Source organism: Medicago truncatula, chromosome 1 (genome assembly GCF_003473485.1).
Source record: "Medicago truncatula cultivar Jemalong A17 chromosome 1, MtrunA17r5.0-ANR, whole genome shotgun sequence".
NCBI lineage: Eukaryota > Viridiplantae > Streptophyta > Magnoliopsida > Fabales > Fabaceae > Medicago > Medicago truncatula.
Genome location: NC_053042.1, coordinates 44,486,593 through 44,628,772, shown reverse-complemented (window position 1 = coordinate 44,628,772; position 142,180 = coordinate 44,486,593). Strand labels below are relative to the sequence as shown.

Below are 142,180 nucleotides of genomic sequence, written 5' to 3'. Positions count from 1 at the left end.
TTTAAGAAGAATCTGTCTATTGATTTATAGCAAAATTACATTTAAAAATGACTTTTTTTGACAAAACATCTAAAAATAAATTGAATTTGGTACATGATTTTAATGCGTTCAATGACTTTTTATGGTTTGAAAAGATTTTTTGAGGATACTTATACTCATAGTAAAAATCAAAATTTTATTATTGTCATCTTGTGAGTGCAGTTTAGTTGGTGGTTGCATGAATTTTGTTGTAATATTTTCGTTTCCACACTTAAAGCGCGTAATTAGTCATTAAACTATATGACAAAAAAAATATGATTATTATATTATTATTTTTTTTCAAAGATTATTATATCATTAATATTGAAAGCTATTATTTTTTTTAGTATTTTAAAATTGTACCTAAAATAAATGGAAAAGTGGAAAAATATTGAACGCTATTATTAAAAAGCTTTATTTTGACATTTTATAAAAAAGTTTTGTTTTGATGTAATATTATAACCCTGTCAAACTCATCTAATGGATGAAGATTGAATGATACAAATTTTATATTTAAATTTAAAATTTTCTTAAATATAAGTTTCAAACTTATAATCTAAATCATCTAATCTTAATTAAACGATTCAGATGCCACCTTGACAATAGGGGCCACCAACCAGCACACAAACCCGGTCTATTTATCATTGCATTATTACCCGAAATAACGAATGAAATCATAATTTCTAGAATTTGACTTTTCTTCTGTAAAATAAAAAATAGTTTCAATAATTCAATTTACGGTACTACATAAACATCACAGCAGTAGAATTGAATTGACGGTGATGATAATATCTGTTTCTTCCGTAGTAAGGCAATAAGGTAAAATTGCGATTCATTTCAGTGGGTCGGGACGTGAGAAAGAGAAACACACACGCACACACACATTGACACCTCACACACAACGCAGCAGCATATTATCGATTATCGATAGATAAACAAAACAAAACGTGACGTTGCGGTGGGTATTACAGAAACAAAACAAAACAAAAACCGCAGCACCAACTTCTTCTTCTCTTCTCTTCTTCTCATTCCGCCGTATTCACTTTTTCTCTCACTCTTTAACACTTTTCGCCATTACTACTATGTAACTTTCTCTCTCTGAATTAACTGTCAATTTTCCTTCTCTCTATCTCTCTCTCTCTCTCAAACAAAGGAGTGAGAATTAGGTTTCTTATTGTTGCTGTTGCTGTTGCTGAAGTCGTTGTCCAAGAACAACAATGGAGTCTCCTGAATCTTCTTACGTGTCATCTCCAGAAGGACCGAGGAAGCACGCTTCTTCACCTCCTCCTGATTCACCTTCACAAGGTATATCTATCTCTTCCGATCTGATCTGTTTTCTCTCTCTGTAATGTACATAGGTCAACGTTTTCATTCTCAACCCTAATTCTTCACAATGCTCCCTCGCTCGCTACTTCTTGTATATTTTAGATTTTAATATATATTTTTATTTTTATTATATGAGTAGAAACGTTATCCTGTTATATATTTTGAATTTTGTTTATTACTTTAATTTTACTGTATATATATATATTTTTTAAAGTTTTGGTAATTAACATTATGATTTTGTAGTGAATTAATTGTTCTGAATCTGTACGTTTCTTCACTTCTTAACTTAATTGGACTATACTAGTCGTGAGCCAAATTAATTGATGAGAAGGAAAATATACTCTGTTTTTTTGTTTTTGTTTTTGTTTTTATCCTGTTTCTTACGGCGTGTTTGTTTATTCTGTTGAGTTTGGCCATAAGCATTAATTTGTGTTCAAAATTTTCAACGTGTAACCAAACAGGGACTGCAGTTAAATGGAAATTTTCAGAGAAGTTTTATGTTGTGAAAGATTGGAGTTAATTTGGATTTGACTAAATCTAAGCTATGTTTTACTATATACTGTTACCAAATTAGAATTGAAATTAATAACGTAATTAAAATTTCACTGCGACGTTTATATTTGATGGAAAAGGTTTTAAGGTTTAATCCGATATGGTATTTATTTAGCGCAAGTTTGGTACCACAGTGAGTTGACGGGAATCACGGCGAGCCACCTACACACACTTAGAGTTGGGTGTGAAAAGTTCAGAGTTATTTGTCTTGCGATTTTATTTTTTGTCTTGGATATTGAAGGGAAGAATAATCTGTTTTCGTAATATGCGCTAAAATTGTTATTAAATATAAAATATGGAAAAGAGAATCATGCTATAGAATTCTTGTTTGAAATTATCAAATTTGGACGTTTATTAAGCTTTTGTGTTAGTGAGAGGCAGAACAACCTTCACACTTCACACATTTGTGCGATTAATTTAGGACTTTGTCATTTTCTTGCTTGCTAGGACAGTTATTTGATGTATGAACTCTGCATTTGTTTTGTTTTGTTTTGTTTTGTTTTGTTTTATGGGTACAAAAGCACGTTGTTCCTGGAAAATGCAGTGATATAATTTTAAGAATGTTTTTTTAGGCAATTTTCAGAATGCTTTTGTAAAACTATGAAATTTAAATTGATTTATTTTACCAACTACACCGATTATCCATGTTGTTAAATAATTGGTACGGCGCCGCTATACCGCTATTATGTATCGGGATTTCAAGCAACAGCGACGAAATCCCATACGCTATTGTGATCTCGCTGCCGCTGCAATAGCCGTGGCTTTTTGCATATTGGAGATAGCGGTTATTGTTTCATAGGGGAAGTTATTGTTTTTAATATTTTTTTTCTCCAATGGACATTAAAACTATCATGTGAGCTGCACATATTTTTAAAAACATTAAAAATTAAATAATGCTGAATCGGTGATGAGATGGGGGTCGTATGTAACCCCAAGACCTAGGTAAAGTGAAAACCTCTCGATCACTAAAACTCTTTTGCCTCTCCACTTTCTTTCTTCACTTCATACTTCATCATGCTTTAATAGTTGTTTGAACTACTGAAATTTTAAGTTTTATGTCGGTCACTTTTTAAATTTCTGTTTATTTGTGCACATCATGCTTTATTTTATGTATAATTCTTTATTTCAACTGCTTTGTGGCTTTCTCTATTTGCCTGCGTCACTATCCGCTATTTCCCATAGCGGATTTTTGGTGATCCGATATTTTCCACGATCCGCTATTAATAACACTACTGATAATTTTTTTATATATTTGATTCTTTGTGATCATTTTTACATAATGTTCACTTTCAGATTCTGTAGAAAAGCCAACGTATGTTAGGTTTCTGGTATCAAATTCTGCTGCTGGTTCTGTTATTGGTAAGGGTGGTTCAACAATCACTGATTTTCAGTCACAATCTGGAGCACGAATCCAGTTGTCACGCAATAATGAATTCTTCCCTGGAACCACTGATCGGATTATCATGGTATCTGGTGCAATCAATGAAGTACTAAGAGCTGTAGAGCTCATTCTTTCAAAGTTGCTCAGTGAGGTAATAACTATGATATTGATTCAATTAGTTACTAGAATAAAATATGTCTTGCATTGCAGGTTTCTGAGCTTAATTTGCTTTATATGATTAGCTTCACAGCGAGGATGACAATGATGTTGAGCCAAAAACAAAAGTGAGACTCATTGTTCCTAATGGTTCTTGTGGTGGAATAATTGGGAAGGGAGGTGCTACCATTAGGTACAATTCATTTTCTTTGTCAAGTTGTAGGGCTTACCTGTTTACCATATTTATGAAATTAGTACTGATCAAATTAGTTTTTGATACTTATGCCTTTTGATTTGTGTTTTGGGAATATGTTTTGATTTCAAGAGGTTGTCCCTTATATGAATGCTGGTTCTTTGGTGTCAGAGCTTTTATATCCCTATGGCCTATGCTTCCCCTGCTAAAAATAAGCATGTTATTGTCAGGCCGGCTGTTATTTTTCATCGCATGATCCTTTATTTTTTAATTTTTTTTAATGTTATTCAGAGATGGGGGTAAAAAGCTTACCTTATGAATTCTTTGCCTTTGATCAGGTCATTCATTGAAGAATCTCAAGCTGGCATTAAAATATCTCCTCAAGATAATAGTTACTATGGACAAAATGATAGGATAGTAACAGTGACAGGAACTCTGGATGAGCAGATGCGTGGAATTGATTTAATTGTTTCTAAATTAGCTGAAGATCCTCATTATTCACATTCCATGAGTTCTCCGTTTACATATTCTGGTCAGTGTCGTTTATTTGTTCCACGGAATATCTCTTATCCATTTTTGTATTTCGCTAATACTTATATACTTTGGAGCACCTAATATGGACGAAGGCAGTAGTTTCTAATCTTCATAATGACTCTTCATTATCCTCCATTAGCCCTGTTTATGTATGGACCCCTGGGATTAGTCTTCTTTCACCTTCGTTGCAGGAAGGAAGTAGATGGAGGCATTACTTTAATTAGTATATCTTCCCAACATATTGTTAGTTTAGCTTGTTAAGTTCATACATTTATACTCTTTTGCTTTCTTTTTAATGAGCCGGGCCCATCTGTCTTTCTTCTGATTGTATTACTGACTTATACATCAGGGATAGTAATGGTAAGGAAATGTTCTTTTTACAAATTCAAATAGTATACTATGTCAAAATATTTAATATATCCTTGTGTATCTGTGTGAAGGTAAAATATGATTAAGATGGTTTCATAATCCATTTGAGTAACACCTGTGATTCATAGAATCCATTTCGTTTTCACCAGATAAGGAATACTTACAAGAGAAGTTGAAAATGAGTTAAAATATCTTAATGTCATTTGAATTTTAGGAATAATAGGTGCAAGGTTAATACACCCATGTAACCGACCCCACTTAGTGAGAAAAGACCGGCTCTTGTTCTGAAAGAGTAAGAGTGGTAAGGATCATACTCTTGGTGATAGTGTGATTTTGGTATTACGCCAAAAAGGTCGAGGCCCAATACTAATTATGGTAGTCTAATACAGCAATTTACTCATTTTTGGGAGCATTTATTTTTAAAATATGAGGGTATTGTCTATTTTTATGGTAGTAAAGTGATGGTTATGTAGATTTATCATGTTTTGTCTTGTATGGATAACTTCGTGTGTTTGATGCTAAGTACAACTTTTTAACATGCATTTTAGGTGCTTATGTCTCGGGTTATCAGGGTGTTCCATATACATATGTGCTTCCATCTGTTGCACCACCAGCATACAACGGAGTGAATTACAGACCTAATGGTACTGGAGCAAAGTTCCAGAACAGCAAGGTTTTCCTCATTCCATCAATTTAATCTTGTTAATGGTTTCTAATGTTTCAAGTTGCCAAGCTTTCAAACACACACACGCACTCAAATCGAATGTTGATTAAAGCTATCTATACCTTAGTCATTGCTACTTAATAAATATATCGTACTTGTAATTGCGATTGAGAGTATGTTGTTTTATGTCACTGCAGTTTATTTTTTATTCTAAAGGGGAATGTAGAGACAGGGAAATGATTCTAGAAAACAAAATGTGGCATTCAAAATGAATATGTTTTGTTGTGTTCACAGAACTTCATATGGTGTTTTTATATAATAGTGCAATATCTAATTAGCTAAAAGGGTGCCAGTTTGTGTTTTTGGCACATGCCTGTTCATAATTTCTGACATGAATGGATACTAACATGTTGGATGATTGGAAGGAAAGGTGATGCATAGATACAATGGTTTTTAAGGAATCAAACCTTTGAAATATTTGCATAATACATACAGTCTCATAAAGGTTTTTTTTATATAGTTTCTTCATTCACCTTGTAATGTTGCTTGCCCTAACACTAACAAATAATTTTTAAATTGGTGTAACTGTGGCGTAAGATTAAATCAGTTCTCTTGACATTTCACATGACAGGCTGATATATTTGACCTGTGCTGGTTCAAGATTTAGTTTTTCTTACTATATTTTAGGGATTTGTTACTACATTTGGCTCACTTTCCACCTATTTTGTTGTTTTACAATTTGTTTTCTTCAACTCAACATGCTATCGTGAGTTAACTTATATGTCTATTACTAATGGTGAATTTAGTGAATAAAATAAGCTACTCATCTTTGTTTAAAACCATGCGTCCTCGTGTAATGATGATTTCCTATGAGTTATATACTTATATATCTATTACCAATGTTGAATTTATGAATGAAAAACTATGTATCTTTTATTAAATTCATACATCCACGTGTAATGGTGATTTGCTCTATGAGTCTGAACTGACATACTTCTTTGTTGTCTTCCAGGAGGATCGAAGTAACTCAATGACCATTGGTGTTGCAGATGAGCATATAGGATTGGTTGTTGGCCGCGGTGGAAGGAATATATCGGATATTAGTCAGGTCAGGTTTACCAATGCCTAATGATTTTGCATGGTATAATGTGATTGCTTATATAATAAACTAACTTGACTAATTTTTGCCCTTTCAGACTAGTGGAGCAAAGATAAAGATATCAGACAGAGGCGATTACATTTCTGGAACAACTGATAGGTTAGTTTTGTTCACTTACATTTTTCCTTCACTCATCCCTCAAGTATAACGAAAGCCAGCAATCAAATTCCTTGTATACTTTATTTTACAGCAGATGTTTTACGGGTGTTTCTATTTCCTTGTTATGCAGGAAAGTTACCATAACAGGATCGCAGAGAGCAATTCGCACGGCTGAATCTATGATACTGCAGAAGGTTGCTTATGCTACCGAGAGAGTGGAGTAGTATTCTGCAAGTTCACCTGTCTACTGTTAGATTCTTGGTGAACCTGCTTGCTCTGCTCATACATTTGCTGAATTTTGGGATTTGTTTACATAAAATTATCTGTCACTTAATATACTTTTGAAGATCTTTATTGTAGTGGGAGAGGGCAGGTTTCTTTCTTTCTTGAACTTAGACCGTTCTTACAGGATTTCTTCTCAAACCCATTCAAAAGATAAGAACTATTGGAAAGGGCTTTCGTGCTTTTCCAAATGTAGTATTTAGAACTATATTATTCTTTTGTTGTAAGTCAACAGTTGCTAATATCATATATAGAGTGGACAATCCTTTTTCTATCCTGGCAGCAGTTGACCTATATCTTCAATTACTGGCCTGAGATAAGATCTGAGAGTTATTTATTTGCAGTGATAGCAATTGGGAATTAAGAATTCACTTGTGGGTTGTCAGAACCCTACACCCTCAAGTTGTGATGTGTGTGCATGTTATTTCATGTTTATTGGTTGTCATTATTCAGAATCCGTTGAATTTACTTATATTTTGTATTTGATTAATCTGATGGCTTGATCAATGGTTAGAAGTGTGGTTGATACTTCAGATAAAATAGAATTAAAATGTTAAAAGCTTGTCAAGTTTTCTTTATAAGTAAGTTGATAAAGTCATCACCACGATTATTATTTCTTAAAACAAAGCTCCAACATTATTTACATGAGTAGATGATATGAAAGTGAAACTTATTTTTCGCGTTAACAGTTTATCGTATTTTCCCATCTAGATTGACGAGGTTGTGTTGGCTTCAAAAGTTCTAGGCATTTTTGACAGGTGTAGTTGTAAAAGTTATGTTGTTTGTTCAAGTCTATTCATGCATTGTAAAGGTATAAGCACGCGGATTGAAGCTTTTTGAAAGCGGTGGTCGAACTTAGTTTGGTTACGTCAGGATTGACATCTGCTTGGTTTCACATTTACAGTGGAGTAGTGGACCGAACCTTGTTTGGTACGTCAGGATTGATATATGTTTGGTCTCACATTCATAGTGGACCTGCTACCTACCTCTCTGATTAGTCAAATGAACTTTTGTCTTCAAGCAAACAAAGGATTTGAGCAGTTGTCTAATTAATTTCATTACTAGAAATGACACTTTTGAAGGACAAAATTAAATGAGATATTAAGGACAAGAAAATGAACTTATAGACTCGGGATTTAAGGATCTTCATCATAGAAAAAGAATACGCGTTTAGTGGCATGCATGTAAGAATTTGTCAAACAAGTAATAAAAGCGCACGAAGCAATATCCTTTTCAAAGCCATAGGTAACTAACAGAGATAAATGTTTTCACATCATATGATGATGTACGGAGTTGTACCATTTAAGAATATTTAAGCAACTCTACATATGAATGAGTCTAGTTTTGAAGTGTCTTTAGTCAATACTAGTACTTATTTTATGAATATTTACATTATTAAAATAGTTTATTTGTCAACTTTTGATTAATTTAGTTAGTTAATGTAGTAATATATGAAAACTATACGTAATTTTATAGAGAAATTTTAATATGGATCACCTTCATAAATGGTCTACCTTAAATTATTATTTAAAGAGTATCTAAAACTTTAATGATATAGACATCCTCTTTTAATAATTGATGTTAGTGGTTCTCCTCAATTTTATGATCGAAATAATAGCTTAATTGATACTCCCTCCGTTTCAAAATACATGTTCATTTTGGAGAAATTGCACTAACCAAGAAATCAAATAAATTTTGTTATTTTTGATGAAAATATGTGTGTGTTTTCTATAATACCCTTAATCATTTATTATTTCATTTTATTTTTTTCTCTCTCTACAATAAATATGCAAGGGTATTATTGACAAGACAATAATTAATGTTGCATTGAAACTTGAAAGTGACAAGTATTGTGAAACAAAATTATTCTCTAAAATGGACAAGTATTATGAAACGGAGGGAGTATTTGTTTGATTAAAACAACGAAAAATAAACATGTAGTTCGCATTAAACCGACATCAATCAAGTAATCGTTTTAGCTGTAAATATGAAATGTTATGAGTTGTTATGAGTTTTTATTTCTAAATTGTATAGTTGCTGTGGACAACTTGGAAGAACTCACTTGATTTTATATACTTTTTTTATATATATATATATCTTATGCTTTTATTATATACTTAATTCATATTTAAATGGGAAGACTTTTTTTTAGAGCATTTAAATTATTATTAACATGAAGTATTTGCAAGATTTTGTCAGGAATGTTTGCACTTTGCATCACTCCGAGTCACCATGTCAACGTCAATGCTTGACTCGACTTTAAGAAAAATAAGATTAAAAAGAAGTAAAAATAAAAGGAAAAGCAACTCATTAACCTCAATGATAGTATAATAATATTCTTTTATTAAAGTTATCATGCTTTACAACCATCACGTTCAATAATGATACACATAAATTTTTTAGTAACCTATCCTATACCATGCATGAAGCAAAATGACCACGAAGTCACAATGCAAATTATTATTATTGGAGATAAAATATATGATATCTGAAGAAGATTGAATAATGTTATTAAGTAGCTAATTGCAAGAGCTTGATACGTTTAAGGGATGTACTCATTTCCTCCTCCACCAGAACCATATCCTGAACCATAGCCAGAACCACTGCCATAACCTCCATTGCCACCACCTCCTCCGCCTCCTCCTCCACCACCACCTCCTCCTCCTCCTCCACCACCTTTTCCACTTCCTCCACCATATCCACCACCTTCACCATAACCAGAACCAGAACCATAGCCTGAGCCACCAGAACCACCACCACCACCTCCACCTCTACCACCTCCTCCTCCACCACCACCACCTTCACCTTTCCCACCACCAGACCCATATCCAGACCCGTATCCTGATCCATATCCAGAGCCATACCCTGAGCCACCATTCCCACCACCACCTCCACCACCTCCTCCTCTACCACCACCACCTCCACCTCCTCCTGATGATCCTCCACCATATCCTTCACCACCACCAGAACCATACCCCGAACCACGTCCTCCTAGGCCACCACCACCTCCCCCCCCTTCACCACCGCCACCACCACCACCACCTCTGCCACCACCAAGTAACCTAGCTGCACATGCTAGGTCTACAATGAACAAAACAATGAAAACGGCCCCTATGAACTTGGAGCTTGCCATGGCTACCCTTGTTTTTTTTATGAAAAAAATAGTAGTAACTCAATGTACTATATATGATAAAATAATGTGATAATATGAATATTGAATACGATTTCTCTATATACTAAAGCTTGAGGATAATGTATGTTGCGATTGTACTTGGTTGCATAAAAGTGTGAGGTGAGGGGCCCTATTTATACACATTGTAAAGGTTGTTCTAGTAAGTTCCTTTTGATATATATATATTAGAATATATTTTTTTGAGAGAATATATAGTAGTATAATTATACACCTAACCCGTTACTATTGTATGTTCATAATATAATATATAACAAGAAATTTGAAGAAACGTGTTTCGGGGGATTTCTTTAGTGGTGGTGTCAATGCATGTAGATAGTGGGAAATTTGGTGTGTGGGAATCTCTTCCTGTCTTTTATCCTTGTGTGCAATTCCTAGCTATAGACTGACTTAACCTTACTTCCACTTTTGACTTAACTCTTAAGCTTATAATGATAATATAGAAAAATAATAAATGGAACCAATGAGCCGCGTCCTCTTTTGTCAACCTGTTCACATATATGATGAAGGATATAGACATCAAAATGAAATTTGTATGAATGTTAATGTGTAAGCACACAAATTAAGTGCACATTTGCAAATTACCACTATAGTGAAATATCATATACAAATATATAGATAAGGTGGTTTGACTTCTAAATATTTTTCTTCATCAATAAACACATGGTATATTTTACTAACTAAAATATTTATTTACGAGATATGTCATTCGAACAACTATTTTTTGAGATAATTTATGGGACAATTAAAATATACAAAGAAATATAAATATTAACACAAAAATCAAAATAACAACGAGAGTAAAAACACAATGTGAGTATGAGTGAAAAAATTATTCTAAGATTGATCATCATAAAATAGTTGTTCAAATATTATTTCTCTTTATTTATAAGCAGAAACTTATACTTATTTGAATATATATGGATTGGGTATGTGCTCAATCCATCATAAGAGCTAGTTTTCTATGGTCACAAATCAATCTAATTGAAAGTTAAAGCCTCTCTATCAAGCATGCACGAGTCAGTAGAGACAACTGTCGAGAAGATGGGCGGGGACAAGGGCAAGTATTCACAAGGCGTTAATTTGTTACAGTCTTGACCCCCGCTTCTAAGAATCTCTCCAAGATCACTATATAAACTAGCAGAAAGACGGAAACATACTCTGTTTATTGCGGTAACATATGTAAGTTATGTGTTCGTCTTTCCACTTTATTTGTTGCGCTGAGCCTGTAAATTATGAATGATATTTTATATGAAATTTTGATTTTGAATAACATTGTAATTATAAATATTTGTGAATTTCAAATTGTAATAAACCCAACAAATTAAGTTTAAATTTTCAATAATAAAATCAATAGTATAACAAATATATATAAATTCTTATCTTTTTTAATAACACCAACAATATAATATTATTATAGAAAAATTTATTTAAAGATGTAATTGGAATAATAAAATAGCCGTCACAATCTCATATTTCACTTCTTCTTATGTGAGACTCTTAACATCTCCTTCACAACCAAGATTATGACGTGTGAATCTAACAACAAATGTCTCTCCAGATATTGAATAGACTCTAACACAACTCCTTAACAAAACTTACTTGTAAGATGATGGCTTCTCCCATTTGTAAATACTTTTTTTGGTGATGGTCGGGGTTTGAACTCCAACATTCTTGTATATATTATACATTGTTCATACCAATTGAGCTAAGTTTACGAAATCCCATTTATAAATACTTGTTCACGCCAAATCATTTTTCATCAAAAAAGACTCTTAACAATTAGATCTGCGTATCAATTAGCCGATTCGTGTACAAGAATTCTTTTTAGAACTACAGATAGCATACGCACCACAAACACCCACTATGTTAACCTACCCAAGATATATGAAATATTCCTAGCCTCTACCTGCAAATCTAGTCAACAATCGATCTTTCGGTAGGGTTTTTTGTTTTTCCTACTTTCTTCAAATGTACTCTTTAGAGTGACAAATGGCAGTATACAATATAATTTCAGCGGCTTTCTTGTATCGCACTATGCTTTTAATCATTATAAGTTTGAACTATACGATCAATTTATGAGTAAGGATCCATTTCTAAGAAGAAATAAATAACTTCATTTAGAGAATGGTATACATAATCGAAGTTTATTTTTTTAATTTTTTAAAAAAACTTTGTTTATATTGACGAGACATTTAGACATGGCAACACAATACGCACCCCCGCCCCCGCCCTAATTTAACGGAGAAAAGCCAAATTTACTGGATCCGGATGCGGGGAAAATCCAAAATTTTAAAGCGGGGCCGGATCTGGGGTCGGGGGATACTCACCCCCGCCCCGCACCCGTATTCGTTTAATTTATTTTGTATGTTTTTTCCAGCTTTATTTTCTATGTTTTCCTTGCCAAAGTTTTCAACATGGTACAATGTATGTTTATTTTGTATGTTTTTTTTAGCTTTTTTTTTTGACTTAATACATCGTTTGGTCCCTTAATTTATTTTCAGTTTTCAATTTAGTCATCTAATTATTAAACGTTTTAAATTGGTCATTTATCTTATTTTCATTATTCAAGTTGGTCCTATTTTATTCATTTTAACCCCCAAAAAAAGGAGACCGTTGGATAAGTGAGGTCTATCATATCAATTTGTGTATCACCAACACCTGATTTATTTTACATTTTTCATCTTCTTTCCTCATCTTCATCTTCATGCAATCTTCATCAATCTTCATCAGCTTCAACTTTTTTTGTTCTTCCAAAAATTCATCATTTCAACTTCAACAAAAACCACAAAATCAAACATTTAAATTTATAATTAACACTTTGTCAAAAAAAAAAAATTATAATTAACACCACCACCATCATTCAAAACTCTTGGTTAAAATCAAACTGCAACGTATTCCCATGGTTAAAATCCATGACATTATAAATTTACAAAAAACATGCATAGGATCATATTTATCCATCCATTCAACAATGTTGGAAAACAAAACAAAACAAAAAGAGTGAAACTAACCAAGAGGCTTAATCTTTCCGCCATAAACATGAACTCTAACAACATCCTCAAAAGCAACAGCAGCAACTCTAGGAACACCATACCAGGTCTTAGAAGCACCCATATGAAGATAATTCAAGCTATGCAACACAACTTTCCAGAACAATGTCTCTATTTCAAGAGCACTGTTACTGTTTTTCTTCTTCTTGTTCATATTTATCCATTTGGCTTTGATTTCAAACTCATAAAGTGTAGTGGTCCCAACTCTACCAAATGGGTCGTTTAACAGGGGAAAAGGAGGGATGATTTTGCAGATTCCGAATTTGGAAGCTTGGTTTTCGATCTTTAAAATGTATTCGATTGGATCTTCGAATTCAGCTGGAGTGGGTTGGTATTCGGGTGCTACTGGCATGGATTTTAACCATGGGAATACATCACCGTTTGATTTTGGTGATAGATAGTTCTTTTTGGAGTTAATGGGTTTTGGTGATCCGATTTTGAATGATGGTGGTGGTGTTAATTTTATAAATTTAAATGTTTGATTTTGTGGTTTTTGCTGAAGTTGAAATGATGAATTTTTTAAAGAACAAAAAAAAGTTGAAGATGATGAAGATTGATAAAGGTTGTATGAAGATGAAAATGAGGGAAGAAGATGAAGAAAAGTAAAATAAATCAGGTGCCGGTGATACACAGTTAGATCTAATAGACCTCATTTATCCAACGGTCTCCTTTTCTTGAGGGTTAAAATAAATAAAATAGGACCAAATTGAATGAAGGAAAGAAGATAAAGAACCAATTTAGAACGTTTAATAGTTAAGGGACCAAATTAAAAACTGAAAATAAGTTAAGGAACCATGAAACGATGTATTAAGCCTTCTTTTTTCAAATGAATATTTCGTATACTTTGATCATCTATGTTTTCTACAGCCTGTGGTAAGTCCATGGTAAGAAAATACGCAATTTAAAAAAAAAAGTAGTATATAAAACCAACTTATGATGTAAATATGATAGTTGCTAATTAGGAGAGTCATAATAAGGTCACATGATATTGCTAGCAGGGCACCTAACAGATTAGGAGGCTTAAAACAAATTTTTTAATGTGGCCTTTAAAAATATTTTTATTTAACAAAATATTTATATAAAGTCAATTTTGTAGATACCAAAATTTGAATTCATGATCAAGTGTAATTGAGACTTTTTTGGTAATCAGTTAAACTATATAAATATCTATAATTTATCTGTCATATAATATACTTATAACCAAATTAAATTTTTAGAGGCCTTTTTTTCACCTAAAATTTTGTGGCCTAAAGCTCTTGCTTGGGTTGCTTGGCCCTGATTGCTAGCTTATTATTAAGATGAGAGGATGCTGTTAGCTAATGAGAGTTATAATAAGATTACAAGATGTTGCTAATGATGGAAGATATAACTTGTCTCATTATTTTAGAGAATGAGAGTTTGTTTTATGGTCCCTGAGTTGTTTTGTATAACAATTTCCATCACTTGTGCATCTTCGGCTTTGTTTATCATATGTGGTAACAGACCATGAATTTGTAGCTAAATAGGACTTAATTTCTATCTAAATCTCCTTAGTTTCTCATTCCTAAGATTAATTGCCACTGAAAACAGGTTTATTGTGATTTTATTTTATTTTTTTCTACACTTTTTGTGGGTGGAGGTAATCATATTTAATTTGAATTATAATAATTTTAGTTTTATTTTAATCCAGTAATATGCATTGTAAGATTCTTATTTTCTAAATTTGAAATGAAATAGACATTTCTATTAGTAAGGTTGTGAGTGAGCAATGCCATGATTATGGCACATTATTTATTTTCTCAACTTAATTCATCTTTTTTTCTTCTTTTTTCTCTCTTTTGTTTGAAAACATAACTTGGTTAAGTTGGTTAGACCATTCATTTCACAATGAACTTAAAAAAAAATGTTATCTATTTTTTTATTTTGAACTCCACGATAACTAATGTATTGGCTTAAGAGTTTAAAGTGTACTCATGCTTAATGTTTTATGTTCGATTCTCCTAAATGTCAATATGAATATGTTAATTTAGCTTATTCAAACAAACAAACAAATTGATATATGAGTTAACGCCTTTCGCTACACCTATCAACTCCAGTAGATTTTCAATATCTTAAATTCGATTCTTTTCGATGTTAATTTAGATAGACTAATTTAAAGTAATTTTATTTTTTGTTTAAATTTTTATTTTGAGAGAGTCACTTAATTTTGCTTAGGGGATATATATGTATTTACCCGTTAGTGGTACGCGTACACCTGTACGTCTCCCACTCGCAACATTTTATGTAAATATATGTTGCTATACGTGTCACCAAGTGTAGACTTGTCTGTCTCCCCCTCACATGGATTAACCCTTCAAGGTTTGATCATTCCATGGTGTAGACTTGAAACATATGAGTATGTTTTTTTAGTTCTATCCGCTAACAATTTATAAGTGGAGTCGGTCTATACAAAATTTTATTCTAACTCTAATTGGATCATCTGTCAGGAAACGACGTGATTACTCCTTCGTATAGAACTAAATAATTAGATTAATACATGGATTAATTTATCAAATATTGCACCATTTGACTATATAAGGAGTTATGAAGCTCAATACATGATGCGATACAATATGACAACAATATGTCGAGTTGATATGGAAAATTTTTAAAATTCAAGATACGATACGGTTGGGATACTTGAATAAAAAATTAAATTTAAATTATATATTAAAACTAAAAAAAAATATGGACTAAAACTCAAAAGCAAAAATATTGGATCAAACAGACATAGAAAAACGATAAGGCACAACAATAAAATTGTCTTCACACAACAATCAACAATAACATCGTTCTCAAACAAACAAAGAGACACAAAATAAACGGTGACAACAATAGAAATATAAATGTAAGTGATATTGATAAGAAAGCGAAAATTAGTCAATTACATATATGATATATCCTAAATAGAGACATCATTACTTAGTCAATTACATATATACCAAATATAATAGAAACATCAGGTAGCCCGCATATATTGGTTTTCCACCACCTATCCCTCGTATCCCAGATGTATCAGAAAAGTATCGGATAATTGTTTTTTAAAAAAATAAAATTTAATCTTCGGATACTCGCCTGATACGTATCGAGAAGTATCATGCAGATATTGGTGCAGGATACGCAGGGGATACATTACGTCTTCCATTTTGAAGTATCTGGGCTTTAGAGATTAGGAGATGTTAACACAAACAACTCGAGTATTTTAAAAGACTTTGAGTCATGAGAGAGAAACCATTGTCTGTGTTTTTGGAGCATAGATGAGAAAATTATATTAAAGAAAAATCAATAATATCACTTTTAAATGTTTAGATGTTTGGTAAATCACGACCATGTATATTTTTTTGGGGCTAAATTTGATAAATCATATGCCATTTGTATTATAATCGATCATGTGAAACACGTAAACTAGGGAAAGTAGCTTCAACCAAAATCAATTTCAATAAGAAGGATATTTCAACTCTGTCGGACCGTCTTCTATTCCTTTTTTATGTCTGAACTCTTGCCTTATAAAAAAAAATAAAAATTTCAGTGATTTTCCAATCAAGATCTAAACATTCTCATACTCATTAAAATCACGGTGAACATATATGAACGAACGTTTGAAGGTTTCCACGTGAAACCAAACGAAGGATTAACACCTTATTTTCCTTTTATATTTTTTCCTATCACATCACTATATTATCATATTTATCATATCGCTCTATTTTTCTTAGTTTTAAGATATATACATATGAGATGTCCACAAAACATTTTTCATATATATTATTAATGAGACATTGTTTACTTTTCTTCTTCCCATGCAAAATATGAATATATCCAAACATACATATACATAAATATCTAAAATACAAGTTATAAAATTTCCAAGATACAATTATAGATCATATATATAGTTTATACATGACCACTTAATGAATAATAACACCAAATTGCACAAAGATCAGATGAGATAAAACTACATCTCCATCAGAAGCCCAACAATTTTTTCTCACTCTTTCTTTCCTCATAAAACAGAAAAAATATATAAATATCAAAAGAAAACCGACGTATTTAAGAATTCAAATACAAGTTAGTTGTATAATATTTTTTATAAGGATAATGTATACCCATGGCTCTCTAGATACATACATACATATATATATATATATATATATATATATAATATATATATATATATATATATAACCTCAAATTTTGGTTAATTATTAGCCCTGAATTTTGTTGAATTGGTCACACCTGCTCCTCACCTCTCCTTGTGTACCAGTCTTCACTCCAAGCACAGAAACCTTCTCCATTGCCCTAGCAAAATCTTGAAAGAAAGCTTGTTCATCTCTTGCATATAACTCCACAATTGGCTTGGTCCTTGGATCAGAACCCAACATAGCATCTGTTCTCAATAAACCCAAACCTTTCAACACATTTTGGTAATATGCATTGTCAAATTTCCCTGGTGACCTAACATCATTAAAAGCAGCCATATTAGGGTCAGTAGTATAGTTTTTGCAAACTTCTCTCAACCCTTTAGCCAATTTTGGATGAAGTGTAGGATCAGTCTCAGAGGTTTTGCTGAAGTTGAAAATTCTGTCGCTGAATTCTTTGCAGTGAGTGAAACCAATTGTATGTGCACCGGTTAATGCAACCATTTCCTTAATAGTGAAGTTCTTTACGGTAAATTTGCTAATAATATCGTCCATTGTCATTTTTGTTGTTGGAAGAGCTTTTTCAGTTCTTGAAGCTTCTGATACACGACTATCTTTTCTTCCTAACGCCACAGGATAAAATGGACCACCAACCATCTTAACAAGATCCCTTGTTGCTTGTGCAACAATGTCAGAACATGAAACAACACCAGGACATGCTATTTCCAATGCATTTTTTATTTTATTAACGACGTCGTATCCATCCCCTGAGAGGGAGAGGTTGATTTCTGCGTCTTTTTCAGCGTGAGGGTTGTAAGCCGTTGAAGAGATAAGGACCGATCCATCACAACCGTCGGTGATGCAATCGTGGAAAAAGAGACGGAGGAGTCCCGGTGCTGTTGCCGGGCTTGCACTTTGTTTGTTGAAGATGTTTTCCCTAACAATTTTTTCAAAGTCAGGACATGTTTGTTTGTAGTAATCAATGTTGAGTTCAGCTGAAGAAAAAGAAAATGGAAGGGAAATGAGGAGAAGGAAGAGGATAGGGAAAGCCATGGGAAAATAATTATTCATGAGATTGTTTATTATTTTATTTTTTTTATTTTCCAAGAGAAGTTTTAAGAGCTAAGAGACTCTATTTTTCCTCTCTTGGGTTTGTAAATGAGAATACCTTTTGGGAAGGAAGGAAACAAATTAAGGTGAGGGGAAGAGAATGCATATGTGCCAAGTTTGGGGACAATGAGAGGTGGGAAAAAAAGGAACACAAGGTGTGGAAGAGAGGGGTTCAAGGAGATTTTTTAATATGGTTTATTTTTGGATTTTGCTATTTTTGCATGGTCAATTAACTTCTTGTGTTTTGTATCGTTAATCTACTTTTTATGAGACTATTTTTATATGTAAAGAATATAATTATGAGTAAAACAAAAATGAGTGATGCATGTCTTCGGGGGAAACTTTAGGCTTATAATTTATTATTTATTTTTGTTTATAACTTGTGTTTGAACGTATAATGCGCAGATAAAACCCGAGAGTTTTGTAAAATTAATTAATGTGTTTGGTGCATATTACTCCTTCCAGATATCTTGATTCTTTCAAAAAAATGACTAAACCAAAAGGGCGGAAGAGGATCCACATCCATGTTTTATAAAATAATTTAAATAATGTAGTATAATATATATACTTGCTCTACTTTTTTTGGTATTTATACTTTCCTCTACTTATTTCACTTTTACGATGAATAAATAAGTACGGTCGATGAGGTTAAATATGTTGGTGACTCGATCTCATCATGAGAATGTTCCAACTATTAAAGATGTGTCAAATAAGGCCTTTGTTTACACCAGCATTGTGCAAAATATTGAGGTACCTCTGTCCAATACATTTGCCTTATTGCATGAATTAGAGGCTCTCCCTCCTCCTACTACTACTTTGGATCCTGACATTTCTGTTCAAGGAGTAATGAGGAGACATGTCTGTGACAAGCTGCCAGCTTGCACTGTGTTAAAACCAGTCCTTGATAGCTTTGCTCCAATATATGGCCATGCTATCCGAGGTCCTTTGTGAAGTTAAAATAGTGTTCACAACACATGCAACAGAATAAAGTTTGGATCTATTTTGCGCTTAAATTATAAAAGGCTTAAATATGTATTTCATCCTTGCAATTAGGGGTCGTTTGAAAATCGGTCCCTGTATTCGCTAATCCTTGCAATCATTAATTATTTCAAATTTCGTCCTTTGACCAACTTAATCACTGCACGTCACTAATTCGATGACTTGGCAATCACTCCCACACATGAAATTCCAATTTTGCCCTTAAGAAGAGGACAAAATATTGAAGAAAGATTTGGAAACCCAGGGGTAAAATTGGAATTTCATGTATGGCGGTGATTAAGTGGGGAGAGGGACGAAATTTTAAATGATTAAACAATGCAAGAGTAAATTGTCAGGATTAGCGATTACAGGGACCAATTTTTAAACGACCCATAATTGCAAGGATGAAATACATATTTAAGCCATTATAAATTAGATACTAAAAGTGTACCTTTGTATCAATTCTTGAAGCATGAGAAATTCTTCAAAGATGTGAAGACTCTACGTGTATCCACACTGACCAATTCTTACCCTCAACCTTTGAGTAGTGGAACAATAAAACTAGAGCATGTTTATGTTTTGTATTGTTGTGTGTTGTATTGTGATCAAATCACTTAAGATCTCTATTTATAAGTTACACACACTACAATCAAATAGGAGGTGTTGACTCATCATAATGGTCTTTTATTTCAAACTAGTAAGAATACCCGTGCTAACGCACGGGTTGATATATAGAATTTATGTATAATTGCCTTTGATAATGATAATTTGAATATTCATTAATTATGCATTAAATACTTGAATATTATCTATTGGTGAATAAATTTTTTCAAAGCTATCAGCTAACAAAATTAGTAATAATTTATATATAAGCTAAGATACACTTGATAAATATATACTCCCTCCGTTTCAAAATACATGTCCAATTTTTACAATGTGCACTATTCACTTGATTTACTTTGACCATACTTTTTAACTAATGTATAAATACAAATATTAGCATGTAAGATGTTGTTTGATTTGTCTCGACAAATATTTTCAAAATATTAAATTTTTATAATTTTTTACTTTGGATAATTAAAGATATTAACGGTCAAAATTGAGCATTGCCATATGTGAAGTGGTTGACTTGGACATGTATTTTGAAACGGAGGGAGTATATAGTTTAAAGTTACAATTAAAAACCTCTAATAAACATGGAATTGAGAAATAGGAATAATAATAATATTACATATAGTAGTATTATTGAAATTTTAATAACGTCTAGAAAATTTGGAGACGGAAACAATATTTTTAGCCATGATAGAGTCGCACTTAAACTCAAGTATGCTATTTGGATATATCCGATTGGTCAAGCAAAATGCTCTCCATCCTCTTGCAATGGTGACAGATGTTGTATTATTTTCGGGATCGATTTTGAATATCAATTTGCAAACAGTGATAGTATTTGAGCTGCCACATAACCTCAAGTACTCATAGTTTTTTAATTTGAGAAAATTACCCAGATTAGGTGGTAGGATCTGAAATGGAATATAAAGAGAAAAATTATGTAAAGGGGAAATTATTATTTATTAAAAGTGGTAATAAAATATCAATTTGAAAGCGTAGCGAAAGAGAGTAAATTTACCAATTTCGAACTGATTGGATAATTGTTTGGCATGTCGACTTCAAATGTAACATCTCTAAGATTGGAAGTAGTCAATCTATGATAACGTGGATATTCGTTTGTTGTTGTAGAACCATTGAATATTTGGGTTTGGAATACACTATTTCCTAAATATGTGTAAGACATAAGTGGGTTTGATGTAACATTATAAAAATTTCTGAATTCGTGCCAACCTTGTGTGAGTATTGGCATTAGTAGTATTTTGTTAAATTCAACTTCATGACTATTCCCATATCCATCTATCAAGGTCAATTCATCTTGAAGTTCATCATAAAGGTCAGCAATAATTAGGGGATCTAGTTCACAAATAATCTGTGATATAATTAAAACAATGTTAGTCTAATGACATGAAAAAATTGTGCAAATATTGTTATAAGTCGAAGTAGTAATACCTCTGTGCATACTGCTATGAAATATGGTCTATTTGATTCAGAAGTCATAAATGGAGCTATGCTGTTATTGACTGATCTTTGATTTGTTGGTAGTTCACATATTGATGAAGAACAGGATTCCATTGTGAATGGAAAATGTTGTATGCTTAATGATTGATGATGTATTTATAGTAAATAGTTTGTAGTTGTAATTTTATTTTTATTAATAAATATTCGTACTGGATGTAAAGTTTTGTTTGTATGCTCCTTATCCTTTGTAGTTTGATTGAAAAGAAACCAATTTTTTTTGTTTATGAAATAAACAAAAATAAAAAAGGAGTTGCACGGTTACATTATGTATATATAGAAATTACTCATGGTCAATGGTTGATTATTTTGTGTATCATACGACATTTATACATATAGAATGATAGATAATGGTAAAATTACACTTTTAGTCCCTTAACTTAATTTCAGGTAACAATTTGGTCCTTTATCTTTTTTTCATTTCAATTTGGTCATTTTTGTTCATTTTCAAATACATTTTCAAGCTTCAAATCTTATACTCTTATGCAAACATAGACGAGGATCATAGATTTGAAGACTGAAAGAGCATAAGAAAATAAAATCATGAATTTTAAACTTAAAAATTCATATGAAAATGGACAAAAAGGATCAAATTGAAATGAAAAAAAGATAAAAGACCCAACTGTTACCTGAAATTAAGTTAAGAGACTAAAAATGTAATTTTACCATTATCTATCATTCTATATGTATAAATGTCGTATGATACACAAAATAATCAACCATTGACCATGAGTAATTTCTATATATACATAATGTAACCGTGCAACTCCTTTTTTATTTTTGTTTATTTCATAAACAAAAAATAATTTGCTCAATTTATTTATATATTTGTATTCTTTGATTAATTAAATTCTTCAATTTAATCATCAAATAATAAAATAATTCTTTAGCAAGAACTAGAACACTCGTTTGTGTGCGACCCATAGGTTCATTACTAAACCGGTAATAGATTAATCAAATTAATATATTAATCAAGGTAGGCGTCTAGTAACACTCTTTGACGTCCAGGTAGTATGAAGTATTACTTTACTTTCAAGAACCATTTAGAATAATATAATATTTTTCTTCCGTCGTTACAACTCTTGTTAACTCTAGAGCATGGTACAATTGTCAAACTCTAATAAGTTAACTTATATGACTTAAGAAACTCATTTCTTCTTTCATTCAATTTCCCTGGCCAGGGTTTTAATTTTATCATAGAGTTCAAACTCATTACCAAGAATTGACGGATCCCATCTTGATTAGTCATTAATTATACAAGTAGTTAATCGTATCTAATATCCTTTCAACTAGCACCCTAAGGTATTAGGTGTTCAGAATCAAAATACAATAAATAACATGTTAATTACCATGACAATCTCAGGTCAAAGAAAATCATTATATTCTTTCTTGAGAATTTTTCTATTGACATTTTAAGGTAATATCGACCATTAGAAATTCTCAGTCGAGTCACTTCAATGATCACATTACTATATGCATCATCTATATATGTAATTTAATAAATGAGACTTATTAATCTTTATCCAATAAAGATTATCACATATATATATTGATCTATCCGAATTATTAATGTCCTACTCACAATAATAATACGATCAAGAACAATTTAGATTAAAAATAATAAAAGATTTGTTTCTCATTATCATAATCTCTATCATAATAATAAGACTATAATTTTAATCAAGGACGTTATCAAATTAACTATTTCACTAAACAGTAAACAAGATAATGAATATTTATTAAATTTAAAATTGGTTACATAATTGATTGGATCTTGGACATCTCCAACACTTTATTCCCCTTACTACCTCTAGATCAATACCCACCGAGGCTAGTGAGAAGAGTGTCCAAATTCTTAAAGAGCTTTGGGGTGACTTAGTAGAGGATGGGCCTGGCACCAACACGAATTCACTCCCAACAAACCTGTGGAAACTCTAACAAAGGTTAGTAGGGAACAAAAGAAAAAAAGAAGCAAAGTGATCTTGTCACTCCTGTTTACACAAATTCTGGAGGCATAATAATCACCAGTTCTATAAAGGGTATCTTCAAAGAATCTCATTTCTCAAGCACCACGACAAAAACCGTTTATTCTCTACACCAAACAATATCTAAAAAATCTCAAATAAACTAATCACCTTTTCCAAAATTAACACACAAAAATAAGTTTGATGATAACATTGAAAATGACACATTCATCCTTCCATTGTTAGCTTTGCAAGTCACAGTTTTTCCTAACCATGGTATTTGCATTGGCATCACATATTGCCACGTGATGGATGATAATAGTTGCAATCATTTTATGAAATCTTGGTCTTTTATCCATCAAGGAGAAAATGTAGTTAAATTGAAGTCACTGCCTTGTTTTGACAGAGAAGTTTTAAGAGACCAAAAGGACATGAGAATGTTTTCTTCAGTGACTATTTTGCAATGAGAAAATTATGGAAGCCTAGACTCATTGTTGAAACTCAAATCACCAAAGAACATGAAGATTTTGTTAAGGCAATTATTGTTTTTGGAAAAGAAGAAATTGAGGGGATGAAAAAATATGTACTGAATCAATGGAAGAAAAATGGCAACGATAAGGAAATCAACGTGCCACAATTTCTATCTAAATTTGTCGTAACTTGTGATTTCGTTTGGGCTAGTATAGTTAAAGCAATACATAGATATGATGATGATGGCGATGATGAAGATGAATATTTTGCTCAAAAACAGTTACCCAACCCCGAGGCTTCCCAAGTTCAAGCTGCTACTCAAGCAAACAACACCCTGACATATTAAATGAGATGCCATTTGATATAAGAAAATGAGTTTTTGCTGTTAGGGCGCAAGCTATGGGAGGCTGGGCATGGAAGAAATGAAGAAGAGATAAAAAACAAAGAGAGGAAGGTGGAAAAATTGGGTTTAAATTTTCAAAAATTTGATGATTACGTTTTTTTAGTTTCAGTCCTTATGTAAAAATGCGTTTTTCGTTTTAGTCCCTCTACTAAGAGCAGTTGCCATCTCATCAAGTGCCACGTATGCGACCGTTAGCCAACAATGCTTTTTTTTTTTTTTTTTTTTACGGAAACTGACGCGAGGACCAATTTCAAAAAGTTAAGAAAATACAAAGATTGTTTCGCAACAAAAAAAGATACAGGGACTAAAACCAAAAACGCGCAAACTTACAGAGACCTTTTACATATTTAAAGCTAAATAAATAATATACTCTGTATGGTTAGGACGAAATAGTTAAATCACTTTAATCATTTTTACCGTTTTCTTAGCTCGACATTTTATTTTATAAAAATCTCCCACGTCTTTTTTTGGACAGAATCGCCCACGATCCACAAGAATATACTTTGTGCCTCTAAAAAATATTCTTTGTATGTGGCCTACAATAATAGGTATTTTCTTTTATTTTGTTTATTTACTTAACATGAATTAATCCATGATTTTTACACTAATCTTTATTGAATCGAAAGAAATGTTATTTTGTAATGAAACTCATGAAAATACATTTTTTTTTTGTGAACTTTCATATTACATTTCCATCTGCTGTCAATTTTTATTTCTCATTTCCATCCTTTATGATACATTTTTCTTAATTTACTTTTTTAAGAAAATAATATGTTCATCTACCAAAAAAATAAATAAATAATATGTTCTTTTTTCTCAACAACTAACAAAAAAAATCGTACAATGATTTTTTTCCCCAATAGATTCCATCCACTTAAGATTGTTATTCAAAACACTTGATCATAACTTGGTTCACCATGTTATAAAAATTTCACCTTTTTATAAGACTTTTTTTTTAATCGGCAAAATTTATTAAAACCAAACTCTAGCAAGATGCTTAGAGATGAGGATAAAAACAAGCATGACGCATATAGGCGTGACATCTCAAAAAACAACCGTCACAAAACCAGCGAAAACATAAATGTGGCTATAACCCCCAACAACAAATACATCCAAAGTTGTTTCGAAACTGCGTAAGAGACGCTAAATTCAAAAGTAAAAACTACAAGATTTCAGTCCCATAGTTGTACCTATTCGGTCCCATTACATAACACAATCTGTACACGCCTAATAACACCATCCCGCCACAGAGAGCAAAACAACATCCGCTACAACCTACAATATGCATGACATCAAACACCTTGCTGCCCCTAACAACGCTGCAGCAGAATGCATAGAAGACAACTTCAGTATGCGCATGACAACCTACATGTATCAGCAGAAAACTGTGCGGCACTCCTAAATAGAAACCAGGGAAAAAAATTGATTGCTAAACACCTACAATACACTCTATCCACACTTGGTAGAAGTGCAGTCACCCAAATATGGACCCTCCAACAACAACTGCACAGACCACCAAACCACTTTGACTATGAGGAGAAAAACAGCAGAACAACAAAATGTCACAACCTAGCAAAAACAGAGTTAAGATACCTCCAATCGAGTATTTTATCTCATAATACACTCTTGTGGATTCCAAAACCGTTCATAGTATAGGCACGTAGGAATTTTGAGCCTAGTCAAACTCCACCTTTTTATAAGACTTAATCCTACAGATTCGTACATATAATTATTCAAATATATAGAATTAAGGTGATTTTTCTTCCAAGTCACATATAATGATTTTCATCACTGGTTAAAGTATTTTATCATTGTTTTTCTTTGTGTACATTTAATATCCTCCGTATGCACCGTCCGAGGGATGAATTCTTCAAATGCAACATATTTAAGCTTGGGTTCGAATAATCAATCTTAGTTAAGTTAGAATGAGTTCAAATTCCTCCATTTATCCATCATATATTTATTTTCCATTTACGCAAGAGATATACACATGTGAAAGATTCATGAGATCCATAAGTAAAATCCACTTATTAAAATAGGTTCCACTAATCTTCACTTGTGTCCATCTCGCGCGTAAATGAACAATAAATAAAAATAGATAAATGGAGGAATCCAAATTCACTTAAAAGAGACTCGTTTTATATAATCTAAGCGCTTTTGATGATATTTAATCATTTTCAAAGATTCACCATTACTAAAAGTGATATGAATTATTCACAAGTCTTAACTCAACTAATAAAAATGTCGAAATTGTGAGATCGAACGCGTTGACCGGGGTTCGAACGCCGAATCTTCCACTTGTGGGTGCGAGTTTCGATGATTATTTACCATTTTGTCCATCTACAAAAAGAAAAAAGTGATATGAATTTATAGATATGTTAATTATTTAAATAAAATGATAAGTATTGTAACAAAAAAAAGTAAAAAGTAAAATAAATTTTTCATCTAAATTAGAGTAGTTTACTTTTATAGTTTACTGTTACTACCACGACTAGAGGTTGTAAGTTATTGCCGCGAGTTTTGTTCTGCTTTGTGTCCGAAACAAGTTTCACTCACACACTCTCTCTCTCTCTCGCACGACGACGACGACTCAACTGAGATCTCGACGGTGGCTCTTGAACTCTCAGCCACCGTCCGATCTTCGACGACGCCATTTCCAGATCTGATCTGAAATCTATCTCTCCGATAACAGGTTTCATTCAATCTCAATTCATTCATTTCGAATTTCCCTATTATCGTCTACAATGTCATATGAACCTTAGGATTTCAAATTCGCGGTGATTTTATTCCTATGGATCGATGTTGATTTCCAATTTCAGATACATTTTGCTTGTTATCTAAGCATTGCCGTAAAATCACGTGACTCTAAGAATTGCGTTAGAAATTTTTGTAACTGAAGTTTTTTCAGTTCTCAGGTCCCTGATTTTTTTGCTAGAAGTTGGTACTTGTTTTGTTGTGGACTGTGGAATAATGCTATAATTTATGCATACTACTATATGATTTTTTTTGTTACATAGTTAATTTACTATTGAGTCTTCATTTTCATGATATTTTTGATTAAATTCTTAAAATTAGATCCAGTGCCTTGGACTTTTATATTTACTCTTGCGGAAGGACGAAGTTTCAACTGACATCAGCTTATTGGGTCAGCTGGTGTTTTTTTGTTTTTTTAAGCCAAAGGGATTATAACCAAAAACCACTAAAATTGCAGGGACTAAAATCATATTTAAACCATTATATAATTATAAACTATACTAATACAAATAGGAATACATTATTATTAAATATAAATGTTGTTTTAGAATAATTACCAATGCTAATTTTTTAAAATGTCGATTCTCTCTTTTAATTTAAGATTTATGATTTTTTGTTGATTTTATTTGTTGGTATCATGGATGTGCTTTATCATATAAAGTTGAACATTTGTTGCATTCTTGTGTCCATGATTGTATATGACTTTCTAAGATTTATTTCTTTGGATCTTTTTACATGTGTACTTAAATTTGTCTTTTGAGATACTTTGCTTCTTTTTGTCAGTTATCTTATATCCTGAAGTGACAATCAAATTGATCCCTACTGTAACAGTTATTCCTGGACTGGACTAAAGGAGAATCAGAGAGAAATGGAAGTCAACAATTGGCATAAAGAACTTTCATATGATAATTGGGCACCCATTACTGTATCTGGTTCACGTCCACCGGCTCGCTATAAGGTCTATTTCTCTCTATCTTTCTCCTTTTCTTATTTTATTTGAGGATGGAAGAATACGATACAAAATTAAAACGAATGATTGGTTGGGTCTTGTCATGAACTATTTTACTTAATGCAAGAAATTTATTTGTCATTCTTGGCTTCTTAGCAGAAAACCTTCATTAGCCTTGGGCCAGATTCTTATTCCTTGTGTTGTCTTTTCACTGCAGCATGCAGCGGCAGTAGTTGATGAAAAATTATACATTGTCGGTGGAAGTCGTAATGGTCGGCATTTATCGGATGTTCAGGTATATGGTATGCTCAGATGCTGCTGAATTTTGGACTCTTTGTAGTGAGTTACATGATTTAGTTGTTTGCAGGTTTTTGACTTCAGAAGTTTGACGTGGTCTTCTCTAAAGCTAAAAGCTGATACTGGAAACGATAATGGCAACAGTTCACAGGAGAATCTGCCAGCCACATCTGGTCACAATATGGTAAAACTTTATGTGCTCAAGTCATTCTGCATGCATACATGTTTCAGCTTTAAATACTACTTTGGGTTCACAATTGATGAACCTCGAGTTTTAGTGACCCTCTGGGTTTTGATTTATTTTGAGATTTGGAAATTTGTGCAGATTAGGTGGGGGGAGAAACTACTTATTCTTGGTGGCAGTTCAAGGGACACTTCTGATACTTTAACAGGTTAGTATCTGTAAATTAATTTTTATAACGATGAAGAAATATATACAAGTGCCTAATTTATTTTCTATATGTGCATAGCATATTATAGCATGGCATGTTACATTGAAAACTCACAATGTTCATTGGATTTCTTGTAGTTCAATACATTGACATTGAAACATGCCAGTTTGGAGTTATTAAGACTTCTGGAAGTGTTCCGGTAAGTGTGTCCATTAATTTTATAGCTAGAAGTTCCATCCTTGGGTGTAAGTTTTTTGTTTGGTTATGGACACCAATATCATACTCTTAATTTTTTTACTGAAAATCTGGTTTACAAAGCTAACGAGGTTTATTGATTCATGTAGCTAACCCTTGTAGCGAAGGGGTAAGGGTTGGTTGTTGCTGTTCTGTTTACATCTTTTATCATACTTTTCTTTTTTAATTATATTTTTTGGATATTCAATCTGCGCAATATTTCTTCTTCGTATCCATTAAAAAATGTGGGAGTCATTTGATTGTGGTCAGATAGACATTTGAATGTTCAGTCTATTTTTCCAGGTAGCCCGTGTGGGACAGTCTGCAACACTGGTTGGTTCAAGAGTTATATTGTTTGGCGGTGAGGATAGGAGAAGGAAGCTGTTGAATGATGTCCATGTTCTCGATCTTGAAAGTATGACTTGGGATATGATAAAGACTTCGTAAGTAGCAACTATTTTACACTTCCAGAAAATGTATTAATGCTTTAGCAAAATTTAGTGTGAACATACCACTTTCTTGCATTTTGATAGGCAGACACCTCCAGCTCCTAGATATGATCATGCAGCTGCTATGCATGGAGAACGGTACCTTATGATTTTCGGGGGTTGCTCTCATTCTGTCTTCTTCAATGATCTACACCTATTAGACTTGCAAACTGTGAGTAGATGTTATTTTCAAACTTTTTCACATGCTTTGATAAGGTTGTTTCTTCTATCTGGGGTGTTCAGTTATTTTTGCATGTCACCCATACACAGCAGTATTTTCCTAGGCCACCCATACACAATGTAGTTTTTTCTGTATGTCACTCATACACAAAAGTGGTTTTTTTTATGATAGTTAGACCTCCCATTACCCAAGTGTACACTCGGAAGAAAAAGGACTGTAGAATTTAAGGCATGCGTGCTATTTCCTGTGCTGTGATAGCATAACCATAGGAATCTGAGTTGGGGGAAATAATATCTCCTCTGATAACAGAATGCATACGTGGCATTGAAAGAGAGAGAGGAAGTGAATAGTGAATTTACGGAGGAGGTTGGGCTAAACATGATGGGGGAAGGATATGAAGAGACAAGTCAGGATTGAACGGAAATGTTGGGAAGGAGGCAGCAGACCCTGCGAAGAGTCTGTACTATTCTGTTTGATAGACTACATGGCTTGGTTTTTGCATCTTATGCCAAAATAGACGGGTGTGTTCAGTTTGAGTGTTCGTTGATTGAGCTTTCCTCCCCCCCTCAGTTTTTGTCATTTAGTCTTGGTCCTAGCTATTGAGTTAGAAAGGACCTTCTGCTGTCCATTGGGTAGTTTGGTATTGATGATAAGTTGATAACTACTGTGCATATTTACAACTCTTACACTTTTTTGCACCTTTTGACAACAACTATTATCTTCAGAGATCTCCTTTCATATCCCCTGATATTTGAAGTGGAACATGTTTCATTGGAAACATAATGGTTATGGTCTTACTTCGTTTACATGGAATGAAAGTACAGACCAATTTTGATATTCCTTTTAAACTTCAAAATTCAAATTAGTTTTATAATTCACATTTCTTTATCATGAAAAATGCTTTAGTTTTGGCCGTTGATCTTCAAAGTTTTTTTCTTTCTTTCATTGTTACAAGTTTAGCACCAACGATCTGATGATCTAACAATCTCATTTGGTTCAGATGGAATGGTCCCAACCACAATCTCAAGGTGATTTAGTATCTCCCAGGGCTGGACATGCTGGTATCACTATTGATGAAAGCTGGTTCATAGTTGGTGGTGGCGATAACAAAAATGGTATGTACTAAATCAAGATAAATAGAAAATAGTGACAAAGCGAGAGTCAACAGTGCTGCATGGAAGTCCACTTCATGTGTATTTTAGAATAATAACTAGAAATTGCATTGGCCTTAGCACCTGCATGAAACTTTAAACACAATCCTATCTTGAAGCGCAATCTAGGGGAAAAATGCCTCCCTCCAAGGATGTGAAGGCATCCTGCTCAATCCAAATATATCAGAGGGCTGCATAAACCCCAAACTCCAAAATATAGTTTGCTTCCTTATTTCTAAATGAACCATAATAAACTGCTTACAAGCAAGGGGCAGTTAAATTAATTATCGACGTCAACTATGTGTACGTCAAGCTATCTACATCAATGAAACTATGTTTTTTATGGATGTATGATTATCTGATTTTCGAAACAGGTTGCCCTGAAACCCTGGTCTTAAACATGTCTAAACTTGTTTGGTCAGTATTGAATGTTGTGAAGCAAAAAGATCCACTTTCTAGTGAGGTAATTACTTTCTGCAATCAATCCATTTTATATTTTTATTAATATTTCCAGGTGCGTTGTTGTATGGAGGATTGTAAATTCGCTCTTTTCCAAGACCTGTTATTGAATAAAATTATTTTGTTCTTTTGTTATATATATATATATCATTCCTGCAAGGGGGGACCACATTCTTTTCGGCCCACATTTGAGACCTTCTGATTAGCTCTGTTTGCCCTCATTAGTCATTACCAAAGTTGTAGAAGATACATCTAGATTAGTTACCTTTGCATTTTAGGATTGGATTTTGAATCTCATTCCAATCATCTTGGACTTCGATCCTTTTATTAAACAATTCCTCATGTCTGCCAAAGTCCCAGGTAGATTTAAAGGATTTATTGAATGAAAACACGCTCAAAAACTATACAAAAGAGAACAGAAATGACTGCCACCTTGGAGAGGCATAGCAACAGCCCCAAAGGGCAACTTTGAAGATGAAAAATAGATAGGACAGCGATAAGATGAAAGAAAGTAGGACCTTAACTTTTATAACTTGCTAAGTAGATAATCAATCAAAATGGGGGGATGCTCTTTATATATAATTAAATATGGTAGTAGTTGTGTCAGCAATTGCTTATGCAAACAAAGTGTGATAATGATTTACGCCCTTTGCGTATTGATTTATATGTGATGTAAGTTTTCATTGCTTATCAGGGTCTTAGTGTCTGCTCAGGAGTCATTGATGGTGAAACATATCTGTTTGCTTTTGGTGGCTACAATGGGAGGTATAGCAATGAGGTATGTAGGAATCTCATCTCTATCTTAACATTGAGTATTTAATAATTAAATACCATTTGTTGTTAAAATCTTAACAACGATTATTGTTATTATGGTAGATGGATGAAATGTGTGTGTGTGTGTGTGTGTGTGTGTGTGTGTATATATATATATATTACAATGGAGATGGGTGAAATACTTGGTTAATTGATTTTATTGAATTCAAGTAAATTATGCTCTACTATAACACAAGTCCAATTTAGTTTGTAAAGGAAAATCATTGGTTCAGTTTTTTAGAATAGTTAGCTATTTGTGTTTGTTAACATTGGCTATTACCTTTGCAACTTGACTCGGATAATTTTGCTGGATAGCTACCTACAACTACAAGACCTGGTGATTCTCCGTAATAGTCAATGCTGGGTAGTAGTGACGTTTCCTGATTTCCACAAAAGCAAAAACCTAGTGTTGTGGAGATCAAAATGCTGAGGTAGATGAGTGAACATACAAGAAATAAAAACAAAAAGATTAAGAGTGAAGATATCTGGTCATAAGACATCAACAAGAAAAGCTGTTCACGTAGAAGATAGTCAATTCGAAAGACCTTGCACTATTAGCACTGTGACTAAGATTAGGATTGGTTTTACTGCTAATAAACCTAGTTGCATCAATTATTATCCACATAGGAAGCTAGTGAGATAAGGTTTGATTAATATATTATGCAAATTGATTGGGTTTAGTTCAATCAAACTAGAGACTAATTTTCTACCCTGACACCGTGTATTGCAATTGGCATGCTATATGCCACAAATTCTGAACTTGCTAGTATTACATATTTTTAAGTGCACTTTTTTTAATTAAAAGTTTGGTGCATTCCATGTAGTGGTTTCTGTGACTGACGACTACGGACTGTGTAAATTTAGGTTTTTGTTTTGAGACCCAAGGCAAAGGACACTTTGCGTCCAAAGATTTTCCAGTCACCGGCTGCTGCAGCCGCTGCAGCTTCTGTTTCTTCTGCTTATGCATTGTCTAAATCTGAGAAGTTGGATTTCATGCAACTGGATGATATAAATACCAAGTCATCTGTAAATGGTCATCATCAAACTGATGTCACGATTAAAATTGAAGCCATTAAAGAAGAAAAGAGGTTATTGGAATTATCAATTACAGAAGTCAGGGCCGAAAATTCTAAGCTTGGAGGTGAGATACATGAAGTAAATAATAATCATGCTGAATTGACCAAGGTATGTATTACGACTTCACTGCAAAGGCACACTAAATTTATTGATAATTGTAGTTTTCACCGTTAAATTGGTATTTTCAGGAACTCCAATCAGTCCAGGGACAACTTGTGGCTGAGCGATCAAGATGCTTTAACCTGGAGGTTAAAATTCACTTTCCCATCTTTGAAGTTAACAATGGATTTATAGTTGTGTAGGATTTAAGCTTATAGGTAATGTTTGTTTCCAGGCCAAAATTACAGAACTCCAAAAATTGCTGGAATCAATGCAGTCTGTGGAAGATCAGGTACAGGCTCTTCGGCAAAAGAAGTCTGCTTTTGACCAGGAGATGGAGCACGCTGCAACTGCTCAGAGGCAGAGTTCTGGTGGAGTTTGGCGATTGTTTGGTGGGAGTGAAAAATGAAGATTGTGAGGCCACTTAAACTGATTTTGGAGTTTATTCATGGGAATTTCAACTTTTTTACAAGCAACCGAATGTTTTATTTTATTTTAGTTCGTGCAGAAAATGCCATTTCCTTGCTATAGAGCTTTTGGACGGTCATCTTGTATTGTAATGCATGATGGATAAGATGTTGAGTTCCAATCTTGATGGACTGCAACTTTCAAAAGATGGTTATACAAGGTTTTTTTGTATTTGTAATTCGTAATTCTAATAGGTTTACTTTTGTCGGGTTCATTTCGTACTTCTTATTTCCATTATATTCTACAGGATTTACTTTCATTTCATATATTTGAGTACGAATATTAACATTTTATTCACTTGTTTTATTCAAATTTAATTTGACTAATTAGTACTTTACTTTCAATTGCTTGAGGAACGCGATTTTAATTTCATTTTGTTTCAAGCATGATGACTTCTTTCTTTGGCAAAACCTATATTATCGTCTTACAGAATGGAATTCTTTGATTTGGTGGGCGGTCCTTGTGTTCATTCTTGGGTTTTGGTTTGATTCACACAAGAATGATTACAGGATGAGTAGGTTTAATATCATCAAGGGAAATATGATCATCAGTCATGACATGTTTCCCTTTGGCTGGTGGTTCATATTTGCTCATGTCTTGAATTATTTCAGTATACAAATATGAAAGCGAACATCATTCTTCTCCCTTAGGCAACCAATCCACCACTGTCTTTTTTTATAATTTCAATCAACAACTAAATCCAAGATTGGAGTGAACCTTTCAAATTTGCTGTTGAATTATTTCAAATATGGAGCACCATTCTATGCTTGTTGCTCGTTGTTTTCATATTTGTTCAATGAGAACACTAGAGTACACAATTCACAACTGTACAAGATTCAAATTCAAATTGCAAACAACAAGCATTTATTTTAGTTACTGATGTCTGGAATTCTGATTCCACTGTGTCCGTGACTGTGGGATGGATTTATTTTTTTTCCCCAACTCAGTTTATACTAAACCAAAGTTTTAGACATAGTCTACTGACAAATTGAAATTCTTAGCGGGACATGAATAAAGTCTAGAACTATCAAAATTAGCTATGCATTCACATTACGGTGACCTCACATTACACCATAACTTTATTTCTTTAGGCTTATAAACAACATTTGATCCCTTCTGTTACAAGGTGGCTTCTCCTCGCTTTGAACTCCACTTCATTAATTGAAGAAAGAGTAAAACATTCTGTAGCACAATCGTTTGTGTCCAAGTTACTCACAACTTAGAAACAAGCTGGTATTTGCTTTGCAAAACAAGATCTTTTCGCAATATCTTGCCAGCAGCTGACCTTGGTATACCGTCAATAAAACTCACCCTTCTCACTTTCTTATATGGAGCCACCTGAAAATTCTCAAATTTAGTTTAATTTAAAAATAGAGAGAGAAATTAAAATGACTATAGGAAAACGAGAAGGCAGGAGCTAAGAGAAGCAGAAATGGACTTGATGAAGTAAAATATCTGCAGTTATTGCATCTAGATTGTTGGATGAATGTCATATGGTTTTTATTTCAGTTTTGCATCTTAAACCTAATTAGGTGAAGTCAGAATATGAATTTAAAATTTAACTTAACTAATCAAGTTTAAAATACAAACTTAAAATATGAATTGTTTGATCTTCATCCAACCACTAAGCAACAATGATTACAACGACTGCAGATTTTTTTACTGCATGGAATCAGGAGCCAAGAGTGGCCTACCTGGCCTGCAACAAATTGAATGACTTGGTCTTCTGTTAGTTGAGAACCAGCTGCCCTCACCACATATGCCATCGGTATCTGCCCAGTTTCTTCATCTTCAACCCTGCAACATTTTTTGTCCACATAAGAAAGTCACAGAGAGAATGAAAATAAGAGTGAAAATAGGCGGAGGGGATCGTACGGAATAACTGCTGCATCAACAATAAGGGGATGACTTAGCAGCACAGATTCCAGTTCTGCAGGAGCTACCTGACACAAGCAATCCACATATGTATTAATGAAAACTAAAACCGTTCCAAACTCAATTTGATACCTTAGAACTAAAGGAATTTACTGATATTCTAATTTAACTTCAAGTGCAACAAAACTTCACTATTGAAACTTAAACTATTTATGAATTTGAGTACCTGATACCCTTTGTGCTTGATTAGCTCCTTTATTCGTTCGACTATGTAGACAATTCCATTCTCATCAATATAACCAAGATCACCTGTCCTCAACCAACCTTCTGAATCAATTGTTGCAGTTGTTGCCTCAATATTTCCTAAATATTCTTTCATAATAGTACCGCTTTTCAACCATAACTCTCCTTCCTTGAGTGGAGGCAAAGGCTTCCCTGTTTCAATGTCTACCACTTTTGCACAAAAAGTTGGAATCAACTTTCCACATGCTTCTGGATGAGCTTTAGCATCTTTATCCGATCCGAAAAACGTAGCTCCCCCGCAACTTTCTGTTAGTCCATAACCCGCCCTTAGTTCAACCCAAGGAAACAGTTTTCTAAACTCCAGTGACATTTCCTTACTCAAAGGTGCAGCTCCTGAGCCAACTCTTCTTAGGCTAGACAAATCACAACCATCTTTGCTAGCATGTTTCACTAATGAGTGGATCACTGGTGGCACTGCTGGTATGTTATTAATTTTGTGCTTCTCGATAGCGACAAGCATGGCTTGAAAATCGTATTTTTGCATCAAAACTGTTGTAACACCAACACACAACAAGCCAAATCCAAAGAACATCAGTCCATAGACATGAAACATTGGAATGAAGGCGAGGAAAACATCGTCTTGTGCTGTAGATACATCAGCAGACCAGCAGAGTAGTTTCATTATGGTTATGAGATTTGCATGTGTCAAAACAACACCTTTGCTTACTCCAGTAGTCCCTGAAGAGTAAAGTATAGCGGCAGTGTCTGATTGCTCCACAGGAACATGTGGCAACTCATGTGAATCATAGCAGCCTTCTATTAACTCTTCAACTGATAAAAACTTTCCATCAGATGTCCCTGAGGTGAGAATTGTAGGAACTCCAGTTGGGACCAATTTGTGTAACTCTTCTGGTGCCGATATAGCTAGTTTAGCACCTGAATCATGTACTTGTTTTGCAATTTCTGACTTAGTATTGAGAGGGTTGGCAGTGGTCAGAATTGCACCAACTGATAACACAGCCAAGCATATAGTTGAGTACAAGATTGAGTTTGGAGACAATAAAAACACGACATCGCCTTTTCTAATCTCAAGTCCATGGAACAAAGCTGTTGCAAGGGAATAAACTGATCGACGAATCTCACCGTAGGTTACACTATGATCAGTATTTAAGTCAATGAATGCAATTCTTGCATCAGCAAGGTCTCCTTGTGAGAACTGTGATAGCACAAGAGTTGCAGTGTTGAGATCTAGCTTTGTTGGGATTTCATGTTTGGTTTCAAGCTTAACAAGAGAATGGTAAATTCCTGTTCTTGGATTGTAGCCACTCCTGTTATCAAATGGAGACAGAGATTCACCGGATTCTTCTTCAGCGGATGACCAAATCTCCTCTCCTGACATTTTTTCCCTGCAAAATTGATTGATATGTTAAGCTAATTGTCAATGCTAATGTAGTGTAGCTGTGGCAAAATGAGTATGCAGCATAAACAGCATCTATAGTATATTTTTCGTAAAGTACTAGGACTAACATTGTTAACTATGTCATGTCAGTTGTATAAGTATTGAGGTTAAGGTTAGTAAGACAGTTGTATTTTTGTGGCCGGCAAAGAGAGTGAAACTTAGCTAGAAGATATATACTTGACGTTCTCTACATAGGCCAAGATAAATAAATTGAAAAATGAATATTCTTTTCATCAACCATAGAATATAGTCAAGATCACAATAATTATAATGTACGGAAAATGAGGCCAAGGTCTTGGAATTTGTTCTTTGAACCTTGAGACTGCACATTCAACTTAGAAAATGTGAAAGATTAGTGTTGCAAGGGTTCTTGTAAATCTAAGCATTGATTATCAACTACTATCTCTCTTGAAGTTTCTAAGCTTTATTATTACTCCCCTCCTATAATAACTGAACTATTTGCGAAAAAATAGTCTCATTTCACTTTTTAATATAATATTAATTATTTTTTTACAATTATTAATACTACTTTCACAACTCTCAATTTAATATATTCTACTTTGCATTTATGATAAAGAAGAATGCACCAATAGGTTGATAAGGGCACTCAAAACCATTTCTCTCTCTTTCACTTATACACTTTTTCTTAATAAGTATGAAATGAGTCAAGAGCTCAGTTAAATTGGGACGGAGGTAGGATTGAATTATTACGTACATGCATTGCATACTTGAATCATATCCACTCAAGCTTAAATTTATTTATCTGATGATTTATCATTTCGCCATATAAAAATATAAAGACTGAAAAAGTTTATATATACAAATATGTTATCGTAAATTTTAGTGCTAAAATTAAATAGTTATATTAGCATGCATCTATAAACACATGACGATCATGGATCCTCAATTTACTCAATCAATTCTCTCAAAGAGGATAAAGAGATGGGACCAATACTAGGAATTAAACGATTGATCAAACACTTTTTTTTATATATATATTTCTGGGAATAAGATGTCCGTTATTATTTTTCGTGAAAGGTCTCTTGAGAGTGAAAATTAAATGAGCAATATCTAATATATGTTTTTAGTTAGTCATTGATAGAGACGTATCGATTTTTCTACAGTGATATCGTAGAGAAATATTTATTTTTCAATTAAAAATATAAGAGCGCTGATGATCTTCTTTTTCATGGGACCATATTGAATATCATCTTTCTTTTACTCAATTAATGTCACCGTCTTACACATTAGTATAAAGAAATGAATAAATCATCCATTTAGTTTTAAATTAACGCACCCTTTTCAATCTACTCCTAAGTTTTTTATTTTATTTTAAACAATCTAGTCCTAAGTTATGTAAATATGTTATAGTTCCAAAAGCATGTAAAATCTATCTATTTAGTCTCTTTTATTAAACTAGCATCGATTAAATTGATAGATTTTCATATATTTTAGAGACTAAGTTGATAGATTACAAAAACAATTTTTTTGAATATGTTATGCAAGTATTATTGATGAATTGCACCTTGTTTTCAAAGGCGTGAGTCCACTGCTTCAATTTTTTGGCATAATGGTAAGCTAATTGGTTAATAATCTAAACAATGTAATAGCCATTACTAAATAATAGAAACCAATGACATGAAAAGTAATGCAAATTATACTTATGAGTCGTTTATGCTTCTTGAAGATTAAAGATAAGAGTGCTTCCCAACCCTAACAGTACTTCATATGTGTAAACCTGGAGAAACAAATACCATTATTTTGTTTTCCGGATAGGTAAATCCGAATGAAAACTGTGTTTTTTCGTCCATAAATGTACTTCCGGATAGGGTGCATTATAAAACATAGAAGTGTAAAGTAACTCTCAGATAAATCAATAAACATCATAAAAATTAACAAAACAAGATATACATATATCTATTTACATCTTCTACTTGTTTACATCATTGATATCATTACTTGAGTCTAATATGAGAAAGTCTATTGTTCCAAATAGAGTGAAGAATCATATGAAATAAGTCATACTTGACAGGAACTTTATGCCACAGGAAATGCTGTTGAACCTTCTTTACTCCCAAATGCAATGCCAAGTACTTCTCTTCTGTGATTGAGAGAAGTATGCTTCTAAGATTAGGGACATCCCTTTCACGAACAAATACCGAAAATGCTTCCCATTTCAAAACCTCAAAGAAAGGGGGCACATAATTATCTGATATGATCACCGGCACACACTCGGAAAATATGGCCTCAACTATTCTTGGTGAGTAAACTTCATAACCTCTAGCACATATGCAATATTTGCTACTATTCATGTAGTCCATATAAATTCTTTTACCTTCCGCATCACGTGCCATTGCGCCAAAAATTTTCATGTCAGGTTCTTTGTTCTCCCAATGTTTGAGTAGGATTGGACGGAGATAACCGTGCATGCTTCCTGCGAAAAAGGCTAGTATAGTCCTTTCTGAAGGGTGTTTACCTGCAATTTTTCTTAGTGGATTCATCACAGAATGTATGTATGTAGCAGGTAGAGTAGTATCTTTTCCTATTTGAAATCCTTTAGCAACATTAGCATTGCAAAGAGACCTAATACAATTTTTCATTGGTTGCCTAGTGATTCGGGAAGCCTGCAGTTTCATACGTCGCATTGTGTTAGTATTGCAAAAAAATGCAATGCAGCCTTAAATCCATATTCAACAATATGAAGTAATATATCATGGAATCACTGATCCATTTTCCCATTTGACAAGGTACATAAGCACTAATCTAAAATTATCCCAAAAAAAAAATCAAATTTGCTTTTAATTTGCATCACACTCAGTGATGTAAAGGGACACTACATTATTACATTATGATGATATGGGGATTTTGGCCTGAATATTATTCCCAGACTTGGTAAATTCTGTATTTGCACAACTATACTAGTGGTAAATTTTGCCAATCATCCTAGAAACATGACATACTTGAATTCCCTACACTAAAAGTTCCACGCAGTAATGAATCTCGATATATAAGATGAAACTACACAATTAGTAAATTAATTCAAAATGATATCAATGGCGGTTTCGATAAGACAACTGAGATCTCTAACTACGTGACACAGTTACAACAGGGAATCCATTTCCTCCAACTATATGTTAGTTGTTTGAGCACCTTGTTTTAAGTTTGATCAATACCATTATACGGTAACTGATCAGGTTTTTTAATTGATAAATGCCAATAGCTTAAAAGCATTTTGTATAAGGATAAAATAAGAACCTTATCAATATTATGTTGTATAAATAGTAATCACAGTGATGTATCAGAAGCGCACCCAATCATGACAGGCAACGAGAAAATGATCTGCTCCTCCAGTTCTATTCCAGAAACGATATTTTCCGGCAATTATATTCACATATTTGTCAAGGTACTGCTCCATCTTCTTATTGTCAGAAAGATTGGCCCTTAGCATTTGTGAACTGAACGGAAGGTAAAATAAATGAGCTTTTTTCGGATCCTTCACAATGAACCTTTTATTTCCCTCCATCAATTTCATAAACCATCCCTCTGAGGCATAAATTCCTCTCATCTTTGGTTGATGAAATATTGGTTTTTCTCCTTCTCTATAGATATAAACTTTGAGCTTGCGCTCCATCAGTTCATAACTCCTGAAGAACAAATGCAAAAAAGCATTTCAATTATCTATGAAAGAACACGCACCTAAGTATGAACTGATTAACAGGAACATTTGGGGTCTCCGAGTCAACAAATGGAATAACGTCCATATCATATTCATTGCTAGCATAAATGAAATCTAACCAAATATAAAATAAAAACTATTTTCATATAAACTATTAAGTTGTTTTCATAAGCCATCATGGAGAGCTTACTGAAATAAGCTAAAAAACTCGTGGACATGCCATGCTATAAGCTGTTTGACTGTTTCTAAGCTCTCCCAAATGTCTCACAAGTTTTTATGTAAGTGTATAAGCTCAAATAAGTCAATTCAAACAGACCCTAAATAACAAACGACTTCTTGAAATTCACTGTAGAAATTTCCAAAATTGAGCCAAATCTATTGAAGTAACATGTTAAGCAAAAAATACAGGACAACTTGCAACACAGATCTGAGAGTATAAGAATGAAAAAAGAATAGTTTACAATGCAATCGTATACAGCTAACATCTAACAAATTGAACAACTGTCAGTGTACCTTGAAAATTTGGAAACTTCTCGGTAAACAGGTGCATGAAGTCCTGAAGACTTCAACAAGACATTTGCATTTTCAATCTCTATTTTTGCAGCTAAGAGTTCACGGTCACGTTGCGAAGACGACTTTGGCTTCTGTCATCAATACATAAAATGAGAAAATTAGAAGTACATACATATTCAACAATGATTCAATCGTACGTTAGAACAACAAAAACTGAACTTCATAGTTCATACCCTAGAAGAAGAATTAAAACTTTGAATCAATTGAGAGTACAGCCGAGTTAATGAAGTTGGCTGCATCGTGATCGAAGAACCCAACAAAGAAGTTTTCAGTAACTGAGGTTTTTCCTTATTTTGAGGGTCAATTTCCATACTTTGTATTCCACTTCCATTTGAAGACTTTTTTACATTATCATGATAAATGCTCCAATCTGCATTCAGACCTTTTGTTCCCTTTGAAGGAAACCCTTTTCTCTGGTGTTGAATATTGTGTTTTTCATCAAATTCTCTAACCTTCTGTGTGGAATCATCAAGCAGTATTTTTTGATTGAAATTGTGAATTTCTTTTTCATGATTTTCCACTTCATATTGAAATGAATAATTAGATTGTAAAGTAACATTGTTTCCAATGAATCTACTAGACAAATCCAAGAGAGAAAATGTTTTCCAATACGATTGAAAAACAAGTATAGTAACAAGACACACAAGAACAGGTAAGAGATGTCTAAATCTGACATAAAAAGATAAACCCATTTTTTTTCACACAAAACTCAATTGGTTGGTGACTTCAAACTAAACTAAAACATTCATCATTGCAATATTGAGCTAAAAATCCTGAGCCAAAACCTGAAAAGGTGATTAAATTCAGTTACATATAGTAGTTAGTAGAACTAGAAGAAACTAAAGTAAACCCAAGTTACTGAATGCATAGATAAACAACATTTACCATAGGAATTGAACATAGCATTGGATTTTTGTTCTTCGTGTGTGGATCTTTGCTAATGTTTGTTGTTTATTTGGTAAGCAACTCGGTCAACAGAGTCATGGCGTTTTCAAGTATCATCAAATAAATAGAATGACTCTCATTTTGTTTTCAACAATTTTTTTTAGCGATCTAATTTATTCTTTTATAAAAATCAATATATAAATTAGTCTCTACCATTATAACATAGAAACTAATTTGTCATTAATTTGAAAATGTCATAATTTTTTTTTTTTTATCGAAGACTAGGTTGGATCGTGAGAAAATCGTCCGAGATCAAAGTGACTTTCTACTCTAACATTTTTGTTTTTTTTTTTGCGTATATTGTTCATTTGGCAAGAAGTATGACACTATACAACCAAAGTACAAATTACGGTTGACACATATAATTAAATTTTTTGTTCAACTAGTTGTGATTTAGATTCTGAATGATAATTTTGTTAATAGTAACTTGTGTAAATATCATTTTAAATCCTCAATAAGATTGATGTTTCTTTGTAACCTTATATGAGGTTTGCTATGAGGCCTAAATACTCCCAAATGAAAGAAATACATGTATTATATACGTATTGTATATCAATACTCGTATGATATTTAACCCATTTGGGTTGATCTGGTCGTGTTGACTTAGGACTTTAAGATGTGATACTCTCAAGGTCTTGAATTCGATTCTCCTTGATGTTAATTTTGGTAGACTAGTTTGACTTCTAACTTTCATACGAAACGGTCTCTTAATCTGGAGTTTGACCGTATAGTAATCATAATCAGGTCAAGAATAGTTCCAAAAAAAATCAAATTTGGTTCTCACGAAAAAAAAATAATCACGGAACCTTCAAAATTAAGGACCATACGAGGGGCTTCTCTTTTAACTAGGTCAAATACAAAACAACCTACTATAGACTAAAGTTAAGTCTAACAAGAGGGATTAGTCTCCAACAACATGTCAAAGTTTTATTTTTATTTTCTTTTTTCTAATGTCAAAGTTTGAATTTCAAGCAAGTGCTTATACTTCACTTAAAAAAAAGTAAGTGCTTATACTTGGTATTCGACCTTATCTCAAACACAATTAACCCCCTGAGAAAACATGCGGAAAACAACACAAATTACACACCCTAATAGTACGTAATTTCATTTCATTCATCCAAAATCCAATAATGTCTCATAAGAAGAAGATAAAAAAAACAAGTTGTGGATGATGTTTACAGTGATCAAGTAACTTGACAAGTGTCATTCCCATAGCCTTATACTTGTATTTCAAATCCATCCTCTTTGTTCCATCATACCCTCCCTTTTTTCTTCCTTCTACACTTCTCTTCATCAACTTTGCAACTTCTCAACCAAACTCTTTATGTTTTCTCATTTTCTTATACCCTTTTAGAAACTTCTTCATAAAGTCTTGTTTTTTTTATTACTACTCTTATTATCAAGTACCACAAACTTAGTGTTTCTTGAATTCTAAGATTCTTTGACATGGCTCTGACACAGTTAAACAACACTTACTCAAAAACTCAACTTCACTCATCATCACAACTCTCATTTCTCTCTAGGACTCTTCCAAGGCACCATCACTGTACTTTAGCACCACTTCGCAGAACTCAACATGCTAGAATTTCTTGTTCTGTTGCACCAAAGTCAGTAACTTTACTCTTTTTCATTCAAGTTTAGATCAATCCAGCTTCATGGGTCTGAATGGATTTTCCTCTTTTTACTTTTCAGTCAAGTGCAGGTGCCAGCTGTACAGACACAGGATCCCAAGAATAAGCCTGATTGCTATGGTGTCTTCTGCCTTACCTATGATTTGAAGGCTGTGAGTATTCCTTGTTACTCTACTGTATTTATTTTGTGTACGCATATATATGTTGTTTCAGCTTGCTTTGTATTCAAATTGTGGGTTTTGTGCATGATTTTGTTGTTAATAATTAATATGTTCTTTAATTGGGTATTTGGGAGCAGAATTTTGCCAGTATGTGCCTAATCATTGTATATATAGATGCCATTCATAATACACGGACACAGACACAGACACCGACACGGATAATAATTTGAGAAAATGACATAATTCAATGTAATTATAGGTGTCATGTTGGTGTCGGACACCGATCCATGTCCCACACAGGGACACCCCTAATCCGAGGAGCGTCCGTGCTTCATAGGATGTCATTAATTTTTACTGGTCATTTCAAAGAAAAATTAATAGTACTAATAAGAGCTATATTTGAAAGAAAAATAATAAATGTACCTGTTAATTTAAAATTGCAGTTGGTTGATATATAGGGATAGAGGTCGGTAGTGTGGTTTTAAATTGCAGTTGCAATCGTTGCGATTTCTGCGCGCATTGTGACTGTTGCAGCATAAAATATTTTTAAATTTTCACAAACTATATATGTAGCACCACCAGGCCACTACACTATTTACCCCCCCATACCAGAGTTTTAGTTTGCTCTGTAAAGGATAACCGAGAGGTGATTGAAATATACAATTGAGAGACTGTTAAAGGTAAGGTTTTTCATTAGATCTGAAGCATATTGTGATTTGGGGTTCCAAAATTTAAATTTTTTGTGACAAAATTTGAACGAACGTGACTGAAATCGTCTGATGCGGATACAGCCGTACATGTAATTGAAGATCACACTACAATTGAGGTGTGACACCGTTGAGGAGGCTACCACAACAGCAATATTGCAGCCGCAATTGCGGGTGTGGACCGCAATTCGAAGCATCGTGTGTATAGGCTATATACTATATAGATAGAAGTGGAACTAAATTGGTGATTGTATTTCTTCAATTGTACGTCGTTTGATTCCTACTCTTTTGTTCAGTTTGTGATTCAATCAGATGTTTTATTACTTTTGATTGTGAAACACCAATTGACAGCCAAAAGGCTTCAAGAACATTATTGGTTGTCAGTCTGCTAAAATACAGAACTTATTCAGTTTTTAACTTCATTATTGTTTAGTCATAATGCTTCCAACAAATATTTGAGGCAAATCTAAAAGAAAATTGTAACAAGTATCTTTTATGGGTTGCTGTCTTAGCAGTTTAGGATCAAATATGGCAAACAGATGGAGTTAAATCAATTGATTTGTCCTCCATATTAACTCCTCTAGATACAAAGATTCACCGTCTCAGAACTAAATCATTTGTTTCATTTAGCATCGTTTCAAATTTTCCATGGTATTATTACTTAATGTAAAGATTGAGTATATACCAATTCGTTTCGTTTGGGCAATGTGTTTACAGGAGGAGGAGACAAAATCCTGGAAGAAATTAATTACCATTGCAGTCTCGGGTGCTGCCGGAATGATTTCCAATCATCTACTTTTCAAGGTGAGTGTATCTTGGATTTAAATCAGAACCGTTGCAGTTTCAGACTCAGTCACCTTTAATGGCCATGCAATTTAGTTCCACTGAGTTAATTTTTTATGTCAGCTTGCATCTGGTGAAGTTTTTGGTCCAAATCAACCTGTTGCTCTGAAATTATTAGGATCGGAAAGGTCATTGCAAGCTCTTGAAGGTAAGCTTCGTACATGCGTATTATATGAAAATGCCCCCGTTTTTGGAGTATACGTGTATCATAGGATATGCCATATTACCGATGCTTTTCAAAATGAATGTTCTAATTCAACGATGCAGGTGTTGCGATGGAGTTGGAGGACTCTTTATTTCCTTTGCTGAGGGAAGTTATTATTAGCATTGATCCTTATGAGGTGTTCCAAGATGCAGATTGGGCTTTGCTAATAGGTGCAAAGCCTCGAGGACCTGGAGTGGAGCGTGCTGCTTTGCTAGACATAAATGGGCAGATTTTTGCGGAGCAGGTAAATTGGTATTCAATATCTTATGTGTTCTCCTATTAAATACAGTTAACTATATCGTTGACATTATATCTTACCATGTGTACAACAGGGAAAAGCACTCAATGCGGTTGCATCTCGCAATGTCAAAGTTATAGTCGTGGGAAACCCTTGCAATACAAAGTCAGCTTGGTGCTTCATGTGTAAACTAGAAGTTGCACCTTATTGTTCCTAATGTTGCTAACCTTCATGTGTATTTTAATGCAGTGCATTAATATGCTTGAAGAATGCTCCAAATATTCCTGCAAAAAATTTCCATGCTTTAACTCGTTTAGATGAGAACAGGGCAAAATGTCAGGTATAAAAGCGTATAAATTTTGTTTTTTACAAAGAAAAATTGTTCCAAAGAAGAAGAAATAACAGATGTGTTCTCTGAATTGCTTCAATCCAATGTGTAGCTAGCCCTGAAGGCAGGTGTCTTCTACGATAAAGTCTCGAATATGACGATCTGGGGAAACCACTCAACTACTCAGGTCCCTGACTTCTTAAATGCCAGAATCGATGGATTGCCCGTCAAAGAAGTGATTAAGGATCATAAATGGTTAGAGGAAGAGTTCACTGAAAAAGTTCAAAAGGTAAAATTTGTAATTGGAATCCATGTAGTTAAATATGTGGAATAGAAAATATTTAGTTTCCTTGTGTAATAAGTTAACAAGTTATTGTTTGAATGTTAGAGAGGTGGTGTGCTTATTCAAAAATGGGGAAGATCATCTGCTGCATCAACTTCTGTGTCTATAGTTGATGCCATACGATCTTTGATCACTCCTACTCCCGAGGGTGATTGGTTTTCTACTGGTGTAAGTTTGTATTTCTTAAACAACCTTGTGTATTTACTTGATATAGAATTGGATGATCTTTCCAGAAAGATGGCAAGTTTGTTTTGCAACTTGAGTGACATTAATATATTCACCAACGTCAGGACCCGTGTGCACTCACGTGTATTACTAGTTTCTTGATATAGTCCGTCAACTTTAAAGCTCAATTGAAAGGCCTATAAACAGTTTTTGTATTTGATCTTATCTGTTTTCTGGTATCTACTTCAATCATACAGTTTGCAATTACAATACCAGGTGTATACCAGTGGAAATCCTTATGGAATAGCTGAAGATATTGTTTTCAGTATGCCGTGTCGATCAAAGGCAAGTGTGTCTGTGTTATTCATTCGTTATGATTTCTGAATTACTTTTGTTCCTCTATGACAAAAAGTTTTATTCATTAGGGAGATGGTGATTATGAACTTGTCAAGGATGTTATATTTGATGACTACCTACGACAGAAATTAGCCAAGGTGAGTCTGAAACTTGATATATTTTATACAACGAAAACAATTTCATATATTTGGTATACAAAAAAAAAAAAAAAAAAAAAACATGGTTACTATAGTTTAGTTTAACTTTTATGAGATTATTCAGTGTGCCTGAACATTGGTAAATGCATTATCTGTGAATTTCATGTCAAAATATCATATTTTGCAGACAGAAGCTGAGTTATTGGCCGAGAAAAAATGCGTGGCTCACCTAACCGGCGAGGTAAATATTGCAGCCCGAATTGCGGTCTACGCAAACATTTTTCTTTTAACTATGCATATTCATGATACTCACTTTAATTTAAACATTTGTATTCTCTCTTATCAGGGGATTGCTGTTTGTGATCTACCTGGTGATACCATGCTCCCAGGAGAAATGTAACTAGCTAATCTTCTGAATGTCAAAGCAGATACATGGAAGTAAGATCATACCAATTGATGTAGAATAATGGTTATGTAATAAAAGGGGGAAAACATGGCTAAATTGCATTTTTGGACCCATACGTTTATTTTAGGTTTCAAGTTGGTCTCTTCGTTTAAAAAGCTTCAAGTTGTTCCTTACGTTATTGATGTCAACATAAGTTCGTCCTTTCCGTCATATTTTGAGGTAACTCTGTCGAAAACGTCCATGTGGCACTCTCAAAGTTATCCACGTGTGTGTTTCTATTAGCCACATGGACTTTTAAAACAGAGATTTGATAATCCAATCTTAACAACGTAAGGGACCAACTTGAAACTTTCTAAATGTAGGGGACCAACTTAAAACGTAAATTAAACGTAAGGACCAAACATGCAATTTAGCTGGAAATACATTTATTGAGCAATAATATAAATTTCAAAACATTCATTTGATTTAAAACCATAAAGCTCGTCAACATGTAATAAGTGGGATTTTGTATAACCTATTTCTAGTTATGAAGCTTGAGATGTATCGTTCTAAATTATTGTGTTCTACAAGCTGGATTTCTGAGTCTTAAGCATACTCTACAATTTCTTGTATCATCAAATTACTACACTATTTAAGTTAATTTTTTTTTTTATCTATTTAAGTTAATTTTAAATAAAATTTTAAGATTATAAAATATTTTACTCAGCAACTAAGTTGGTGTTGTGGCGTTAAATTAGACACAACTCAATTTTTATTATGGTAAAAAGAGTTTATCTATTAGGTCATCCATAATCCTCTCATCTGGCTCAATTGTACTAAGCATGAGGGGATGTATTGAAAAGAAGAAGAAGAAAATTAAGTTTCACATTAATAGAATTAAAACCTAACAAGAGTTTATCTAGGCATGCAGCAGCATTAAAAATTCTTAGGGGAGTTTGCCGTCCATTTAGGTCCACAAGACTCGAAGGATTTGTCTTTATTATTGCGTGCGGAGGATACCTAATTTACATCAAAAGAAAAAACCTAACAAGAGTTTACAAAGAAGAAATCGTTAAGAAAAATTGAAATTGAATGATATAGTTTCATGTGAATAATGTAATAAAAATCTTATGTGGATAAAATAAATTAATTTTAGACTTTATACTCCTCGGGAGACTCTTGGTGATAGGTTAGTAATTTGGTTTAATCAAGTAACATTAGGCCATGGTTACAACTACGCAGAAGATGAAGAATTAGCACGAGTCATTCATTGTATATTTGTATATCTGAATTTCATTGAAACCATTCAATTGTTACAAGATGAAACAAGATCCCTTTTTATTAAGACAGAGAAAATAGGAGAATAACAAAAAGGAAACTAACAAACTGACAGAATGAACAACAAACCAGCAGTGACAGTCCATGTAACCATGTGTTAAGTGTGTTTTTCAGAAGAAGAAAGAGGAACAATGTCTTGCATTTTGTTTTTTCATGAAACTAATAAACGATCATCAAAGAGGCAAAAAAGAATTTAAAACCATTTGAAGTATATTAGATAAAATGAGGTTATATATCAATCATTTGTACCTTATTCTAGCGCAACATTTGGTAGTATATTTGAAGATCATGACAAAAATATATGGGTTAGGCTAAATTCATCCCTTTTCACTATTTTCCAAAGCAAAATTTCTATTTTTATCTTTTTAACCGATGTCCTAAGGATACTCTTTAGCATTTTTCAAATTTACATTGACCGAAAAAAAAAAAAAAAAAAAAAAAAACTGATTTTTTTACTTTTTAAAACATATATATCTCATAATTAGTTTTAGGGTCATGATAACATGTAAAGAGGAAGGCGACCCAAAGTTAGGGTAGAAATGTTGGCATAATAGTTACATTTGAAGAATAAAAAATGAGCAAAGGATGAAGAATGGTAGAAAAGGAAGGGTATTATCAATATTAATCGATTCAACAAAAGCCACAGGGGTGGAAATGGTTAAAAGTCAAATGACTAATAAAAAAAATGTGCATTTATAATCTGTCCATAATTTTCTTCATTAAATTTAACATAAACCAAATACCACTTTTGATATACCATACATGATTTTAGAACATAAAAGAAGAATCAATTGGTCTTAAACTTCATTTCCAACATAGAACACATGAAATGCATGATGACAAAAGCTGGTCTATCGAAAAATCTGGGCAACAAAGGTTGACTTGGCGGAAAAATCTCAATTGATTTTGTTGCCATAGATACATTTATTCATGCTAACAATTTTAGTAGTCGAACAGATCAACTTCGGTCAAGAACGAGGTGAAATTATTCCTTTATTCCTAAAGATTTATTTTTCACAATAATCTAGTTAGAGGCCTGTCATTTTATCCCTGCACACTATTTTTCACTTGCAGATATACCAATTTTCATACCACAGGTGGTCCTTTGGGAAGAGCATCACGGGTATGACATTTCCCTAATAAATTTATTTTCCATGAAAACTTAAGACCTTCCACTAAAGAGTATTCATGAAAAGGTATTCCTAGTTTGGAGACGTGACATGTTTCCATATCAGAGAAAACATTTGAAGTCGACATGGAAACAAGGATAAGACCAATAAATTTAATACTATATACCTCCAATTGAGGATTACCCTCGTAGACATGCCATATTTTCATGTTAGAGAAAATTCTAATAAAGACTGATAAGTGTGAAATGGACATAACATCTCTCTACTAATTTTATATTCACAAAGATTAGAGATCTCCCACTAAGTAGAATGATGAGGTGGTTAGGAGAAAGGAAATAATTAAGAGAGAGACGAGTAGGACCCAGATTGCCTGTTGTAACTGCTTCACACAGTCTCGACCACATAAATGTGATCTAACAGTTCAGATTTATACAATCAGTTTTAGACAGTTTTGATCTCAACCATTAGTTTCTGATCGGAAGGCCATTGTTGTTACTGCGTTAACGCAGTTACAGCGTGGGATCCAGTTTCAAATGAGAAGGTGTAGTTGAATGTGGCGAAATTGTATGTTAGATATTGAAATCTTCAATTAACCTAGCATGTTTTCACCATGCCAACTTCACATAAATATAACTAAAATTTCAAGAACACATGCACATTTCACTCTTTCATGAAATGTGCATTTCTCAAACATAAATACGAAAGCAAGTAAGAGGGGAGGAGTTTTGCAGCCTCTTGAACGTGATTCAATATTGAAATTGCCTACGGTTCAAAATGAGCAGTTACACTCAATAGTAAATATTAACCGTTAATTTAAGATCAAACAATCTATACTACATAAGCAATTTACCGCGTGAAACCATCTCAACCGTCGATCTAGATCGGACAACTGAGAATTGTTAGCACAAGACGTAGTTATAGTAGGAAATCTCATTCCATGTGATCCACGAACCATGGAATAAAACAAATTAATTCATTGTACTCAACAAGCAAACAGCAACCAAAATTCAAAATTCATATAATCAATATTAGTTTGTACACTTTTTCATAGGCATCTCATCTGTTTATGAAGACTTTACGATATTGCCTTTGCTCTTTCTCCAAAAGTGATGTTGGTTACATAAAGAAGTATTTTTTTCTATAAAAAAAAATTAATAAGTTTTTTTTTTTTTGCTGATAAGTATTTTATTACAATAAAAAGATATGAACGTACCAGACTGAATAATAGGAAACATGCAAAATGTCTCGTCAAGCAAAAATGATATTTTCTTCATTGAATTAGAATATCAAACTTATATAATCTGTGACTTAAAATAGTTTTTTTATTTAAAAAATATCCGTTGGGCCCTTTCAAAATAAAATGTTCTCCTTCAGAAAAAAAAAATGCTCTCCGTTTTTTTTGTAGATACTAGTAATTTTTTTAATGCTAATTTAAAATAATAATAGTAGGGATTCGATCGTGTTGACATCAAGGATAAGTATACCGATTTCAATAAGAAAATCGTCGTTTAATTTATGAAGTATAATTTTTTTTAATGATTATAAAGTATTATTTCTCTTAATTTTTCAAAGTACAGAAAATAATAAATAATTCGTAAGTGTTTCGTAAAATCCTGCCTTCAAACAAATATTTTGTAAAATCCTTGTATTAGCCCCTAGCGACTAGCGTCTTATAAATATGTAGGATCAAAGAATAACACACAAAAAAAAAAAAAAAAATTAAATAAATAAGAACTGCTTATTGTTTTTACAAACTTCTAAAGTAAGAAGAAACTATATTAAAGATAAACTCATTTGAGTAAATCACATTGAAAATATTGAACATCCAATTATCTAACGGTGCCGATCTCTTGACTACAAGATTGGATATTTCTTTGCAATACCCATCATGCTTAAGTGCTCTACAGAAAATTGGATTAGATGTTAACCCTAACATCATGTGGTGTTTTATCGAAGATAAAATTATCATTATTGTGATATTTCAAAATTAAAAATGTTTGAATATGACATTCAATAATAAATAGTTTAAAATATTTTAGTAGCAACTGATTTCTTAAACTTGTAGATTTCAATTGTTTATAAGTTTAAAAAATGGGTTACCAGGAGAATATTCGAACCATTCTTTATTTAATGTCATATTCGAACAGTTTCAATTTTAAAATATCACAATAGTGATAAGTTTATCCTCCATTAAACGCCACATTATCCAATTTCTTATAGAGCACTTGATTGCTCCGCTCCTTCTAGGTGCAAGTATTGTGGTAGTGTAGTGCTGCGTTATGGAGCTTTGATTCCTCCTTCTACTTCTTTAAAAGTAGAAAAGCCACGAGCACCGCCGCCATTTTAACAACTCCATTGTAGACTTCACCACGCCGTCTTTGAGCAAGAGACAAGGGAGACAAGCAAATTATTGTGATGAAATTGATTGAAAAAAGTGGGAAAATATTATCAGAGAAAAATTGGTAAGTTCAAGAAAATGTGTTCGTGATAACAAATTTTGAGATGGTTCAAAGGAGACCAAGGTAAATAAATAAATGGTCACAGGTGTTGAAAAGGAATCAACAGTGTGAAGAAACTAGATAGATGATGGATAAACAGGTGAATTTGGAAAGAAACAGCTCGACAGCACCATTGCAATTGGTGGTAGAAATTTGAGAATCAATGAAAAATTGAGCCAATCAATGTGTTAGAGGCTAAGTTAAAAACTAACTGGTCACGGCATACTCAACCAAGCAACATCTTGTGGTAGTTGTAAGTTGATGCACCAACTCAGTTTCATCCGGTGCCAAGAAGCTTATATCACTTTCCAGAATGCCAGCAACAGCTTCTACTCCCATCCATACTCCCCGAAGACGAAACAAGTAGATAAATAAACCGTATGCTTGATTGTTATGCCTGGTGAATCAAATTACATCTCCAACATAGTATATAATAAATAGCCTATCAGTTAGAACTTAAAACTATCAAGGTAAATAGTGACTAATATGTATAACTAATTGTTCAGTATAGCTCTGTTTGCACTCTGAAACCAAAAAAAATAAAAAATATGCAGGCGAGTAAGTTACAATGAATAATGTTAAGATTGGTATGACTAAATTACCGTAAAGAAATCTACAAAGTCATGGAATCCTAGTCATTCAATGAATGCCACCAACCGAACGATGCTTAACTGACTGGATTATTCTATCGTAGCCAAACTTGCATTTGTCATTTACCCGTATACATGAAGCTTCCGATCTTGAAACTCAGTGAAAGAATCACAACTGAGAAACCCATCAAGAAAACCCAACCATGTGATAACATAAATGCAGTTTTGCTACAGACCAAGCCAGAAATAGGCACCAAAGTAGCAGGGTTAACATCAGTTTGGGAAAACCCAGTAGACATAACGGTGTTAAAACCTCCATTCTTGCCCACCATCCAATCCATCGCATTGCCTCTAAAAGTAATGTCTGTAATGCTGATCATACCTGCAGTTATATGAGCTGAATTGGATGACTCAGCTGCAGGGTGTATCTCACAAGCCAACTCCTTAGCAGGAAACTCTGATGCAAATGCAGGTGGAGCAGGTATGTTGGCCAACAAATGCTTCACAAAAGTGTTTGCATCTCCTGTCGAAGTGATAAAAACAAATATTAGAAGGAATAGAGAACTAATTCACATCCTATATCAGTCCACAATAACAAATAAAATAAAAACAGCTTGAGAAATCAGGGTTTAAAGTGAATGGGACTGTCACCTGAGACCCAATTTGACGCTGCTAGATCCTCCTTTGGTAAAACTTCATCACTAGGTTGTGCTTCAAAAACATGTTTGTTTGTCAAGGAACTATCATAGGTTTCGCCCTCCACATTCTGTCAATGACCCCAAAAATTTTTAAGACGGCTATAATACAAATCAGTAAAACAAGTGACTAATAAATCTAGAGTACACTATAACCTGCTCAATGATAGGCTGTCCATAGCTGGCAATGGGGCTTTCACTCCTTGCATTCAAAGGAGAATCAAAGCATATATAATTGGAGATGTCATCATCAGGGTCTGCAAGGGACCCGTCTAGCATTGCAGCAACAGAAGGATCCATCTCAGCAATATCATTGGTTTCCATGTACTCATCAGTCACACCAGTAATATAATCAGGGGCATGAAAGACTTGACCCAGTTCCTCAGATGCAAAATTGAAATTCAAAGGATTTTTGTTATGGTTTGTCCCACCATTGTATCCATCTTGCACTGAATTGATATTCCCACCATATAGATCAGCTATATTATTAGGCTGATCAACCTCAGATGCAAAATTGAAATTCAAAGGATTTTCGTTATGGTTTGTCCCACCATTGTATCCATCTTGCACTGAATTGATATTCCCACCATATAGATCAGCTATATTATTAGGCTGATCAACCTCATATTCATACACACCAAGAGTGGCTTCCGATTGCTTACGTTCATTAATAAATGCTTGGGAATACTGAGGATGGGTACTACACTCTCCATAACAGAAGTTGGATTGAAGTTCAGCACTTCCAACTGTGTTACTAGTAACAAGATCCTAGTAATTGAAGATATTTCTAAAATTAGAATTAAATATGAGGGGAACATCAGAGTAAGTAGATAATATAACAAGTAGGAATTATGTTAAAAAAAATGCTCGAAGAAAAAATTAATAAACTGCAGATGTCTATCATTCAACAGAAAAGGTCAAAACAATGACAAAATCTGTGCCAAAACATATCTGGAACGATGGCCACAATAACAAATAAATAAATCTCCACCCCAGCAAAAGTTTAATTAAAAAATCAAGCAAAGCTACAACATGAAAGAACATTATTAATACAACAGCCCAAAAAAGCATTCAACCTATCCACCAGGCAAAGTTTACAAAATAATCCAACAGCACAAAAATGAATGAACAATAAACAATCCAACATCATTAAGGATGCAACGCGAACCTGGTCGAGGTCATGGGCTTCAAAAAAGTCCTCATAAGTAGAATCAGGCAGATTTTCATTCCAAAGCTCGTCATAAAAAACATCCAAGGGATCCACCAGTACATCATCAGGTACAGAAACTGCCAAGGGATTCACGAGTTCATCAACATCAGGAGTAAACCCTTCTAGTTTCAAAGGTTCATTATCAACAGGCGGCAAGGGTAGCACTTGTTCACCAAAACTCTCCCATTCCTCCTCAACAAAGGGAGCCCCGTACTTCTCCCCATTCTTAGGCCCCGAACCACTCTTCTCGAAGATCCTACACAGGACATAAGCATCCTTCTCCACCAAAACAAACACAAATCTCATCTCAAGTAATAATCAAATCAAATCAAAACAAAACCGAATTTCATAAATTACACAAAACCCAATTCAATAAATTAAGTAAACTACATAAATTAACAAACTTTGAAGAAAAATAATCACAATCTATCACTACTATAATATAATACCTGAACTCCAGCTTTGGCTAAAGTCTCATCAATCATCCTATACTCATGCATCACCCAATTGCTTCGATCACCATGCGGAGCCCGACCCGAGTGATAAACAAGTGTCTTCTTCATTCCAACAGTCTCCTCTCCATTCTTGATGGCACGATCCTTGCCAGTAGTCTTCCAGTAACCTCTATCAGTAGCACGATTCGTCCTGATACTATTACCATACTTTTTGTCCAGCGCAGTGAAGAAGTACCATTCCAAATCCCTTGTCTTCAGCTTCGACAACTCTAAAAACAAAACAAACAAAAAAAATTATAAAAACAAAAATCATCAAGTTGAAATTTTGAAGGAAACCATGAAACCATAGAGAAGAAGATAACATACTGGGAAGGTCCCATGGCTCGAATTTGTAGATGTCGATGACAGCGAGATAATCAAAGCAAGAAGGTAAATTTCCGGTGAGTTTCTTCTTGAGGTAGTAACGAACAATTTCTTCATCCGTAGGGTGGAATCGGAATCCAGGACCTTGGTAGAAAGCGGTTTCTTCCATTGTTTGATGGAAAACAGAGATAATTTTTGAAATTGATGAGAAATTTGGGACTTAGGGTTTGAGAATTGTGAAATTTTAGACTTTAGATAAGAAACATGTTTGGGATTTTTTTTTTTTTTTTTAAGAAAATTGTGCGAGAAGGTTCTAGGACTTCGGAAGTGTCGTGGAAGAGACTGAGGTTGGGTATTTATAGGGTTACTTGGAAGTGCCACGTGCGTCTCACGTGAGTGAGAAAAAGTGTTTGGTAGATAGCGTGGCGGGATTTGATTGGCGCGGTGATGTCCACACAAAAAAATGGAAAAAGGAGCTGCGATGATGATAAAAGGAAAAGTGACTTCTATGGAAATTAGTTAAATTTTTTTAATAAAGTAAATTCTTAATAAAAATGTTTTTTTTTAGGAAATAATAGGAATAAATTAAATACGAACAAAAATGAAAAAAGGAACTATGATTGATGATAGGTATAATAGTGAAAAGGAAAAGTGACTATAATGGAAGTTAGTTAAAATTTCTTAATAAAGTAAATTCTTAATAGGAAAAAAGTTTTTTTTTTTTTGAATGATTAATAGGAAGAAGTTAAATATGCACAAAAATTTGTACAAAGAAAAAAAAAATATATGCACAAAAATGGAAAAATGAACTATGATGATGATGATAAGTATAATATTGAAAAGGAAAAGTGACTAGTATAATGGAAATAAGTTCAAATTTCATAATAAAGTACATTCTTAATAGGAATAAGTTAAAAAAATTAGATTTTTTTAATAATATAACATAAATAAGTTTTACACAAGATTTAACTATTTTATCATACGTCCTCGTAAGTTTAGCTCAGTTAGTATGGACAATGCATAAAATATGTAAGGTTCGGGGTTCAAACCCTGACCACCACAAAAAAAAAAAAACTATTTTATCATACTATAATATTCGATTGTGTTATAAATATTCGATTGTGTTATAAATATTTAGGGAATCAACTGTCTGTGAAGAAGAATTGTGACGCAGAAAAGGCTAGTTGAATATAGTTGTGGAGTGTGATTTAAGAAATGAGAAATACAACCAATATTTTATTTTTAATCATATTTTTAATCTTTGGTGAAACTTCCTAGGGTACCCCTCTAATTGTATGAGTTATTGTTCGTGATCCATTTTTTATTACCCATACATGATCTCAACACATAATGTATGAATCATTATAAATTTACAAAAATTGTCTTTTTTAACGTAGACCTGTGTTAACAAAAACACATACATTTTCTCTTTCAAAATTAAGTGATTTATGTGTGAACTAAGTTTATATTCATTTTTGCGAACTCATTTTACATGAACTCAATTCACGTATATCCCTACCTTACGAACTCGTTTTACCTGAACTCAATTCAGGTATATCCCTACCGTCACGTTTGTGGAATATGGGTAGGGGAAATGATTTGAAAGACAAAGACAAAAAGCCAAGGGAAAGAGTGACATAGGATGAAGAAGAGTACAGTAGAGAAGGAAGACAAAAGCTAATAATTAAAAATTTGAAAAAGATTAGGGGTATTTTTTTATCAATTTAGGGTGTAACCCAAAATACACGTGGTGTAACTAAAAACAAATATTAAATCTCATCAACATAGGTTACCAAGAAAATTTCTTATTAATGAGAAGTATTTGAACCCGTCAAATTGAAAAGTACTGAAAAATTGCATCTAAGTTTTTTTAATGTTGGCAATATTTCTCTCTAGAGATCATACATGTGGAAAAATGCTTTAACTTTCACACAAAATTCCAAATTGAATGTAAACAACATACAAAATAGAATTGATGACACAGTTGTACCTATTTCCAGTTAAGATCGATTATGGAATTGGAATGTTAAACTATTCATTCATAAGAGGATAAGAACTAAGATGACCATTTTTAACAATGGGAAACTGAAAGACATAACATACAAAAACATGTTTCAAAATGATGCATGTCATTCACATGTTCAGTCAAAGAAACGAACTAGAATTCTTACTCAAGAAAAAAAAAAATAGATATCCAAAATTAACTGTAAACATAACTGGTACATCATCATACAAGGAATGAGATCACTCCCAATTCCTAAGGATTTCTCATCATCATCTTCATCTCCTCGTTCTCTTTGCTGAGATTTTCAACACGGGACTGGAGAATGTTAATCATGGTTTGAGCACTTGTCAACTCGAACCGCATTGTCTCCTTCTCAACACCAAGCTTCTGCGTCTCACTCTGCAAGTATTTGATGTACTTTGCAACACTCGGAGGCACACACGATTCAAGATTCGCCAAGTCAAAATCTGCCGGCTGAACTGAGGTGTGGTTTTCCTTCTTCGATTCAAGTGATTCTAGCAGGGAAAACTCCACCAGTGCAGACAGAAAATGTTTCTTTGGTGCAGGTTTGGCAGTTGTGACAGCAGCAGCAGTTGTCGGGAGAGTTGTCGCTGCAGTGGTTATTGTGGACGAGCATGGATCCTGACTGTTAGGGTGGAATGAATCTCCAGAAACATTAGAATGATTGGAGTTCAAGTTATAGCGCCGCCTTTTGTAAATTTGGGGTATTGGCTTCGGGTTATCGGTTGGGGGTAATGGGTACTCATCATCAACATGCATATGCTTAGAATCATCCTTTTCTGGTGATGAAAACTCAGTCATGCTCTCCCTCTTGCACACAGCAAGAAGATTTTGAGTTTCGATTGGCAGCTTGTTCACATCAAGTGGAGTTTTGTTGTTGGATTGAGTATCCTGTAAACGCGACGAAATGTTAAGCCGGCAAATGATGCATGAAATAAGAGAAGTCAGCAGATAAATATACAGCAAGTTAGAAGTAGATTCTTCTACTAATTACATCAGCATCATCATTTTACTAAACCATCAATTCTGAATTATCCAACATACATAATGTCACCATACAAAAGTGACCTCAAATAGATTGAGGAGAAAAAACATGAACATATCAGTATGCATTCACATTCCACAAGGAAAGAGGAAAAAGAATCTTCATACCAAGAAAAAAAAAACAGTATAGAAATCAGTGAATAATACTTGTACAGAGAACAGTGAAATTCATACATAGATTTTAGAAAACAAGAAACGAAGTGGAAATAGAAATTAAAAAAAAGTTCTGAAATACATACATACATTGCAGAGTTGTTATCTATCTAAAATTTGCTTGACCACTGAATTTCTATCAATCACCTTAGCAAAAGCCTCAGTAATCATTATGCAGATACTACTTTTGACTTCTCTAAAGAAAAACATGAACGATCTCTAATGAGGGTGGTTGGAAAAGTTTCACTGTGTTTCTCCCTTCCAAACAAGGATAAAATATTGCCTGAAGTACAATTTTTCCAGACACAACTCCTATGTGGGTACTGGGTATACTTCGCGAAACAAAGTTAAGGTACTGTTGGATACAGACTAGCAATAAGGACTCGTTTTGAGTTCAATGGTACATCTAGAAAGGCTGTACTTATAATATCCAAAATAAACTTGGATATTGGCTCCAATTGGGCCAAATTGATCTCCCAATTCATCCTCTACAAGCCACTTCATAACTTCTGCAGCATCTTCAATGCATTCAGAGATGGAGCAGACTTAGATCATAGGGTTCCAACTTTAAAATGTAAACAAGGAAAGTCAAAGAAATTGCTAGCAAACTTTCTAAATACTAATTAGTCAAATGCTTTGAAGATGAATTTTCAACCAACTACTATTAACTCTACTAAATACGCAATTGATAACACTCCAGTCATCATCAAATTCATACTAAATACCTAGGGGTTTGGGGTTTCCCTAGCAATCAAAATAACTACTAACTATTAATTTAGTCTTGATGAAGCATCTACCTCTTCACCTATGTTCAAATTTGATGTCCTGGCCTCTACCAAAAGTTGTTTCCTTCCTTTAATCGCTTGTTCCACTAGCCATCAAGAGTCCTTCTGTTACCAAACAACCAAGAACAAAAAAAATGCAACCTTCATCCAATTCCCATGGTAACCTTGAATACAAAGGGAAGAGGAGGAAAAGACCGAACCCGGAAATTGGTAAGAATTCACCCTTGACTTCCTTCAACACGCGGCTAGAGAGAGAAGGTCTTCAACCTTCTTGACTCAAGATGAGGAATTAATGGAGGGGTTTTGTAGAAGAGGTGGCGAGGAGTTGTTTAATCGGTTTAGATTACGCCCCCCCCCCCCCCAAAAAAAAAAAAAAAGCATTATTCAAGCCGACACCTTTCTAACTGATTCTTACTATGTCCAGTCAAATGGTGCCGATACATTTTTTTACCTTTTCTCATTGCTCATTTGTGCTGGCTGATCAGTGATAACCTCAGATATGCTAATATCACCACTCTTCCCTATCTCCCAGTCAGTCTTTCTACAAAAATAGCATCCCTCGCTTATGTTTTGTCGATAATTCAGGGTCAACCTTGTTTTCATCATCTAGGTCATATTGATTGAATGGGTCATAATTTTTCCATGATTTGTACCTATCGATTTAAGATGCTGCTGGATTCAGGATGATCCCACCATACAACAAGTAGGTAGCTATTTCTTTTTCAGTTAAATGGTAGATAACTTAAACAAAAACAATACAAGGTACTCCCTTAATACACGACAGGATCCAACGCCCATCCATAATTTCCAAATATCTCCAAACAGCTTCTAAAGCCTCAACATGTCGAAAAAATGGTATGACCCGATCAAGTTTCAACTTACCAATTCCATGACATGTGGGTAACTTCTCTGAAAGGAGAAAAAACAAAGCCTACCTATTATGAGGTCAAAACTTTTCTGAACAAGAATAGTGTGGTATCTCCAACATAAACGGATTACTCTGGTATTTATATTTTATTTTCAAGGTACCAATCCCCAGACTAAGTCAACTAATTTGACCGCTGGTCATATTACATTGACTTCAAACTATTCATTATAAAACCAACCTAAATACTCTATAAAGCCCTTGCAAATAGCTAGGAGCAATATTGCAAGTATACTATATAACCTGTGAAACGGTTGGCCCCGGCTACAAGGGGCTCCGAGCCGGTTCAAAACATCACACTACGATACCACATGGAGTTTCCACCTACATTGAGCTTGGTTTGCCAACTGAGCCACGTGCCATCAGTGATTCTAGACTGTCTATCCCTGGGAACGCAAACTTTCACATCGCAAGAACCATGCAAAGATAAGAAGTACACAAGGTACGAAATCACTCATTTAAGAAAGCAAAAGGATCAGCAAAGATAAGATATCGCCTCCTTCAATAGGGATTCTGCCCAAACAAACAAAGGTATATCAAAATTTATTAGTTAGGGTATGCATTGATACCCAGTCATCAAAATTTTGATTGTGCGGACAGGAATGAGAAGGTTCATTGCATCAATTGATATTTATGTCCCTCAACCCCAAAAAGCCGTATAACTTAGGGAACATAAATTTTTTGTTTTCAGAAAGAAAAGTCCGTTAAGCCGAGGATAGAAAAGCAGACGAATATGAAGGACAAGGGTTCCAGCGTTCCGGCATAAATGGAAAGGAGAAAGCGACACGATATAAAAGTAGACCGGATAACATTATTATTGTACATCCAGAACTAGCACGTGATGAACATGTTAAATTAAAACTCCGGACATTCCGGTTATGAATTATACTCTTTTTTCACAAAGAAAAAAATCATAAAGACAAAAAGAAGAAAATACATAATTGGAAAACACGAAGTAACCGAATAAAAACAAATAATGCTACAAAGCTTCCCAATCCCTTAGCAAACTTATGAGTTTGACTATACATTGAATGAATACCGACAGCAACTTTCCATATTTCAATTACTTTTTCACAGACACGTAACAGACGTGCATAAATTAAATGAAAAGCATCAATAAATGTGTTCCATTGCATATCGACAAAAGTAATGATAACAAATTGCATATCGACAAAAGTAATGACTAACGACAAAGATTAGATACGCACCCAAAAAGACTGGGAGAGAATGAGAACAAACCTGCACAACATGATTTCTTCCTTCACTGCATGAAACTCCACCGTTCCATTCAAGACGCAGATGGCGGTCAACAGGACCATTACTCACAGGACCATTACTCACAGGCTCAGCCCCAGGAACCATTCCCGATCCTTCTTCCCACTCTTCTTCAACAAAAGGTGCATACCGTTGTCCATTTGGAGGCCCAATGTTATTTTTGTGAAACACTCTACACAGCACAAACGCCTCCTGCTCCATCCAACAGAGAAATGCACAAAAATGATTAACTAATTGCAATAATATAACAATGTCCACATTGCAGTACATAGCAAACTATTGTTTGAATTTTAGTAACAATTAAGTAACAAAATAAACAAGAAAGCTTTGCATTTTAACAACATCAAAATCAAAATGAAGAAAGCCCAAAGTAGTTGCAACGACAGCAAAAGATCACAAAATCATACATTTTAAGGTCATCTCACACTTCAATTTCTGAAGTTTATAAAATCTCACCTGTGGCTGAGAGGGTCCAGCCCCAGCCCTCTCTCTCTCCAATTCTTCCTCAACAAGCCTGTACTCATGCATGACCCAATTTGTTCTCTTACCATCGGGAGCACGGCCGCTATGAAACACCAGAGTCTTCTTCAACCCCACGGTCCTTAGGTCATGCTTCACTGGACGATCATTTCCTGTAGCTTTCCAGTAACCTTGAAGAGTGGCTCTGTTCATCCTGCCCCCATTTCCATACTTCTTGTCCAATGCACTGAAAAAATACCACTCCTGGTCCCTGGTCTTCAGCCTTGACTTATCTAAACAAACATTCAAACGACCACCATTCACATCAACACATTAACATCAGTTCCTAGTCTAAACCCTAAAATCATCACAAAAAACTGAACTTTATAAAAACCCATTAAAATTTAACCAAAATAACAAAACCCATTTCAATAATTAAGACAAAAAACAAACCCTACCCTAACGTTAACCTAAATTAAACAAAACAGCCCAGAAAAAATAAACATGAAAAATCAAAACTTTATCAAACAAAAATTGAGAAAACATAATGAATTTAAGAAGAAAACGAGTTCTAACCAAAAAGATCCCAGGGTTCACTCTTGTAGATATCAACTTCAGCAATAGCATCAAATCTGAAGGGTTTTCCAGAAACCTTGCGTTTCAGGTAATAAATGACAAGTTCTTCATCAGTAGGGTGAAATCTAAAACCAGGAGCAAGAGAAGTTGGTGGGGCCGCAGAAGCAGACGCAGAAGGCGATGGTACTGAAACTGTGAGTGGTGAAGGGTTGATTGTGGTAGCAGATGGGGGTGGAGGAAGTAAAAGAGGTTCTTCGTGACCCATTTGGTGAAGGAAAAAGGGGTGGTGGTGGCGGTGATAAAGATGGTGAATTAGGGCTTCAGCGCAGCCTAAGAGAAACGGAAAAGATGGATGGGTCCTTGATTGAGGGTCAAGCAACAAATGAGGGTACCTTCAATGACAAGAAATTCTTAACGCTTCGTGTCTATCAAGGATTCTCACTTTTTTTTCCTAGAAAAATGTTTTTTTTTTTAATTGAAAGATATTCTTTTAGGTGGGTTGGGTTGGATTTTTATTTTGTAGAAATGAAAATTTTAATAATTTCATTTCTATGCTTTAACGTGTATGTATCCAATCAAATCACACCAACTAAATATTATTTAATTTATTTAAACATGTGGCTTCATAAGATAATTTGATTGAGTACGTGTATAAAAAGTTTAACAATGTCGGTGTATATAAATTAACTTTAAATTTATATTGATTTGGTTTTCTTTTCTTTTTTTTACCTATAATCAGAATTGAATAAATGACATGATTTTTTTTTTCTCTTTTTATATTTTTAGTAGTAATTTTGGACATACTTTCCATTCATGGCCCATTGTTGTTATCCTTTTCTTCATGGACCAAGTGTTGAATTCCTAGTCATGCCAATAATTATATTTTGTTTATTGAAATCCATTGGATATATATATATATATATATATATATATATATATATATATATATATATATATATATATATATATATATTACATGGTTGATGGTTGAATATTATAAAAAAGAATTAGAAATTAAAAAAGGTTTTGGTCAATTTTTTTTTTAAATGTAACCAATTATGATTGATGTAAATAGTTAGATTTTACATTCATAGCCGTTGTGATTTTGATTTAAATTCAGAAATTTTTGTTTGAAAAATGATAAAACTCACGAAAGAGTCAAACAAACGACAAAAAACGAAGATTTATTTTGTATGCCACCCATCCCATGAATTCCGCCAAATGCGGAAATGATTTTTTTTTTCTTTAATTAAAAACACGACAAGTAAGCATTCTTAGAATTCGTGGGTTGATCCTTCGTAGTATTTAGCAATTCTCTTTTTAGTTACCTCAATTATATTTACAAGTAAACATAGGTTATGAAAATTCAATGTATTTAGTCCAAATTTTGAAAAAAATACATCAATTTTCTTTAACTCATTTTTGCTTATAAATAAGAACTAATACACATTTATTTCAAATCATATATAATTTGGTTTCCTTTGTAAATCATTAATGTGGTTGATGACTTTTCTTCATTTTGCGTATAGGTTTGCCTCCCCGTATCTAAAATTTTAAATACCAAGAATATGAAAATGTTATGAAAGCAACGATTCTCACTATCTGAATTTTTTTCTACTCGTGTTAGTTTGATCTCACCATGTATATAAGAAAAAAAGTACATGTTAAGAGATGTTACCTCTTCTCAGTATTCTGAGAGATTAATTTTAACCTTTGATTTAAAATATAATTTTTTCAACAATTAAAATTAAATTTATTCAAGACAACCAACACCTTCACACATATATGTTTCATATCCAAGTTGAACACTTTCTTTATGTGCCTTGTTTGTTAGGGTTCCAAACTATGAAAGTGTCGTGTTTCACACAAAAAAAAAAAAGTGGATTAAAATTCTACTATGCCCAAAAAATAACTATTTGGAGAATGTTCAACACCTTGGAAAAAATCATGCAGATGACATTCCAAAGAGATATGGGGTGCAAGTTACCCATAAAAGGACAAGTTGTTGACCATAACAATGTTGGAATCATCAACAATGAGGGGCAGCGAGTCTACCTAGTGAATGATTGAAGTTTGTTTGGGTGAATTTGGTAAAAAGTGTGTCTTTGAATCCAACTCATGTGAATAGTGCAGTAAGAAATTGATTCATTTAAGAAGTGTGTCTACAAGCCCTTTGTCTCATGGTGAATAAGCTAGCTACTCTACACAAATCATCTTCTTGGCTATGCACTAAAATGTTGTCTTGGTCACGCACAACTTCAAACTCAATTGATCTCCTTCATATTGCAACTAAAGCATAAAATAAAAGAGACTATTCATTTCTTTTTCCTCAAGTCAATGCACCTTGGCTCTTTACTTTCACAACAAAATAGTATAATTTGACCACTCCTCATTTATTATTTATTTATATTCAAAACCAGAATGAGTATAGTAGTTTTTTATATTAAATTAAACCTTATATCAAATAGATAAATTAAATACAAGTATTAAGTTAATAAAAGTTAACCTATGACAAACGCTATATGGAATTGGAATCCTCCTTTATGAGAAAGAATTGATTGATAAAAATAGAAAAGATAAACAAATTGCTAAATTAGTGGTTGGTTGGCTCAGTTAGAGTTACAGTCACACACAACTTGTTCGTACTGCTACTGCAGCAGGCTTTTTGAGTTTCTTTTCAGTTCGAATTTACCGTTCAGTAATTGATGATTTGAGTTGTTCGAGGATCTATGACCAATCCATTCATTGTTATTTGTTATTATTATCTAACCTTACACGTGGTTCCATTCACCTACAAGCACTTATAGTGCCGTGCGCACTCTATCTAGGTTTCAACTTTTTCTCCCGCCAATTTTGCCTCTGCTAATGTGCATCCTTCCTTCTACACCTACTTCGTAGATTTGTGTACTTTCTTTTTTCCTAGTCTAATACTCCATTTTATTTTACTACAAAGAGCAACATATATACTTGCTTGGTCTCAAACCCAAAATATATTATTTGGGCATACATGCAAAACCAAAAGAAAATACAATTGAATAATATCAATTGATGTGATTAAATAATTTTTTTTATTTTTTTTTATTTCATGTATGAATGCGTAAGTAATATTAATTTATATTTGTGTCCATGAAAGATTTTCTCCTAAAATTAGATGTGGATGTGGATAAAAGATCGGTTATATTGAGTTTTAAAATTTGCTTAGACTATTCTTACATGAGATTTCATCTTTAAATTTGATGAAAATCTTTCTACTAGATTTCCAAATAAGTGGCTTTGGGTTTGTAACCTCAAAGTACAATTTCAGACACCTGTTAAGAACAATACATGCAGCAAGTCAAATGTTATTACCAAGTGTTATTCATGCAACAAATCAACCATCAAGAGGAATGCAAGCAACAATACAAGTGTTACACATACAATAAATTAGGTGTCAAGTGTAATGCATGCAACAAACTAAGTGTTACTCATGCAATAAACCAAATGTTGTGAGTCATGATAAATACATGGAACAAGCCAAATAACAAGAGGAATACATATGCAGCAAGCCAAGTGTTACACGTGCAATGACCAACGTATCTAAGAGTCCAAATTTTTGCATATACCAATTTTTAAGTTTAGAATAGGGCCTCCAATGTATCTGAGACAATCCTTATTTATAGACAAGGCTAGTCTCAATGGCCTAATAAATTTCGGCTCAATTGACTATTTTCATGGATAATGTGTGTTTTCTTCTAATTGTTGGATGTATGTGGCGCCTTGATAAATGCTTTTTGCAGTATCAAAATTAAGTATTTTGGCTTTATCGTATTCACATAGACTCGACGATACCACCTTTCATCAATTCTTAGAAAAGGAAACAAAAATAGAGAGATAATACTATTATTGTTCGGATTTTGAAACAATGAATCCCCGATTAATTATCGCCTCCATGATCATTATGTCGAAACAATACATATTGATTTTGAAAGAGAGTAGTGTAGTTATTGACATTTATTACGACTTGTCCCGTGTTGAACCGTTGAGCATCTCCCATTATCGCCTCGAATGCATTGAATGATTTATTTTGCAACTAATTTGGGACTCCATTTTAGTAACATTAGGGAGGGAATGTCACATTGCGGAGTTACGAATTTGGGTCGCAAATGGCGTGATCCATGGCATGATATATGAATGTCTTCCCTCAACTAGCGAGCTCCTCCTATGCTGGTAGATGGTCCTGGTTTTGTCGTTAAATAGGCTCCCTGGCCACATGTAGCATCAACAAAATGATATAACAATGGTTTTCATTCTTCAATATGGCTTAGCATACCACAATCATAACAAAACTTATTCAATCTATCATATTTGAAACTTACCTTATTAGCTTATCCTCCTTGTTTTCACAAGAGTTTCCATGTCTAAAGAGACTTACGTACGTCTATCAACATCTGATAATTACCCATGTAAGATTTTCATGTGGTAGAGTTATTTTTCGTATCATAATCATAATCTAGTAACTCTTGACTCTTCTATGAAATAATTTTCCAGATTCTTTTCAATTATTTTCGAAATACATGGTGCTGGTAAATTGTGGACTTGCACAGGGGCGGATGCTTTCATACTCAAGGGGTGGCTATGGCTACCCCCAAAGAGAAAAAAGTTCATTGAATAAGTAGGTATATTTGTATACTTATCTATTCCTAATAATACATAGTTGGTTACTCCAAGTTTTATTATAGCTAAAAAGTAACTAATTAATAAAGTTAAATGTTAACCGATGGCTCTGGCTAACATTAAAAGTTTAAAAGGTATCTTTTTTAACTTACAATTTTTTCTTTTGGTTTCCTTTATTAGTGTCCTGGTTAACATGATCCATTAGTAAAAAAAAAAAATTTTGAAGAAAAGAAGAAATGACCCATTAGTAAATTATAACCCTTTATATTTCATTCTTGTTGTTTAAGTGTATTTTATATAAGTAATAGTTGTTGTGATTTAATTTTTTGCTTATTAATAAAAGGGTTAATTAAGTTTTTAGTCCCTATAAATATCTGCAGTTTTGTTTTTAGTTCTTATAAAAACAAATCACACATTTTCTTCCTTACAAAATTTTCCGTTGGTGTTTTTAGTCCCTGTTAAATTAAATGTTGTTTAATTATGCTTAAAATTTTAAATTTTTTAATGATTTTTTACATACTTGTTTAAAACATTATAAAACGTTCCTCCGCAATAAGTTAGCTCAAAATTTTATTTTTAAGTCCAAATTTTCATTAGGTTTATTTTGAATTTTTTATGTTTAAAAAAAGTTATATTTAATTCATTGCATGTTAAAAAATTCTAATTTTTTATGAAAGAGATTATTATAATGTTCTTAACATGTTTGTTAAAAATCATTTAAAAATATAAAAGTTTAAGTACAATTAAACAAATTTTAATTTAAGAGGAACAAACACATACTTTTAATCCTTGTAAAATTAAAATTTGCTTAATTGTGCTTACACTTTTAAATTTTCAACATATTTTTTACATATTTATTTAGAACATTATACAAAGTTCCACCGCAAAAAAGTAGCTCAAAATTTTATTATTAGGTCCACATTTTCATTAATATAATCTTGAAAATTTGGCTTTTAGAAAAATTCATATTTAATTCATTACATGTTAAAAAACTACAAGATTTTAGGCTTAATTGAACTCCCGGTCCTTTAACTTAATTCTTTTTTTCAAATTGATCCTATAACTTTTAAAAGTTTCAATTTGGTCCTTTATATATGTGCAATCAGTCAATTTGGTCCTATTTCATTAATTTTAACTCCCTAAAAAAAGAGACTGTTAGATAAAGGAGGTCCATCAGATTTAACGGTGTATCATCAACACCTAATTTATTCTACTTTTCTTCATTTTCTTCCCTCATCTTCATCTTCATACAACATTAATCAATCTTTCATCTCATAAAAAACCCAATTTTTTTCTTTAAAAAATTATCATTAAAACTTTAAAAAAAAAAAAAACTGACGTAATTAAACAGTTAAATATAAAATTAACACAAACACCGTCAACCAACTCACAATCAAAATTAACACCCATTTATCAAATCCATCATCTTCAACCAGAAACTCAATTCAAAACTAACACCCTTTTTTTTCACCTTCAATGGCGTCAATTCTTTTATCAACAAAGAAAACAAATAACAAATAGATCACAGTCGCACAGTGCCATTCGTATTCTTCTACAATCTACATCGATCGCTCTTCCCTTTGCAACCCACCTGGTAATGGTAACAGTATTACCGTAACACTACCCTCATCATTCTCCATTTCTTTTCTTCTTTAATCTCTCATTTGTATTCCTTTTGGCAGAACATTCTCACCAACCCACTTTCGATTCTGAACTAATCAAGCACTTAAAAGGGATTATCAAGGTGCCCATCACTTCAATTTTCTTTTTATTTTCAACATCATCAAAATTTGATTTTTATCCCCTTATCCTATTTGGGTCTAAAAAATTTATTTTGCATGCTTATGATTTATTGGGTGATTATTTCTTAGTTTCATGGAGTTCTATTTCATTAGGTGAGTATATGTCATTAGGTTGAAGATAAATTGGATTTACGGTTGAAGGCGATGGATTTGATAAATGAGTGTTAATTTTGATTGTGAGTTAGATGAAGATGGTGGTGTTAATTCTAGATTTAAGAGTTTATTATGTGATTTCAAAAATGATAACTTTTGAAAGAAAAAATTAGGTTTTTTTTATGAAGATGACGAAGATTGATGAATGTTGTATGAAGATGATGAAGATTGACGAATGTTATATGAAGATGAAGATGTGGGAAGAAGATGAAGAAAAGTAGAATAAATTAGGTGTTGATGATACACCGTTAAATCTAATGGACCTCCTTTATCCAACGATCTCCTTTTTAGGAAGTTAAAATTAACGAAATAGGACCAAATTGACCGACTTAAACACATATAAAGGACCAAATTGAAACTTTTAAAAGTAATATGACCAATTTGAAAAAAAGAATTAAATTAAAGGACCGAGAGTTTAATTAAGCCAGGATTTTATGAACATGTCAGTAAAAAAATCTTTCAAAAATTTAGAAGAAGCATAATTAAACAAATTTTAATTTAATAGGGACTAAAAACACTAACGGAAAATTTTGTAGGGACTAAAAAGTGTGATTTATTTTTATAAGGACTAAAAACAAAACTGCAGATATTTATAGGGACCAAAAACTTAATTAACACTTAATAAAATTTAGGTCAAATGCAAAGGTCCTTTAAGTTTTTCGTTTTTCCCAAAGTGATCCTTTAAGTTTCAAAAGTCTCAAACAAGTCCTTTTAGTTTTTGAATCGTTTCCAACAAGTCCTATTGTAGATAGCATAGTTGATAATTGCTTTCTTGAACTCATCTTTGATACCAAATCTGGCTCCTAATACCCAACCTAAAATTAATTATCTTTTTAGGCATGACAAATGGTGGATAATGCTCTTTGTTGCTATCATCTGAATCATCCTCTAAAAGGACTTGTTTGAAACGATTCAGAAACTAAAAGGACTTGTTTGAGACTTTTGAAACTTAAAGGACCACTTTGGGAAAAACAAAAAACTTAAAAGGCCTTTTAGATGCATTTGACCTAAAATTTACTATTAATTTTAAAAAATATTTTATCTTGCTGTATATGTGGCCACCTCAAAAAAAATTTGCTAGCTTCGCGGGTGGACTTGCACTAGGAATGTAATAGAGAAGAGAGATAAACTTGTGATGATGTTTGTCCTTCATTGAGCATGCCAAGAATCATAAGTTAGTTATCAAACGAACATGGGCCATTTTTTTATAACCTACTAGAACGTGGTTATATACATGAATATTGGAACTAAAGTTTTGATTTATTTTACTCTCTTATTGGAGGATCCTTCAAACATCACTTCTAAACTCAAACCCGTTTTCGAATTACTGTTTTTTATGGAGGAAGAACGGGGAGTCATTAAAGGTTCATTGAGTTAAGTGAGATCGAATGTGTTGTGATTGCGAGCAAAGGAAAAGAGGAAAGAAATAAAAATCAGTGTTAACTCAAGTAACACTTAATTCTTATAAGTAATGAGTACTAGGTAAGGATGTTCGAATACTAGGTAAGGATGTTCTTTTTCGGATATAGATGTATAGCATTAAGGATGTTTTTTTTTAGGATATAAGAGTAAAAATGTTCTATTTTATAGATATATGTAATTGACTAAACAATGATGTTCTGTTTTTTGAGATATACTTATAAATTTTTTTGAAGGATGAGATATATTATACATATAATTGATTAATTGTTACTTTTTTTATTATCAATATTACTTGTATTTATATTTTGTTATTATCCACCATATGTTTTGTTTATTTTTGTTGTTTTGAGAACGTTGTTGATGTTAATTGTCTTGTGAAGACAAATTCTTTGTTGTGTCTTATTGTTGTTTTATGTCTCTTTGGTCACCATGTGGGTCTAGGTTTTGCATCAGTTTTTGATAGAGTTTTAATTCATACTATATAGGCTCTGTTTGGTAGAAATAACGGATGACTGATAAGCTAGCTGATAGCTTATAGCTGATGGTTGATAGCTTATAGCTGATGACTAGTAGCTGATAAGCTACTTGAAGTGTTTGGTAAAATTAGCGGTTCAATTAACTGATAGATGTAAAATTACATAAGAGGACATTTTTATTCATAATAAAGTTTATATCAATTAATGTTTAAAGTATTTAAAAATTAAAAATTGTTAATTTAATATTATTATTAAATTAATTTTTAATTCCTAAATATTAATTTATATATATTTTCATTTGCCTAAAAAATTAGATATAAAGTGTAATTTAAACGTAACAATAAATAAAATATAGTTTGTACAATTATATATATATATATATATATATATATATATATATATATATTCAATATTTAATGTCTTCTTGTTTTTTTTTTGCGAAATGACACGTTATTTTTGTGTGATATATCAGAATTGTAGAGAATAAGAACAAGGACAATAATTTTCTCCAACAAAAAAAAATATCTTTTTCTATTGAGAAAAAAAAAGATTTTTCATTCATAAAAAAAATTAGCATTCATATTTAAAACATATGTATTTTAATTTATATATAATAAATGATTAAGGCTAAAAAATGGAATTTAGTTAGAATAATAAGGGTAAAACTGAAATTAAAAGTGAGAAGCTATAAACTCAAACGCTACTTGAAATAACTTCTGAAAAATAGTTTATAAGCTCGTGAAATAAGCTACCAAACAGAGTTTGTTTTGTCAAACGAGCTTATAAACTATAAACTCAAAGCTAAAAGCTCTTTTTTGAGTTTTAATTTAATATAAATTTTAAATTTTTTCCATATACACGTATGGTATTCTATTGTATCTTCATGAATCATGACTACTAGAAAGAAGTGAAATTTGAAATGTGATGCGCGTGGGTTGTTGCTCTCATGATTTCAGGCCAGTATGAGTAGCATGTCTTGCACGTGTACACTACGTATTGCATGTATCTACCACATGTCTCTATCCTGTTTGTTTGCAGATTTAATCAGTTATTTCATCCGTTTTGAAATGAGTGTCGTTTTAGCCAATTGCACACAAGTTAAGGAATGAAATGAAATAATCATTAGACATCACATTTTTACTAAACTGCCATTGTTTTATATGAAAAAGATAAATTTAAAGTTGTATTGAGAATTGTGTAAGAAAAAAGTTGGAGTATTTATTGAAGGTAAAGTTGGAAGAAAAAAATTAAAGTTGTATTAAAAATGTAAATTGACATTCATTTTTAAATTTTTTTTTTTGGCTAAAACATTCATTTTGAAACGGAGAGACTATTTTATTGAGAAAAACAAACTTGTGATAAAACTATTTTATTAATTTTTTAACCAATGTAATTATCCGAGTCAATGTGTCATGGTATAAAGTATTCCCTCCATCCTAAATTATAAGGAAAAAAAAATCACACTTATTACGAAAACTAAAATATAAAAATTTGGAGTATAGTTTTTTGTGTTTTCTTTGAAAAAAGTTTTATATGAAGTTGTAGAAACAATTTTCATTGGCTATTGGTAATAGAAAAAATGAAAGAAAGAGAAAATTGAATGTAATTTGCATTTAATTTTATGAGAATAAACAAAGAAAATATATATTTTTTGCTTATATTATGGGACAGAGGGAGTAATTTTTTTGGGTTAATATAATATACAAGTAATTAAGTATACATTAACATTGCCCTTTTTCATAAAAAAATAATAATTTAACTTTGCACATTTTCTTTTATAAAATATGAGTAGTCGTATATTTTAGATTTTTTTTAATGTAAAACAAAATTGGCTAAAATATGGTTTTGGTCCCTGCAAATATGCCTCGTTTTGGTTTTAGTCCCTGCAAAAAAAATTTGTTGTTTTTGGTCCCTGCAAATATGTCTCATTTTGGTTTTGGTCCCTGGCTCCACTTTTGTGATAATTTGCACACGTGTCACATGATGACTTAACCATTTATTAGAGAAATAGTCCCCGCAAAATCTTTTGATTTTGAAAAAGGTCCCTGCAAAATATTTTGTTTTTGGAAATAGTCCCTGCAGGGACTATTTCCAAAAACAAAATATTTTGCAGGGACCAAAAACAACAAAAAAAATTTGCAGGGACTAAAACCAAAACGAGACATATTTGCAGGGACCAAAACCATATTTTAGCCAACAAAATTTTATGTTAAAGGTTTTGTTGTGAATATTTTAGATTAAAAGTTTGGTTACGTGATAATGACGAGGAACCTAGGTGGGTCCCAGGAAGCTTACGTGTTGGATTCGGGTGATCTACCACAGATATGCCTGCTTCTCGTTTTAGCAACAACAGAAAACAACAAAGAATTTATCAAATCAACAGAAAGCTTACGTGTTTTTTTTTTTTTTTTCCGTCAAAAAAAAAAAAAAGGAATGACCAAGATTCAGAACAAATTTTGTGAAAAGGTTGTGCTTCTTTGCTGCAATTATCTTTCCTCAAATGTTTATTCCGAATAAATAAACAAAAAGTGTATGTAGTTTTGTAAAAAGAAAAGTGCATGTCTTAAAAGGAAAAAATAAAATAAAAATACTTATATGACTTTGTGGTTGGGTGACTTTGAGACTTTAGTGAATTTTAGATAAATAATTAAAATAAATTATTTTGATGAAAAAAATTATTTGTTAAGAGAAATATAAACAAAATCATCAAATTCATAAGTCACTAAAATTTAACCCGTCTTAACTCTACGGGTTAAATTTTGTTAAGAGAGAACATCCTTAGCTAGTATTCATTATTTAGAGTTAACTGTTTCTCTTTCCGTTTTAAAATGAGTGTTGTTTTAGCTAAAAAAAAATTTCTTCAAAATGAATGTCACTTTCAGTTTTCAATGCAATAATAATTTTTTCTTTTCAACTGTACCCTTCAATTAATACTATTTTGGTAAAATTGCTATGATATTTGACTACTTTATTCCATTCCGTAATATGTGTGCAATTGATTAAAACGACACTTATTTTAAAATGGATGAAGTATTTGATTTTATTAATATGTTAGATAAAATCAATAATCTATAGCACTAAGAACAAGATGAAGAGATATTAATTTTTTTTGAAGAAATGAAGAAATATTATTTATTTTTGTTCATCAATAAGTCACCAATATTAAGTTTTTTTTTTAGCACTAATATTGAGTTGTTTACGATGAAAATGACAAGGATGGAAACCTCCTTTAACACGGAATTTGATATTGCTATTAAAATACGTTTTGCATTGCATCTGTCTTTTTTTGTATTATTTGTAGTTTTCTTTTAGGAAGGAAACTTCTGTAGAAAACGGCATTGCCACACGTCTTCCATCAAAACTTACTTGTAAAGAAAATAAATTTATAATGGTTGAAGCAGAGTTACGTCTGACTGAGGAAAATAAGTTTAGCCAGTAATTTATTACATATGAGTTAATTTAATACATGATTCCGTGGTTATTTAGTTAATGGGAGTAGTGATGAGTGATTTTGCTTCACAACTGAATTGATTGATATGGAGACACAAAATATTTGAGAGTGCCGGCATCATTGAAATTGAAAGACAAAGATATCATATCACACAAATATAGTAAGACATAACATAAGTGATAGTGTTTGAACTTATAATTAATTTCTTTTTTGTCAATTTTATTCTTAATTATTGTTTTTTGTCTGCTATTTCATATTTTATCGGTAAGTTCAATAACTAATTTTATCATCAATCATACAAATTCAATTCGCTAAGTTATAATATTCACTATCTGTTAACTTATCACCTATTAACAACTTTCTCCGATCATAGTCTAACCAGAGATTTCAATTTAATTAAAATCCAATTATCTCAAGAGATTATTTTGAGGCAGTTATCATTCTCAAGAGATTAATCACTAGAAGGAATGTAGAATATAACATTATTCAAAAGAAAAAAAAGATTGCATGACATAGTCCTCCCTACTAATGTTGTGAGCATAACACAACAAGAAACGGCGCGTGAACTCAAAGAAAATCCTATATATTAAGGAAAGAGGACATATGTCCTAACCAAACCAAGCTGATTTCCTTGGACCAACCAAACTCTCAACCGCTTGGACGGACAACCTTACCTTCTTTGTCTCATTTTCTTGTCAAAACCTTCTTACTTTGCTTTCTTTCTTCATTCACTCACCTTTTTTTGTGTAACGTTATGATCATGGCCAAATGATTCATTAGGATTGGTTTTTGTAAGTTGTTGATAAAGAAAACTAGTTAACATGGGTTCTTCTTCAAAAGTTGGAAATAGTAACTATGATTACTCTTTTAAGGTTTTGTTGATTGGTGATTCTGGTGTTGGCAAGAGTAGTCTTCTTCTCAGCTTTATCTCTAATGCTAACTCACTTGATGACCTTTCTCCCACTATTGGTTCTCTTCTCTTCTCTTCTTTCCTTTTACTTTTTCTTTCTAGTTTCTACTATATATCATCATTTGTGTTAGAGAAGAATTTACTATTTTTATTTCTTGATTCATTTTGATTTGTTACTTCATGGTCATACATTGAGTGTTTGGTCTAATGGTCTGTTTTCTATTTTTATTTTCAGTTGATATCTTGTTCTTAATGGTAATTACAAAAGTAGCACATTGATGTTAGTATGTTTTCAAGATTTTGTGAGGGAATTTTCCCTTTCCAAATTCTTGAAAACAAGAAGTAACATGAAAAATAATTTGGCATTTTTGTAGTTATTTTAATAAAAAATACAGTATCATATAATATGAAAACATGAACCAACCAATGGAGAGCACATGCTTAATACTGCTAGTATTTATTTTCAATGTTATATATTCATTAAAAAAATTCTTTTATCATGAGCATCTTGTTTGAAACTTTGATAAATTTTTACATTATATACTATGAAATGGTGAGTTTTTTTTTATAATAGGGTAGTTTATCTGAATTCTGTGGTATTTGTCTTTGAAATTTTGGCATTTTAATTTTCTTATTATGTTTTTTGTTGCATACTGAGTTGTTGGTATTCTTAAATCATTCACAGGAGTAGATTTCAAAATCAAGCTTTTTACAATTGGTGATAAAAGATTGAAGCTTACTATTTGGGACACAGGTTGGTGCTTTCCTAGGTCATTTGATCATGTTTTCATTTATCTTTTTGTAAAGACATTTCTCGGGTGATGTTATAAGGAATAAAACCAATGTAATTCTGTTCCGTTACTAAATAAACCCGTCAAATGGTTCCTTCTCTTCTTTATATCATCTGGATTGCTCAATGATGATTGAAGCAATTGAAAAGACTTGCATCATTATAGGCATGAACCCTTGCAATAAGCAGAATGTTCTAACAATTTACCACTACACACTTCCTAACTCAGTGCATAAAACTATACGAATATGCTAAATGAAAATACTTGCAGTATATAAATACTAGGCTTAATGATGTGTTTCGTCCTTGCAATTAGGCGTCATTTAAAAATTAGTCCATGTAATCGCTAATCCTGGCAATTTACCTTTGCATTGTTTAATCATTTAAAATTTCGTCCTTTGACCAACTTAATCACTACCAAGTCATCAAATTAGCAAAATGGCATGGAATGGACAAAAATACCCTCGTCTTTATTATGAGAAGAAGATGAAGACAGGGGTAAAAATGTCATTTCACGAATGGATGACGAGGGTATTTTTGTCCATTCCCATGCCATTTTGCTAATTTGATGACGTGGCAGTGATTAAGTTGGTCAAATGACGAAATTTTAAATGATTAAACAATGCAAGGGTAAATTGCCAGGATTAACGATTACAGGGACTAATTTTTAAATGACGCCTAATTGCAAGGACGAAACACATCATTAAGCCTAAATACTATAACAATATTGTCCCCTTCAAGCACATCCTTGTTCTCATGGATGAAACGAGTGAACTTAGGATCATATGAGACCCCTAGTGTCATGCTAGGGGTAAATCCTTCCATCCACCATGATTCGGGAGGAATCCGAAAAATCCACTTCTCTAGAGCAGGAATTCCAGCAAATTAGATTGAAATCTGGTTCAAATCAGAGAATGTGTGTAGAGAGAAAATTACATTTCCATATATGATGGATAATTCATTCTTTGGATCCTTGATCAGAATATATGCATGAGCTCTTACAATACGGAGAATATTTTAAAACTTTACCACTGCACACTTTCCAACTTAGCACATAAAACTAAATGGTTATGCTAAATGAAAATACTTTCAGTACATAAATATTGTAACAAAATCCCACTGAAATTCCAAACAGAGATTGCAGCAGGCTTTGGCAATCTTAAATTGCTAACACTAATGCATTTAAAAGTATACTAATCTAGAAGTATTTATGAAATAAATTACAACATGTAACATGAAAAATCTGAAAGGCTGTAGAATACATATGCTTTTATAGCATTCATAGTCACCTAATGAGGACTGGTATAAAATGAAATTGGGCAACACTAAATCAGGTCGAGGTTTTCATTGGCCATGTTGGATTCGGCTACTAAAGCATTACCTTTTTTTTGAACAATACTAAAGCATTACCTATTCAATCAGATTTCTCTGTTCACTGGTTCATGGATGATTACTTCTTTTGTTGGTCGTCGGATTATGTTCTCATGAGCAGTGTTGTTCACCTAGGCCCAATAGAATAGACCTCATGGTTGTGTCCTTAAAAGGACTTGGCACCAAAGACGTCAACATCAAGTAAATTTGAATTTTCCTTGAATCTAATATATCTTCAACTTCTCAAGGTGTTCCCACGCAAATCCAAACCTGTGAACAGAACTCAAAATCATCATATTTTAACTGATAGAAAGCACTTAAATAAATATGCATTTCTCTGTGATAGCACTAGTTCATCAATGAGCAGTAGCGATGATTTTTCTCCATTTGTTTAGTGCATGTTTGGATTGACGGTGAGGTGAGTTTGTGAGAACCACAGTTTGGTACCGTGATTTTGTCAAACAACACAGTCTGTTAACATGAAATCTTGCAGTGTTGACCTGTTGTAGTTAGATTATAATATTTAGTTTTTTTTTTTTGGCAGCTGGACAAGAGAGGTTTGGAACAGTGATATGTTCTTATTACAGAGGCGCACATGGAATCGTTCTTGGTATGCTATTTATATTATAAAATGTAATTTATTTTTTATATATACATTTAGATTTATGATATGTAAATATTAGTAGTTAGTTTCATAATTGTGAAAATTACATTTTGTCCGTTATTGTTGTTCTTCCCACACATCAGGCCCTTGAAATCAAGCACACACAAGTTATTTTGTTATAGCAATGTTTGGATGTACTAATATCCCCTGGAACATTTTGCTACAAATATTACTTATCAGATTTTTCTGTATTGCCTTTAGTGCTGACATCTAACATATTTTATCTTCAATTTTCTAATTTAGTGTATGATGTAACACGGCGTGAGACATTTACAAACCTGGTGGGCACATGGGCAAAAGAAGTTGGACTTTACTCCACTAATCATGATTGTATCAAAATTCTTGTTGGCAATAAGGTGGATAAGGTAAATTTTATGCTCTATGGTCTTGCAGTTCATTAGTTGCTCAGGAAAAGACAGAAAACCATACAGATTATGTTTTCCCCCATCATACTACCTGATAACTTATTTGAAGAGTTTATGTTGTATTGTATTTCCCTTTTCAGGAGAGTGAAAGAGCTGTAAGTAAAGAAGAGGGTATGGCTCTTGCAAAGGAACATAGATGCTTGTTCCTAGAGTGTAGTGCCAAAACCAAAGAAAATGTTCAGCAATGCTTTAAAGATCTCACATTAAAGGTATTAATTTATGATTTTTATACATCTGTAGTAGTCTAGTTTGATGGTATTCAATTTGAATGATAGTCCTACATCGACTATCAATGTGTTCAATCTTGTATTATGCATAAGAGAGGTGACTCAAGAAACTGAGTTTGCATTGAACATTCTTCCGAAGTGACACCTTTGGTCACCAAATCCGCATAGTTCTGCTGTCACCATTCTTGATTCCAAATGAGATATATATATATATATATATATATATATATATATATATATATTCATTTTTGTTTCGTCTTTCTTGTCCCTTAGATCTCAGTATAGAGTAAAATGTTACTTTAATTTCTCAATCCTCTTATAGCTTGAATGTTTCAAAATGGATGCTTTTTAACAAAGAAGTTAGAGTTCTCTGCATGAAGCATATTTTCATTACCTCTTATGCCTTGTTTTTATTTTATGACTGGGATTAAATATTTTTTAGTTCCACAATAAGCTGATCTAAACAACTTGCACAAAATGCACCTCCATTGCCTTATTTGAAAGATCTTTTTCTTTATAATAAAAATGTTACATCGTTAGAAAATACTAAATCTCCAAATTGGTTTGATTTCGAATTGTGGTCATACCAAATCTGATAACTTGAAGAGGGGTGTTGAGAAATATAATATTTGGTCTTCTTGATGAAGTTAATTACTTGCTCCATATGCAAAGGCATAAGCATTTCTTCATATAATTTTAGTAGAAATAGTATTCTATATATCAGTGTTATGTTGCACAATTGTTCAGATTCTTGCAGTGAAGTATACAGCATTTTGTTGCACCAATCACCTTTTTCCACTAAAATCTTAACAGCTTTCAACCGGCTAAGCTTTGCTGTTTTTCCATATAAATTGATTTGCAGATATTAGAGGTACCAAGTTTGCGCGAAAAAGGGTCCGTAGAAGTGAAGAGACAAAAGCAAAAGCGCTTTTACGAGACATCCCAAAGAGGTGGTTGCTGTTCTTAGTTTGCTGCAACATGAATGCGCAAATGTTTTTAACAAAACAAATACCACAGTTACTAGCTGGCCTTTGTAATCATATAAAGTTTCACAAATCACATAGTTGGGATTTTGAATGCTTGAGATTGATATTGTTCTCACAATATCTCCTAGAGCCATATAATTTAGTATTTAGGTGATACGAAATCTCTTTCATATTTTGCACTTTTTATTAATTCTGTTATAGTTTTGGAAACACCAACAATACTGTACATCATATGTAAATATGTCTCCAGTTTGAATGTGTTAGGATCGTTATTTGACCAAAAAAATAAAAAAATGTCTCCCCTTATAAGTTACTCCCTCCGTCTCTTTTTAAATGACATAATTTGAAAATGCGTACGATTCACATAACATGTTTTGATCTTATTTTTCTACTAATATATATAAAGACAAAATATAACATATAAGATGTTGGATTCGTTTCGATGAATATTTTTAGAATATCAAATTTTCATAATTTTTTTTAATTGAATATTAAAAATAATTTAAAATCAAAATTATGCATTGACATACATGATAAGTCAACTGTGTGGTATGGGACGGAGGGAGTGTAACTCAATAAGAGAAGATTTATTCATATAATAAATCACATGTCAAAATATGATGTATAGACGCCGGAAATCAAAGCAAAATGAGATTAGCATACGTGAGATTCGTAAAAGATGGCAAAGATAGTACTTATAAAAGCACTAAAATCTTTATAGAGGTCGATTTCTCTAAAGTGATAATGAGGGTGTCTATTTAGTAGAGTGCAAAATAGGAGATGAACTCCTCATTGACCGACGTTTTAAGTGTCATTAATACCGAAAAAAGTGTCAAATTTGTTGGTGAATCTGTTACAATAATATTATAATGGAACTCCACGATGAATAATATAGCTATCACGCATAAGACATCCAAAAACTGATCTTCCTATAACATTTTCAAGCGAGCCATTTACATTACCTTGTTGAGGCCTCAAGCAATATGAACCAATCTTGGGTTCTTCAAAGTAGATGGAAAGCTATATTGCTTGAGATCACATTTATAGGTGTTGAATTGAGGCAGGGTGCCTGATCACGTGGTTTGGGCGCCTCACACACACCCTCTAACATGAACGGGGACATATACTTTTTATTTTATGAAAATGTGATAATTTTTAAAAATAGGACGTATCATGTGTAGGGGTGTAAGTGGGTCGATTTGGGTTGGGTTTGGCTAAACCCAAGACCCGAACCATATACAGTATTCTGGTTTGGGTTAGGTAAAATATCCACCCGTTAAATTAATGGGTGGGTTTGGGCAAACCCACTAATTTTCGGTTTGGTTTGGGTTGGGTAGTGGGTTACCCAATTTTTTTTTTTTGTTAATATGAAATGACTAAACGACGAGTCCTTGTATTTTTTTCATAAAAATTTCTCAACTTTTTATTTTCTTAAAATAATTATGTAACCTATTTTCACTATATTTTAGCATCATAAAATAATAAATTTTAATATTAAATAAAAAATTTAATTATCGAATACTTGAAATAAATTAAAGTTGAATGACGTAAAATTGCTTTAGCATCAAAGTAACTATAAATTGCAACATCATAATTTGTAACTCTAATATTTTTTTTATTTTCAATATAGAGGATGTGTTGTGTCAATTTTAGAAATTAAACTAAATTTATGATCAAAACACTTGTTATTCTTCTTCTTCCCTATGAAAATGAAATTAAAATTTGAAAATTATTGGGTAAGTTGGTTTATTGGGTATGGATCCAGTTTTACCCAAAACCCATTATTTTTTATGGGTTTTTCATTTTTTAAAATCATATCCACCCAATCACCCAACCCAACCCACTTTTTTGGGTTTTTTTGGGTGGGTTTGATGGGTTTTTTGGGTTTACCCAACCCATTTACACCCCTAATCATGTGTGTTTGGTTAATAGAATTGAGTTTAGGAGTGTGTTTGGATTGAGGATTTAGGAGGGGAACGGAGGGGAGGGTCACTTTTATTTTTTAAATTATGAACAATGTAAAAGGTTTTTTAAAAAGAAATTAAGTGTTTTTGAAGTATTATATGATCATTTATCATATCGTTAATTTAATTTTCTAAAAATTATTTTATAATATTCGTAATTTAAAAAAGAAAAGTAAGTCCTCCTCTCCCTTCCCCTCTTAAACCTTAAATCCAAACACACCCTAATAGAATTGATTTTGATTAATAGTGAGTTGAGTGTAATTGATTTATGTTTGGATACAACAACCTAAAATTGATAATCAATTAATTTTGTTTAGATAGTTGAATCAAAATTGCTTTTGAAAGTATCATTACCAAAATGGATTTTAATTGTATTTGAAACTATTTATTTTATTTTAGGAGCATGATTTACTTATAGTAGACAAGGACATAATAGACAAACAGGGGTATTATATAAAATAATTGCTCAGCAAAATGGGTGGATATGGAGCTTGGATTCCTCTTCGGCCTCTATTGTTCCCAGTGCTTATAATTACTTGAATTTACAGTCTCATGTTGCTTCTGCGGTATCTGTCTCTTCTTTTTGGTATGGTGTCCCTCTGAAAGTTGTCTTGTTTGCTTGATGCCTGTTTTGAGACTGGCTCTCTACAAAGGATAACTTTATTGGTCGTGGTGTTATTGATGACACTGCTCAGCTGTTTCTCAGAGGGTGTGGCTCGGTGGAAACATCTTATCGTTTATTTTTACATTGTAATAGTTTTGGGTCCGTTTGGCACTTCATTTATAAGTGGCTGGACATTGCTACACTCATTCCTCTTGTTGTCGCGGATCATTTTAATCAGTTCAGTTTTGGTGGCGGTTACTCTAAGGCGCAATGTTCAATTTTACAGACTATTTGGTTTGCAACCGTGTAGGAAATTTGAAAAGAAAGAAATAACAAGTTATTTAATGGTAAAGAATGCCAGATTGTGCAGGTGGTAGACAAAATTAAGTCTCTGACTTTCATGTGGTTGAGGTGAAATATGTTTCTCTTCCCTTCAATTATCATGTTCGGTGGCTTAGTCCGTTTACCATCCTTGGCATTAGGGGTGGGAATGAGCCGGGCCGAGTCGGACTTTGGTTAAATAGGCTAGGCCTAGTTGAAAAAACTAAAGCCTAAGCCTTGGCCTTTTACCTGTCAAAGGCTTTATTTTAAGCCTGGCCTGACCTTTTTAAAAGTCTGGCCTGACCTATTAACCTGTCTAAAAGCGTAGTTTGTGTTACAAATTTTAAACAGAGTTTGTTCATTAATTTTTTTTTTCTTTCAATTTATGCAACGTACTTAATATAGAGATAAACATTAATTAGATACAAATTAAACTAATAATTTGTGTGTACCGTGTGTTATCTTTTAATTTTTGGTGGTTGGTAATTGATGTGAGTAACTCTTACCTGGTTAGATGAAGTTCATCTGATGTATGAGGGAAATACATTGTGTTGTATCCAAAATACAAAATAAAATAAAAAACCTGAAATAATAATAATTGTGGTATGATATAATTTGAAGGATAGTAATTCTTTTTTGATATATATAAATATAAATAATAAATATGAAAAAAAAATGTAACATACTCATGTACGGGCCGACCTGATAGGCTTGATAGGCTTTTTTTATAAGCCTAAGTCCGACCTAAATAAATTGATAGGTTTTTTAAAAAGCTCAAGCTTGACTCATTCATTAAACAAGTTAGGCCGAGCCGGGCTTTCAGTAAGCCGAGCCATAGGCCCCTGACGGGCGGCCTGGCCTATTCCCACCCCTACTTGGCATCCACTCTTAGTTATTTCTTTTCTTGTTTGGTTTTTCGCATTGTTTAGAGCGTGTAAATATTTGTTTGGACGCTGATTTTGACTATGTTGTCTCTTCCCTGATACACCTTATAATAATATTTTATTTTGTCTTCTTCAAAAAAAATTAGTTCGCCGCAGAAGCTTTAAATATGAGCTCGAGGCTAATTCACATTTAAGCTTCAATTTGCATTTTCGAAAGCCAAATATTTATTATCAAATAGTGTTTCATTAATTTAAACGTGACTCTTGGTGCACCTACGGTGCAACCAAATATATACTAAGGCTTTGTTTGGGAGTTTGGAGGGGAAGAGAGGGAAGAGTTTTGGAAAAAAGGAAGGAGCAAGTGGAAGAAATAGAAGACATTGGGAGGAGAGGGCTTTGGAGGTTAATTTTTTTACTCATAATAAAAAAATCCCTCTCATTTGGGGGAACTCAAAAATTGTATTGGGGGGGGGGTTATGGAGGGTTTATATGAATTTTTCAAATTCAATCTATGTTTCTATAATATTTTTAATATTAAAAGTATATCAATTATAAGTATTAGTTTATATCATTCTCTAAAAAACTGTTCTTTTAAAAAATGTTAATTTTTTATCCATTTTTCTATATATTTCCAACCCTCCAAACTCCTAAACAAAGCCTAAATCTCCTAATTCCCTTATGTCAAAGGATGAGGGTTTGACGTTTTGGTTGCAGTTATGTGATTTGCACATCAAATGATATCTTATGTGTTTATCTTTATCTATCTTATTATTTTCTACAATTTCCACACATTTCAATAATATACAGAAAAAAAACAAAGATATCATATTTGACATCAAAATTTTGATGTTAGCAAATCATGTCTTCTTTGTCCAAGTATAGGTTCTTCACTCTACAATTAACAAATGGCCACCATAAAACCCGACTTAGCTGACACATCTCTGCAGTTAGTAGATGATGCTAATATTGTTAATCAACTCTCTAGTAGAGTACTAAAATGCAAAAAATAAATAAAAAGGTTGTCGCTTATAATATATTTCTAATCAAGAGCTTACATGATACAAAGAGAGGAACAACATGTAAATGATATTTTAGGTACAAATATCATTTCTCATTTATTTTTGGTCTTTAGAGTGATACAATGGTGGATGATGAAATCCTCAAAGTTCATCGAAACCTTGTTTGCTAGATTCGTAATTTGAAAGTCGCTCATGATATTGGGTCTCTTGAAAAGCCTTTAAAATAATAACGGTGACAGATGAATCATTTAGATAATCAAAGTTTCACTAAAGTTATCTCGAAATCGATGGAGAAAAAACAAAGAAAATAGAACACACGATGTTTCTAAAATTTGTTCTAGGGTTGATTATCATAACACTCCTTATTCTTAATTTGTTTTTTCCCTTTCACGAGCACTTGTTAACTCGATCAACTTTTCAATTTTACCAAAAAATGAGTTTATGTCCGAGTTTACACGATTTTGATACCTAAAAATGAAACTCGGACGAATTTATGTATTAACACTCGATTTGAAAACCTTGGTTAGATCTATGTCCTTCCATGTTTTTGTTTATAGAAAGTAAAACCTTAAATTAATGTAATTAAATCCTATACAAGTATTTTTTTTATTTCTACAAGGACTTCTTGTAAAATTAGAACCATATTGTCATTACCTTTTAACTAAGATACTAATGTTGCAATAAATTCTTACTCTTATAACTTTGAAGTACCAAATTCAAGGAGGATATCTTTATGGAAGAATTTCAAAGACAAGGTTTATAACACATATAATTGAAGTCCATGAATTTTATTTAGATGACCTAATGATAGATGCATCACAATGCTCTCAGAGCAGAAACCAAAATTGCATGCAATTTAAATAAATCAAAAGAACAACAAATAAATTAAAAAAACATTTCATCAATCAAGTGTATCAATCTTCTCATCAACCTCCTTCAACTTCTTCTCAGCACGCTTTCCAAGATCCTTCACTTCTTCAGTAGTCAGTCCATCAAGAATATTGTTGTTGGCTTGCAATTTCATGAGCATAAAAAGATCCCACTCTTGCTCATGATTCTCATATTTCAACTTTCTTAGTTTGTCCCTGGCTTTGGCAATCGTCTGCATGATAAACCTTTCATGGCTCACATTTCTAGTTTCATCTTTCACAGATAAATTTTGAAACCTCTCAATTATCTTATTGGCTCCTTCTGGATGCGGCCAGACCTCTGTCCGAGAATCAAAAGGACTGGAAATTATAGCACAAGCTGGAACATCACAAAGAATGGTGAGTTCACTTACCTTCTTTAAGAGACCCTTCTTTCTTTTGTTGTAGCTCGCCTTCCTTGCCGAGTCATCGGGAATTAAGGCCAGCTTCACCTTTCTTCTTGCCATTGGTTGCAACAGAATTTCAAAGAAAGTTACGAGAAATGAGAAGAAGAAAAAAAGTGCGTTATTTGTTCAATGTCGTGCCGTCCGGTATTTATATCTACTACCTCATTTGAAATTACAACACGTCATTGTTTGGGTAATGTATATATCACCTTATGTTCCAAATAGAAACATACGTAAAATATATTATTTCCAAATTTTTAAAATGTTTAAATTTGTATATTATATCAAAAAGAATTTAATTTACATGCATGTCACTGTAGAAAAAACATTCACTGTGATATAATATTCATAATCATATTATCATTAAAAACGTTTGAATTTAATCATAACTATCTGTAAATACATAAATATACGTTGTAACATAATTTTTTATACCGAAAATATATCAAAATTTAATTTATTAAAAAAGAAAGAAGTAGCGTGTCATAAATCATCGCATAACTTCTTAAAAAAAAAATCATCGCATAATTTCTATTATTATTATTATTCTAAAGAAATTATTATTATTTGTTTTTTATTGTCTAAGGCTTTGATATTGTCACATGATAAAACATTTGAAATATGTAACTTCTACTGTTCTACATTGAGGCGTACAACTGCATTGTGGTTTTGTATGAGTTGTCATATATTATCATGTATTATGCAAGTTATGATATGGTTATGGTATTTTTTTTTTAATACATTGAGTATCTCCAACAAAACTTTAAAGATTAATTACTCGAGTCTAAAAGAATCTTCTAAAATCGTATATAATTTATTTTGTTTCCATATTTCCTTTTTTAGTATAATAATAACCACATTTATGTGATATCTTTTCAAATAATTTTTACTGAGTCAAACTATTATTCTCCTCAGTATTTAGATTTAAATTTGTATTTGCATTTTTTCTAGAAGAAATTTTTATTTTCTATAATCATGATTAATCTCGTTAATTTTTATCTTATTTTTCACTATCAGACACAGGTCTTTATCTTTTTAGGCTTAATTACTTTACAGCTTGATCATCATATTTTAACCCATTTATAAAATTGGTTCCTTAATTTTAAAATTACTTAATCCCTCAATTTTTTCGGTGTTTGGCTCCTTAGCGTCTGAGTTTTATGGACCGAGAGAAATATAGACTATTTAAACAGAAGGAATGTTGAATAGTTCATCTACTAGACAAAGTAAAAATATTATTCTTTGTGGTGGTTGAAAGTCAATAAGGCTATCTTTGTTATTGGTGAACATTTGTGATGGTCGAGTCCATTGTCGTGTTAGGCATTAGCTAGACTTTTGTTGTATGTTGTGTGAACTGCTGGTTTTCTTAACGGTCTTCTTGGTACACACCTTGTACTGAGAAGATTGTTTTAGCAGTGTTAATATAATCCATTTTTGTTTGTTAAAAAAAAAAAAAAACCTCCCATGGATTTATAGACAAAAAAAAAATGATTATGTTACATATTTTAAATGATATATCATACAATCTAATGATGTATAATGATCAACACCCATAAAATTACAACAAAACACTCCAAAAACTTTAATTTCAACTTCATTAAATATTTATGATCTAATTAATTAATAAATGTATATAATTAATCCATATGAACGATTCTACATCATCATATCGAATGTTACACAATTGAAAATCTACCACGTCATTATTTTTAAGTTAAAAAATCTTAGAAGAGACCAACGGTAAATTGGGGAAACTATTTCCATAAGTGAGTGAAATTAGTCTGGGAAAATATGCAATTAAGCCTGATTTCTATTTTATGAAAAATATCAATATTTTATTTTTCGGGAATATTTCCTTAAATATATGTTTTAATTTTTTTGTTATATATATTTTATTTATATCCTTATGATTTTTGCTTTATATAGACATTTAATGAAATCTCACTGTTCGGTTATACCATTATGTTATTTCCTACAATATCTACTCATTTATCTAATATAAAAAAATTGGTATATAACTTTTTTTTGACAGAAAGACTTGGTATATAATTTGTTTCCATTTTTGAATAAATTTGTTTCCATGTTTTTTTTTATTCCTTTTCTAGTTTTCATTTAAAAAGGCAAAATTGCATTTTTGGTCCCTTAACTATTTAATTAGTATCGCTTTGGTCCCTTAGTTAAAATTTGATTTATTTTGGCATCTTAACTTTCTCTCCTTACACATTTTGGTCCTTTTCGTTAGTTTTAATTTAAAAACGTTAGATTTTCTTCATCATGTTCTCCTCTTCTTCATCTTCATATCATCTCCGTCAACCTTCAACAACAAAAATCCGAGAAAAATTCCAGAAGAAAAGGAAGAAAACCTAACATTTTTGAATTAAAACTAACGAAAAAGATCAAAATGTGTAACTCAGAGAAGTTAAGATACCAAAATAAATCAAATTTTAATTTAGGGACCGTGATACTAATTAAATAGTTAAGGGACCAAAAACATAATTTAGCCTTTAAAAAATATATTTTATAATCTATTAGTGTTCAGACCGACAACATTTATAAGCAATATTTTTATGAAGTCTTGATTTTGATTAAAGTTTTATGTATAAATACTTTTGACGTTTAAATAGTAACAAACCATATTTATCTTTTACCAATAATATGATAAAAATTCTTGTCCTTGAATATAAACCCCTATACAAATTACTAAATGCATTTATTATTATTTTTTTCAAAACACACATTTTTTTTTTGCTTTCGCACCGGTTTCCGACCCATCAAAGGTGGGCGACAACATACCCTTAACCAATACTAACTTGTATTCGAATATCCTTGAAAAAAATTGTATTGGAATATAAAAATTCAAATTCAATACACATATAAACAAAAAACAATTTAATAATATTCACGCATAAAATAGACACATTAACTACACTTTTAATTTTTCTTAATATGTGTGAAATTAGACTTACTAGCTTGGAAACCCGTGCCAAGCACGGGCTAGAATTCCAACTATTATTATTATTTTTATATAAAATCTAATTAAACGACAAATTCATTATTTTATACACAATATATCAATAAAACGCATATTTATCGTATTTTCAATTGCATATTATATACAAATATCAACGTGTATATAGTTATTTGGATTTTCGCATCGTTAAACATGAATTGTTTAACGGATGTAACGTCGAAATGTTAGTATTTAATGTCGGAATATTTTACACGGATGACTAAAATTAATAACGGAGACATGAGTCTTGTTTTTTTTTTTGAAAGATTTACCTAAATTGATAGAAAAGTATATTATAGAAAATTGATAAAAGTATATTATAGAAAATTGATATTTTGGTCCAAAATTAGAATGAAACACATCTGTTCTCTTTTACCTACTTTTTCTAATAAATTTACCTAAAATGATGCATTTTTGTAGGGTTTGAATGAAATAAATAAATTTAAACAATTACTTGTTTTTTCCGGGCGAGAGGATGCCTCAAGGCTTAATGAGCAATGTACTTACAAATCATCTACTAAATAGGTCCTTATGTGCATCAGGAGTTGAATCCGTGGGTGAAAAAAATGACCATTTCCATTTAGTACCAAATTGAAAAGGTATTAATAAGAATTAATTGCATTTATTTGTGGTCATATTGTATCGCCGTTGTTAGGAATTTCGCTAAGGACAATTTTAGAAATGGAAACTGTGTGACATTTGTTTTTTGGAAATCAGATATCCTCCGTGCGCGTAACCGTGGAGACTAATCTTTCGAGTCTTGTGGGACCTAAATGTGTGACAAAAGTTAATATTGTTGCTTGCCCAAGGACCTGATTAAGCTAGAAGAGACTTGTGTCATCTCATCTAAACGCTCTTGGATGATTGTGTGACATTTTCGTTTATTTTTTTTTAATTGCAATCATTTATGTTTACTTTAACAATATTAAAATGAATCAATTACATTATATTTCATTTAAGTTCCATTAAAGCAATTAAGATCAAACCAATATATATATTTTTTTTTTGTAGAGATCAGACCAATATTAAAATGGATCATTATATCGTGTTTTGTTTTGTAATATTTGGCCAAGCGGTTCTATGAGGAAAATTGATGCTTACTCCAAGGAATATATGCTAATATATATATGTCAGACATACTTTGGCAATTGACGGTTAATAGTTTCTAATTTTTTTTGTTTGTATAAAAAAGAAGTTTCTATTTTTTTGATTCGTAACAATTTATGTTTAAATATCTTTTAGAATAATTATTGCTTGGAGTATAATTATTCCCAATTAAATTATAAAAATGTAAAATGAATAAATGTTTTTAGGAGAAATAAATTAATATTATATTATTGACGAAATCAATCTCATTTTGATAGCATCCACCGAATCACATTCGTTGTATATTGGCAAATAAAATCACTCTAATTTAGGTACCTATGAATTATATGTCTAAGAAATGAATTGATTATATACAAAATGATTACAAACGTATATACACATCAAAACATGAATAAATTAAACAAAACATAGATACGAAAATAATTGACCTTAGTGTTACAATGGCAACCAAAAGGAAATAACACAATAAATCAAAATCTTTTATGGAATAAGTACAGATAGGAAGCAGACACAAACAAAACAAAATCTTACAAAAATATTCAAACAGGACTAACTAACAATCTAAAGAAAAAATTTCAATAGAATATGAAACCGAACATAACATATATTATAGATGAAAAAAAACCCAACAAATGGACATTTTCCACAAAAAAAAAAAATTACATTATCTAATTTTCTCTTGGGTAGATCTATGATGTCCATGCCATAAACCGTTAGAACTTGAAATTATCATAGGGCGAATATGTGAATTTGGACAAAATACATGGATATCCACAACATTTAGTGGATTGATATCATAAATTGAATCAATTTTTGAAATTAAAGTGATGAAAAAAAATATGCTAAGAAGAAAAGTGTTTCAATAAAATATAAGAGAGATTTTAGAGAAGAATTTCAAAATTGAATTCTGAATGACGTGAAAATGTTGAGACCCGCAAACAATATTTATAGAAAAAAAGAAGCAAGTAAATTGCATCAATTTTGCCCTTAATTTAATAATGATATTAAATAGCAAAAACAATTTGAATAAAAAAAACATTAAATGCATTGAATCAGAACAACATTAAATGTTCCTTAGAATTCTAGAATGACACGTGTACTTTTAAAAAAAAATAGCGCAAATATATATAATAAAGATAAAGATAACAAGGGATGAAGAGATATTAATGTATATTGCACATGTTTAAATATTATGATCATTGACATTATCGATCTTCAGTTAAAGTCAATTTATTTCGAAATTTTTTTGTTCGAACTTGGTTATACTGGTGGGTGGTCTATTCAACATCCTAAAACAAGGAGTTCCTGTTTATCATAAGGAGTATGCAAAGAGAAAATTATGTTGTCAATTAAAGAAATGATATTTGTACAAATATTTATTTTTGTGACAATTTTATCTCTCATATTCAAGTTATATTTTACTTTATCTCTCTGTTGCTTTAATTTTCGTGTCAATACATATATTTTCTTTGTAAATTTATGGTTGTCTAATAAGTTATCAACTAAATGCTTAAACCCCAACCTTATATATACTGTGTATTGTCCATATCTTTGATATTTTTCTCTCATTAGGTTCCGTTATTAACGGATTTTGAATTTATACGCACGGATAACGATTTTGTACAAATTCGTTATCATTCTTCTAGTTTTTTTGTACAAAGTTAACACTTCTCACATGAGTTAGAATTTGTACGCAACATTCAATTTATTTTTGTTATGCTTACAAAATGATATATTATGGAGCACAAAGCTATTTTCTTTTCCGTCGGACAAAACAACAAGGTTTTAGTTGGAGAACGTTATATCTAGAAATATCTTACTCTTTTTTTCAATTTTATATTTTAATTTTCTAACAAATAAAATAAGGGCCTTGCTAATTAACCAACAATGGTTAAGGAATCTACAAATACATTTTTTGTCTTGGAAACATAAGATTTTACTTTTGATCGAGTAATAATTACACAATTTTTTTATGAAAACTTGTTTGTTTTAACCGATGCCCTCGAAGCATTAGTTAACATTCTCCATAAAATAATTGAACTACTTTATACAGTGATACTTGTTTAACTTGCATGTAAACGTAAAAAAAAAAAATAATAAAAAAAAAATTGTATGTAGTAATATTTTCGATTTAATAATATTTCATTTTGTTTATCTTGACGGATATGGAGGTTTTGACCTACATTATATCTAATTTTCCTTCTTAAAGGGAAACATTGATACTCTAATCCATCAATGATATTATTTTTTTTTTTTAAACTCAATATCCAACTTAAGAATTGACTAATTCGAAGAATCTAATCACCACTATTCAATTGCACTACCCTATTTAAATTTAGCCCACCGAATATCAAACACATTAATTGAAAATACATCGTCATTCTCATTATACCATGAATAAATTATCATATATTTTAAATTCCATTTGCAAATATATTATTTAAGAATGGACTAAAAGGGGTGTCACAGTATTAGTAATTTTCAATGAAAGAAAAACAAAAGTCAACATTAGTCCAAATTTGAGGTCTAGTATTGTAGTTTGGCCGGCTACACTCTATGAATTTAACCGAACTTCTTGTACTTATCTACCTTGCACTTAGCAATTGATAAATCCAAAGCTATTTAAACAATTTAACATCTAGCCCTTAAAATGTACCAACAAATAAGAGGTAATGGCTGTCACAATTTCAAGAGGCAGAAGTTAAGGTCTTGTCATATTGGCTTCTACTGGTCCTCAAATGGATTTTATTACACGTTCAATTGTACTTCTAGTATTCTTTGCTACAACAGCTACTAGTGCTGATATATTCCTTGAGTGGCACGTTTCCTTGGGCCTCAATGATGATCTAGTGTCTGAAAATAAACTGGTAGAGATTATTGCTTTTAATCTATTAATCTTTTAATTTTTATGATTCATTTCATACAAATTGTTGGTTAATCTTGTTGCTGATCTGATTTGAAGGTTATAGCAATCAATGGCATGTTTCCTGGACCTCTTATAAATGCAACAACAAATGATATTATTCATGTCAATGTTTTCAATGGTTATATTGAACCTGTGCTATTTACATGGTACATGGTGCTTTATGTTTTCAATGTTTTTGTTTTAGATTTAGAAATGGTGCTTGAACTAAACATGCAGAATTATGGTTTTGTTATGCATAGGAATGGCATACAACAAAGGCAAAATTCTTGGCAAGATGGAGTGTCTGGTACAAATTGCCCTATCCAACCTCAAACAAATTGGACTTATGTTTTTGAAACTAAAGACCAGATTGGTACATTCTTCTATTTCCCTTCCATCAATTTCCTTAAAGCCGGTGGAGGGTTTGGTCCGATTCGAGTTAACAATCGCGCAGTGATAAGTGTTCCTTTTCCAAAACCGGAAGCGGAGTTTGATCTTTTAATTGGTGACTGGTACAATAGGAGCTACATGGTAGTTTAGTTTAATGCTTTCTTATCATACAAGTTATTTGTTTTGGATTTGCTAATTCTGTTTTTTATATAATTTGAACTAGGATGTTAGGGACAGGTTGGACACTATGGATATTGTTTCCCCAAGTTGGATGTTAATAAACGGAAAAGGTCCATATATGAACAATTTTTCAAAAACATATGAGACCTTCAATGTTACACAAGGTAAGAAGAAGTGAATAAAAGTGTTACTGACTTCAACTTTTTATGAAAATTTCATTTCATGGATTAATATAACTAACTCCTTTTATGATAATATGTCAAAAGGACAAACATATTTGCTTAGGATATCAAATGTAGGGACAGCTTGGAGCTTCAATTTCAGGATTCAAAACCATAAATTACTTTTGGTTGAAACTGAAGGATCTTATGTGAATCAGATAGATTTGGATTCTCTTGATGTTCATGTAGGCCAATCCTATTCAGTTCTTGTCACAGCAAATCAAAATCCTGCTGATTATTACATAGTGGCTTCTCCTAAAATGAGTCTTAACAACAGTCTTGTTGGCATTGCTGTGCTTCATTATGATAATTCCACAACACAGGCTAATGGACCTCTCCCAATTGGTCCAGATCCATTTGATTTGGAATTCTCCATCAACCAAGCTAAATCCATTAGGTAAATTGCATGTCACATAATTGTGCTAAGAGCCTATATTATTTGGAATGACTTGTTTAAATTTATACACTGACATAAGCACTTGCGGGACTGTATCGAAGGGTTTATGGAAACAACTTATTTTATCTTTTTGTTATAAAAGTAACTTATACAAAAAGGACTTATATGATTAAACAATTACTCCGCTATAAGCGCTTAATTAAGTTGTTTATACAAACGGGCCTAGTATACTAAAAAAGAAGAGGTTCTCCGGTATCCTATTTCTGTTTGTTTATCTAATGTCATTATATTAAGATGTTAGCAATAGCAATGCCTCTCCATAGTTATGAACAATTAATCAAATCATATATATAGAAAATTACAAATATTCACATCATGGTTCTATTTCAATTGAAGGTGGAATCTAACAGCAGGAGCTGCAAGGCCTAATCCACAAGGAACATTCAATGTAACAAATGTAACAATATCTCAGACTTTTATTCTAGAAGCATCAACTGCGACGATTGATCAAGTATCTTTCCACACTGTCAACAATGTGTCATACTCGACACCAAAAACACCACTGAAGTTAGCTGATCACTTTTCCAATGGATCTGGTGTGTATGAACTTGATGCTTATTCCAAGAACACTTCAAATGTTAAAGCGGTTCGCGATGTTTTTGTAGCAAGTGCATTGCATAAAGAGTGGGCAGAGATAGTGGTTAAGAACACTTTAACCAACATTGATTCTTGGCATTTGGATGGATATAGTTTCTTTGTTGTTGGATATGGAGAAGGAGAATGGAAAGAAGAGTCAAGGTCAAGTTATAACCTATTTGACCCCGTCGTTCGCTCAACTGTGCAAGTGTTCCCTGGAGGATGGAGTGCAGTTTATGTGTATCCTGACAATCCAGGAATGTGGAACTTGAGATCACAGAATTTGAAAAGTTGGTATTTAGGTGAAGAGCTTTATGTGAGAGTTTTTGATCCTAATCCTAACCCTGCCAAAGAGAAACCTCCTCCACAGAATCTACTTTTATGTGGTTAGTTACTTATTATATACTTCATGTGAAAAATTTATCTTATTGATGCTACGTACTAGGGTTATGTGATTGATGTCATTGAATTGTTTACATGATTAAAGGCAAGTATCAACCTTCAGCTCCACCTCCTACTCCTCCTCTTCCTCCATCACTGTCACCTCCACCCCCACCACCGCCAAACGTTCCATCATCCAAGGCATACAATCCACATACAACAAGGTATTATGATTAACTTGTTTTGAGTTGTGACATAATTTATTTGAAATAATGCTTATAAGCTAATATGAGTTATTCATTTTGTGTTTTTCTTTGTAAATATTTAACAACAGGTCTCTACTTGCTATGATCACCACTGCCATGTGTTTCATCTGCATTGGTTTCCATTGAAAAGATGCACCTTTTGTTAAGGAGATTGGAGATATGTAGATTGTGACAAAGACATTGAGTTGTAATATCAAGATGAAAGCAATAATTCCCTATATTCTTTTTCTTTAAAACAAATTATTTATGCCAAGTATGAAAGCTATATATAGGCAATAACATTGGTTACTTACTAGTAGTAGTTACTACGATACATTGTCGGTTTAATTTTTATTGGATACAAGTTAAAGTTTGCAAATGTCAATTTTCAGCCACATTTGATGCATGTCGCTTTAACCATAGAAAGGTTGAAAATGATGCATGTTTTAGTGTCAACATCATGCAATTGCAAGGTCGTCTTGATTGCAATATGATTACTAGTACATACTTTTTACAACTTAATTTCATGCTTTCATGCCGGGCCCGATCATTAATTTATGCAAAAAATCAAGATATTCGGATTCTGAAATTTGAAATGTTTTAAGTGTGTTTTAGAGGATTTTATAAGGTGTTAACATAAGGTGTGCGAAAAACTCAATAAAATGAAAAAGAATGTGCGTTAATTTTTAATCACAAATGAGGTCTTAAACAAGTTTTAATATGATGCATTTTTTGTTTGCATATGAAGTCTTTTTGTTTATAAAATTTGATAAAAATAATTTTGTTGGTAGAATTAAAGCAAGAGCTTTAGTAGCCTTACCCTTGGATCGGCCTTTCTTTCATGGATAGTCCTCCCAATTTGTACGATTAAATAATTAAATTGTCATGTTTCCATTTTGTTTGGTAGATTCTATGAGTGTCCACTCTTTCTGGTGACATAACAACTAATAATCTTCTCTCAAAAACAAAACAAAAATCAGTTGTTGCTCCCCTGCTCCTTCTATTTGGTCTCATTAACACAACTGCTGGAATTAACACAACTGCTGGCTGCAGCTATATTTACAAATACTTCCAATGAAACCATAATTACACTCCAAATCTTATTTATTACCATTTTGATGATTTTCTCGTCAAGTTTTCCAGGATTCACAAGTTTTTTTTTTAGCAAAAGGATTCACAAGGTTAATTGTGCTGAAAATATGTTATTGATAGTTTGTTACTAGCTAACTCTTCACATTACTCAAACACCCCCTCTGATTTATTGGATTACAACTCCCAATTTCATCAATTTTTCCGAGTTACAATTTTATTGTTGTTTTTGGAACAAACGTAACTTTTAATCGATTTATTTTAAAGGGTTGAGCAATTTGAGAGACCTATAAAACAATCACTTAGGCTAAAAGGAGTGTGATGCCTGGTGGTTAGTTGATGATGGGCAGCAAGTGTTGTCTCAACTACTTGTATGTTTGACTGCGTCTTTGCTATTTTTTTTTGCACAACTTGTGCTTTGATTAGTTTTTTTTTACAGTCGACATGATTTGAATCCTAGACCTTGTATATATTAATCTATAAAACTTTGATATGGATATGGGTGCGGATAAGATACGATACAGGTACGCGGATACACAAATTTTTTTAAAAATTTAGGATACGTTAACAAAAATTTATAATGAAACTTATATTTATGTAAAATACTTGAAGAAAATTAATATTGATTACTCTTCATTATTGTATTATTATAAAATTTACAATTTTTTTTTAAAATAATACATATGATTACTCAACATAAATTTTATCTAATATTGATTAACTGAATGACATCTCTCGCTGCATTCATCCAAAAGAAGTATAATTTTAAGTGTTTCATCGAAAAACAATTCTATTGATGCATATCTAATATTGAGTCATATACATCAATAATGAATTTTTACAACATTGTCTCACTTTTTTACTCCTTCATATTTTTCTAGAATACGTTTCTGTGAAGTATCTTAGAAGTATTCTTGTGTATCCGTGGAGTATCACATATGTATCCGATAAAATATTTATTAAAAATTAAAATAATTAATTCCAATACTTCGTGGATACGTATCCGCGAGTATCCGTGGAGTATCGGTATCCGATACGTATCCGGTACAGGTACGTCTCTGTTTTAAAGTATCTGGGCTTCATAGATATTAATGCATTGTCCTTACCAACTGAGCTAAACTCACGAGGACTAGCTTTTGATTAGATCTATCAACATATCTTGCTTATTCAAAAATATAAAATTAACAATATTCAATAATTTATATTTTCTCAAATATCGAACTTTTTTGAGAGATGCTTGTTCGAAGTATACACAAACAACGTTTCTCTTTCCAAGAGTTCGCTGTATAGTTTTTGAAATTTTACAAAAGCTATAATATAACGTTTTCACCAAATTATAAGTCATTTCAACAATTTTATATATATATTAAGAAATATAAGCTAATATGTATGAAAAAGAGAAATTGTCAGTTATTTTATAACATCGTACTCCATTTATCATATGAGAAAGGTAAGTTATGGCTTGAATGAGACGGAGGAAGTAATCGTTAAAAACTGGCATGCAGACAAGTGATGTGCTTGTCAATATATTTAATCCACTATATTTTTAATTAAAAATATATATTAGTTTAAATTAGATTTGTTAAGATTGATTTAAAAAGTAGATTAAATTTGATTTAAAATTTAAATGGGATTAAATCAAATCATAAATACACCACAAGTTCGTATTTCATTCATATTTAAAGTAGAAATTAAAAACAATCTGGTGAATATAGTTGAGAAAAAGACCGGTTAGTATTTGAAGTATCACGTTACATATACGTACACCTTGAAGAAACGGATAAAAGAGGTGGGTACCAAAGGGTGGGGTAGAGGCAAGGTATATTCAAGTATGGTGTATTTGCGTATACTCTGCGTATAACCTAAACTTCTGTGTACTATAAAATAAAAACTATAGGTATGTATAATCTAAAAGCAAAGAGTGCTTCAACAGAAAGCATTTTTCAACTGCAAGTATGGCAGTAGCTACACAAGCAAGCTCTCTATAATGACACTACAAAGAGGTTTTTTTTTTTTAATGAGATCAAAATTTGAAAAAGATATATATGATACTGTGAACCAAGAAATATGCATGTATGTATTATTTTTAAATAAAACAAGAGGTTAAATATGGTTGATGAAATCTCCGTGAACATAACTCAGTTGCAGAGACATACATATTGTTATATGCAGAGGCTGAGGTTCGAACCCGGACACGCCGCTTAAAAAAAATATACGGTTTAGGAAAAAGAGTAGAAGAATTTTTTTTTTTTTTTTTTTTTTTGTGTGAGTAAGTCTCTAGCATTATCTACTAGTATAGTATGATGTCACTAGAATAACAGTATTCTTTGATTATATTCGTTTAAAGACATTGTTTCATGTCAAGTGTATTGTGTAGAGTGTAGTATTCTTCATGAATCAAGTGGACCACATGACACCAATTAAATCTGTCACAGAAATTTATATACTTCAATTTTAAAAGAAAAAAGTCAGTGATCTATTTTCTGAATGCTAGGAACTGATCCATTTACCTCTAATGAAAATAACTACTGAACCAAGTTCAGTTGATCTTACTCCGTTTGATTCAATTCATTTTCCACCAAACAATTTCTACTAAAAAATTGATCCAATTTCACTCTTCTTTTCATGACCATTTAACAATAAATTGGCCCTAAATTAGCACCATCATACACTCCTTTTCTCTTCCTTTTAATCATTTTATTTTACTATTTTTGAGTAATTAAATGCATCCTCAACTTGTATTCACATAATATCAAGTTGCATTATTTAGACTTTTGACTTTTTTTTTTATACTCAACAAACTTTGGTTGTTATGTTAATTATTTAATCATATAATAAAATACAATGACCCTACTCTACTAATAATAGGTTGAGTGTAAACCTATATTTGTAGAGGAAGTGAGTTTTCTTCAACGCCTCTAAGTTTTCACTTCATCTAAAAGAAAAGAATATACAAATCAAAATTATTTGTAGTTTAGTTATGTGTTAATCTAATAGCTTAATTCAATATTAGTGTACTCACTTTCCTTTGTGGAATTGTTGTTCTAATTTTGGTATTTATTAGCTGTACGTCTCTATCAAGTTTGAGGATCACTAAAGAAATTTGAGATCGAGTTGTGAATAACGAAGTACTATAAATGATTTCTTGAGTTGCTTTGCTTAGGTGTAATGAGTAAGCAATTAACTAGCACAGAGATGCAACAAGCCAAGAAAGTAACAAAACTGGCTGAATAGTGATATTTTTGTTTTGAGAGTAAAGGTAGTTCTAATTTATATTGAAATTTCTCTTTTAATTATTCTAAAAACAACTAATGTGACATAGATTCTATATTTTAAAAATAAAACTGGTACATTTTATTTACAAGAGACAACTATAGAGCTGATAATTGTGGATGATGTATATGGTTGAACATTTCGCTCGCATTCGTAGTAATCAAAGATGTCAGTTTGTATCCGGAAGTCGTGATATATGTGAGAACTGTCGAAGAGTTTTTTCGAGTAAGAAAGTTAACCAGAGAATAGTTTAGAGACAAAAATTATATGGTCCCATACAGTTTACTAAAATAAGCTTCATACGTACATTTACTAAAAAAAATTGATTATTATTTTATATATTGATGGATTCCTACATGGACCGGAATCCACAACGATGAGGATAGAGAGAAAAACTCCCCGAGACGGAGAGGACATGGATGGAGCATTTTGGGTGCTAGGGACGGGAGGGGGGGGGGGGGGGGGGATACTCCCCTTCCTTGCCCCGTTGACATCGCTTACTGTAACTTAGGTTCAAGACCGAAATTTTGTCCTCGGTAGATTATATTTCAATTTCATTCTAAATCTTGGAAAAGTATGATTATCTTTCACTTGTATCAAGTGTGCCTCCCTTAATCTAAATTAATTAAAACAGAAAAAATCTAATCATCTCTTTAGATTTCAATCATAATCTATATTAAATGACAACATATATTAGTAAAGGAAAAAAAGGACACCATGAGAATTCATATGGGAATAGCAGTTACATACTTTTATTCTATATCCATGACCAATATGAGGGGACACACAGAGAGAGAGAGAGAGAGACAAAGACAGAACATTTAGATAGAGAGAGGAGGCAACCTTTTTTGTAGACAACAAAACAATGGAAACTTAAACAAAGATTTTTAAGATTGTACCAATAACTATAACCCCCTTATGTCTCTCTTTCTCTCTGTACTCATAATACATCATCACATTCTTTGGCACAGAAAAAAAAGAGCAAATAGAAAAAATTAATATGAAAAAGATACACAACATGAGCTATACATGAGTTGTTGTGTAGGCCTTTTCATAGAACAAAATTAAAAAAATTCTTCAATAAACAACTGAATTTTGTAAAAATTATCAGGTGCTTGTTCAAGTTGATAATGAATCAAAAGAATATAATATCTTACAACAAATATATTTCTAGATTTGAATGTTGATGATCAAGACAAATTTGTTTGTTGATCATCATCATGTTGAATCCAAAACCAAAACCTTGTTACTTGTCTCAGTAATGACAATCCACCAAAGCTGGTGCAGAGAAGACAAGATTTGTTTGTTGCTTTTGTTGTTGTTGCTGCTGCTGCTGTTGTTGTTTTTGGCCATTTTGTTGTTGTTGTTGTTGATGTTGCTTGGAAGCAAAGGCAAACTTAGATTCTCTATGATCATCTTCAGGTGCAGGAAGGTTGAGATCCAAATCCAAAGACAAAACATTCCTTTTCTTTCTAGGATGATCTTCATCAGGTTCCAAAGCCATTGTTGTCAAAGAGAGTGTGGTGTTGGCTGCAGAAGTTCCCACCGGTGCACGGTGGCGCCTCATATGGCCACCTAGTGCTTGACCAGATGTGAATTCAGAACCACAAATGGAACACTCATGAACCTTAGACTTGTTGTTATTGTTGCTTCCACCATGTAGATTTCCCTTACCATTGTTATTCAATTGAAGAGAAATTGATTTATGATTGGGTTTGAATTGAAACTCTTGATCATCATCATATAAGTGCTTTTTCTCTTGAGCAATTGCTAAAGCTTTTGGTTTCTTGTGACTTGCTCTATGGCCACCAAGGGCTTGAAATGAAGGGAATGTTCTGTTGCATGTTTTGCATTCATAAACATAGAAACCAGCTCTTCCAGAATCCAAAGTAGCAGCTTCCATGAATTTTCTACTGCTATATTTTGTGTAGTTCATCATTCCACCATCTAAATCATCAGTGTTCTTTGTTGATGATTCCTTTGCTTGTCCTTGTGCCAATAGAATCAAACAATTTGCCATATCATATTCTTCATCAATAACAACAGTACTGTCTTGTTTTTCTTCAACATAAGAAGTTGTTGGAGATGTATTATTGTTGTTGGTGTTAATGATGGTATTATTGTTAACATCATCAACATTGTTGCAATCTTCTCTTTCTCCTCCTCCTCCTCCTCCTTCACCAGTTGAAGAATTAGCAGTGATGGAGAAAGGTATAGGAGATTGTGGCCTAACCCTTTTGGTTCTTTTGCCTTTGATGATATTGGTGATTTCTCTAGAGGCTAAAGAGATTTGTTGTTCTGGTTGTTCAGGGGCAGGTTCCATGTTTGATTTGGATTAAGAGAGAGAGATTGAACCTTAACCTTAAAAGTTATTCAGAGAGAAAAAGAGAGAGAGAGGGGTTTTGTGATTGTAATGTAAGGTTAAGGTAGCAAAGAAAGAAGAGTGGTTATTTATATATAGAATAGAGATTAATAAAGGGATAAAATTTAAGTTGGGTTAGGGGAGTCAAAAGCCACCCAATACACAGTAACTGTGATTGATTTGTGAACACAACAAAGTGGTTTATTTATAGCTAAATTAAGGAAAGGGAAAATATAGAAAAATTTGAGAGAGAATATAGCAAAGAAAAAAGAGACCAAAAATAATGAGAAAATTAACAGAAAGTGACCAAAAATGGGGAGTGTGGCAGAGTGGACATATATAGAGAGAGTCCGTCTCACACTCTCTTTCTCACACTTTGCCAACGCACTTCACCAAATGAAAACAAAACTGCTCCAACCAAAGCTTGGTGGCACCATATTTGCATTCTTATTAATCAGTAATTAGTAATTAGTAATTACTATTAACCACCTATCACATTCATGGGGTGAATCAATTAGGCTATATATAGATTGCTTGCATCTCACACCAACCCCTCAATCTTTTTTATCACTTCACTGCCTTTTCATATCTAAACCACACAAGGTTTAGTAGGTTGTAAGTTTGCACCATTTATTTTTGGGTGAATAATGCATGGAAAACTAAATCATTTTGATTCCAAAAACTTTTTTAATTATTTCAATTGTATTTAATTTAATGATCAAATATGAATTATTCACTTAAGATACACTTTTCAATGTCAATTATGTTTTTAAAGATGAATTTTATTCTTTTCAATAACAGAAATGTGTAAAATTGACTCTAGTAGATTCGAAAATGAAAGAGGTTAAAAAAAGATATGAACAAAATGATTAATTCACTTTAGAGGCACGAGATATGGAATTTATTCTCATATGATACAATTTTTAAGATGATTGTAAAGTGTGACATTCACGGATGTCTGTACGAAAAAGTCTGATTTTCGTGATGACACTGTTTGATGAACATGAAACTATACATGTGAGAGGTGAATCACGTGGTGGACGAGTTTCAATCATGATACCAAACACGTTGTTAATAAGCTACGCTCAAAACGATAAGTGTTCTAATCAAAGATGCGTCTATTATACGATGCACAAAATCTTAAAAAATTGTAAAAAGTTATGCACAGACATATGCATATATACAAATTTATTATTAATTGATATATTTTGAATTTGTTAAAAGAATGATATTTTTGTCCATGTGAGCTTATCTTAGTTGATATGATAGGAACATTGCATTATATATGCAAAGACGGAGTTCGAACCCTGATTCTCCACTTATTCACTTTAAAAGGATTGAATCTCACCACTAAGCTACTTGACCCAAAACAATAATAAAAGAATGATATTTTTTTGAAGTGCAACATATAACAAATAAATGAAATGTAAAATGTGAAAAATTTTAATATGAATGTTAGGCCTTGTAAATTTTAGTATAAAGTATTTTGTAAATTAAATTATTGAATTTTATGGGTTTTGTTAGAGTGAGAAAACAACCACTCTATATGTTGGAGTGAAGTACCAAAATAACAAAAAGGATCATGAGAATGAAGTTTAATGTGATCATAATCATGTCAAGAGTAGTAGTTCAAAAGACAAAGGAAAGGCCAACAATGATTACATTTTTACCAACATAGTTTACTCAAAATAAAGAGATGTGGAGAAACATGAAGCTTTCTTCAAATCCCCTCACTCTCTCTACTTTGTGCTCTAGACCACACACACATAATGTGTGACATGTTCAATTCTAGAATTTATGCCCGCCCACAATTAATCTTGTTTGTTACTAGCTATACCTTAAATTCAAGTTCTCATCAATGAACCTAATGATTGTTCTAGTTTTATGGAATATTTTAATGAATAAGTGATGAGTTACAACCGAATTATTTTTGTAGTAGTATAGTTGCTAACACGTTATGGTTGAAGAATGACATAATAGATCATGTAGAGTGTAAGATAGAGGGTAGTATACACTATCTTTAGAGAGAGATTAATTAAAGGAAAGTATAGGAAGCAATAAGCTAGGTAGCCATTACTTTGGCTCAACGATTTGTGCACGAGATGATTAATTGGAGTGCAAGCCTGGAACCACGGAATCTGCGGTGATCCCTTCCCTTCTATTATGCTACCTTTATTTTGTATGTACTCTGTCATGTCTGCATCACCACACATTTTACATTCGTTCCATGGACTTCTTGTGCTACCTTCCCACTCTCTTTTTCTCCTCTTAATTTTATGTCCCAAGTGTAGTAAATAGTAAATTAAAATTTATGAAGCACAAATATAGACACCGACATCGGACATGACACTGACACGTCGACATCGATAAAATTTTGATAAAATGATATAATTCAATGTAATCATAAGTGTCGGTATCATATCGTATCGTGTTAGACACGACATGTGTCAGACACGGAACACGCCTTCAATCAGAAGTGTCCGTACAACATAGATTAAATTAACAACAACAAATGGTAAATCACCATATTCAGGCTCCATTTCCCCATTTTGATACTTTACATTATTAGTTAATCACATCATTGAAAATATTTATTACTTAGATTTCTGAATTCTTATGGAATTTATCTCTGCTTCATTACATCAAAGTTTACATCAAGCAACTTTTTTCTTAAAGATTTATGTTTTTCTATTTGATTGAGAAGGGAAAACTTCAACATGGATCCAGTATTTGATCTCAGTGTTTAATTTCAACACTTCAGAAAAGCAAAGTTGCTTGATGTAAACTTTGCTTTATCTGCTTAATATTCGTTTATATACCAAAAGACTAATGATTATCTTTACCTCCTATCTCTTTCATCCCCAACCATGTGGAACATTTGAAGCAAAAAATGTACTCAATCATTGGGTTCATGTGAGTTCACTTACTTGTATGTAGATCTAATTTTGTAAACTATAACCTGACACCTATTCTCCTATTGTATATGATTAATAACCAAAACCTACTCATCAATTTCATATAAGAGATTATCCAAAGTCCAAATTAAATCATAAAGTATGCCAAAGATTTACATGTATCAATTTAGTGTAGGATGACAAATTTGAGACTCAAACAAAGTTGTCTAAACTTTTTCGTACTAGCAATATTATTTGCTTAACTCCTAGTGTGTGAGTGGATCCAGTTAGTTATGCAAGTGGTACTAGAATTCACTTAAGCACTCTTTTCTTTTAACTTTTATGGGATGAAATCCAAGCATTTATGTTTAAGGCCAACAGATCAACATGGATATGACATCTCTTAGAAGTTTGTTTTAAATTTTAAGGCCAACAGATCAACATGGATAGAACATCTCTTAAAGAAGTTTATTTTTTTAAAAGGGATCAAAGTAGGGACCTCCATTTTAAGGAGTATCCACCCTCTCCACTTGTTTATCTAGCATACTTCGACCATATCAATTCCATAGCTTGACTACATATAATAGAGCAATTTTCTATAACAATGAACATTTTTTTTTTTTTTTTAGATAGACGAAATGGCAAAGCCATTATAAACTCTCACACACAAATGGAGGTATCGGAGTTCGAACCCCGGTCATGACATCCGACCTAACAATTTCGACATTTTGCCAGTTGAGCTAGGACTTCTGGATACAATGAACATTTCTTTACCTTACTACTGCCACTAATTAATGATGTTTTTTAAAAAAGTATTTTGTCCTTCATTCAGTTATCACTAAATTTCTCAGATCAAATATATTTTATTATTCCATGCTCATTTTCTAACATAAATTCTCTGTCAATTGTATCCTTAATATCACTACTTATATCATCAAATTGATGATAGTATACTAAGTAGACCATTAATTCTGTCATGCATCACGATCTAAAAGTCCACTTAGAACTACTCGTCTAATTTTTTTTTGACAGGGTACAACTACTTGGTTATTGTTCTTCTCCCATCTGTTTTTACTCGTTCCCATAAAAAATAACCAAGCATAAGGTAACTTGCGTAGGTGTATTTTTCAGCGTAAGTTAACTCACCCCCTACTTTTAAGATTGAATGACGACGGTCCACTCTTTAAATACAATAAATATCAAATTCACTGTAAAAAAAATACATCTCAACATCTACTTCAACATCAGCTAAAGTTTAACTTTCAAATTTCATTGTGCAACTAATATTCGTACTCTTTTTATATTGTGATTAAACTGTTACAAATTTTCAATGAACTTCACACAAAAAAATCTATCTGCATACATTCTTGAGAACATGCATGCGTTGACAATATTGGAGGTTTGTTTTTTCCATTTAAAATTTTTGTGCCCAGCAGCCTAGGTAATCATTGAAATGACTCAGGTAATGAGGCCTAATTATTGACATTTGGATTGTTTTTTTGTAGCTTGTTGTGTGTAGCACGCAAAACAAAACCAAAACCAAAGAAATAATTCTTTGAAGGAAGAAATAATTCTCCCTAAATGAACTCCTCTAGCATATGTCTTCCAATTCTTCTGTATATCCACAACTCACACTCTATCTTCAGCAAAGAAACATGATATTATTGAGACACGGAATCATAATAAAGAAATAGTTTCATGTTAAATATTAAAAATTAATATCTGGAAACTAAAAACTATCTTATATGCTCTTGCATCTGAAAGATTGTGGAGTATGCTACTCCAGTTAGTGTAGCTGGATTACAAATACTTTATATCAGTATTATTATTATGCTGTTTGTACTTGAGGAAGTCATCGATTAGAGAATTCTTTGGTGGCTGCTCAGACACTCAAAAAGGAACTGTCTCAACTTAGAAAACCAAACAAAAAAAATACTAAAAAACAGATTATTCCTAAGTCATATAGTACAATAATACCCTCTTGGGTATAAATTACTTGTTCAATGAACTTCAATGTGTGAATGGGACTCAGACTTTTCCACTTGAATTCATATAAATGAAATTAGCAGCGAGTTTTTGTTTGACTTGTAATTTAGATAAAAAAAAACCCAAGAATATGAAAATTAACAACCACAAAAATATCACTCGGATTCATTAAAAATTATGTTTATGAGGTAGATTTACGTATATGTACGCCCAAAACTTCAAAAGCATAATGAGACAAGGTTCTTAACATCAAAATGAAGGAAGCTTTGAGAAGAACAATATCAAACTGAAGTTTGCAATAACATCCAAATTTTAGAGATGAGCATATAGGCTTTAGTTAAGTAACAAAGTGAACCAAAACAAGAAAATTAAGAAAGTTGATAGTAATATTAAATTTGTTGACAATTATATTATTTTACAAGTTTACACATTAGAAGAGAGAATTTGTTTACGTTTTAATCATAATATTTATTCAAGTTGCAGAAACAGATGTAACATAATAATGGGTATGTTGGTAAATAAATAATATAGTTAAAAATTTGAAAGAGGGCTTGTAAAAAAAGACAAGGAAAAAGTTCAAGAGAGTCTTCTATTTAAGGATGGAGGTAGTATCATGAAATCAAAAGAGATGAGTTTGTATAAGAAAATTGTGTATTTCTTATATTGAGTCTCACTCATCATTACAAAACTAATTTATAAGGTGAGGAATGTTGCCACCTACAAACGTATGTTTAGGTTTTATCTCTATTCTACACGAGACTTGAGTTTATTCAATACACCCTCTCGCACCCAACACTATTGGGCTTGAAGCATGGACATAAATAGTGGGTGACACTAAATGAATAGGCTCCATTACCATTTTAAAATTTTGGTTATGCCTAGCTCAACCTCTACAAAACCGGCTTGTAAGGTGAGGACTGTCAGACACCCCAACCTTACAAACATGTTAGTATCGAAAAAAACTCAAGTCTCACATACAATAGAAAATAAGTTCTAAACATAAATTTATAAGTGGGGGAAGTTCTAACATTACAAACTGGTTGTTGCAGTAAATAATTGTAGGACCAATGATCAAAAGCGTAAACAACAGATTTCATAAAAATTAAACCACTCATTTCATACTATAGATCAATATAGCTGAGTGTTCCAACAAGCGTTGTGTCCTTAGACCAATATCACCAATCTCGCTGACAAGATTACCACCAAGATGTTTGCAGATGTCAAATTGTGATGGATGATAGGTTGTGGCTTTGAGCTGCGAAGAAAGGAAAGAGTTGATGCATCAATGTTTAGTACATTCAGCTTTTATGATGTATCAAAGTTCTGAGTTTGAGTTACTGCATGCATTCCTAGCATGTCTTCGTTCAATTCTCAACTTTTCCAGCTCGGGGTTAAAGTTTTCCTGCCTATTTGGAGATCGGGGTTAAAGTTTTCCTGCCCATTTGGTGATCGGGGTTAAAGTTTTCCTGCCTAATTGGTGATGGAAGTTTAGTAACTTGGGGCACATACTTGGCATACTTTCGATCATTAATGCAAGATTCAGTATCTGAAATGTTTCTGCAACTAGAGGCCTGACTTAGAGCATGATCAATATCTAAGTTTCTAGAAGTACATGTAGCAGCATTCCCAAGATCTATAGACTGGCCTTCAGAATGATTACTATCATTTAAACTAGGACTGGTCTTAGAAGGGTATGTTTTAAGTCGTCGTGTTGTCAGGGAAGAAGAATGTAAAACAGAACATGATGCAACTGAGCCAGAATCTGTCTGACTGGCGTAAGTACAGTTTGATGAGCTGCTGGAGGAAAAACTGGTTTCACTGGTATCATCCAATAACGCTTCCATCAATATACATGTTTGACGGTTGTATGGACAATTTTCCTTGGAAAACAACATAAACTGTACAATATCTTGGAGTGCATACTGAGAATTTCGCAGATACGCTTATGTTTTTACTTTTAAATATACCAGAAGATGAAGCTCCAAGGACAAGTTTGGTTATAGCATCCTTAGCTACTTCCTCTGCTATTGCAATTGCTACATCATCTGATTCAATCACTAAAACATCTACATGCTAACATGCACTTTCTTTGCTCACACAAACTTTTAAAAGGTAGAAGCATTAGATTTTTTGCCACTCCACTTACCTTTCGAAAGCAATTGCTACATCATTACACACTTGTGAAAGAGGGAGCACATCTTCCATTGGAAGCACAATATGATCAAAAAGCAATTGAAAAGTGGTTAACTTATATTCTGAAAACTTTCATTTTATTTATTCTTTAATCAAAACTCTTGGTGCATTCATCAGGAAAAATCCAACTAGATCAAGTAAATTAGAACTTCATGGAGAGAATTAAAATGAAGATGTGAGGTAAAATTCAAAATCAACCATGTAATAATATTTCAACTCTTGGACTGGTTATTAATTAGATAAAATGTCTCAACAAAGATAAACTCAAAATGATACATATCAATCGCATTGAAGCAAAAACATTTTGTTACTTGAAACATGATAATCCATGCTCTTTTTAAGAATTCTAACACTGAAAAAATTGTGCAGAGTCAAGCCAGTGTGCACCTGATTTGATTTGCAGACTTCATGAAATCACGAAGATTATACAATTATTTAGATTTCTTTCCTTGTTTTTTCTTGATAACTTCATCAGTATACATTATCCCCTTACCTTTGTAAACTTCAGGCGGCTTACAATTGCGAACGGTAGCTGCAAACTGATGAACCCTTTGCTTGTCGATTCCAGTACAACAAATTACATTGTTTTTGAAGCAGAAAACACGAACAGCTGGAGGCGCGGATAGTTCCACCTCATGACTGTAACCCAATTTGAGATACAGTAACCTCCCTGCAGATTCAGCTCTAGCTTTGTATCCAACACCCACAATCTTTAAAAAGCGGAAAAATTTAGCCTCCATTGATTCCAATGCAATTCAGCTTCCTAACAATGCCAGAAAATGAGAAAAATTATGGAAAATTAAAAAGAAAGAGAAACTGACGATGGTTGTGGCGGCCGGTGACCGAATCCGGCGGCGTCAAGATGAATGCGAGTCCAATTTGTTGATTTAGGGTTTCAATTTGTTCAAATTTGTTGATTTAAGAGAGGAAGTGAAATTGCGATGCGACAAAAATAATAATAATAAAAGAGTGTTAGGTTCTTTGTGGTAAAAACAACGAATAAAGTAATTATCCAGCTCTTCTAAAAAAAACATATATATTTCTTTTTCCTTAGATATTTTTTTTTTAGAAGTGTATTTGAACATTCATTTATTTGATAATCTTTTGGGATAACTTAAATATACAAAAAAAATAAGTATTGGTACAAAAACTAAAGTAACACTTACCAAAAAAAAAAAGTATAGGCACAAAAACCAAAGTAACACTTATCAAAAAAAAAACCAAAGTAATATAGAGAGAAGGTAAAAACATAATGTGAGTATGAGAAATAAAGTTGTCATAAAAATTGTCAAAAAAATGACTTTTTAAATATCATTTCTCTTTTTTTTTTTTATCTAGCTTTCCCTAAAAAAAAGTAATCATCAAGCTTATCATGGATGAGTTTATAGATTGACCGATAAGTGATACTCCCTCAGTTCCTTTTTTAGTGTTTTTTTGGGAGAAATTTTTTGTTTCTATTTAACTGTCATTTTTAAAATTCCATCAAATTTGTTCTTTTGTATTTTTCCCTCATTTTAAATAATATATATAAGTTTTTTTCTTTTTTTGTGATAGTCGGGGTTTTAACCCCGGACCTTGCATATTTTATATATTGTCATTACCAACTAAGCTAAGTTTACAAGAACAATATATATAAATATACGATTAAAGTCTTTTAATATCAGTATAATGGAAAAAAATATATAAAGGGATTAAGAATTGACAATTTTTTTTTCTTCCAATTCCCAACAAAAAAATTACAAAGAAAATATAAATAAAATATAAAAATGATTTGAAATATACAAAAATTAGGGTGTTGCAGTTGGTTCACCATCTCCATCTCTTTTTTGCCTAAAAAAAAAAAATACAAAAATTAGGGGTTTAAGTGAGGTAACCGCTTGCAGCAAGTCATTATGACAGGTCTGCCGATGGACTTTATTTTTGAGGAACATATAGGGGTTTCCCAAATAAAATAATAATGAAAGAGTGTTATTCTTTGTGGTAAAAAACTACGAATAAGTAATTATCTGATTTTTGCTCAAAAAAAGAAGAAGTAATTATCTGATTTATGGACGAGTTTATAATGGATGATAAATAAGTGATAGTAAATGATTCTTAAAAAAAAAAGTGACGGTTGACGATTGAATTTATTAGTAACGTTTTTTTGATTGGATTACGTTGGTAATGTGTGATTGATTATTCTTGGTCCATTTTTTTTTGTCAGGTAGTTTAGAGGTTAGAATTCTCCTTTTTTAAGGAGAATAAGTGGGGTGTCCGAAGTTCGAACCCCGGCCCCTAACAATGCATGTCCCTGCTAACTGAACTATGCTCATGGAGACCCCTTTTAAAACCTTATATCCGATCAAATGATTGATTAATTTGAGGAGATCAATCCGATAATCCATTAGCGGAGAGTCCGTTCAAAATTAATATAGATAAGACTAAAGAAATTAGCATAAAGAGAATTTGAACATAGTCTCTTAGTAGAGCACACTATAAATTTTATGTCTATGCCATCAGACCAACTCGTCGAACAAAATACAATTATATATTTTTTTACAAACCAAAATCAGAATTTTTGTCATAGCATATTCAACTAAATTGTGGCTCCAAGAGATATTGAGAGAACAATATCCATATTAAGTAGGGATGTCAACAAAGCGTGGTGGGTGTGGGGAGTAGTTTTCCAATCCCGTCCCCATCCCCATCCCCATGGATCGTGAAGCTCCCGCAGAGACCCAATCAACATTTAAAAAGTACCAAATTTATATTATTTTCAATCGAAATAACAATAGATTTTTTTTATTTTTTATTTTTATAAACTGATGCAAAAGCATCATACCATTAGATTAAAACAAAAAAAGATTACAAAAAAGAAAAGGGGGACCAAACCAAAACCTTTTCAAAAGGTAGAAAATCTAAAGTTGGGCATACCCAACCTGTTCCTATTATAATCTCCTCTAATAGAGTCAGGTAAGTTGTCAGACAAAATAAGTCAGAAGAAGTTAATGAAAGACCAATATTTACAAGACTGTCGGCACAAACATTTCCCTCTCTAAAGATAAATAACAATAGAAAACAATTAGAGTTTAATCATAAAATTAATAAAAAAAAATTAAGACACTTTTGTGAGCCGTGACAACAATAAACATCACATATAAACAAAATTTTTATTTTTTTTTGGTCAGGTAGCCTAGTGGCTAGAAATTCACTTTTAAAGTGAATAAGTGGGGTGTCCGGGGTTCGAACCCCGGCCCCTGCATATAATAATGCATTGTCCCTGCCAACTGAGCTATGCTCACGGGGACAACATATAAACAAAATTTATACACATGCTTTATGACAATAAAAATCAAAATAACATATAAAGCAATTGAATATCACTTATAAAAGTTTTTTTAAGAAAGTGCTCAAGGACGGGTAAGATCCCCTCCCCTTCCCCGAACCTCCCTCATGGGACTTTCTCCCTTACCCATCAGCACTTGGAAATTTTTTTACACATCTGAGGCTCATAATAGGACAGTCTCCACCTATAAATTACGATACAAACTGTCATCCAAATCTTAAGACATTTAAATTTCAAACTATGCGGTTGTAATATTGTTAAGGAAACATTAACAAATCATATTCCTGAAATATAAATTTAAACCAAAATAAAAATATATATTTCAAGAAATATTCTTGAAAAAGAAAGAAAATATTGATATTTTTTTAAAAATAAAATAAAATAAAAGACATGGTTTTTAATGAAAAATAAGATAAAAATTAATGATTGTAATTATGATAATAACAAATTAAAATCCTAATTCAAAGTATTAAAGAGAATATTAGTTTGACCGATGAAATTTTATTTGATAAATAAGAAAAAATACAAATACTTGGAAAAGTAGAAAACAAATGTGGTTATAAAATTAAAGGAGGAAATATTGAAAATAATTAGTAGAAAACAAATGTGGTTATAATGTTCAATGAGAAAATATTGAAAATAATTATAGTCATAATAAATGAAAGTTTGAATGAAAATAAAATAAAATAATTACTATTTTAAACTTACGCGTAGAGATATTCAATGTATACAAACAATAATGACATAAACATATTATAATTCAAATAATATGACAACTCACACAAAATCACAATGCACTCGTGCACCCCAAATAAAAATTACATATTTCAAATATCGTATTATGCGACAATAGCAACGCCTTAAATCTTTTAAAGGAAGTAGTTAATACCAGATGATTAAGGTGGGATAATATGTTTTTTTTTGAATCAGGTGTAATAATTTACGACACAAGACTTTTAATTATATTTTAGTAAACTTAATTTTGATATACTATCTTACAAAAAAAAATATCATAACCAATCATATGTGTGTTTACAAATAGTTTCGATTAAAGTCAAATATTTTTAATGATATGTAATTATGATTATTTTACAATATAATTTTTTTTATAGTGACATTCTATATATATATATATATTTTTTTTTTACAAAATTAAATTGTTTTTGTTATAATACACTAATGTAGACATTCTAAAATATGGAAATAATATATGATTCTATTTCAAACCAAAGGAAATATACATCATTCACACGATGACTTGTCATATTTTAAAATGGGGTAGGTGATATGGATCGTTATAAAACCCGTAAGTCACGGAAAATTAACGCACATTTTTTTCTTTCTAGTTTCTTGTAATTTTTTTTGCAGTTGTTTTGCAACCATGACGAGAAGGAAGGTGAAACTTGCCTTTATCTCTGATAACGCGGCAAGGAAGGCAAGCTTCAATAAAAGAAAGAAGGGTCTCATAAAGAAGGTAACTGAACTGACAACACTTTGTGATATTCCGGCTTGTGCTATAATTTCCAGTCCTTTTGGTTCTCAGATGGAGGTTTGGCCGAATCCAGAAGAAGCCAAGAAGGTAATTGAGAGGTATCAAAGTTATTCTTTGATAGACGAAAACAAGAATGTGAGCCATGAAAGATACATTATGCAGATGATTGCTAAAGGAAGGGATAAACTAAAAAAGTTGAAGCATGACAATCGTGAGCAAGAGCTGAATCTTTCTATGCTACGGAACTTGAAAAACAACAATTTGTATGAAGACCTAACTGCTGAAGAACTGAAAGATCTTGCTAAGCGTGTTGATAAGAAGTTGAAGGAGGTTGATGGCAAGATTGATACACTTGATTGATGAACTACTCCATTCGATCCTATTTATAACAAAAATTTCAGTCAACAAAAGTTAATGTATATGATTAACAAATTGGACTAAATACATCCATTTTTGTTGACCAAAATGTTTCTTATAAATAAGACCGGATGAACTATTATTTTAAGCTATTTATTGTTGTTTTGATGTTATTTAAATTGCAATTTTGATTGTTGCTCTGAGAGCATTGTGATGTCTCTTTCATTAGGTCATCAAAATAAAATTCATGGATTGTTGTTATAAACCTTGTCTTTGTAATTCTTCTATGAAGAGATCCTTTTTGAATTCGATACTTTAAAGTAATAAGAATATTAATTTATTCCAACATTAGTATCTTAATTAAAACATAAAACAATATTGTTCTAATTTTACAATAAGTATTTTGTAGAAAAAAACGTTAGTTGAGTTACATTAGTTTTAAGGTTTTATTATGAGTTTTATTATCGGATTTAATAAGGTTTTCTATAATTTTAAGACATCAACCTATAACCTAAAAAAAGAGAAAAAGACAAAAGTAACAAAAAAAACCTACATTAAGGAGTGTTATGAGAATCTTTTTTGAATAGATCCCATTAGAAGTTGATTAACAACATGAGCACCATCAACTAATGCATAAATGTGTTAGCTGAGTTATGTTTTATTGTAGATACTAGTTATTGTTAATTGTAGAGTAAAGAGGCTAGTCAAAAGATAAAGGATTTGCTAATATCAAAATTTTGATGCCAAAGTCGATGTTTTATTTTTTTAAATGTGTAAATTTAGAAGATAAAAGTAAGAGAGACAAAGATAAACAAATATGAAATCATTTGATGTTTAAATAAAATAGTTGTAAACAAAGTGTATATTCTGAAGAGGACACAAAACATTATGTTTTTTTTTTTTCTTTTTCAAATCTCTAAAAATTCATTTTTAAATTGTTGAGTATCAATTTTTTATTTTTTTTATAATCCACAACAATTGGGCTGTGAGAAAAGAAAAAAAAAAGTGATTCGCAATAACTCGTTGTCCCAATTCAACTCAATATGAAGAATTTAGGCTGTGATGTCTTTCATTTAACGTGATCAAAAGCTAAAAGCTTGATCATACTTTTATGAATAAATTAACAATACAACAAGCTATAAATATTCTGGTGCTCATTCATCTATAGATATATATTATATTGTGATATGAATAAATATTCTCTTATTTATTTAGAGTGAGCTTAATTAACTCAGTTAGTATAGACAATACATAATATATACAAGATTCGAATTTCAAACTCTGACTACCACATAAAAAAAGACGAGTAAAAAAACAAAAAACAAACAAAAAAAACTGTTGGGAAAATTTGACTAGTGAAAATATAACGTGAAATAGAAATGCAAGAATACAACGTAAAAACTCCAAAGAGAAGAAAACCAAAAAAATAACACTACAAATTTTTACAACACATAAAGACTACTCTTAAACATCCACCGGCCTCCGTACATCCATACTCTCCAAAGAAAATACCTAACTACACGTCACATGTCGAAAAACCATGCTGAAAACTGTAACAACTATGAAAAGGTGCAAAATATTGAAGAGATTTCGTTTCACCTAAATACTAAAATATTGAAGAGCAATATCAATCTCAAGCATTCAAAGTCCAAGCTGTTATTGTGAAAATCCAGCTTTTGTTAAAAACTTTTGCGACGATTTTGATAACCTCGTGTAAAATGCATCAGGATGAGGTTGTTCCCCCCAACAATCATACACCATCAAATGAAAATTACATAATATGCAAATATGATCAATCTATGACCGACCATTCTCTACCAGAGAGGATTTTCCGGCTTATCTATAATAACAAAACCTCAATAGCAAACAGTTTTTTTTTGAATAATCAATAGCAAACAGTTGAAGACCCTTCTTCAAGGTAAAATTGGACCTGATCTAGATATAGAGGAAATGATGTCTCCAATCCTAAATATAACTTGTGGCATAGTTGTCATACTACCACAATTTATAAATGACTCTTATGTTCTGAAAAATGCCTTTCACACATCTAAATTGTATAATCTGGATGTGTAAACAGTCCTAAAATGTGTATTTTACAAATCTAAATTGTACAATCTGGATGTATAAAAGGTCGTAATTTTTTTTTTTTTAATATATACGTGTCTGGATTGTACAATCCAAACAAATTCCATCCGGTTTTTGTAATCTACGAGTGAAATTAGAATTTTGGGAGGCTTTTGAAAATGTAAAGAGAACTCAATAGCAAAATAGCAGAAGTATCTTACTCAGAATTTAGGGTGAATATAGAACAGGGTAACTCATTAGAAATTCACTCAAAACTCATTTTCAGCATTGAAGTTACCAAACCTAGTAGTAAACTACAAGCTTTGGATGCCATAATATTAGAGCGTGTATGGTTCTTTTTTTTTGCCTGGATGTATTAGTGTCATTTTACTGTATGTTTCTTTGTTGAATCTAGATGTATCAGTTGTAACGCTATACTAATAAAGATTTTGTACTAGTTGTATGGATGTAGAGAAAAAAGACGAAAAATTTATGTGTGAAATTACACGACATGTCAAAAAAGTGTTTGAGGTGTGACTGCAAAGGTCACACAACAACCATCCCTGATGAACCAAAACTAGCATCATAATCACTTGTAATTATTACATTATCGGCTTAATATCCACACCCGAAAGAAAGCATTCACATTCACTTTACATTTTCCTTGGCTCGACGAACACAGCTGTCGTCCTTCGAGACACAACAAAACAACCAGAAGAAGCCTCATATTTTGAACTCTTAACAAGCTCATCAGATGACATTTCCTACAACACAGTACACACCATGGAATTGAATGCCTCATTTGAAATTATAAGTAGATAAAATTCAACCAATTGAAGATGAAAGTGATTGTACCTGAATGGGATGCAATTGAAGATTTCTTGATTGCAGGGAAGGGCTAACAAATGATACTTCTTGTGGACTCGCGTTGAAAACGACAACAATGAATGAATATCTGCCCAACACAATTGTCAACAAAACTAAAGCATGTCCTAGTCATAAAAAAAAAAATTGCAATATGTTTTAACATACATGGGATCCAGCTGAGACAACCCAGGAAAGCCATCATGACCATCTTCAATGCTCATCACTATGACTCCAGAAACCAGCGATGGTCCAGTGTTGTGAAAGCGTACTCGTTGCTGCAAATGACACCGGAAATCAAAATATTAAAGCTTGAAAAACTATTACTCAGATCGATAACAATGACAGTTGCCAATGGTGATGATTATAATCATTAGCATTTTAATTATTAACACTGCAGAATTTGATACTTCAGAATTCAAGTTGATTAGCATGATGAAAATAATTAGTTGCTGAAAAAGAATATTTCTTAAGCTGATTAAGAACTTCAGTATCTATGTACTAATTGATGAAGTAATTTTACATAATGATGAAATGTAAAATATCTCACCTGTATAGCATTTGCCGTCCTCAGGCGGAAAAGTGCTGAAGAATACCTTATACGCAACAGGTTTAAGAAATTATCCATGGTAGCTAGGATGTCAATCCTTTGAGGCCTGAAGGATGGGTCTGCCAGTCTTGGTTTCATTCTGAAAAGTCAAAGGATACTCAAGATCATCAAGTAGTAAACAAATTCAATAGAAGTGGTAAACAAACAAAATGATTCCCTTAAATCACAATTGCAACAACCCAACAGATAATAAGTTTTATCAATGTAATGCTGGGTAAGTCGGTGTCCTAGTGTTGGCATATTTTACGAAGCGCCAACAAGTGCGCTTAGAAATTATCCATATAAAAGTGTAATACTTGATAGTTGATATTACTAATATATTGAATGTTATACTTTTTAATAAAAAAATAATAATTCCTTAATCTGTACCATTAATGCATGCATTTGAAGACCGTTCACTAAATGGTGATAATGAAGTATTAGAATGCTTACAGTGACCAGTGTTTTTCATTTTTCTCCTGTGGAGGAAGACCAACACCCCAATTATTGGAATTGTATGTAAAGTCAAGCCTGAAATTGCGAGATTAAAAGTGAAGTTAGGAGAAAGAAGCACATTATAAGTGACACTATATCTGTATAAAATAACAAAGCAACAACTATAAATATTAGACCATTATAATGATACAGATGTTACTAGTTTTGGCAAATTTAATGCAGTGACAATGATAGTTAATACGCATAGCAGAAGTTGATTGTGTAGAGAATACCTGTTGAACCAATCCCCAGAGTTGTATGAATCTCGATCCAGTGATTTTGAGCGGAGTATCTCATCACCGGAGTGAAAAAATGGTATGCCCTAAGAACAGAAATTCTTTAGTACCATAATAGTCTCGCTATAAGAAATTGACAGTTACAATATGCTGAACAATCAGATTATACTTTTGCAAGTCTATTAACTTATCCTATATTTTGTCAAAAAATTACTTCTTATTCTAGATTGTCTTATCCTACCCTATCCTATTTGTTGCACTTACTGAAGCCTCCAACATAAGATCAGTATAAATAAAAGAAATACAAAATCTCGTGACTTAAGCAGCAAACATTTTACCTGTGATAATGCTATAACACTTGTTGCCAAATGGTTTATCCTGCATCTCTCAGCTACACCGATATCCATCGGAGTCTGAAAGTAAATAATGAACTTTTATCAGAGACCCAGAAAGAAAAAAAAATTGCATGTGCAAAATAAAATGTTAAGAATATTGATGATATCACATTACCTTTAAGCTCACAATGTCAAAGAGGGTTTCATTATCATGAGCAGAAACATAATTGACCTGAAAAAGTAAACAACTAAAATGTTCAAAATGTTTTTATCCCCTTTCACAACCACATTGTTTAAAAAGATGGTCAATGTTCAATATTGATAATTTAAAATCTTGATCATTTCTCAAAAATACAGAGAATTATAGAAGTGGAAAAGTGGGGACAGGGGATATACTATGGAATACACTTACAGTCTCTATAGGGTATGAGGCAAATGCAACCGGTGTCCCACCATATGTTAATACTTCCGACCCTTTCACCTGATATAATCATAATAAGTTATTTGGCAATTTCTCATAAAAAGAGTTCTCATTCTGCCTACAGGTATCAATATTTTGATGATATCATATATCAGAGGAAATGCACCAACATTTTCATTATTGTGCATATTAAGTTCACAAATTTGTTGCATGTATGCAGAATAACAAACCAACCAAAGCTGCAAGCAGTTATCTGCATACTATTTCCAATATATTTAGTCCTGGTCCTAACTTCCTAGCTGTAAATTTTCTTTTTAAGAGTTCTGATTCTAAAAAACAATAAGGCCGCTCTCTCCAGCTACCGTCAATACTTCCATACACAGATCTGGAGCATGGACATAAACAGGTGGTCCTCAACAACATTGTCTCGCCCTTAGGACTGAACATCTAGAGTGTGGTGGAATATGGGTGGCCCAATAACAGATTTAGGATAACCTCTAAACCCAGCTTAGAATTTAGGTTTTAGGTCTTGCTCAACTCTTAAAGCTATCTCAAGAGATGAGGATTGTCCAAGCCTTATAAGGAATCGATGATTAATTTGGCCATATCTCTAGTCGAGGTGAGACCTCAGCAGCAACTAATCCTGTTCCTAACATTGTCATCACTCGCCACGCCAACCATTGCCGCCCTCCACTACAAACTCCAAGAGTCATGAGTCGCGACTCGCGACTACCACTCTCCATGATCATCTTAGGCCTTAGCCACTTATTCATAACAGTCATTATAATTCTCTTATTCAAATATTAGCAATCTGACTTGGGAGATTACCAATACTCTCACCCATTCCATGTTGCTTTTAACTTGGATAATATAATACTAGCATATTTTAATTTTAAGGATCGATGATCGAATATTCTTTCACCCTGCTATCACCAATGTACATTTTCACGTCTTTTTAATTTACATTGCAGAGCCCACAATTTGAAGGCTACTGTTGGACTATTTTTTATTATTATTATTATTGTTGTTGTTGTTGTTCTTTTTATTATTATTATTATTATTATTATTATTATTATTATTATTATTATTATTATTATTATTATTATTATCATTATTAAATAAATACTATTATATTTTACAATAGCAGTTATGGTAGTTATTCTGTAAGTTATTATGTAGTAAGTAGTTATTAAGTTAGTTATGTATTGTGTGTGAATAAAAGGGAAACCACAGGCTGTTGTGGGTTACTTTTGAAAATTAGAAAGTGGTTATTTGGGAGGGAGAGGCCAAGCTCTCAAATTCTTGGACGGGAGAGAACCATGAATTTCTTGGAAATTTATCGTATAATCTTATTCTGTCAACAATAAAAGTAAATTATTACTATTAAATCTCTATGTTTGGTACCAGTTTCCATCAGCTACTTCCCCAACAACCATCCATTCCCAGCAGAATAAAATAATATTAAATTATTTATATCTCAATTTTTGAATACACATTTTTTTTTTCTTCCTAAAAACAAGAAAACACTAGATCATACATCAAAATAAGAATTAAATCATAATTTCAATATTATTTCACAATTACTAGGGCAATTCAACTATTCAAATGAAACAGACACGGTGATATTTTTTAAACATTATGCACACAGTACAAATTTAATTCCAATAGACATAGCAAGTGGACCAATGTCAATACCTCTTCTCCTTCGGAGTTGGTTAGTACAAAGTCTTTCAAGTTTCCAGCCATTCCAATCTAATAAACATGAAAGAACAAATTGATCGGAATAGTGATAACAGGATGTTACAGAGCTCTAGCATTCTAGCAGTCAATAATGCATGTCTGTTTTTTGTATTGCATTGATTCAGTTACAGAGAACCACAAGCACACTAACTCACAGAGAGAAGGGTCAAAGAGAAAGTAAGAGAAATTGAGTAATTTGTTAAGTTTATATGATCAAAAAGTTGTGTCCCATCAAATGCAAATGCAGATCACATATTAGATAGATAAACGATAAAATTTGTGGCTGCTACAGCTACCAAGTATCCATCTTAAGGGGACTATGTAAGTAAGCAAATTAAACAGTATAAATTAAGTTCTAATTATTTTGAATTTAACTAATCGAGAAGACAAAGAAATTAACTTCATCTATGCAAAATCATGTCAAAATATTGTGAGCTAATTTCTCTCCAAAATTTTGTAAAGAGAATTTTTTAATCATCTCCCCGGTTCTTAATGCTTACTATCTGGATATAGGTATAAAACGACACACCTATTCAAAAGCTGAAACAGACAGAAGAAAGGATGCGAGTCAAAAACATAAAACATCAAAATTTACATGAAATCCAACCATGAAAATGTCAAGTTCGCCAGCAGGCACTGCAATATTCAATAATTTCCAGTGTGTTCCAATATTTTAAACTTGAAATATAATACAAAATTTCATAAAGCCAAAACCTGGATGTGATCCATTGATGCAGCAAGCATGGATTTCATATTAGCTTCTGTTCCATGATCATGGCCATTAGGCTGCAGAAATAGGATAAAACGCAACAAACAAGTTTTTGAATTAAACTTGCATGCAAGCACTAAAAGGGATTGCTGTGCATATTTTTTCCATGTTAATTTGTGGCAACAACTCATATTAAATTTCTGCCAGTGGAGCGAAAGATGTTCATTATGAAGTGGTAAATGGGCAACTAATAGCAGATAGGAATGGATACAGAAAACATCTAAGGAAGAGGCCAAAAATATACAATCTGTGACATGAATAATTATATGTAGGCCAAATTGCAAAATAGTCTTTTTTTAATAAAAAAAGTTATATAAATATATGAGAAATGCTAGCAACACACATTTTAACACACTTTTCAACACACTCTCTTTGATTGGTTAAAATTCACACGGGTTCCACCAAATTTATATGGGTCCCACATAATTTTGTGAGACCCATGTGAGTTTTAACCAATCAAAGAGAGTGTGTTAAAATGTGTGTTGCTAGCATTCCTCTAAATATATTATCAAGAAGCTTGAGAAGGGAGGAGAAGGAGTAGGAATTAAGTTATATAAGAAAGAAAATAAACACCTGCAAAAGTAGACCAGTCACAAAACCCTGTTGAAGAGGGTGGCCAAATGGAGATCCACCAAGCACGGAATCGCGAATTCGATCGTTAAAGCTGAATATTACATTCCAGCAAGACAAATCAACAACAAAAAAATAGAGTAGTTTGAAATTCAACACAGAAGTTTAAGCAATGATGCACAATTATTAAAAATTAGAACGTGACAGCCATATCAGTTGAACTTGCATCCGCAGATGCATGTTTGAATTGACTTCTTTCTTAATAAAAAAAAATACAAAAAAAAAAAGAACATTTAAACCAGAAGTTCTATCTTGTACATTTAGAAAGAAAAAACGTTTTGAATGATTATTAAGCAGCATGTGGTGGAAAAAGGCAAAGCCAACCTCCCAATTTGTGTTCCAGCAAGATTGAACTGAGAAGCGTTTATCCCACGCCCATTTTTGGCAACTTCACCAAAGTCCCATCCTTCACCATATCTGTTTTTCAATTAAATAAAAATAAAGAAATTAATATGAGGAAAAAATACAACATGCGAATGAAGAGGGATGAAGATCATAAAGAAATTCATCAATGTGTGAACCTCAATAAAAAAACAACATTTGAGAACAATTACATGTAGATGCTTGAACCATCAACTCCATCCTTTTCTTTTGTTAAACGTTGGAGAGCATTTTTTGCTTTCACCTGCACCCATGTCACGAAATCATATTTCATTTATTTTATTTCCTTTTTTTTTAACAAGAGAAAACTAATGCATTTCATTAAAAATCAAAGAATCAATACAAGGGGGAGTGTCAAAATAAAGCTGAGAACTGGTGTTGTATATGGCCACCTTAGCCAGGTTATGACCAACCATATTAGCCTTGTCATGCATTCATTTATTTTATTTCCTTGTCACACATTCATTTAAGAATTCCTATAAACATACATTGATTTATGATATCAGATTCATCTTTTATTAAAAAAAAAAAAAATTGGATTCAACCCATAATCCAAAATCAGAGGGCCAGAAACTGCTGAAGTTCTTTTCTGTGTGACCCATAACCGAGTGAAATAACATTATAGCATATTTGTTAGCTCTTACTTTTTGTCTATCCATATCTTGCATTTTCTTATAATATAATTTCATATTAAGTCAGTAAAATGCCAAAGTGAGTTACATTACATACCATTGTACTCTTCATTATATGACCCATAAGGTCAAATCTGAACCCATCAACCTGGAAAGAAAAAATAATATTATGATGAATGAAAATCAATCTATGGAATCTCAATACATATTTTTTAGAAAATTGAAGGGAAAGTATAATTAAGGTGAGGATAAAAAATCCTTCAAATCAGGATAACTTAAACATCAAAGAACAACAAAAATACAAAGCTGCAGACTGCTTAATCTCTCTACAAATCAGATAAAGAATCTCCAATAAAGATTTCATGAGCGGGAATAAATTCTATAAAAATTATAAAATAAAATGAACGCTGCGCATAAAATCAATGATGTACTATTTAGGAATTTAGAAGGTCCATTCCATTAACAGAAAAACAGCAATGTTCAAAATCATATATATCAAAGAGGAAACAAGTAAGCACGAGTGAAGACATAAACAACAACAACAACAACAACAACAACCACAGCGAGTGAAGATATAAACAATCACCTTATAATTGACTGCCCAGTGTAAAAGATCATCGAGGATCAAACGCTCAACCATAGAGTGCTCACTCGCAGTATTATTCATACAAGTACTGTTCTCAATGAAACCATCTGTGTTCCTTCTTAGATAGTAACCTGGAACAATCTATAAGATACATTTTTTCAGACCACAGAAGTAGATATGCTAACAAAATAATGGAGAAATACTCAATAGGACAGCTACATATATACGTATCTAAATAAAATAATTAAAAGTCAACTGAAGAAAAATTCTTGATAATTCCTGACCTTATCAAGGACAGAATGTTCATCAAAGGGTCCATTTCCCTGCAAATGATTGTAGACAGTATCCAACACAACACGAAGGCCAATATGACTAAGAGCCTGCGATGTACATAAATTCCAAGAGACAGAACAACAAAAGAACTTATTTAACCCACAATAGACAATGGCATTACTCTTCCACATAACAAAATTAACTACAACTTATATATCGATGAATTTAACATCAGGGTTAAGAAACATCGAATTCATACCTGAACCATCTTACGAAACTCAATTGTACGGTTTGGACCATTTGGGTTACTTGCATAGCTGCCTTTAGGGACACCCCAAAGAACAGGGTTGTACCTTTTTAAGACGAGAACATAAATAAGAAAACTTTCCCATATATGAGTGTCTGAATTGTCCATCACCGTGGTATTAGAAACTTACCCCCAGTTATATCCATCAAAGTTTTGGATGGCTGTAATAAGAGCTTGTTGCTGATCTGAATCAGGTGGAAAGCTTTCCAGTACCGACGTATCTATCAAAATGGTGAAGTCAGATATATACAAAAGGACATATAAAAAACTGCATGATAGAAAGATGAAACAAATGTTAAATGGACATTAGAATTGCCTACATAGACATAGGTATTCATTCAATTGACGACACAGTAGTAACTGAGACTAAGAGAAAGTTTCCCTGAAGACTGGAAAGCATAGCTTAAACTAAAACTAGATATACATAAAATTCCCTTTAACCTTTTAAATTTATATTACCAATTTTTAATTTGCAAATGAGTTAATTAAAAACATTGGAAAAAAAAATTATAAGAGTAAAAGCCCAAATATGACTCATTCAAAAACTAGAAGTTCCATGAAAGATGTTTAAAGGAGGGAGTTTAATTGCGAAAAAGGTTTTATTCAGTGGATAATATGTTATAAATCTTACCAACATTTCTCCAGTTCTCCTTTTGATCATCAACCCCAGCAAATTGAAATGTTGGCAATAGATGGACATGGGTGATACCCGCACTTGATAATTTCTTTAGATGAAGTACACCTGCTGAATCCTTCAAAAATATGCATGTAGATAATTCAAATAAGATAATAGGCAGCAAAACAAACAAAAAGTGAATTATGTCCATATCTATTCATAAAAGATGGAAATTTTTATTCTTATCGAACTCTATAGTTAGAATTTAGAAAGACTAAGATGTAAGGATTACCGTCAAAGTAAAGGCAAGATAACCACCGCGAAATTCAGGTTGCACAGAGAGATCATTGGCACTATATGGCAACAAGCAAAGGTGATAAGCGTTTAGAGCGAGAAAGAAAATATTACTTTAGAGCAAGCAACAATCCCAAGTGATACTTCTAAAAACAAAGCAGTAAGCACAATAATTAACTACTTTAATGATTATGGAAATTGGCTAATGTGTATCGACAACTACAGACTGGCAAGCAATATAAGCCTAAAGATATCTGGAGAAACCAGGAGAACTAAAAATTAGACAAATTCAAATGAGAAGCATAAAAAAATAACATTATTTATTTATAAAACATTATTTTAATTTTAGTGCTTAAGGCATACACATGTTTTTCAAAGGTCACCAAGATAACTATGATAAAATTAAAGATGTGAATAGTTACCTGAAATCCCTTATATGCAATTCATATATGCTTATATCAGAGAAAGAATGTAAAATGGGTTTCTCATCTGCCAGATTTTCCCATCTATCAGGTTTCAACTCATTGGAGTCAAGATTAAGCAGAAAAGTCCGCCTGCCATCTGATGAAAGTCTGCTTAATACACAAAAAGAAGAGGTTAAAACAACAAATCATTTGGGAAATTGAATTTTGTATTTAATCACTTAAGATCTAGATTATAGAAATAATTTGGAATAGACAATTGAAGGAAAACTAAGCATACCCTCTAGCATATGGATCATTAGCATAGCATTTTTCAACCCGCGAAGTGCTCGGGTGGTATACACATACTTCATAAACATAGTAACAACCCTCCCAACTTTTTGGCCCTTTAGTTCTCCAAACACCGTGTTCCTCCTCAAGAGGAACAATTTCTATGGGATCATCTCCTGATGGGTGCTTATAGATGTAAGCACGCACCGACTGTTTTCACCCAAAAATAATGTGCAAAGATCTATCTTAATATTAAGATAAGGTTGAAGAGAGTGTCCATAGGAATTTTATGTTATTTCAGTGGAAGAAAATATACTTGAGCGGTAGGCGCCCACAAGTAAAGTGATACAGCTTCCTCTGAGAAAAGTGCACCGAGTGGACCATTATATGAAAAAAGCTCATCTAAAACACCAGGTAACTGCAAACCAGTACAGTCTCTGCATTTCTCATCAGCTGAGCAAAATCATGAAAGGAAATGTTGTTAGTAGAAACTAATGACTACAAGGCACTTCTTCGTCCCACATTTACACAAGAATACAATGATATAAGCCTAAATATCATCAAATATAGTGCAAAGCACATGCCGCATAGAGTTTTCATTCTACACAATCTAGTGCAGCATAGTTTAGAAATTAACTAAACTATGCTAATAAAAGTGCTTCTGAACACAAATATATGTGTAGAAATTTGGGGTCTAACACATCCTTACAAAACCGGCTTGTAAGGCGAGGAGTGCCTCCTCTTTATAAACTCTTATCAAGAGTCCTATCTAACCGATGTGAGACTAAATCCACCCCCTCAAAGTCAAGCCAACACAAGGCAACTAGGGGCAGATTGCACTTAAGGTGGGATTACTAACAATATGCTATCCTATAACTTTTAAATATACTCCTATGTGTTATTGAAGACAGCCAGTACTTACAATCATAAATAACAACCGCCAACTGGGATTTAAGAAGAGATTTAATATCGGAACCGGGAGGCAGATTGAAAGCTTTGTAACCTCGAATGTGTGGAAATTTCTCCACCACCTATAAACACAAAGTTTGCAGAAGTAACTAAATAGTGCTTGTTCAAAAGCCACCACATTGTCAAAAAGAAGAATAAACAATTAGTCCCTAAACTATCATTGTTTCACCAATTTGGTCACTAAATTATTAAAATCGACTAAAAGGTCCTTATACTATTCTCCTCTCCATCAATTTGGTCCCTAAACCAGTTAACTGAGCGACCAAATTGATGGACGAGAATCAGGTTAATGCCTCAAATAGCCCCTGTAATTTGGGTGAGGTCTGAAAATATCCCCCATAAAGGGTTAAAATATGAAGAATCCAAAATTACAGGGTGAAATTTGTGTTTTTTATTTTACAGGGGCTACTTTCATACCTTTCCCAACTTATAGGGGTTATTTGAGGTATTAAACCATGGGAATATATTTTAGGGACTTTTTAGTTGATTTTAATAGTTTAGGAACCAAATTGGTGAGAGAGCGATAGTTTATGGACTAAATTGACTGTCTATTCCTAAAAGCAATCAGAGGTATTTAGCAGTGCTTGCTATTTTGAAAAATCATAGAGATGATACAGACTAAAAAGCGTGTATTACATTTGCAGGAAGGCCAGCCTTATCCTCTTGAAGCTTGATTTTCAAATCCTCGCCTATCAATTACAGATAGAAAGAGTCAATGAACATTTGTAATCAATTATAAATGAAAAAAAATAGAATATCTTTTGTCACGCACCAAAAAAACTAGAAATTATGAATCACTAACAGAGACAAATGGACGCTCGTAATAGTTTGAGATGATGGAAATGGATTAAGAGGGTGTTTGTTTTCACTTTTAGATGCCATAAAAGTGCTTTTCAAATGTCAAAAGCAATTTACACTCTATAAAATTATATTTGACATTTTTTTGAGAAATCAATTTTATAGACTAAAAACAATTCTACTTAAAGCTAGTATTTGTAGCTTTTGATTCAAGAATTGATTAACACACAAATTTATAATTCAACTTAATGTACCCAAACACAAATCACTTTTTTTTGCAACTAACTATAAGTCAGAATCAATTCACTCAAAATTAATTCTTGTCAAAACAGAACCAAACATACACTAAATGCAACCACATATGACCGGCCTTCAATCTAAAGTATCGGTGCTACATACATACACTACAAGCTGAAAAGAAAGTAGAAATTCAGAAAATATAACCTTGAATTTGAGAATTAGAAATGTTCAAAGAAGCATCTTTACTGGAAAGTAGGTAACAAATCCCATTTTGATGATGATCAACATTCCAAGCAATAAGCGATTGAGTGAGCCAATAAGCTCTTGAGTACAATAACAAATTATCCTGCATCTGGGCCATCATAATTAAAACAAAAGTTAGAAATCCCAATTAAAAAAAGGATTTGTATTCAGGAATGAAAGAAACAATGATAAATGCAGAGGCAAAAAAGTGTGTGTTTGAATAAACCTGAGAGATGGAAGTAGTTTGATCGACAGAGAAAGAAGAAAGGGAAGAAGAAAGAGGGGGTGGGGTGTGAATGCGAAGTGAAGTAGTGTGGAAAGTAGTAGATGAAGAAGGAAGGTAGAACAGTGAAGTAGGAGGGAATGATGGAAGAAGATTGAGGTTGGAAATTGAAGGGAAAGAAAGTGAAAATGGTGATGATGTTAAACGAAGCATTTTTCTTTCTTGTGTTTGTTGTGAGATGAGTGAGTGAAGCATGTACTTTCATTTCTCTTTGTTGTCTTTGCGTGTAATCAAAATATCTACTCATTCACAAAAAGTCAAAAACCTTTCAAACTAAGCTTATAAAAGTATTTTCATTAAGTTTTAGGGTGAATTTGAATTGATTTATTTGAATTTATATATTGCCAAATATTTACAAGATTGTTTGTCACAACTTATGAAAACAAATTTTAACATGTTCATAAAGTTTTTTTTAGTTTATTTTCCTAAGTTCTCAAAGATAGTTTATAGTTTATACGTAAAACATTTTAAGGCTTTTAGTTCTTTAAGTACTTAGTTAATGATATGATTCTTTGTCCAAGTCCGTTTTCAACCAATACTAAAACTTAAAGCGAACTTTAAGAATGTGACATTTTTAAAAATTAATATTTTTTCAAAATATATTTTATGTAAATTTTATTTTTCGGGCATTTTTAGATGCACAAATGTGGTTCTCGTGAGCCTAGTTTAGTTGGTATGGACAAAGCATAATATATGCAAGGTCGGGGTTCGAACCCGGCCACCACAAAAAAAGAAGATGCACAAATGTGGTGTTGAGAGCACAAAGCCGCACATGTTTATCGACGAGTGGTAACAACAATGGAAGGACAAGGCATTTGCTATACACATCCTGAAAATCTTCCAGCTGAGAATTCTCTGACCAATTTCGACTACATAAATATTTACCGGTTTGTTTGTCCATTATATTTTATCAATGAACTGTAAAATCAATTTAGTGGTGAACATGCAACATATCCCATGGTTTAAGCTTAAGGAAATAGAGGAATGCTTCTGGTATGATTTGTGATAGAAAAGTATCAATGAACTTTTAACGAAACTGATTGTATGATACTGAAAGTTGAAAATATGTGGTGAAGGTCCATAGAATAGAAGCACTGGTAAATAGTAACAAAGAATATATAGAGGACCTGCTCATAATTTAAAGAGAATAGTATTAAATGCGTTAAGATAATAATGCATTATGGTATGCTAGAAACCAATGCCTTTTTAAGCTGCTGCAGCAAGCAGGTTATTTTTCTTTAAGGCACCAACAAACCAAAGTGGTCATCCACTACAGGCAGCCTCTACACATTTGATTGCACGGTTCATGCAGATCAAAAAATTGACATAATGTAGATAAAGAAATGCTCAATTCAAAATTTGAGTTCCTTCACTCATCAATCAGTATTTAAAACTCCACACAGAAATCAGGACAACAGCTCCATTAATAATAACAGTCTAGGAAAATAACTTTTTCAAATACAAATATTCTTCACACACAACACAATATTATGATTCCACAACACAATGTCAAAATACAAATTATAAGTCCATAAACAAAATTTACAATTCACACACACTTCAAACAAAGAACCAAACTCAAAACCATCCTTTATTGTTCCACAGCAACATGTGAATAGTAGTTTCATTTGCACTATAAGCAATTAAGTTGACGAAGTTTGTTGAATCCAATTGAGGCTTCCTTCAGACCAATCCACAGTAGATATATGACCACAGCTCACTGCCACGCCAAGAGTATTTTACATAATTAAACTACAGTATTGGGTGTCAATTGAGAGTGAAGGATAAAGAGAGCAAACATATAAAAAACGAGGCAACTGAGTACTCACCATGCTGTGCAATGATGGAAATATATTATTCTACTGAAATTTAGTTTGGACGACTTGACAATTGGTTGGGATGTTATGCGCCTCAACATTGATTTTCATTGGCATGTTTGTTAACTTCAATTCAAGCAGAGTGTTGACATGCTTTAGTCCATCAGGAAGCATTTGCATGTTTGGACACGATCTGATTTCCAGTTGTCTTAGACATGGGAGTGCTCCTGGATCTATCTTAATTTCCTCCAAATGCTGCAGCTTCCAAAATTTTAAGACATGAAGCTGAGGAAAGCTTTGAGATTCGCAAACCACAGTTGTGCCCACGTATGACTCTGCGAGTAAACACAGTGTTCGAAGATGTGGAAAATCTTTCAAAAGTATCATGGGATCATCCTCTAGTTCCGAATGTGATAGGGTAAGTTCAACGAGGCTCAGAGGGAATTGAGACAGAATAGATGAACTGCTCAATCTTCCCAGCAAATACATGTCTGTGAGATTTATGTTATTTTCCAAGGACTTCAAGTGTAAATTCCAAGGTCGACCTTCTTCATCTCTTGATTTCAGTCTCAACGATTGAAGGTGTTCTAGTTTCGTAATCCAGTCTGCTACCGTGTCAAGTTGAGCTATCATTGCCTCTTGGTTTAGTGACATTGATTGGCATGCTAATCCCAATTTTGTGATATTGACCAATCTGTCCAAGCCATCCTTCACTGGAGTCTTCTCATCTACAAACAGTCCCCACAAAGTTTGGAGGTCAGATAGAGAATTACCTTTTGGTTGAGGTGGAAATCTGCTTCGGAAAGTCTCGCTCAAGAACAAGTGTCTGAGTTCCATCTTCCATATTGAGCTAGGTAGAGTATGAATATAAGTATGTTTGAGATCAAGAGTCTGTAGCTTCAACAACTTGCTTATAGATGATGGAAGTGACTCTAAGTAAGTCCATCTCAAGCCAAGATACCTTAGCCGTGAAAGTCTTGCTATGCGATTAGGCAACTTAGGCTTGTAAACGCGTTCAAGATCAAGCACACGAAGGAGCAAGAAGCAATCACTTGAAATACATCCCTTGAGAAAGCTACCTACTTGATGCCCAGGTTTACTCCCCTCTTGAGTATCAAAGGAAAGAAAGGAGAGAACGTCCTTGTAGTAGGTTTTAAGGGAAGTTGAATCAGTAATGTCGCCATGAATATGATCATTCCAGATATCATCTTTATCAAGATGATCTGCAACCCGGCGAATAATGGACTTCTTTGGATCTTCATTCGAATCCGTGGAAGATTGACGGCCATGTAGAAATCTAGACTCATTAGCCTTTGTCAACCAGAGTTGTCGCAAAGCACTAGGGAGACGACATGTTTTCACCTTTCCATTGCGCTTTCTCTTGGAAACTTGGACCATGTTCCGATCTATCAACTCTGTCAAGTACCTTTCTGCAACTAGCTCTGGCGGCATTTCGTCATCTTCTGTCTGATGAACCAGACTCTCGGCAACCCACAAAACAACCAACCTTCTGACAGGGATCCCAAATTCAGCAGGGAATATCACAAAGTAAAATAGACATCTTCTCAGATAAGAAGGTAAGTTATTATTAATTGTGTCGAGCATTCCAGACCAACTTTGTATTTGATATTCATTGAGCTGCTCACCCCGCAATACTCTTGACCACTCCTCATGTGTAACATCTTTATGCGAAAGAAAATCACTCATTTTCAATATTTGTGATGGCAGCCCCCCACATTTCATTACAATTTCTTTTCCAACCTTGATAAGTTCTGTTTCTGACTCGGGGTGAATGTCCACCTTCAAATGTCTTGTGAACAACAGCCAACTAGTTTCATCATCTAGTAACTGCAGTGGGTGAACAAAGATCGTACCTGCTGCATGTTGGGATACATTTGCATTGCGAGTTGTAAAAAGAACTCTGCTTCCCGTTGACCTATCGGGTATGGCCCTGTTCAAGGTATCCAAGTATACTTGAGAAGTTTCTTTTATGCCATCAACAATTACGAGGTACTTTGTATGCGCCAAGGTTGTGAGTACGTAATCAGTTGACAAGACTTCTTCTTCTACAGTAATTTGTTCGGCGGCTTCCTTGCCAATTTCTGCAACAAACTGGTTTGTCGTACAATTTGAAGGCAGTGACACCCATACGCGATGCTGAAAATGATCTACAACAGTGTTATCTTCAAATATCAACTTTGCTAGTGCTGTCTTACCCGTGCCTTCGATTCCAACAATCCAAGTAATGCAGCGACGTTTCTCGTCTGACAGTAACTCAGCCATCAGAGCTTGTCTGTCATCGTGAAATCCAACCACACTGGAGTCATTGGCAACGAAAGGCAGTTGCTTCCTTGCACGTAATATTTGAAACATGGATACGGCTCGGCTTTGAATTTGCACCAAACGATATGCTTTTCTTCTCCTAGAAGCTTCTTCAATTTTGTTTTTGATACCATCTACCTTCTTATTAAGAACACATCGGGTCCAGTACTTAAAAATGTAGATGACATTTGGCTTATGCTTCAGTTTGGCATCATATTTGTTAATGACAGATTGAGCTTCAAGGGAAATATCTCTCAGTTGCTCCACCCAGATTCTGGATCTTCCCTCCAATTCTCCCATCTCTTGTGCATCCAGAAGCAGCGCATCCATCAATTCCTTTTCCCTTCTGATTGATTGGACTTTCTCTTTGAGCCCCATGACAGGCCGATACGAGGAGGAGGAGGAGGCGGCTGCTGCTGGCATGGCACTAGAATTTTCTGCGTGTTCAACAATGATTTCATTATCAATATCTCTTTCTTGTATGCCCAATAAAGGTACAAGGTCTTGTTGATTTCTTTGAACATTTGCAATGCAATAAATGGCCTTCCTATCTGATATATCAAGAATCTCTTTCAACAAACAGTTGATATCCTTGGCAAACTTAATTCTGCTCAAACAACCACCCTTGCCTTTTGCATCTCCATCAATAAAAAATTCACCATTTTGAGACACGACTCTCAGTTGATCCACCCAGGCTCTCTGCCTTGTATTTAGGCCTTCCGCACTTTCGGCTGTATCATTCAAAAACACACGCATTACAGCTAAATATCTTTCCGTACACTTCAAATTATTGGCTGTAGACCTCCATAAATTCACAGTCCATACAATAACTTCATAAAGTAAATTACTCAATATGAAAAGGAACACTCCCAGGACAGGGTGAAACAGAATCAGGCTGGAAATCGCTGTATAACTTACAGTGGTAAAAAAAAGTTGCGGAGACTGTCTTATTTTTTCCCTCACCTTCCATTTCTTCTTCTTCAGACTCCGCGCAATAAATTTATTAAGTGAATAACCCAAGATGAAAAGGATCATTGCCAGGACCGGGTAAAACTTAAACAAGAAAAATATCGGTAAATAAATTACAGTGGAAAACAAGAAGCGCGTAAACCGCCTTATTATTTCCCTTCTCTTCCATCTCTTATTCTTGTTTATACTCCACGCAATAACTTCAGTAAGTGAAAAACTCAAGATGAAAAGGAACGTTCCCATGACAGGGTAAGACTGAAACAGGATGAAAATTATGATATAAATAACAGTGGAAAAAAAGAAGCGCAGAAACCGTCTTATCTTTCCCATCCATTTCTTCTTCTTCTTCTTCTTCTTCTTCACCATACTGGATTTAGATGTTTTTCTTCCTCGATCATGAACAATTTTGTAAGCGGGAGAGATGATTACTAACAATAAAAACAAGGATGGTTCTGAGAATTTGGAAAGAACAATAACAGGGCAAACAAAAAGGAATAGGATGTGGAGAATTATCCAGCTCTCTATTGACAAGTCTGGTACAGGGGATGTTTTTTTGAATCCCACTCCCATGTCTAACTGTCCACCAACTTCGTAAGTCAAACTTATGTGAACTGCATCTCCAATTCGAGTCCCAATATACTTCATCTGTTTTTTAAATTCATTTTCAGAAGCATAATCGGCTGAAAGATAAAGGAGCTTCTTAAGCATACCCATTTTAGACCGTCTTTCCTTGACAAGGATGAAATTACCTGCAACACTTTCAGTATAATTGCAAAGTTCCTTCACCTCTTCCAACCACACATATTCTCTTTCACTTGCTGACCGCAAACTATACACAATATTTTGCAGCTCAACAAGTTCGCCTTTTACTTGTTCCACCATCTCGACCACCTCATCACCCGTAACTATAGTAGTTTGACTCAGAATGTGATCAAGCTTCTCCATTGCCGGGGCCACAACTGAGGTAGTTGTTGATGACGGTGCTTCTCTTCCTGGAGTTTCAACAGAGACACTGACGACATTTGTGTTCAAGTTCATTCCAGTCTGAGAGATGTCTCTCATCCTCCTGCGGATCTTCTGCAACTCTTTCCCAACCTTGTGTTTGTCAATCCAATACAGAACTCCCCATCTCCTCCTTTTCACCGATTTGATCACAAACGTTTCTATCACATCCTCTGCATCACCAGCAACTTCCTTCAACTTCTCTTCCCACTCATTAAACTCTTGTTCTTGTTCTCCGTACGCACGCTGCCCGGCCTGTTCCAACAATCCCTGCATTGACCTCAGCTCTCTTTCAATCCATTCTACGTGCCTAATTGTCCCACCACCCAACACTGCATACTCTTCAATCAGGATTTTGGATAGACCGTTTGCGACGTTGGCGGCTGATAAAGCTAATGAAATTCCAATGTCGGCCATGCTCAAGTAATATTAATGATGTAAGCTCTATTATTTAGTGAATATTTTCTCATGCTTTTTCAATTCTAATTTGCTTTCTTTGGACTCAGTTGGAAGAGGACCAAGATAGGAGATATTTTAAGCTTTGGAAGCAATGAGAGGTGTGTGACTTAACTGCACTACATGAGTGGGAAAACAACCAACGTTATTATTGGTGGTTGTATACTATTGATAGGTTTAGGCCTCAACTTATTGATAACACAATTGTCTGCCATTTTTCATTCATGACATGACATGTCATGGTGATAATTTGTGTTATAATGGGAAATGCCTGTTACCACGAAGACTAAATCCACAAAAAACAAGAATAACAGCGACACCACCGTGTTTTCCACCAAACACCTAATTAAAATAATACTAGTGATAACCGTATTGCACTGTATCGTGTATTTCGTGATTCTGTATCTTGTAAGAAATAGCATCGCTGTAAAATAATTAAATGTACAGCGAAAATGCAATCAAATAGCTCATTCTTTCTTTATTTTGATTCAAAATTTAAATTAAATGTAAATTTTCAAAGTGTGGTAATAATAATGATATGTTTAAACCTAACAATAGAATTACACTATCAACAAAAGAAGGAAGCCTAAAGGCATTGCTCCAAACAGAATAGAAATCAAGTAGAAGCACTAAAACAAACAATGTTACTAGCTGGTAAGAAAAATGTTTGTTTCAGGACTTTATCTATTCAATTCAATAGTGGTCCTACTTTGCTTCCTAAGGCTGATCAAATAATTCACATAGATATATTCAAGAGACCTCTGTTCTGCCTAAGGAATGTACTCTTGCTTTGCTTCCAACCCTCCTTTTGGAATGTAATTTGCACAATTTTTTTATAATGAAAGTAAGTAAATTTTTTTTGTTTCTTTGTTTGGACTTGGAGGAGGATGAGAAGGAAATATTTTGGAATCTGCATAAGATGGGAAGAAGACGACAAAGATATTTGTGAGTGATGGCTGTATATTATTGACTAGTCCAGCCAATTGGCAAAACATGTCTTCCCTACTAACAAGATAGTCCACAAATCAAATGGACATAATTTTGTTTCATGTCTATCAATTATTAATGTTTGGCATTTTTCATTAATGGCATAATGTGACATGTTGAAAATTTGTTTTCTATTTTTTTTTTTACGATTATTACATGCTACCTTAAATATAAAATTTTAAAAAGAGTGATATATTGATATATGCATTAAGCTAACAGAGGTACTTCAGTAAGATAGGAAACCTGAAGGCATTGCTCAGTCAGGCATAACAAGTCATATAGTTGTGGCATTTCTCAAAACAGAATAGCAATCAAGTAGAAGCACAAAAGCAAGCAATGTTACTCGCTGGTAAGTTGGACGTTTGTTTCAGTATTTATTTATTCAATTCAACAGTGGTCCTGATTTCCTTTCTAAAAAGGCTAAGAAAACCATTGACATAGATATGTTTTTTCAGTTGTTTTCAGTTTGATGGTATATTCAAGAGAATCAAAATCAGATAATCACAATACTCCAAGTCTGGAAAAAGAGTGGAATGTATTGGAACTTCGGATTTTGGTAGCTGTTAGTCTCTTCTTACAAATGGTACTCATCTTTTTGGGTAACCGAAGGAAGCATATAGTTGATAAAAGGCTAAAATTGTTGATATGGTTCACTTATCTGTCAGCTGATTGGGTTGCTACCGTTGCTCTGGGAATTCTTTCCAAAGACACTAAAGATCATAAGACAGACACCAACTTTGTAATTATGGCCATCTGGGCACCATTTCTCCTTGTGCATCTTGGTGGTCCTGACACAATCACTGCCTACTCTCTTGAAGACAACCAACTGTGGCCACGACATATGCTTGAATTACTCTACCAATTAGCAGTTGCAGTTTATGTTGTTTATCGGTCATGGAACACCAATCCCCTTAAGTATGTCACCGTTCCTATTGTCATGGCAGGAATAATCAAATATGGTGAGAGGACTTGGTCACTGCGGTCCGGAAGCAGCGATGGATTCAGAGAATCAATTCTCCCTCCTCCAGACCCAGGACCAAACTATGCTAAATTCATGGATGATTACACTGCTAAAAAAGAAGAAGGGTATCATGTTACCTTAGATGAAATTAATGAAACTACTCCCTTAGTATTGGATCCTAATTCTCAAGGGGGAACCAAAATACCAAATACAAAAATTCCAGATTGTCAAGCTTTACGTGATGGATTCAAATTCTACAACATTCCTGAGTGCCTATTTGCAGATCTCATCTTCAGTTTTCAAGACCACAAAAGCAGCCAATATTTTTTTCAAGATTCTAACTGGAAAGATGCTTTTAAAGCAATTGAGGTTGAGCTAGGATTAATATATGATATTTTATATACAAAGGCAGTGATAACATATTCCTACCGCGGCATCTTCCTGAAATCTGTGAGCTTTTTCTGTACACTCTCTGCATTAATCGCATTTTGTTTTCTACATAAACATAATGTATATGAACTTGATGATGAAGGATACAAACACAGGTATTATGACCTGGTTATCACTTTTGTGCTTTTCGTCGGGGCTATTCTTCTTGAGATATATGCAGTCATTGTTTTACTTTCTTCAAGTTGGGTAATGAATTGGCTGAGCAAGCATACGAATCGGAGAGTGGATCTTCTCTACAGGTTCATCTCGTTTTGTCAAATTTGTTTCAAACTCTCACACACTATCAGGTGGTCTAATCAAATGTCACAATTCAACCTCATAAGATTCTGCTTGAAAGATGAGCCCGTAAAATGTATCAAATTACAGAAACTCTTACGCATCTATGAGTTTTTCGAGAAGTCTTACTACCAAAAAACAAAACAAGTCTCTGAGGGATTGAAGGAACTCATTTTTGACCAGCTTAAGGATAAGTCTAAGGAAGCAGAAGATATTGAAGCATGTAAAACATTATGCGCTCACAGGGGTGATCGAGTTCTTAACAGATGGAGGTGTGATAATGTTTGTGAGATTAACCAGAGCATTAAGGAGGTAGAGTTTGATCAGAGTATTCTGCTTTGGCATATTGCTACAGATCTTTGTTATTCTTCAGATGATGATGAGTCTCAAAACATAAATCACATTGCCCTTCAAAGTCGTGAAAAAAGCCAATTGTTGTCGGATTATATGATATATCTTCTTGTTGTATGCCCTTTTTTGCTGCCCAATGGAATAGGACAGATCAGATTTGAAGACACGTGTGCAGAGGTGGATGAACTTTTGAAAGAGAGAAAATACATAAAAGAGAGAAGTCAAGTTTGCAAGATGATACTTAGAGTGAATACAGATATTCTACCATCAGAGGTTAAAGGTGATAGAAGCAAATCTGTGTTGTTTGATGCATGTAGGCTTGCCAAATCACTGCAGTCTTTAGAAACGGAGGAGAATTGGTCGAAAGAAAGGAAATGGGAAATGATAAGTCATGTTTGGGTGGAGATGTTGTGTCATGCCGCAAGCCAGTGTAGAGGACTTCAACATGCTAAGCAACTCACCCAAGGTGGTGAGTTGCTTACCCATGTCTGGCTTTTGATGGCTCATTTAGGTATAACCGAACAATTTCAGATTTCTAAAGGTCATGTAAGGGCAAAGTTAAAGCTCTCATAAAATGTTTGGTGGGTAGTTAATCAATCAGTTACATTACATATGTCTTTTTTGCAGCTTCAGACAGCGTATAGGAGTGTGCCGTCTATTTTGTGAGTAATCTAATGATGTAATGTTGAAATTTGGTTATAAGTTTGTTCCATATGTACCACTTGGTACTGCATGATAATGTATAATGGTGATTTGTTTGCGACAGCTTTGACCGTGAGTTATGAAAAAGAATGTTACACTGTCTTATTTTCCTAACCTGGTTAGAGTTTATTATGTATTTTATGAACTGATTGATGATTAAAGTTCTGGATTATGAACGATTAATCATATTCAAGTATTGAAATTCTACTCTTGAGATATGACCTTTACCCACTATTAGAGAAATCCAACCGAAACATTTTATTCAAACAGGATATCTACAATTGAATCCCCTTCCTTTTGAATACATCAGTTAGAAACAGTTACAGCAATTTCCACTATTAAAAATAACATGCTAACTTTGTTCTAGAATACACTTTAGTTTTGGGACTTGTAGCTAAAAAAAACATTGAAATCTTACCTGAACCATCTTACGAAACTCAATTGTACGGCTTGGACCATTTGAACATAAAGAAAAGGACACCTGCATGAATGTCCGAATTGTTCGTCAATGTGGTACTTACAAACTTAGGCCAAATAACTACCGCGAGGTTGCACAGAGAGGTCATTGGCATTGTATGGCAACAAGAGGAGCACTTGTTAACCAACCAAATCTAGTATTTTAGAATTTGTGTAGTAAAAGAAGTGTAAAAAATGTATGTCCAGCAGCCGCTAAAATCAAAAAGCAAAAAATAAAAAACAGACAAATAGACAATCTTCACCCGTAAAGCACAGGTAGTGAGTAGTGACACATACAAATTCGTTCCAAAAGAGTGTAACCAGGGCCGGTAGATTTTTGGTGTCATGAGTGGATCAATAAAGTTATATTTTCTAATTATTCAAATGTCTTTCTTCTTATATATTTTGTTGTAAAGATTCATTCATAATCAACATTCTCTAAAAAGGTATTTTATCAAAGGGAGTTAAAAAGGACTATATCTATTTAATATTACTATTAAGTAAAATAATATTTTTAGTGCCTTTTAAGAAATTGTGCCATGGGCTGGCGCCCCCTCTCGTCCACCCTCATGGCCACCTCTGGGTGTAAATAAAAGCAATCTCAAATATTTCCGATTGTCATGTTGATGGATCTTAATATTGGAGTGGGATAGATTTGATTCATTGATTGTATTGATCTTTAGTCTTGCCCTCCCCTCCAAACTAACAAAGCTTAAATGTTAGGCATCAAAGTAAGAGAGTTACTTTTCCCACCCTATGTCTATCCTCGCGCGCCCTATTTTTTTTTTCCAAAATTACCTTCGGAGCATTCCGAATTATATAATCCGGAATGGTGTTTTCTTTTGTTAAAGCGTGAAAAAAATGAGTAACGGATTTTTTCGGAATTTGTAATCCGGAAACTTCAAAAAATAGGGCGTGTTACATGATGTTTCTGGATTACATAATCCGGAAACCCCTTAAACACCATTTTTCAAGGTAAAACAGTTCGGATTATATGATCTGAACTGTATCAGCACAAATTATAACCATGTTTGTAACATGGATAATCATTTTAGGGACAATATTAATCTTCCTAACTCTCATCCTTCTCGTTTGGGTCATTGTTACCTGTTCTTAGTTAAAAACCGAGTTTTCGGGCTACTTGATCGGATTGCTCCGAAACTTCCTCAGAAAAAATTCAAGGACCATAGAAGGGACTCCGCCCCTCAAAATCCAAAATTCCATCGTTTAGACCCATTTTTCATTTTTTTTTAATTTCTCATATTCTTAGAAAAATCCGAAAAAAATTGCATTAGTTTTATTTGATTTTTAGAATTTTTTTGGTGCTATTTTTATGATTTTATTTGACAGATTTTTAGCATTTTTACTTAGTTTTTTTGTTGTTTTTAAAAGCAAAACTCAAAATTGCTGAAATGTGAGAGAGTCTGATTGCTGATTAAACATAAGAATTGTCTGGATTATAAAATCCGAAATAGTAAACATGAATCCGGATTTTAAAATCCGAAATGCACCAGGCATTTTCGGAAATTTTACATGGCGCGGGAGAAGGTCATAGGGTGGGAAAAGTAATAGTCTCAAAGTAATGAGTAAATCACCAATTTGGTTCATGTCTTAAATCACCAATTTGGTCCATGTCTTTGTAAGTGATTCTCAAATTAGTCCTAACTCCATTAATATTTCAAAATAATATATGTCTTTGTCAATGGTTTCTCAATTGAATCTCTCGTCATGTGAAAAAAACATAGAAACATGAGTC

At 32.8% G+C, this 142,180-nt stretch overlaps 19 protein-coding genes across 24 annotated transcripts; 8 read left to right on the top strand and 11 right to left on the bottom strand.

Annotated features, from left to right (window-relative positions):
- Nucleotides 1-896: 896 nt before the first annotated feature.
- LOC25484838 (protein BTR1) lies at nt 897-7,066 on the top strand. 2 transcript variants are annotated; one of them, XM_039829847.1, is made up of 9 exons: nt 897-1,053; nt 1,173-1,323; nt 3,190-3,428; nt 3,520-3,626; nt 3,965-4,158; nt 5,078-5,202; nt 6,206-6,301; nt 6,390-6,451; nt 6,582-7,066. In XM_039829847.1, the coding sequence occupies exons 2-9, from the start codon at nt 1,236-1,238 to the stop codon at nt 6,673-6,675; spliced, it is 1,005 nt and encodes a 334-aa protein (XP_039685781.1). In that variant the 5' UTR covers nt 897-1,053; nt 1,173-1,235; the 3' UTR covers nt 6,676-7,066. The 2 variants fall into 2 exon arrangements, with proteins under 2 accessions (XP_039685781.1, XP_039685780.1); XM_039829846.1 differs by having other exon boundaries at nt 897-1,323.
- Nucleotides 7,067-9,043: 1,977 nt separating this feature from the next.
- LOC25484837 (glycine-rich cell wall structural protein 2) lies at nt 9,044-10,020 on the bottom strand. The gene has a single exon (XM_039829845.1). The coding sequence runs from the start codon at nt 9,864-9,866 to the stop codon at nt 9,276-9,278; it is 591 nt and encodes a 196-aa protein (XP_039685779.1). The 5' UTR covers nt 9,867-10,020; the 3' UTR covers nt 9,044-9,275.
- A 7,179-nt stretch (nt 10,021-17,199) lies between these two features.
- On the bottom strand, nt 17,200-18,186 carry LOC25484835 (peroxidase 41). The gene has a single exon (XM_013613839.2). It carries the CDS (start codon nt 18,184-18,186, stop codon nt 17,200-17,202), a length of 987 nt encoding a protein of 328 aa, XP_013469293.2.
- An 8,504-nt stretch (nt 18,187-26,690) lies between these two features.
- On the top strand, nt 26,691-33,842 carry LOC25484830 (acyl-CoA-binding domain-containing protein 6). Of its 4 annotated transcripts, none has more exons than XM_039829843.1 (15): nt 26,691-26,875; nt 27,769-27,895; nt 28,104-28,181; nt 28,254-28,367; nt 28,509-28,575; nt 28,713-28,774; nt 29,113-29,252; nt 29,343-29,469; nt 30,479-30,593; nt 31,004-31,092; nt 31,783-31,866; nt 32,766-33,086; nt 33,167-33,226; nt 33,313-33,491; nt 33,577-33,842. In XM_039829843.1, exons 2-14 carry the CDS (start codon nt 27,806-27,808, stop codon nt 33,484-33,486), a joined length of 1,521 nt encoding a protein of 506 aa, XP_039685777.1. In that variant the 5' UTR covers nt 26,691-26,875; nt 27,769-27,805; the 3' UTR covers nt 33,487-33,491; nt 33,577-33,842. The 4 variants fall into 4 exon arrangements, with proteins under 4 accessions (XP_039685777.1, XP_039685778.1, XP_024640272.1 ...); XM_039829844.1 differs by having other exon boundaries at nt 33,586-33,809; XM_024784504.2 differs by having other exon boundaries at nt 27,721-27,895; nt 33,313-33,842.
- A 544-nt stretch (nt 33,843-34,386) lies between these two features.
- On the bottom strand, nt 34,387-37,320 carry LOC25484829 (4-coumarate--CoA ligase-like 5). Its single transcript, XM_013613833.3, has 5 exons — nt 37,191-37,320; nt 35,647-37,069; nt 35,421-35,488; nt 35,240-35,342; nt 34,387-34,883 (listed from the first exon to the last, which is right to left on the bottom strand). Coding segments are annotated over exons 1-5 (1,722 nt in total). The 5' UTR covers nt 37,193-37,320; the 3' UTR covers nt 34,387-34,757.
- A 1,653-nt stretch (nt 37,321-38,973) lies between these two features.
- Nucleotides 38,974-42,432, bottom strand: LOC25484828 (probable glycosyltransferase At3g07620). The gene is made up of 5 exons (XM_013613832.3): nt 42,257-42,432; nt 41,545-42,156; nt 41,312-41,442; nt 40,433-40,766; nt 38,974-39,746 (listed from the first exon to the last, which is right to left on the bottom strand). The coding sequence occupies exons 2-5, from the start codon at nt 42,061-42,063 to the stop codon at nt 39,078-39,080; spliced, it is 1,653 nt and encodes a 550-aa protein (XP_013469286.1). The 5' UTR covers nt 42,064-42,156; nt 42,257-42,432; the 3' UTR covers nt 38,974-39,077.
- A 1,108-nt stretch (nt 42,433-43,540) lies between these two features.
- On the top strand, nt 43,541-48,426 carry LOC25484827 (malate dehydrogenase [NADP], chloroplastic). Its single transcript, XM_013613831.3, has 13 exons — nt 43,541-43,923; nt 44,009-44,099; nt 45,533-45,619; nt 45,722-45,806; nt 45,926-46,107; nt 46,196-46,266; nt 46,351-46,441; nt 46,542-46,718; nt 46,818-46,940; nt 47,214-47,282; nt 47,363-47,431; nt 47,619-47,672; nt 47,778-48,426. The coding sequence occupies exons 1-13, from the start codon at nt 43,763-43,765 to the stop codon at nt 47,829-47,831; spliced, it is 1,314 nt and encodes a 437-aa protein (XP_013469285.1). The 5' UTR covers nt 43,541-43,762; the 3' UTR covers nt 47,832-48,426.
- A 4,770-nt stretch (nt 48,427-53,196) lies between these two features.
- LOC25484826 (NAC domain-containing protein 53) lies at nt 53,197-56,426 on the bottom strand. 2 transcript variants are annotated; one of them, XM_013613827.3, is made up of 7 exons: nt 56,099-56,426; nt 55,727-56,001; nt 55,236-55,553; nt 54,689-54,835; nt 54,224-54,568; nt 54,024-54,138; nt 53,197-53,895 (listed from the first exon to the last, which is right to left on the bottom strand). In XM_013613827.3, the coding sequence occupies exons 1-7, from the start codon at nt 56,262-56,264 to the stop codon at nt 53,492-53,494; spliced, it is 1,770 nt and encodes a 589-aa protein (XP_013469281.2). In that variant the 5' UTR covers nt 56,265-56,426; the 3' UTR covers nt 53,197-53,491. The 2 variants fall into 2 exon arrangements, with proteins under 2 accessions (XP_013469281.2, XP_013469279.2); XM_013613825.3 differs by having other exon boundaries at nt 54,224-54,835.
- A 1,711-nt stretch (nt 56,427-58,137) lies between these two features.
- On the bottom strand, nt 58,138-63,790 carry LOC25484825 (NAC domain containing protein 50). Its single transcript, XM_013613824.3, has 4 exons — nt 63,339-63,790; nt 62,760-63,055; nt 62,268-62,495; nt 58,138-59,012 (listed from the first exon to the last, which is right to left on the bottom strand). Exons 1-4 carry the CDS (start codon nt 63,601-63,603, stop codon nt 58,353-58,355), a joined length of 1,449 nt encoding a protein of 482 aa, XP_013469278.1. The 5' UTR covers nt 63,604-63,790; the 3' UTR covers nt 58,138-58,352.
- Nucleotides 63,791-75,654: 11,864 nt separating this feature from the next.
- Nucleotides 75,655-80,977, top strand: LOC25484824 (ras-related protein RABC2a). Its single transcript, XM_013613823.3, has 6 exons — nt 75,655-76,264; nt 76,891-76,959; nt 78,911-78,976; nt 79,274-79,395; nt 79,536-79,664; nt 80,545-80,977. Exons 1-6 carry the CDS (start codon nt 76,117-76,119, stop codon nt 80,647-80,649), a joined length of 639 nt encoding a protein of 212 aa, XP_013469277.1. The 5' UTR covers nt 75,655-76,116; the 3' UTR covers nt 80,650-80,977.
- A 5,297-nt stretch (nt 80,978-86,274) lies between these two features.
- Nucleotides 86,275-86,889, bottom strand: LOC25484823 (agamous-like MADS-box protein AGL80). The gene has a single exon (XM_013613822.3). The coding sequence runs from the start codon at nt 86,833-86,835 to the stop codon at nt 86,362-86,364; it is 474 nt and encodes a 157-aa protein (XP_013469276.1). The 5' UTR covers nt 86,836-86,889; the 3' UTR covers nt 86,275-86,361.
- Nucleotides 86,890-93,630: 6,741 nt separating this feature from the next.
- LOC120579287 (monocopper oxidase-like protein SKS1) lies at nt 93,631-94,545 on the top strand. Its single transcript, XM_039831162.1, has 3 exons — nt 93,631-93,759; nt 93,855-94,328; nt 94,411-94,545. Exons 1-3 carry the CDS (start codon nt 93,631-93,633, stop codon nt 94,543-94,545), a joined length of 738 nt encoding a protein of 245 aa, XP_039687096.1.
- Nucleotides 94,521-96,394, top strand: LOC25484822 (monocopper oxidase-like protein SKU5). Its single transcript, XM_039831161.1, has 4 exons — nt 94,521-94,985; nt 95,382-96,007; nt 96,109-96,226; nt 96,337-96,394. Exons 1-4 carry the CDS (start codon nt 94,624-94,626, stop codon nt 96,392-96,394), a joined length of 1,164 nt encoding a protein of 387 aa, XP_039687095.1. The 5' UTR covers nt 94,521-94,623.
- A 5,081-nt stretch (nt 96,395-101,475) lies between these two features.
- Nucleotides 101,476-103,207, bottom strand: LOC25484821 (zinc finger protein ZAT5). The gene has a single exon (XM_013613820.3). The coding sequence runs from the start codon at nt 102,930-102,932 to the stop codon at nt 101,865-101,867; it is 1,068 nt and encodes a 355-aa protein (XP_013469274.1). The 5' UTR covers nt 102,933-103,207; the 3' UTR covers nt 101,476-101,864.
- Nucleotides 103,208-110,225: 7,018 nt separating this feature from the next.
- Nucleotides 110,226-111,016, bottom strand: LOC25484820 (60S ribosomal protein L6, mitochondrial). The gene has a single exon (XM_013613819.3). The coding sequence runs from the start codon at nt 110,782-110,784 to the stop codon at nt 110,476-110,478; it is 309 nt and encodes a 102-aa protein (XP_013469273.1). The 5' UTR covers nt 110,785-111,016; the 3' UTR covers nt 110,226-110,475.
- A 3,677-nt stretch (nt 111,017-114,693) lies between these two features.
- LOC25484819 (agamous-like MADS-box protein AGL80) lies at nt 114,694-115,483 on the top strand. Its single transcript, XM_013613818.3, has one exon. The coding sequence runs from the start codon at nt 114,751-114,753 to the stop codon at nt 115,219-115,221; it is 471 nt and encodes a 156-aa protein (XP_013469272.1). The 5' UTR covers nt 114,694-114,750; the 3' UTR covers nt 115,222-115,483.
- A 2,266-nt stretch (nt 115,484-117,749) lies between these two features.
- On the bottom strand, nt 117,750-129,908 carry LOC25484818 (pullulanase 1, chloroplastic). Its single transcript, XM_013613817.3, has 28 exons — nt 129,619-129,908; nt 129,354-129,501; nt 128,748-128,800; nt 128,065-128,173; nt 127,459-127,595; nt 127,153-127,352; nt 126,873-127,022; nt 126,449-126,509; nt 126,172-126,292; nt 125,671-125,761; nt 125,493-125,586; nt 125,245-125,340; nt 124,961-125,101; nt 124,472-124,522; nt 123,916-123,986; nt 123,686-123,778; nt 123,305-123,395; nt 122,677-122,748; nt 121,918-121,974; nt 120,214-120,282; nt 119,977-120,033; nt 119,805-119,879; nt 119,464-119,552; nt 119,189-119,266; nt 118,697-118,835; nt 118,315-118,424; nt 118,138-118,237; nt 117,750-118,046 (listed from the first exon to the last, which is right to left on the bottom strand). The coding sequence occupies exons 1-28, from the start codon at nt 129,868-129,870 to the stop codon at nt 117,936-117,938; spliced, it is 2,916 nt and encodes a 971-aa protein (XP_013469271.2). The 5' UTR covers nt 129,871-129,908; the 3' UTR covers nt 117,750-117,935.
- A 1,173-nt stretch (nt 129,909-131,081) lies between these two features.
- LOC25484817 (putative disease resistance RPP13-like protein 3) lies at nt 131,082-136,687 on the bottom strand. The gene is made up of 2 exons (XM_013613816.3): nt 131,505-136,687; nt 131,082-131,395 (listed from the first exon to the last, which is right to left on the bottom strand). Exon 1 carries the CDS (start codon nt 136,200-136,202, stop codon nt 131,535-131,537), a length of 4,668 nt encoding a protein of 1,555 aa, XP_013469270.1. The 5' UTR covers nt 136,203-136,687; the 3' UTR covers nt 131,082-131,395; nt 131,505-131,534.
- A 741-nt stretch (nt 136,688-137,428) lies between these two features.
- On the top strand, nt 137,429-140,055 carry LOC25484816 (uncharacterized). The gene is made up of 2 exons (XM_024784447.2): nt 137,429-137,577; nt 137,684-140,055. The coding sequence occupies exons 1-2, from the start codon at nt 137,565-137,567 to the stop codon at nt 139,837-139,839; spliced, it is 2,169 nt and encodes a 722-aa protein (XP_024640215.1). The 5' UTR covers nt 137,429-137,564; the 3' UTR covers nt 139,840-140,055.
- The last annotated feature ends 2,125 nt before the right edge of the window (nt 140,056-142,180 follow it).

Excerpts from the sequence above, each read along its gene's own strand:
- LOC25484817 (XM_013613816.3), bottom strand. The coding sequence starts at position 136,202 with ATGGCCGACATTGGAATTTCATTAGCTTTATCAGCCGCCAACGTCGCA.
- LOC25484823 (XM_013613822.3), bottom strand. The coding sequence starts at position 86,835 with ATGGCAAGAAGAAAGGTGAAGCTGGCCTTAATTCCCGATGACTCGGCA.
- LOC25484838 (XM_039829847.1), top strand. The coding sequence starts at position 1,236 with ATGGAGTCTCCTGAATCTTCTTACGTGTCATCTCCAGAAGGACCGAGG. Across the intron at positions 3,627-3,964 it reads AAGGGAGGTGCTACCATTAG|GTCATTCATTGAAGAATCTC; the intron begins GTACAATTCATT and ends GCCTTTGATCAG. Across the intron at positions 4,159-5,077 it reads TTCTCCGTTTACATATTCTG|GTGCTTATGTCTCGGGTTAT; the intron begins GTCAGTGTCGTT and ends CATGCATTTTAG.
- LOC25484830 (XM_039829843.1), top strand. The coding sequence starts at position 27,806 with ATGGAAGTCAACAATTGGCATAAAGAACTTTCATATGATAATTGGGCA. Across the intron at positions 28,576-28,712 it reads CACTTCTGATACTTTAACAG|TTCAATACATTGACATTGAA; the intron begins GTTAGTATCTGT and ends GATTTCTTGTAG. Across the intron at positions 28,775-29,112 it reads AGACTTCTGGAAGTGTTCCG|GTAGCCCGTGTGGGACAGTC; the intron begins GTAAGTGTGTCC and ends CTATTTTTCCAG.
- LOC25484822 (XM_039831161.1), top strand. The coding sequence starts at position 94,624 with ATGTCAAAAGGACAAACATATTTGCTTAGGATATCAAATGTAGGGACA. Across the intron at positions 94,986-95,381 it reads AACCAAGCTAAATCCATTAG|GTGGAATCTAACAGCAGGAG; the intron begins GTAAATTGCATG and ends TTTCAATTGAAG. Across the intron at positions 96,008-96,108 it reads ACAGAATCTACTTTTATGTG|GCAAGTATCAACCTTCAGCT; the intron begins GTTAGTTACTTA and ends ACATGATTAAAG.
- LOC120579287 (XM_039831162.1), top strand. The coding sequence starts at position 93,631 with ATGGATTTTATTACACGTTCAATTGTACTTCTAGTATTCTTTGCTACA. Across the intron at positions 93,760-93,854 it reads TAGTGTCTGAAAATAAACTG|GTTATAGCAATCAATGGCAT; the intron begins GTAGAGATTATT and ends TCTGATTTGAAG. Across the intron at positions 94,329-94,410 it reads GGTACAATAGGAGCTACATG|GATGTTAGGGACAGGTTGGA; the intron begins GTAGTTTAGTTT and ends AATTTGAACTAG.
- LOC25484820 (XM_013613819.3), bottom strand. The coding sequence starts at position 110,784 with ATGGAGGCTAAATTTTTCCGCTTTTTAAAGATTGTGGGTGTTGGATAC.
- LOC25484827 (XM_013613831.3), top strand. The coding sequence starts at position 43,763 with ATGGCTCTGACACAGTTAAACAACACTTACTCAAAAACTCAACTTCAC. Across the intron at positions 46,442-46,541 it reads AGAACAGGGCAAAATGTCAG|CTAGCCCTGAAGGCAGGTGT; the intron begins GTATAAAAGCGT and ends TCCAATGTGTAG. Across the intron at positions 47,673-47,777 it reads TGGCTCACCTAACCGGCGAG|GGGATTGCTGTTTGTGATCT; the intron begins GTAAATATTGCA and ends CTCTCTTATCAG.
- LOC25484819 (XM_013613818.3), top strand. The coding sequence starts at position 114,751 with ATGACGAGAAGGAAGGTGAAACTTGCCTTTATCTCTGATAACGCGGCA.
- LOC25484821 (XM_013613820.3), bottom strand. The coding sequence starts at position 102,932 with ATGGAACCTGCCCCTGAACAACCAGAACAACAAATCTCTTTAGCCTCT.
- LOC25484825 (XM_013613824.3), bottom strand. The coding sequence starts at position 63,603 with ATGGGTCACGAAGAACCTCTTTTACTTCCTCCACCCCCATCTGCTACC. Across the intron at positions 63,056-63,338 it reads TGAACCCTGGGATCTTTTTG|ATAAGTCAAGGCTGAAGACC; the intron begins GTTAGAACTCGT and ends ATGTTTGTTTAG. Across the intron at positions 62,496-62,759 it reads CTGGACCCTCTCAGCCACAG|GAGGCGTTTGTGCTGTGTAG; the intron begins GTGAGATTTTAT and ends TGGATGGAGCAG.
- LOC25484829 (XM_013613833.3), bottom strand. Across the intron at positions 35,489-35,646 it reads TCAAGCACAAAGGGTATCAG|GTAGCTCCTGCAGAACTGGA; the intron begins GTACTCAAATTC and ends TGCTTGTGTCAG. Across the intron at positions 34,884-35,239 it reads TTCAATTTGTTGCAGGCCAG|GTGGCTCCATATAAGAAAGT; the intron begins GTAGGCCACTCT and ends GAGAATTTTCAG.
- LOC25484837 (XM_039829845.1), bottom strand. The coding sequence starts at position 9,866 with ATGGCAAGCTCCAAGTTCATAGGGGCCGTTTTCATTGTTTTGTTCATT.
- LOC25484828 (XM_013613832.3), bottom strand. The coding sequence starts at position 42,063 with ATGGGTTTATCTTTTTATGTCAGATTTAGACATCTCTTACCTGTTCTT. Across the intron at positions 40,767-41,311 it reads GAAGTTTCCAAATTTTCAAG|GAGTTATGAACTGATGGAGC; the intron begins GTACACTGACAG and ends TTTGTTCTTCAG. Across the intron at positions 39,747-40,432 it reads TCGTTGCCTGTCATGATTGG|GCTTCCCGAATCACTAGGCA; the intron begins GTGCGCTTCTGA and ends ATGAAACTGCAG.
- LOC25484835 (XM_013613839.2), bottom strand. The coding sequence starts at position 18,186 with ATGGCTTTCCCTATCCTCTTCCTTCTCCTCATTTCCCTTCCATTTTCT.
- LOC25484818 (XM_013613817.3), bottom strand. The coding sequence starts at position 129,870 with ATGCTTCACTCACTCATCTCACAACAAACACAAGAAAGAAAAATGCTT. Across the intron at positions 125,587-125,670 it reads TTTGATGGATATAACTGGGG|GTACAACCCTGTTCTTTGGG; the intron begins GTAAGTTTCTAA and ends CGTCTTAAAAAG. Across the intron at positions 118,047-118,137 it reads TTCAATTGCATCCCATTCAG|GAAATGTCATCTGATGAGCT; the intron begins GTACAATCACTT and ends ACTGTGTTGTAG.
- LOC25484826 (XM_013613825.3), bottom strand. The coding sequence starts at position 56,264 with ATGGAAGAAACCGCTTTCTACCAAGGTCCTGGATTCCGATTCCACCCT. Across the intron at positions 54,836-55,235 it reads AAGCCCATGACCTCGACCAG|GATCTTGTTACTAGTAACAC; the intron begins GTTCGCGTTGCA and ends TTCAATTACTAG. Across the intron at positions 54,139-54,223 it reads GACAGCCTATCATTGAGCAG|AATGTGGAGGGCGAAACCTA; the intron begins GTTATAGTGTAC and ends GGTCATTGACAG.
- LOC25484824 (XM_013613823.3), top strand. The coding sequence starts at position 76,117 with ATGGGTTCTTCTTCAAAAGTTGGAAATAGTAACTATGATTACTCTTTT. Across the intron at positions 78,977-79,273 it reads CGCACATGGAATCGTTCTTG|TGTATGATGTAACACGGCGT; the intron begins GTATGCTATTTA and ends TTTCTAATTTAG. Across the intron at positions 79,396-79,535 it reads TTGGCAATAAGGTGGATAAG|GAGAGTGAAAGAGCTGTAAG; the intron begins GTAAATTTTATG and ends TTCCCTTTTCAG.